Source organism: Lycium barbarum, chromosome 8, assembly GCF_019175385.1.
Source record: "Lycium barbarum isolate Lr01 chromosome 8, ASM1917538v2, whole genome shotgun sequence".
Lineage (NCBI taxonomy): Eukaryota > Viridiplantae > Streptophyta > Magnoliopsida > Solanales > Solanaceae > Lycium > Lycium barbarum.
Window position 1 is genome coordinate 2,922,873 of NC_083344.1, and position 144,179 is coordinate 3,067,051.

The window sequence follows — 144,179 nt, forward strand, 5'->3', positions numbered from 1 at the left end:
AACACAGAATAGGTACACCCGATCCACCATTACAGACTCCCTAATAGGAGTAGAAACTCTAACAGGTACATCAAGTGACTCATACATCGTATCCATACTCTAGCAAAATAAGTAGACATGTAAGAATATGTAGAACCCGGATCAAATAATGCTATAGCTGACCGATGACAAGACAAAATAGTACCTGTAATGACAGCATCAGAAGCATCTGCTTCTAGTCTACCTGGGAATGCGTAGAACTAAGTACGGCCACCCTCGGCCTGAGAACCTCCGCGACCACCACCATGGCCTGCCTAAATACCACCCTACCGGACTGGGAACCACCTCTACCACTCTGTGCACTGCCTCTAGCCAGTTATGTTGCTGATCTAGGTGCAGAAATATGTGGACGAGAGTGCGAACACCCTGTCTAAGCCGGGGGCACTCTTTGGTGAACTTCCCGATATCACCACACTCAAAACATTTAGATAGGACATAGGCTGCTGAGGTGAGCTAGAAGGGCCTGAATAACCACCTCGACCTCCGAGTCGCGAATAAGAACCCTGTCCTAAACTGTAACCACAACGACCCGAATCTCACCGAAACTCATTATTTCCAATCCTCCTAACCTCTAACCTTTGATTATCTTATAAAACACTGGATTAACAATCTTTACAAGTAAAGACGATCTTGTTTTCACATGTTCGAATCGTTTTATCTTCGTCGACCTATTTCAAACTTAGTCGCACTTTAGTTAGGGGGTGCGGGGTATTACATAAACGTGGCAAAACTCAAATGGAGTTTAATTACGAGTGGATACTTATTTTGCACATTCAGGTAATTCTAGACTTACAATAGGTCAGAATCAATTACATTTTCATATTTCAAAAAGTAAATAAAATAGTAGTATAAGGCAACTCTAGATTTATTCTACAGAGTTTATTAAGGACTAATTTGACTTTCCAAAAATAGGAAGGAATTTTACCAAGTGTAAGTTTTACATTTCATTGCATCTTCAACACCATTCAAGCAAATCACCAGCACACATTATTAAAGCAATTTGAAACATTCATCAACATAGTTCTATATTGTAACTTTTTACTATTATTTTTTCTATTTTAGATTTTAGAGGTGTACGATAAAATTGGTTTAATGTGAAAGTGATTTTCTTTTGTTGAGTATAATTTTAATTTTAATAGAAGAACTCCTAGGAATTTTTCAAGAAAACATGATTCCTTTATTAAACTTATACATAATTAGTTGTAATTGAATGCAAGAATCTTCAGGGGGATATATCAATACACTGAATTTGACAACAACAAAAGTTACTCGAAATTCGACATTGATAGAAGGAGATCAAACGCTAGAGGATGGAATATATATATATATATATATATATATAGGAAGATAAAAAAAATAAAACATAAAAAGGAGAGAAAAGGAAAATTAGATGCTAACCGACAACAACCGGTTAAAAACTATCTAAACATGCGAAATAAGTACCCGCTGTTACTGAATACTAGTTAGACTCAAATAAGTATGTTATCATGACAAACATTCCTCGAATCTCGTGATTTGCACCCGACAACCCGAATGTCGAGCTAAACAACCTTAATCACAGTTCAAGTATCGAATAGATAACAAATGAATCTGAAAACGAGAATCCGACATAATAAATCCAAGAAAAAAAATGTGAAATACATAATTGAAGTGAAATAGGTCTAGGCCCACACATTCGGTCAAAACTGTCCCCGATCTATTGGATTTGGTACAATAATGCTCTTTGTCAACCAATTCGATAAAAAAAAATCCCTTCATTTACTTCAAATACCTTAAAAACTAATGAACGATCCAAAATAAACCCATAAAGGGCTAAAACTGCCCCTAATTTATTGACTTTGGATAAAAATGTCCACCATTAAACTATATCAAATTAACTCACTCTTAGCTCGTTAAAATAAGCACTTTTAAAATAAAAAATATGCACATAAAGAAGACAATTTAAGTGAAAATCATATTAATTGGTGAGATAACTAATATAGAGATCCTGCATATTGGTTATCAAGACCACAAAAATCTTACATATTTTACAATGTGATTTATTGTGCAATACTATTATTTTTTATCACATCTTTTTGGTTGCGGTCATTTCCAGACCCTGCTAACGCGGGATATTATTGTGCATTGAGCTATCATTTTTTGCTACTTGGTGAAAATGTGATACTCTATCACTCAGTTTTTACTAAATAAATGTTCACTTTTACTTGTTTAGTTTAAAAAATCAAGACATAATTCATCACTTAGTTCTTAATTTACCCTTATTATTAACTATCAGTTCTCAAAATATTGAGTTTATTATATTCAAAGTGTGATATAGTAAAATTATCATTTTATTAATTAGTACAAGGAGTGTTCCTAGTTTAAACATGAACAAGTAAAAATGGACGGGGCGATAACTAATTATTAATTCGTGGGCTCAAACTATTCCTAGGTACATCAACTTTCTTAGGATTTGAATGAAAAGAAAATGAGCAAAATACAAAATAATTCAAATCAATTTTTCAGTCAAAAAAAAAAAAAAAAAAAAAAAAAAGACCCTCTCCTCCTATTCACCTCCAGACTCCAGCTGGACCCTTCTTTTTTTTTTTTCGTTAATAAAATAGAAGGTATTGAAAATATTTCCATTTTTCTCCATCTTTAATGCTAATGATAAAAAGGGAAAAATTAAGAATTACTTATACCAAGAGACCTAAAAGAAAAAGTCGCCTGGACACAGAGGCGAATCTAGAATTTCTAGAGCATGGGTTCACCACTCAATTTTTAACCAAGTGCACCATTTAATCTTTTGTAGTATGTGTTTCCATAGGTAGTATTATACTAATTTTAGAAAATATATATATAAAATACTTAGTTTTACGGCGAGACCATGTGTTCACGTGCTCCAAAAATACCCCCTAAATTCGCCAGAGATATAGACACTACAAAATTGGATTTTGGCTTAGAAGATGATCCATATACATGTAAAAATTGAAATCACTACATATATAAGAAAGTCAAAATCTGAATTTTCTCTTATAAGAACATAATGAAAACTCATTACCAAAAAAAAAAAAAAAAAAAAAGAGGATCACTACTCGATTTGTCATATTGCTAATGCTAGACGTAATAAAAGTTGGTACATATAAACGAAAACTTTTATAAATCAATGGGTGTGTGAAATAGTAGTAAAACTTGTCTCTTGCTATATAAGTCCCAAGAAAGTTTAAACAAACAAGGAAGAAAACAAAAACAAAAAAGACAATCGAAGAAAAAGTGGAAGAAAAAAAAGAGAGACGGGGGGGGGGGGGGGGGGGGGGTGCAAAAGCTAGCTAACAATGGTGACAATAACAAGAAATTAAAGCTAGTAGTAATTAAGTAACAAAAATGAAACTCCTTCAAAGAAAACTTGTAGTATTAATGGTGAACTTGTTGGTTACTGAATAGTACTAACATTTACCTAATGATCACCCCCACAAAATCTTCATAAAAACATATATAACTCAAAGAAGAAATCCCGGCTAATTTTGTGCCAATAACCGCGCGGTAAACTAGGGGACAAGTGTCATTTTGCGAAATGACTTGATAACGAACACGCCTACAGTTAATCGGTCTATGACTGAAAGTCAAGTTATTTCTTTACCAGCTTCTTTCTTCTAATTTTCTTCTCTTTCCCCACGTAGCTCGTCAAACACGAACCAGATGTAGTCCCAACGGATTTAACTGAATTCAATATTTTGAAACAAAAGGCATGTAATTAGATATGGGAAAAAGTACTAAAAGTAAAATAGATACTAACTTCTAACTCATAATTAATACAAAAGTACAATAAATTTAGTGGCGAGAGCATAAATATTAAACTAATCAAATCTATATCTCAGATTCTCCCCTAACTAGATGGCTTATATAGTTAGATGTGCCGAATTTAGTTGCTTGCCCGGAGAAACGGCTATCTGACCCGATTAACTACTTATAATTTTTTTTTTAAGAAAAGCCAAAAATAAAAGGATCATGAACTTACCGATTTGATGTAGGGTTTGGCCCACTTGGAACTTCATGATCACCAACTTCAAATTCTCTTTGAGTAAAAGAAGAAGAGGGTGATGAGCCCTGAGGAATATTTCTAAGGATCTTTCTTGAATGAAATTTCATTGTTATTTTAGAAGAATGAGGAGGATATGAATAAATAAGGATGAGGAAAATAAAGAAAACGGTATAGAAGAAAAGGAAAGATTGAAATTTAAATGTGGATATTTTTGAGTTTTTCATCAATTTTGCCATGTTATAATCTGGAAAATAAATCCCTCCCCACCAAAAGCCCACCAGAGATAAACAAATACCTAATCAATGTGGCTATATAAAGGAAGCAAAAAAAGAAAAAAGAGTTAAGTTATGTACGTTGCGAGTGTCATAAATTTTTACATTAGGGATGTGGCTGCAATAAAGGAAAATATTTTTTACTAGAAATAGTTGTTTTTCTTATTTATATTCTGGTGTTTGATAAGTAAATAAAAATATTGCCCCAAGAGAATTTATATCTAGTTTAGATAAACACTATGAGATGGAGATGGAGTGGGTGGGGGTCAGTTGGGGCGGGGTTTGAGGGTGGTGGGCATAGTGGTGGTTGCGGGGGGTGAGGGTGGGATCCCAATTAGCATGTAATGTCACTTATAGAATTAGTTCTCTAGGTAAGTTATTTCTTGATTTTTAAGGAATTTATTTTTCTACAAAATATATTTTTGAAAATATTTTGACCAACTATAAATATGTGAAAATTGAAAAATATTTTTCAAAAAATACTTTCCTCCAAACCGAACATAGCCTATAAGTACAATATGACCTGTTATAATATATTACTCCTGCACGTCATGCATATGAATTGGAGAAATTAATATTAATGGAACTTGGAAAAAAAGCAAAGGTTTTGGAAAATTCTATGAAGATTTTTGTTGAAAGAAAGAACCTACTTAAAAGTATATAAGAATAGAATGGTGCCAAACTGGGCTAATATATTTGACTTTAGTTCCTTTCTTTTTTAATTAATGAACATTTATGCCTTTATTAATCAAAGTGATTATCTAAATCTAGTTGCCACCAAGTGAAAAAGACTGAAGTCATCTGTTCTTAATTACTTCCTATGTTTCAAATTATCTGTAGTGATTAATTGTCGTTTTAAAAATTCAAGGTATAATTAATTATTTTTAACTCATTTTACACTTCCTATAATTTTGTCATAAATGGAGACGACACATAAATAGACAAAACATTTAATAGAGAGAGATTATAACTTATACTTAAATAAGGATAAAGTAGTTAAATATCCTCCTAATCAATATTTCTTACGGGGGTGTAAAAAAACGACATATAACTTGAGACGGAGGGAGTACTTTATATAATAATTTGACTTTTTTTTCAAAAATCCCCATTAACATTTTACATATTAAAATGTGAATTTTGCAATTTTTTCACATGGTTACCAAAAAAATAGTGAATATATAATGGAGAAGTAGCAAGGTGAACAGACTCTTTTAGTCCAGTTCATATGATGTCTTTTTGAGAAGTCAGAAGAAATGCATCTCATGTACATCGATTAGTAAGCAGGGGCGGAATTATAGGGGTGCAAGGGGTGTCAATCGAACCCCCTTCGTCGGAAAATTGCAATATATATATGGGGTTAATTTTTTAGTTCATGTATAAATATTAATGTTGCATTCCCTTAACACATTGGAGAACTCAGCTCAGCGGCTGAGGTGCCTATTATTGAGTCCATGGTTGTGTGTTTAATTCTTTGTAACAACACTTTTTAATCCTTTTTCATTTTCTTGAACTCCCTTATCAAATGTTCTGGCTCCGCTCCTGTTAGTAGGTATGAGAGGATCCGAGATTTGAATTCGTTGGACTCATTTTTTCAAATGAATTGAAAACTAGCGCCTAGTCAACGATTTCATCTCTCACGTTCACAAGATTAGAAATCAAAACTTTTAGAAAATAGCACCATTCTTGTAAGTAACCAAATGATTTTTATGAGTCATACCTAGTGTAATATTTATTTTTCCTAAGTTAATTAGTTCTACGTTCATGTTAACATTTGAAACCAATGAATAGAAGAGTACAAAACTGGTGAAACAAACTTGTGAAATGACTTTGGTGTGAATATTGTTTTTTTTTTTTTTTTTTGTTGGATATAAGTTCAATCAGAGAACATATATGTTTGACGTGACTCATGTGGACAGAAACATTTTGTCTTGATAATCCCTTTTGTCTGAACTGTTGACACGTATTTCATAATACTTTACATGCATTAACCGAGGGACAGATTTAGAATTTATAGATGGTATACTACTACGCAAGGGTGAATTCAAAATTTAATTACATTCAGGTTGAATTTGTAAGTACGTGCCATAAACTTATAATACTTTTAAAATTATGTCTACACTTTGAGCCTATTTGGATGGGCTTATGCCTATAAGCTGTTTACAGCTTATAAGCAAAAAAAAAAAAAAATTGGGGTAGTTTAACTTTTTTTTTTTTTGGCTTATAAGCTGTTTTCAGCTTATAAGCTGTTTTAGATAAGCTAAGTCAAATGGGCCCAATTATTTTTTTGAGCTTATTTTAAGCACAAAATGACTTTAAGCTAGTCAGCCAAACACTCAAAAAAGCTGAAAACAGCTTATAAGCAACTTATAAGCCAATCCAAACGGGCTCTTTGTTTTGAAATAATGGGGTTAAGTTTACCCGTTCGCTATATGATACTCCCCCCGTTTCAATTTATATGAACTCATTTGACTGGGCACGACATTTAAGAAAAAGGGAAGACTTTTGAAACTTGTGGTTCAAAATAAGCCTTGAAAATTTGTGTGGCTGTAAATCATTCATAAAGTGAATTTGTTTCCAAATTAGGAGAGAAGTCATTCATTATGGCACGGACTAAAAAGAAAATAGCTTCAAACAAATTGAAACAGAGGGAGGACATCTTTATTGCTGCCAATTTTTATACAGACATCCGATTTGACTAAATATAATTTTACTATCACAAAAATAGATCAAATATGATTTCGATATATCCGACTAATGCAGTTTTGAAACAATAAATCAAACAAAGATAGACAAAAGATAGTGCTTAAGTAAATGCAAAAGGGGACACCAGACCTGCGCATCCTAAGGGGTGAACCAAATTCTGGAAAAAAAAACAAAAAAAAAAAAAAAAAAAAGACCTGAGATCTGAAACCAGAGCTTAATTGTAGGAACATGAAAAAAAAAGAAATACTAAGATAGAAATGAAATTTGAACCCCCAACTTTACTTGTAAATTAAGAAGCACCTAATAATCATTATTCAGCAGGTGCACACATGTATATCCAAGTAGCTTTGAAGAAATATAGGCAATTGCTATACATGACGTCATGACCTAGGGAGAGGAACATTTGTTCATGTAAACCTACTTTGGAGTTATTATATGTATGTATTTAATAAATTTCTCAAACAAACATATAGAATTTAGACTAAATTTATTGGATTCTGTCAAATCCCACACGTACTTTCCCTGCATGCTAGCGCTCCGCCCCTGATGTCTTGAACGATTGCTCACAAAATCTTTGTTACCATAGAAAATGAGCTTAAATTATATACACTGCCCATTCAAGTCAAGATGGGTAAATTCATTTAACAAATTGTGCCACAACTCACAAGTTCTAATTTTACATTACAATTTCTACATATCTACATCTATAATTTTAAATAATTAACATCCAAATCTTACGAACTTAAGACATGATATTATATTAGATTCCTAAAAGGAAATTTACTAGAGTTGGTTATGTTCCCCTATTGGGGTTTACATATTCTTTCCCAGACTACAACGAAGAATCTTGCATAAGATAGAGAGCCATTCAGCACTAGAAAATGAAAGGAAGGAAAGAAGAAAATTAGGTACACGGTGTGTAAAAACTTATCCGTACAAGGTATTTACATTCAATTAATTATTTTTGTTTAATTAAAAATTAAAGTAAGAAAATATATCGCTAAGTCTTGGTTAAGTAATTAATTTGTGCATAAAAGACACTTCTTGCATTTATTGGTTGGGTATACACACTCAAGCGTAGAAAGATTTTACGTGCATGTTGGATGTTAGAACATGGAAGAGGTGATGGTGGCTTTTTCTATGGCTTGCAGATGTGAATTCAGGATTTGATATTTATGAATGTCTCAATTTAAATTTTATGGTTTCCTTATTTTTTTATTTATTTTTATCTAATAACTAAGGATTGCGTTAGTTACCAATGAAACTTTACAAATCAAGCAGCCAACACAGCATGCTTTGGTCTCAAAGTATCACAGCTGGTCTCGAGCTCTAACATATGTCCTAAGCTCAAAATGTAAAAGTAGACAGTAAGGTTCTACACAGGGGCGGAGCCACGTTAGCTCGAGGGGGTCATCCGAACCCCCTCGGCAAAATATTACATTGTATTTTCAAAGTTAAAATTATTTTATTATGTATTTATGAAAGAATATTTTCCGTGGTCTCCGTTCATTCCTTGAATTGGTTAATATACAAAATTATCCTACTCAGAATAGGAGAGTATAAAATATTACAAAATATTCTAACCTAAATAAGAGATTACAAAATATTTGCATAATCTATCACACCCCCGCAGTCGAAACGGGAGGTTTACGAACGCTGAGACTGTCACGAAAATCTTCAAAAAGGACCTGAGGAAGACCTTTAGTGAAAATATCTGCAATCTGATATCGGGACGGGACATGAAGGATTCGAACTTGTCCTCGCGCAACCTTCTCACGCACAAAATGAATATCCATCTCAATATGTTTGGTGCGTTGATGTTGCACCGGATTACCAGATAGATATATGACACTCACATTGTCACAATATACCAGCGTAGCTTTGCGAACCGGACAATGTAGTTCCATAAAAGATTGCGAATCCAGCAAGACTCAGAGACAACATTAGCCACACCACGATACTCTGCTTCAGCGCTAGACCGAGAAAGAGTTGGTTGTCGCTTTGACGATCAAGAAATCAAGTTGTCACCCAAAAATACACAATACCCCGACGTAGAACGACGAGTGTCCGGACAGCCACCCCAATCTGCATCGGTATAGGAGACAAGGTCGGTGATCGACGATGGGTAGAGATGCAACCCGTGATCAAGAGTGACCTGAACATACCGCACAATCCTCTTAAGAGCATGCATATGATCGTCCCGCGGGTCATGCATATGTAAGCACACCTGTTGGACAGCATTTGAAATATCTGGTCTCGTGAAAGTGAGATACTGAAGAGCACCCGCGAGACTACGATAATGAGTGGGATCTTCATAAGGAGCAACCGAAGTAGCATTGACCTTCGATTTTGTGTCAACCGGAGTGAGAGAGGGCTTGCAAGATGACATACCCGCGCGATCAATGATTTCCTCGGCATACTTACGTTGAGGGAGGAGCATCCCCCCCCCCCCCCCCCCCCTTGTGACGGGTCACAGCAATGCCAAGAAAATAATTCAAAGGACCTAAATTCTTTATAGCAAATTCGGAACCAAGCCTATCCATGATGGAACGACGGAGAGTGTCTGAGGATGCAGTGAGTATAATATCATCAACATAGAGTAATATGTATGCCATTTTAGTCCCCGCATGGTAGATGAACAACGAATTATCAGACCTGCTATTAGAGAAGCCAAGGGAAAACACAAAATCTACAAAACGTCTATACCAAGCACGTGGAGCCTGCTTAAGCCCATAGAGAGACTTACGCAATAGGCAAACATAATCAGGATGTGTGCGATCCCGAAAACCCATAGGCTGATGCATATACACAGTTTCCTTGAGCTCACAGTGAAGAAAAGCATTCTTCACATCCAGTTGATGTATAGGCCAATGCTTTGACAACGAAAGACTAAAAATAATGCGGATAGTTGCCGGTTTCACCACCGGACTGAACGTCTCACCACAGTCAATGCCAACCTGCTGAGTTTTGCCATCACCTACAAGTCGGGATTTATGCCTCTCAAAATCACCATTAGACTTTTCTTTATGAGTAAAAATCCACATATAACGAATAACATTAACATTATGTGGACGGGGGACCAAATCCCACGTCTTATTCCTAACAAGAGCATCAAATTCATCATTCATAGCCATTTTCCAATTCGGGTCACGAAGAGCGGCCAATGGGTTACGAGGTAGAGGAGATTTCGTAACCGTGGTATGTAAGTTAAACAGACGTTTAGGCTTGACAATACCCCGTTGGCTGCGGGTGACCATGGTGGGACGGGGAGTGGGGATAAGCGGCTGGACAGGAGCAAGTGGACGTGGGCTGGCAGTCGGGCTAGTTGGGGCTGGCAGTCGGTCCAGCTGGGGCTGCCTCACCGTGGGACCAGCAGCGATGATGGGAGGCAGCGGAGGAGCAATGGGCTGCTGGGCAGCGGGCGGGGAGGCAGTGGAGGGGGCAGGTGCCGATTTTTGGAGGTGATGAAAAATATAAGGGGAGATCCCTTCATCCAAAAAATCATATATATGGGGTGGAGGAGTAGACAAGTTAGCAAAGGGAAATCGAGTCTCATCGAAAACAACATGATGACTAAAGATGATCTTATGTGATGATAAGTCATAGCATTTGTAGCTTCTATGGTTTGATGGGTACCCCAAAAATACACAAGGTGTAGACCGGGCCTGCAACTTATGAATCGTAGTTGACGGGAAAAAAGGGTAGCTCAAACACCCAAAGACCCGAAGGTGCGAGTACGTCGGTTCCTTATGATATAGAGCATGAAGGGGAGATTTATGGTTCAATAACTTGCTTGATAAAATATTAAGTAGGTAAGTTGCCATTTGCAATGCATGATGCCAAAAGGAAGGCGGGAAAGAAGCGTGGGCAAGAAGAGTGCGCACGACATTATTGATAGACCGAATTTTCCTTTCGGCCTTCCCATTTTGTGAGGACGTATGAGGACAAGAAAGACGGAAAGACAGCCCATTCGACTCACAAAGACGCCAAAAATCATTATTTTCATATTCTTTCCCATTATCACATTGGACATTTTTTATTTCTCGTTCAAAATGCGTTCGGACATGGGCCCGAAATTCTAAAAACTTAGCAAAGACATCAGATTTCCTAGCTAAGGGAAAAGTCCACAAATATTTAGAGAAATCATCCAGAAAAAGAACATAATATCGATGACCCATGGAACTTAAGACAGGAGAAGTCCATAAACCACTATGAATAATATCAAAAGGCATACAAGTGTTCGAATTAGATGGAACAAAAGGCAACTTAATATGTTTTCCAAGCACGCAAGAACGACCAATACTAGAGCAACTAGAATTATTACATTCAATGCTTTTATTTATCCTAAGAGAATTCAAAACTGACGCTCCTGGGTGACCCAAACAATCATGCCAAAGAGAAGAAGACAAAGCAGCAAAGGTTGATGGAGAATTGGCTGTGTTTGTGATGGTGGTGGTGATGGGATATAGATCGCCCCTGCTCTCACATCTCATTAGTGGCATCCCCGTCAGAAAATCCTTCACAGAAAACCCATATGGATCAAAATTAACAGACACAGAGTTATCAGTAGTGAACTTTCTAACAGAGATTAAGTTTTTAATGAGTTTTGGGGAGTGGAGGACATTTTTCAACGATAAAGGAGGGTTTGGGGGAGGCAAATGAGTATGACCACAACCGTGAATTGGAATTGAATGACCATTACCAACAACAATACTGTCACGACCCAACCCCATAGGCTGTGACTAGTGCCCGAGTTGGACACTCATATCACCTGTTAACTATAATCATCTACAGCTAGCATATCAAGATCTTATTTGTATATAAAGGCAAGACGTTATTTTAAAGCTGTCACATATATGCGTGTCATAGCCACCTGTCTCCCGAGGAGTCACAAAATCCAACAACAAACATATATATCTACGCAAGCCGACAAGGCTGCCACTACGAATGGGTACGCCCCAAACACAAGTCATGTCCACACAACGAAACAACAACTATACACAGACCCACACAAATGTCCACAGACCTCTAAGAGTAACGACAGTACCATATGACGGGACAGAGCCCCGCCGTACCTTGAACAAACACATATATATACAACAAAAGGGGTCTATACCACAAGCTAGGCTCCGGAACAAATGAGCACTCCAAAGTAGCTGAATAGATATCCTAGGGTGGCGGATCTCCGAAATGAGCGTCTGTACCTGCGGGCATGAAACGCAGCCCCCCGAAGAAAGGGGGTCAGTACGGAATATGTACTGAGCATGTAAAGCATGAAATATAGTAAAGAGGATCATACTGAGACAAAGAGTGTAGGACCCAGTGTAACAACCAGAAAACCATAAGACTTACCTTTGAACATAAATCATAAGTGTCAACATCATATCCATATCATTATAGAGTTTAATAATCATAGTTAAATAATCATTCTGTATATAACATATATAACGTGTCCCGGCCCTCTAGCGAGGGACTCGGTGAATAATGATCATATGCCATCCTGGCCGCCATCCCCATATCATCATGTCATCATATCATATATATATATATATATATAACGTGTCCCGGCTCTCTAGTGAGGGACTCGGTGAGTAATGCAGTAAATATACACACGAAAACATGTCCTGGCCCGGGACTCAGTGAAGGATGTAACGGTAAGCACGAGCAGAGTAATAAGCAACCACATACATACAAATCATCCTTTGAGACTCAATAGATAAGTAAACTAGTCAGCTCTCAAGTATCAGGATAATGATCATATTAAGTTCTTTCTAAATGTTATTACAAACTATAACAAGGAACGTTTCAGGATTCATATACATGTATCAATTTAACATGATATAGCTTATGAAAGTCAAGTATACCTCTAATTATGCAATTCTTTAAGAGTAGGAATTTCTATACATCATTTATTAGTTAATCATATAATAGACTCGAAACAATAGCTCGACTATCCTAAAAGTTCTAACATCAAGAACGAATAAAAATTATGAGTTATGCTTGGAATTATAGAGTAGAATTTCCCCAAGGCTCATATCATATCTTACTTACTTCTAGGACATGCCAAAAGAAAGAAGGGATAGGATTTACATACCTTAAGCGTTTAGTCGTAATACAACTCGTACACGCTGCCCAATAGTACCTTATCCTATATTAAGATGTCAAGAGCTACGATTAGGCTACGAGGGAATTCAATACGTATTTTAACGTTAATAACCCCTTTCTAAACATTTAGACGACGTTTCGTTCGCATTCAAACCAACTAATACTACAAGCTAATATTGCTAGTCATACATTCAAGTATCAACTCGAGGCTATTTAACATGACTCGAGGGAATCTCGGACAGCCCGTACAATATTCAAAACAACTCACTCCATATACCAAACAACCCGCAATCTTCACACTTGACAAGAATGACAATACATACTTTCTTCCAATTCACAAATCTTATCAGCAATCACATACTAACAACGTCACTTACACGATTGTAAGGAGCTATATTAACGTTCTATTAGTTTATACAACAGCCCACAACAATCAAAATCCCAATTTTTAACCATCAATATCCTTATTCTTATTTTAGAACCCATGATAATAACAATCAATATTCAAAATAAAATTAATCCACCATTTTTTCCAAAACAGTCCACGGTTCCAACATCAACATATGAAACTTCTTTACACATTCAAATCTAAATATAGTTCACGGCTCCAACATCAACATGTGAAATTCCTTTACACATTCAAATCCAAAACAGTCCACGGCTTGGACTGTTTTCCTTCATCACACATAGTATTTCTTTTACACATCAAACTCACATATCTACAATGCACACAAAGCACCACAACGTCCCTAACAACAACAACAACTAAGGCACCAAATAAATCAGTCCACTAATCCTTCTAAACCAGCCCCTACACGGCTTTAACATAACCACATACAAAATTCCATAATTTTCATTCCTTTCATAGACACTACCACATTCAAACCATTCTCAATGCATGTACAAGAAGATTAAGCATTACTTCATATAACCTATAGCACACGGCTCACTTTCAACTTCAACAACAACAATCCAATCCAATACCAACATGCACAACTACATACATTCAATTCACCATAAAACACATGAAAAATGATCAACTCTTACCTTGACACTTAATCCTCAATCGGCTAACACCTCCAATTCAAGTCTTGAATTTTAACACTTGTTCTTGCTAAATGCTCCATGTTATTGTACACCTTCAAAGGAGTTAAATTGCTTGATAAACCTATTTTTCTTGATCACTTGAGCAGCTCCATTCTCGGCCAGCTATGGTCGAGACTCTCCCTCTCTATCTCTAATTTTTTTGGCTTTGAGAAGATGCTAAATGACTTAGTAGTTGAAGTATGAATCAGCACTTGCTATATATATAATGCTCATGGGTTGGACATGTGTCCCACCCAATGTTTAAGCCAATTATAATTGGCCACATCATGGGTGGGGCCCACACGGCCACTTATGGCTAGTTAATGAAGTGATTAAATTTTAATCTCACTTAATAATCTAATCATGGTTAATTAATTCCTAATCTCCAATAATATTATCATACCAAATAAAATTTATAGGCAACTTGTGACGTGAAACAAAATCGGAAGTTAAAGTCTCTATCTCGCCTTAAAATAGTCTTGTCTTTAACTTGTCGCGTTTAGCTTAAAATATCCCAATGTATAAAAATACGGGATATAACATTCTCGCACTAGAAAGAAGCATATATTTTGTATTTGGCTAACAGTCCTAGATCCGGCTTCTCTCCATTACCCATCCTCTTCATTTCCTCAAATCTGTTCATGTCGCCTCGTTGGTTTAAATTAAAAAATTAAATAATTTGATCAAATCTCAAGATTCCTTATTTACTCCCAATAATTATAGTGACCAATTAAATTGCAATTTATTCTTTGCATCTGCATAAAAATAATTCGAGTCATCTATGATAGATTTAATAAGGAGATGAGCACAAAAAGAATTCAATCATCAAAGTGGTAAATTCAAATTAATCATTGCATTAACAAAGTCAAAAAAACATTCATGTGTGAGAAGGTGCAAATATATCCATGAACGCTGTGAAAAGTTGCAAATATACTCTTACAGTGGCTTTTATTTTAATTAAGAAAAATATCCGTCAGCAAAAGGGTATATTTCACACCAACCATGTAATGACAGGGATATATATGCACCACAATTTTAACAAGGGATATATCTGCTCTGAATCGCAAAGTTAGAGAGATATATTTGTATCATTTCCCAAGAAAAAATAAAAGGTACACGCTCATTCAAGTAAGCTAAGTAGATTCATTCTCCAAAATGTGTCCCAAAATTTAATTTACATTACAATTTATACATATTATAGGACTTATTTTACATACATCTAACTTGGACTATTAACATCTGAACCATGCTGAACCCTAAACCCAAATCTTTAAAACAGAAATCAATCAACAGGCCAATTGATCCCTGATTGTAGAAATTTCCTCAAATATTGGCAGTCTTCTTGATTTGGGCCGGGCCCATTCATTAATCAACTGTTCAAACCCATTTACAAAATCATCATCCAAATCAAGGCCCGGTATATTTTTCAAGAAGGGTGGAGGTTGTTTCAAGTCTAATTCCAACAACAATTCCTCAACTCGATTCCTTATTTTTGTATCATCAGAACCTGAATATTTACCTCTCCAAACATCTTCGAGAATATAACGGGCCTCATCATATCGGGCTTCCTTGATCAAGCAATGGGCCAGGTTGCAAGCCTTGTTGCTGTCTGCATAAATCATTTGGGCTTTCTTCAACACCACTTCTGCCGCCATAAAATTTCCTTTTTGCATATAAGCCCAGCCCAAATTACCCTGCAAAAACACAAATTACTACTTACAAGAGTTAATCTAAGGGCTCGTTTGGTTGGAAAAAACTTATCCCGGGAAAACTAATCCCGGGATTAATTTTTCCACCCTCAAGGTGGGATAAAAAAACACTATAATCCTGAGATAACTAATCCCGGGATTAGTTATTCCGAGTTTTTTTTCCAACCAAACGTGGGATAAGGCAGCACTAACTTTTATCCCAGGACTATTTTTGCTTATCCATCATACCAAACGAGCCCTAAATGTATAATTCATATAAAATATATATATATATATATATATATATATATATATATATATATATATATATATATATATATATAGATAAATATAATCAGCGTATAATTTATATATACTGATTTTTATATGCCTGTTAAAAAAAATTAAATAGAAAATCTGACTAGCTCTGTGTGTAAAGATTATTTTTTGTGTGTGTGTAATCAACGTATAATCAATATATACTTTTTCAGAATTTCTAAATTATATATAAATCAAATCAAGTGTAGGGTTTGTCTGCCACTGTTGCTGATACTAGTGGTAGATGTACGTAGATAGATTACATATTCATTCAAATCAAGTGGTTTTGGCTCGGAACATATGTATATGGAAGAAAATCGATTAAATAAGTACAAATAGTAGAGTTCAAATCTAGTGGATCAAATTGTTTGTTGTAGAATTTTGAGCTCTCATTTGACAAAGAATAGATCTTGGGTCTAACTCAACCTCAAAAGTTAGCTCATGAGAAAGGATTACCCAAGACATATAAAAATTCCATGTTCTCATCCTACAAATGATGTGAGACTCAACCCCCTAGGACTGGACATCTAGAGGGTGATCAATATAAGGCGGGGCCTAATATCGAATAATAAAATGGATGTGTCTGCCTTTGATACCATAATAAAAAAAATATGAACCTTCAGCCTAATTCAACTCTAAAGGCTAGCTCATGAGAGTTATTATGAGTCCATGTTCCCATCCCACAAATGATGTGAGACTCAATATCACAATGTATTAAATTCTAAATCTGCCTCTGTCTGATACATAACGTCGACACCAATTAAAATGTCAATGATAAATATGTGCAAATAGGGTTGGAGCTAGTGCTTCGGTTACATATTCGGCTGAACTCATTAGCTTTGGTCCAAATCATATATTTGTTTTAAAAATCTATTGAATTTGCATAAATAATTAATTTAGAACCTAGTAACTTTAAAAGGACTAAAGTTCTAAACCCATAAACTTTAAATCCTAACTCCACAGCTATGCACAAACAATTAAATTAAATAAAGTAGAGGGTGTGATTTTACCAGAACTCTGGCAGTCTCTTGGCCGATAGTAATTTGAATCTTCTTTCCATGAGATCTGGCAATTTTAATAGGCCTACCATTGAACAGCTTCCCTTCGTATACCTGCCTCAGTTTTTGCTTTAATAACACTATTTGTTCGTCTACTTTTCCGCATTTCTACATATTCAGAGAAATTATATGACGTCACTACGTGCATAGTGTTTGGATAGATACAAAAGATTATTAATTACACTTAGGCTGTGTTTAGTATAGCGGAATAAACTATTATTTAAGAAATTGTATGATGGTCGGTGACGGCAATGGCTAGCGGTGTGACCTGTGGCTGCTGATTAGGGATGATGTTCACTAATGATGATGTTATAAGTAGTAGCTAGTGGTGATGGTGGCTGACAGTAATGGTTGATGGTGATAGTTGGCGGTGACAGTCAATAGTTGCGGTGGATAAAATTAATAGTGATAACTAACGATACTGGTGTTGAATAATGATGATGATGGTAGGCAGTATATAGTGAAGGATGTTGATAGTGATTGTTGTTATTGTTGTGGTACTGATGGTTGGAGGTGATAACCGTAAATGGTGGCTAGTGGTGGTTATGGCTGATGAGGATGGTGGTTGTGGGATGTGGTAAGGGTGGGTGATGGTAGCAATAGTAGATAATGGTAGGTGACAGCAGTAATGGTAAGCATGCATATGGAATTAAATTTACTACAGATTTTAGTCACTCATATATCTTCAAACTCATTTAGTGGTAGTACGTAAAAAAAAATGCATTTTATAATTAAGATCTAAATGATTAAAATCGAAACCTTAATTAATTAATTGCAAACAAATAAGGGCTTGGTCTATGTTATTCAGACTCTTAAAAAATATTGCAACATACGTGTCAATTTTTAAAAAAATAATGTATTTTTGAAGAATCCGACACAATTGGGACAACCTCTTTGAAGAATATTCCGAACAGCATAACTATTAGTGTGTATTTATTTTCACACAATCAGATTAAGATGAACTATAGCTTAAATCTGTAATGTAAATACCTTGAAGAGATCGAGGAGGACATTATCAAGGGACTGTTGAGCATGTTTAGAGCAAAGCCATCTAAAAGACTTGATAGCTTCAATGGCTTCTTCACATCTATCCAATTGCTTCATCACAACTGCCATGTCCTTTAGGGCACTGTCTACTCTGTCCCTTGTTTTAATGGCTTCCCAAAACCATATTATTGATCCTTCTGGGTCCTTCATAACTAGCTGAAAATATAATGTTAAATCACTTGTAGTGCATCCATCAGCTTATTTTCAAGAATTTAACTTACATTAATAATGTATTTAATTAAGAACTTTTAAATTATTAGTGTAGTTTAACTTTTTTATTATATATATCACGCTGTACGCTTTATTTTTCAGGTAAGTAATTATATTTATTATGAATTGATTATTCTTTAGGTGAGGATCTTTGGTATGATAGTAGCAACAAAGAGTGTTTAACTTCGCTACACTAATTAAGATATCTCGAGTGAGGAGCCGGATGGGACGGGTTTGATAGTTGGAGTTCTGTTTATAGAAAGGAAAATACAATCAGGAAGCTCACTCTCGGTCTGGCACAAAGCAAAAAATTAAATGTAATACTCATTCTGTTTCAATTTATATGAACCTATTTTTATTTTAATCCACGTCAAAAAAATGATCCCTTGTCATATTTGGAAACAATTTACTTTTATACAATGATTTATAGCCATACTATATATGTGCCTCATTTACAACACAAGTTCAAAAATCTTCTCCTTTGTCTTAAATCCCGTACTCAGCCAAATAGATTCACATAAATTAAAATAGAGGAAATATCTCTTTTTTCAGCTCATCAAGTCATTACAAAAGAGTCAAGCGGAGACAAATTTTCTTATTACTTTGGATCTCTCATTTTCTATTTTTATTGACACTAATACAGTGGAATTTAAAAAAAAAAAAAAAAGGACTTCATCCTTTAAGCTTCTTATTATCTGCGAGAGTTCCATTGCCATTAGCACTTTTTTATTAGTGCTCCTTGAACTAATGACGGTGCAAATCTTTTTATAACTAACGAGTCTCCCAAAAGAACAAAAATTGACCATCCATGATTTGTAAAATTAGAAACATGATGAAAACAGAAGTCACTTAAACAAATTTCTAAACTAAATCCTAGTATATAATATCCTTATTTTTTAGTAAAAGTTCTAAACTAAATCCTAGCAAAAATAGGATGTAACTTATACTCCCTATATATCAGTATAATTTTAATATGTTATAGTATATAATATCTTTATCTTTATCTTTTAGGCAACTAATCTTACTCTATATAAGAAGTTACAAGTAATTATAGTTGATAGTCTGAAACAAATTTATACCATTAAAACCTAAAAGTTGCACTAAAAAAAATAACCAATCTTACTTACTTTATATAAATGGTTACTTATAAAGATGTAAGTATCTTTATTGAATTGATACTTTTGTAAAATTATTTGCACTCCTACTCAAGAAAAAAAAAAGTTATACTTGCAAAAACAACCAACCTGAGCGTGCTTGGCTCGAACATAAGGGCCATCACCTGAAGGAACCTTATGAAACACATGAAATATTTCCATCTCTTGCTTCTTCTTTATGCTTGCAACTTCCATTTCCATATTTTTTCTTTTTCTTTTGGGGGGTTTATAGGTATGTGGAGCAACTAGCTATGTATGGTCTGTTTGTGAAGAGAAATGGAGCTCTATATATAGTGCTATAATAATAGTACAGTAATAATAATATATATAAAAGCTTAACTGATAAGATCCATCAATCTGGTGGGACATTCAGAAGAAAGATACAGAGACAAAGTTGTACAAACAGTATATGTTCCCAACCTGCACCAATAATCCATCACTTGGGGAGTCCAATATTGAACCTGGACGACTATCCGTCTCTGTTAATTAACTCATCTTTAATTTTATGTGTTCACGGTGTAAAAAAATTATATTATGACCTTCATGCTGCATGTAGGGATGAATCCAGAGGTATGATTATGAGTTTATGTGAATTCAGTAACTTTACCTAAACCAATAAGGGGTGTAAACCGAGTGAACGATACCTTTCGCTGGAAAATTACACTCTATACGTAGATATGTAAATATATGTATATATATATATATATGTTACATACTAGTTGTTAAATTCTCTTAATTTTTTTCGTATATTTATTTTTTAATATTTTGTCACCCTTCAATAAAAATTCTAGCTCTGTTACTGACTCAAACCCTGTATATATAACTTTTAATTTAGAGCATACTAAATTGCATTAATATTGTAAAAATTCTGTCAGTGAATATAAAGTGTACATCCTTTTTAACTTACACATTAAAAGCGGTAGGGCTAATGCTGTGTAACACGTATCATTGCATTATTGTTAGGCTCGTGAAAATTATTACTCATCCTCCTTTTGTCTCATTTGTCCTAAAAAAGAACAATATATTTTATATTTAGAAGTAATTTAATTTTTATTTTTATTTACTTGTAATGAGATAATTTATAACTATATGAATATTATGATTTGTAATATAACATTTGAAAAGTCTTTCTTTTTTAAATCTCGTGCATAATCAAATTCTATCACATGACAAGAAATGTACTGTTTTGTTTTTTTGTCTAATCATGTTTTAAGATGGTTTTCGGTCTAGTTTCTTTTTAGTAAAAATCGTGTTGTTTCAAACTTCATCCGGTTAGAATTTTCTTATGAATTTGACTTTTATACATTTAAAATTAAACTATCGAGTCATTTTAAAGGTAATTTAAAAAAAAAATGAGATTTCTCTAATTAAGTGGTAATTTTCGTGCGTATAACAGTGAAGGCAGGAGACGATAAGTGGCGAAACTTACTTCCTGCTCATTCTTTTACAAGGCAGGGGATACTAAATGCATATAATATAAATAAATATTTGACCAAACTATTTAAAAATGCAAATAAAGGCAAGTGGAACAATAAACTTTCATCTCCTATATTATATGAGTTGAGTGTACTGATTTTTCTTGCTGTTGTTCGTCTTTTTTCAAAAAAATCGTATGCATCATTCTACTAATTGAGTTGCTGTGTTCACATTTATTTTTCTTTATAAAAAACTGTAATTTGATAAAATATTTTACAATTTGAAGTTCTACTCAATAAATATTGATATAAACTCATCTAAATAGTTTAATGTGAAGTTCTACTCAATAAATATTGATATAAACTCATCTAAATATTTTAATGTGTTATAAAGGTTTGTTTATAACTAGACATGGGTCGGAATGGTTTTCGAAAAAGAACTAATCGCTTCACTGACAATCATGATGTGAAATCTTTTATAAGTTCTAAGAAAACATTTGGTAAAAAAAATTTATCCACACAACATGTAGAAGAATTTGTTTATCCAGGTAATTATATAAATTTTTGTGCAATATTAATATTAAATCTTTTTTAGTTAGACAAACTTGTGTTTTTATTTAATCATATCTAGCTAACTCATGTATAATTTTTTAGGAAGCATGGATATGTATAGTAGAATCGACCAGAAAAGAAGCAAACGAACGTGTGGAAAAAGTTAAAGGGTATGCTAAGGTACAAGTTGATGAATGAAGAAAGAAATGGATAACTAGATAGCAGATTTAGATAAATGAGGAGAAGAAAAATGAGGAGAAGAAAAATTTCAAATGATGTTTGCAACTCGAGATCTACGATCATCGAAGCTTTTGGAGGAGTGCTTAAAACATCAAAATCGACGAGGACATAAACAATTATTTTTCTCTTGTAAAGCATATTCATGTTTGAATAAAACAATATTTCAATATTTTGAAGCCTTTTTTAAGTTTTTTATTTTTTTATTTTATTTTTTTATTTTTTTTATCTATCAATTTCATGGTAAAAATAAATTCTCAATTACATTATATGAATTATTGTGGCTAATAATATTTGCGGAAAAGAAATTAATTAGTAGCTATAATTTTTTTTGACTTCGTAGCTAAACAGATATATAATTGTCACGTAATAAGGACATGGCTATAGATTTTCACTTTTCGTAGCAAATGAAGAAACTCTTTTGCTATGATTCTATGTATTTCATGGCTAAAGATATGGATTCTTAGCTACAATACGAGAATGTTTTGTGGCAAATACTTTAATTCCTAGCTATGAATTTTTGTATTCGTAACTAAATATGAGTACTATTGCCACGAGACTAAGCTATAGAAATAGCTATAAAATTTGAGTTTGCGTGGCAAATAAATTAAGCTATTTGCTACTATACAATACAAAATCTAGTGGCTACAATATAAAGATAGCTACAAATATTGTTCGTCGTTGCAAAAGAATAAAATCACTTGCCATAAGTGCCTTTCATGGCAAAAACTTTTTCCATCATAGCTACAATACAAAAAAAAAAAAAAAATCATAGCTATAAGTATTAGTCCTTAGCCACGGCCTATGTAAAGTCTGTAGCTAACTTTTAGCTACGCTACATTTTGCTACGAATGCTACGGAAACTTTTTTTATAGCTAAAGTGTTTAACCACAGAAATTTTCATATTTAGCTACGAAGTATTCTGTAGCTTTATATGCATTATGTTGTAGTGTCATTCGCGAGAAAAGAAAAAGAAAATTTGTATTCCCTACTCGATTCATCATATTGTCAATGCTCAAGACTTACTAAAAAATTGGTACATACAAAAACCTTTACTCCTCTGTTTATTTTTACCTGTCCACTATGAACTTTGCATATCTTTTAAGAAATGATAAATGAAGTGCATAATTGACCATGATACCCATATCAATTGGTGTATAGTCTTAATGAATTTGAAAAATGATTTGAAACGAGTAATTAATATTAAGGAAAAATAATTTTTTTTGTCTTGATATGCGAAAATGAACAAGTAAAAGTGAAAATTTATTTTTGATATAGTGAATGAGTATGTAAAAGTGAACGGGGGGAGTATACACCAATGTGTGTGATATAGTAAAGCTTTTCACATGTTATACAAGTCCCAATAAAGTACTTTTAAGAAAAAAACAAGGAAGAAAACAAACAAACCAAAAAAAAAGAAAAGACAGTAGAGAGAAAAGGGGGAGGAAAAAACCAGGGCAAATGCTAGCTAACTGTGGTGACAATAACAAGAAATAATGTGATTAACAAAATTGAACTCCTTTGAAGAAAACAACTAGTTGCATTAATGATCACTAAATATAAACATTCAGTGATTACCTTTACAAAATCTTCATCAACATATATAACTCGAGGAAGAAGTCTTGGCTAACTCTATGCCAATAACAGCAGTAAAATAGGGGACAAGGTGTCGTTTTGCGAATTGACTTGATAACGAACACGCTTACATTAAACCGGTTTGAGACTGAAAGCCAAACTATTTCTTTTCGAGCTTCTTTCTTCTAATCTTCTTCTATTTCCATGTATGTAGCTTGTCTGACACGAACCAAATATAGTTCCAACGGGTTTAACTGAATTCAATATTTTGACACAAAAGGTACATAAGTAGATATGTGAAAAATTACTAAAATTACAATAGATACTAACTTCTAACTCATAATTGCAAAAGTACAATAAATTCAATGGTGAGAGCATAAATATTAAACTCATCAAATTTAAATCTTAAATTCTCCCCTGACTCGCTGGCTTACATAAATGGATATGCCAGATATAGTTATTTGCTTGAAGAAAGGGCTATCTGGCCCGATCAACTACGTATATTTAAAAAAAAAAAAAAAAAACCAAAAAAAAAAGGATCATGAACTTACCGATTTGATATAGGATTTGGTCCTCTTGGAACTTCATGATCACCAACTTCAAATTCTCTATGAGTAAATGATGAGTCCTGAGGATTATTTCTCGGGATCTTTCTTGAGTGAAATTTCATTGTTACATTAGAAGGAGGAGGAAGATATGTATGAACAAGGATGAGGAAAATGAAGAAAAGGGTACATAAGAAAAGGAAAGATTGAGATTTAAATGTGGAGATTTTTGAGTTTTTGATCAAATTTGCCATGTAATAATCTGAGAAAAAAATCCCTCCCCACCAAGAGCCCACTAGAGATACAAAACACCTAATCAATGTGGTTTGTAAAGGAAGCAGATAGGAAGGAAGGAAAGAAAAAAGATTTTTAAGTTATGTATGTTGAGAGCATCATAAATTTTTACATTAGGGATGTGGCTGCAATAAAGGAATATATTTTTACGAGAAATAGTTGTTTTCTTACTATATTCTGGTGTTCGGTAAGGAAATAGAAATACTGATCCGAGAGAATTTATATATAATTTAAGTATACACTATGAGATGGAGGTGGGTGGATGTTTTGAGGGTGGTGGGGGTGGTGGTGGGTGCGAGGGTAAGGGTGGGCAGCAATTAGCATGGAATGTCACTTATAGAACTAGTTTTTCCTAGGGATCGGAAGTCATTTCTTGATTTTTAAGGAGATTATTTTCCCCTAGAATTTAAAAAAAAAATACTTTGACCAACAATAAACATGTGAAAATTGAAAAAAAATATTTTCCTCCAAACCGAACACACCGATAAGTACAATTTAACCTGTTATAATATATTACTCCTGCATGTCATGCATATGCATGCTTGATATGAAAAATTAACTATTATAATAGGAAAATTTAACCTAAGGGGTCATTTGGTACGCAGACTGAATTATCCCGAGATTATAATCGTAGGACTAATTTATCCCATCTGAGAGGTGAGATAAAATAATTTCAAGATCAATGGGATAAGGTGGGACATCCCACCATTAAGTTTGGACTTCATTTTATACTCTGTTTGGTTGAAAGTATAAATTAATCCCAAGATAAATTTATACCTTCTACCAAACATGGTACAAAATTAATCTCAAAATTAGTGAGGAGATATCTTACCTTATACCGTGCACCAAACGACCCCTAGTGCACAAACAAAAACTCAGGAGTGAGTGAAAAAAAAATAAGGAAAAAGGATGGATCATAAATTTCAGAGTTGGAGAAATTAAAGTTGATGGGACTTGGAAAAAAGGCAAAAGCTTAGGAAATTCGATAAAGATTTTTGTTGAAAGAAAGAACCTACTTAACATGGAAGTATATGAGAAAATAAAGGTGTCAAACTAGGCCAATATATTCAACTTTGGTGTCTCGCTTTTTTAATTAAAGAGCATTTATACCTTTATTAATCGAAGCGATTATCTAAATCAAGCTGCCACCAAGTGAAAAGACTGAAGTCATCTGTTCTTAATTACTTTATATCATAATTTGACTCTTTTTCCAAAATCCCTACTAACGATTTACACATTAAAATGTGAATTTTTCAGTTTTTTCACATGGTTACCAAAGAAATAGTGGATATCCAATTGATTAGTACCAAGGTTTGAATTCCAATTGGACTCGTTTTTTTTCAATTTTCATTGAAAACTAGTCAACGATTTCATTTACCACTTAAGTCATCAAAAACAACAACATATCCAGCGTAATTTCACATGTGGGGTTTTATTTAGTGAGGATGTATGCAGCCTTACATCTATCTTTGTGGAGTTAGAGAGACCGTTTCCGATAGACCCTCGGCTCAAATAAAACATATCAAAAACAAGTATGAAAAGGAAATACAGTAGTGAAGAAGTCTGTTACAAATAAAAGAGAACAAAACAGTGTTAGATAGTTTGTAATATAAGAGGTCTTAAATTGAATAGACACTTTTCATGAAAGGACATGACTATTCTAAAAAGTCATCTCTCAAATTCACTCTTGAAGTAGCATAAAGAAAAATCTGCATATATAATCTGGGCTTTATTGTATTCTGAAGAGATTTACTTGTATTTTTGCTAATATGTATACAGGCGATATCTCTTTAAGGAAAGTCAGATATATCACGTCAAAGCTTTTTCTTCTTCAATTCCGTCTTCATATTTCTATATCAAGTAGCAACAAGCCAACAAAAAATAATATGGTAACTGAGCAAAGTAGACAACGGGTAATAATAAAATTGAAAAATAAGATAGTAGGAGAGTAATAATAACAGTACTGATAAGGAAAACTAAACAACGCTCGACTACCTACTAACATTTTACCCTAATCCTCGGCCTCCCTATCCTCCTATCTAGGTCAATTCCTCGGTAAGCTGCGGGTGTGCAATGTCCTGTCTAATCACCTCTCCCCAATACTTCTTCGTCTACCTCTACCTCTCTTCAAACCTATCGATCAACGTCAACATCTCATACCTCCTCACTGGGGCATATGTACTCCTCCTCCTCACATGCTAGAACTATCTCAGCCTCGTCTCCCTCATCTTGTCCACCACATAGTTACTCCCAATGGCGAAGCCACTCATGGCCAAGGGTGGTCACCTGCACATCCTTGATTGGAAAATGATACTAGTATATGGATTAGATATTATAGTTAACTGAATATAAATTAAATTTTGAACATCCTTAAAATAATTGAGATAGATAGGTTAGAGGTAAAGGGTGTTCAATTTTATCTAAAAGTCACGGTTTAAAGCTTGTGTCAAACGCTGATCATCTTCTTTCTTTAAAAGAAAACATACGTACAAACAATGTCTGAAGCTACTTGGTTGGTTTGTACTTGCACTTATTTTCTTTCATGTTCCGACTAAACTTATTTGTATTTGAGTTATGATTTGCATTTGGTTTATTCCTATGTTGATTTGGAGTTACGTTAGACTCATTTGTTGAAGCTCCTTTAGTCTTTCTTCTTTCCTTCTATTTCTAGAAAAGAAGAAGACGTATTGTTAAAAACAAGACAACGAGATTTAATAGCAAGTTAGCTACCACTTATTTTGTTCTCTTTTCTTTTTTAATTGCTTATGTGAACATTTTAATTATCCAACTTTGTTCTCTTTCTTCTTCTTTTTTAAAAAAGAAAAGAAAAAAAAATTAATTAGTCGTTATCTCTCGCTTTGTAACATTCTCGGAATGCCCCTTGTTGTTCTCAACTTGTGGGATTACGTACACTGGGTATGTTGTTTGTTGTTGTTGTCATTTGGTACTATAATCACCGTAAGAGTTTTCTAGCATTGAAATTTATCAAGAATAACTTGCGAAATCAAATGGATCACAAGTTTTTAAGCGGGTGTGCAGTGATGATGTTAAAAAAATTTCGTTGCACTCATTTATCGAAAAAAAAAATTATATACTTATCAACATTTGAACAATCTTACCAAAATAGCTGGCTCCGCTACTAGTTACTCCCACATTTATCACTTACGGCATTTCTTAAAATTGTGATCAGGAATAAAAAAGATTAAAATTTAAGCATGAACTCATTACTCTGGCATCCAACATGATTCTATACCTTTACTTCCTTCGTCACCCTTATATGCTCTTCTCTTAATTACGATTGCACATTTATATACTCATCAATATATTACAGGTAGTTTATCTTCTTCTAAATAAATAAAATATCCAAAGTTTTCATTTTTCGCAGTCACTTGAAACAGCTAGGCCGCTGTAATTTATATGCGTACCATTTTTTTTATCTCGCTCTTTAACCAGTACTTATTTTAAATTTTCAGTGAAAACAACCGTTTCGAGTAATAAAATAATTTTTAAAATAGCTAATATATGTTCAATTTTCCCATTAGTTTGACGTTCAAGCTTGTTATCCGTTTTAACCAATGAAAAAGAGATAGAAGAGTACACAAATTAAACTTTGTCATTCAAACTTGTTATCCAGCTAATAATGTTTAAAAGAAGACAAAGACATGACTCAGATAGACAAAACATTTTGTCTTGATAATACCTTTTCTGTGAATTCTCGACATGCGTTTCGTTCTATATTGTTAAGGCTCATTTGTTTGTATTTCAGATCTTAGGTCATTTAGTGCATTTTTTTACATTAAAATCTAAGCATTTATTTGATCTGAATGGGTCTTAATGATTAAGATCTTGAATAAAATTTTAATATTATTAAAAGTTATTTCATATGGATAATTTTTACCACCAGCTCCATTCCCAACCCCCACACCCCCACCACTACCCACCCCACAACCTATGCACCACCAGTCCACCACCCACTCCTCAACCGTACCCTCCCTCCCCACTCACCACCACCACCCCCAACCCCATAAACCCTGGACCTACCACCCACCAGACCCACCGCGCCGCCACCACCCCTACAACCCCCTCCACCACCACTACAAACATCTCCACCATTACTGGCAAACATAAATATTTCATTTTGTTATCAAATAATATTTTTATTTTTATTAAATTTTATTTATTTACTAATATTTTAATTTGTTACTTTATTATTTGAATTGTATATTTATTATGTTTACATAAATACATTATGCACATTTAGATATTGAAAAATAAACAGTCTTAATCATTCAGTGTTCAGATGTAAGAATGACATCTTAATCGTTCAGATTTGCATTCAAATCCAGGCTTTCTTAATCTTAATAAAAACAAATGAGGCCTTAGTGAAATTGCAAAATTTACTTACACTAATAGTATAAAATATAAAAAGGACAGTCTGGTGCACTAAATTCACGCTATGCACGGGGTTTGAGGAAAGGCTGGACCACAAGTGTCTATAATAGGTGCGGATTTAGTGTATTGTATGGGGGTTTCGGGGAACCCCAATATATTTTCAGGATCCTGTATTTTATTGAAAAATCCAATAAATATATACTAAGAAATATGACTTGGGAACCCGTTAACAAAATATATTGTTGGTCCAGTTACAAAAAAAGTAACCCCTAAAAACTTTGCTCCTTTTGGTCAAGGGTTCGAATCCCGCTAGTCACTACTCACCATGTAGGTCGAAACTCATAAACTTTAAATCCTGAATCCATCTTTGGACTCTATAACAGTATAAAATATATTTACGTTATTTGTATTGTTTAACTTATTATGTCTGTTTTAAGTTGAATTCATAACTTGTGCATAAATACGTACCTTTTAAATGACCTAATAATAAATAAAAGATTAAAGTCTTATATCTATTACTCCTCAAAGAAACTAAATACTGATTAACGTGATCACTCATGAGAGCTAATTTACTGATTAAGACATGATATTATGTTAATGTTCCCAAAAGCAAATTTACTAGAACTGGTTATGTTTCCATATTGGGGTTTACATATTCTTTCTTAGGCCTCATTTGTTTGCACTTAATGGAGGTCTGAATCTTAATCATTCAGATTCAGCCCATTAAGTGCATTTGTTTTTAAGATCTGCGAATTGCCCTTCTTTTGGGGTGGTCTTTAAATTTTGCCCCTCATATTTGAAATCTTTAAGTTTTGCCCTTCGGTTAAACCCCATGGGTTCCAGGTTCGAACCCCCACACAGTCAAAATTTTAAAAAAAAATCGCAAGGCAGAGTTTAAATTCGCTATGCCCCCACCGGCATACACTTCAGAAGGAATTACCAAAGTTATGTCGGACCCGGCATACTTATGCCAGTCAAATGTTTTTAAAAAAATCGCAAGGCAGAGTTTAAATTCGCTATGCCCCCACCGGCATACACTTCTGAAGGAATTACCAAAGTTATGTTAGCCCCGGCATACTTATGCCTTATGGGCAGACTTGGCATAAGTATGCCGGGTCCGGCATAACTTTGGTAATTCCTTCACAAGTTTATGCCGGATCCGGCATAAAAGTTTGCCCATTAAAAGTATGCCCTCAACGGCATAAACTTGTTAAGGAATTACCAAACTTATGCCGGTCCCGGCATACTTATGCCTTATGGGTAGACTTAGCATAAGTATGCCGAGTCCGGCATAACTTTGGTAATTCCTTCACAAGTTTATGCCTGGTCCGGCATAAAAGTTTGCCCATTAAAAGTATGCCCCTACCGGATAAGGGTACCTAGGAAGAATTTCATTGTCCCCCTTCCAATATTATTACAGAACTAAAAGGCTTCATGGTAAAAATTTTGTGCGTGGCCTCTTCCACTCATCGTCATGCAAATGCTGTCAACAATTATCATAGTGTTAATACTCATGAAAACCTAGGCTTAGATATAATAGAACAAAATCACGACAACTACACTTTTCTAACACTACCCCATAATATATTAACAAGAGCAGTTATAATATATCCAATACAGGAAATGTAGCAAAGAAAGTCTTTAGGCCACATTGACACAAAACCACTTAAATTTTAATAGAGCATTTTGATGTCACTAAAAATCTGTAAAAAGTTGACATAAGATCTCAAAGTTATGCCGGACCCGGCATAAACTTATGAAGGAATTACCAAAGTTATGTCGGACCCGGCATACTTATGCCAAGTCTGCCCATAAGGCATGAGTATGCCGGGTCCGACATAACTTTGGTAATTCCTTCATAAGTTTATGCCGGGTCCGGCATCCACGCGACCCAAACCTTGCCTTGCAGTTTTCTTTTTTAATTTATGTTTGAGCGGGGGTTCGAACTCAGAACCTCATGATTTCTGCGTGAACGCTCAGTGTTGCAATGCGAAGGGAAAAAATTAAAGACCAGCAATACGAGGGGCATAATTTAAAGACCACAAATATGAGGGGAAAAATTTAAAGACCACCCCAAAAGAAGGGCAATCCGCGCAAAAAAATGATTCAGATTCAGCCCATTAAATTCATTTGTTTTGTTTCCTTATGAAGCCTCTTAATAAGCCTGAATAGGTCTGAATGAATCAGATGTATAACAGAGTCTTAACACCATTCAGACTCACTTAAATAATACTCTTATTTCATAAAATCTTCCACGACTTCTCTTCTCATGCCTCTAGCTATCCTTTCTCAACCAGATACCAATTTTTAACCTCTTGAACTGGTAAGTTTTCATAATTTAGTCTAGCATTTTTTATATTCATAAAATCTTGGGTGTATTGATGTTTACCAAGAACTCTTGAAAGCGCAAAAATTAACTAGTTAACTGTAATAGCAAAATTATTTTCTTGAAGTTTTTTGGAGTCTCTTAAAAACTTTGTTTGAAATCTCATGTATATCTACCTAGTTCATGATCTAATCTGTACCAGAAAAATTAAACATGAGTGAATCCATCTACTCAATAAAATCCCTACTTCCACTTTTCAATTTTTGAAAGATCGCAGTGACTCTATAAGACAATAACAACGAATTAAAAAAAAAAAAAAAAAAAAAAACTTGAATACTACATAACCCTCTAATCAAATTTGGACTTAATACATAATACACGCTTCAAGAAACAATAAAGAACGTTCAGAAATTGTGTCAAGCAAAAAGTTTACCCCTTTTATCTTATTTTAATAAAGCTTCTTACTAGAAAACATCTCGTGGGATTCAGCCATAATAGCTCTCTATCACTTTCAGTTGATAGAGAAAGGTTTGCCATTTTAATAATAAGCACAGATTCTTAAAACATTTAGTGTTACCTTGTTACACTAATTTATTATATTGATATATGGAGTAACTTTTATTTGCATTTTAGATAGTTCAAATTATTTATCAAATATAAATATTCAAAAAAATAATATTTCATTGATATATTGGTTAATTTCGTATGCACATTCAGATATTGAAAACAAACACTCTTAATCGTACAGTATTCAGATCTAGAGACAACATCTTAATATTCAGATGTGCATTCAGATTCAGACATCTAGATTTTAATGCATATCTTAATATTCAAATTCAGACATCTTAATCTTAATGGAAACAAATGAGGCCTTAGTGTACAACAAAGAATCTCGCATAAGATAGATAGCCCATTCAACACTAGAAAAAGAAAATGAAGAAATAGGGAAAAAAAAAAGTAAGTGCATGGTCAGTAAAATTTATTAGCACGGGGTACTTATATTCCACCAATCATTTCAATTTAACTAAAAAATGAGGTGCGAATACATATCTTTTAATCATGATTAAGCAATACATTTGTGTATAAAAGACACATGTCTTGTATTTATCGGTTGGGTGCAAAAACCATACGCCAATAAGTTTTCACTGTGCATGGTGGATGTTGCAACTTGGAATAGATGATGGGGGCTTTTTCTATGGCTTATAAAGTGGATTTAGGATTAGAAATTTATGAAATTCTTGATTTGAATTTTAGGAATTCTGAAATTTATTACGTGTACATGTTCAGAAGATTTCTTAACAAACATACAAAATTTAAACCAAAACTTATTGGGTTATATTGAATCCGTACTTCCTATGCTAGCTCTGCCCCTGATGACTTGGTCAATTGCTCACAAAATCTTTATTTCATCGAAACTAACCCCAACTATAGAAAACTAGTTTAAGAGCCCGTTTGGATTGACTTATAAGTTGCTTATAAGTTGTTTTCAGCTTTTTTGAGTGTTTGGCTGGCCAGCTTAAGGTCCTTTTGTGCTTAAAATAAGCTTAAAAAAATAATTGGGCCCATTTGACTTAGCTTATCTAAAGCAACTTATAAGCCAAAAAAAATAAGTTAGACTACCCCAACTTATTTTTTTTAACTTATAAGCTGCAAACAGCTTATAGGCATAAGCCCATCCAAACAGGCTCTAAGTTATATACGTTTCCCGTTCAACTCAAGCTGAGTAAACACATTTCAAATTGCGCCGCAAGCTCTAATTTTACATTACGATTTATACATATCACATTTTGTACATCTACTTTTAAATAATTACATCTAAACCATAAATCCCAACTCCTGAAAACAGAAACCCATCAACAGGCCAATTGATCTCTGAATGTAGAAATTTCCTCAAATATTGGTAGCCTTCTTGATTTGGGCCGGACCCATTCACTAATCAACTGTTCAAGCACGGCTCCTAAGAAAAAAATAGGGGTTCCCAATGCTTCTTCATGCTCAACGAGATGCGCCAACCTCGGGATGCTTTACTCCTAACCCTACAAGGTTCCGAGACGGAGCTTAACCTGAGTCTCGGTTAAGAACGGCGATGATATACGTTTCACACGGCGCACGATTCCATGGATATTTACAAAAGTAAAATTTACTTGGCATACCTTATATTATTACCTATTTATGGAACATAACTAAACTTTACAATAATTATATTTAGTAGCTAAAATATAACATATTTACTTTCTATAGCTACCACTTTTTTACCACTCATCTGATAACTTCCCACACCCCTAAATTTAAGCAAAAAAAAATGTCCCTCTCTCCTATCCCCCTAAATACACGCCATTATGCCCAATATCCCTTAATTTCCTCCAATTTCAAATCAGTTTTACAATAGTTCAACTTCCTTGTTTATCTCTAATTAACTACTCATTAATTTCACTCATAATTCAAATCTAATTCCCAAAAAAGGTAAGATTCTATACTGATTTTTACGTTTCACCGTGTATTTAACTTATATTTTCGTTTTTTTTTTTCGTTTGAATCAGCAATGCAACTCTAAATAATTTATTATCCCTGTTTGTTCTTGGTTGTTTTTTGTTAGATTCAAGTGAAATGGCTAAGAAAGCTTCTACTCCGATGAGGACTAGAGGTATAAAACCCGAATTTTCAATTCCTAATGTTTTGGATTGATATTTTAATAGTTGTTTTTCATATATATTTTGGCTATACTTTTAATTGTATTTTGATTATTATGTTCAATATTACTTATTCTGATTTTTTTTAACTATATTTCAGATATATTTTTCATACATTTTGACTATATTTTTCAAAATTTCAGAAAAATAAAAAAAATAAAAAAGTTGCAGTGAAAATGTTGTTACCTCAATTATGAACTCAACTTGAATTCAATATTTTAACAGATAAATTCAAATATATATTCGTCGTTTAAAACGAGCTCTGTTCACTGGTTTGATATTGTTATTTTTCAAAGTTTTTTGATAAACTAGTTTTTGAACCTTTTTTTTTTTTTTGGTTAAAAATATGAATGTACTTTTTGAACTCAATTTTTTTTTTAATTTCTTAGCTGTTTGAATGAGATATGAGATCAAATATGGAATGGGAGGATATTTTCGTGAATCAGGAAACATTAAAAATTGATTTTAATTTAAATTGGAATAGATTTTGTTTCCATAAATATAGCACTTTCAGCTTTCTCAGCGTGTGTATTTCCGTTATATATATCCTATATTTGAGTCGACGCATCTACTAGCTAAATATAGGTCCTCCGGCTACGAATTGTAAATGTAGAATATGTAGTTATAGATTGTTAGAAGGAGCTAAAAGATAGCTGTTCGTGAAAATTTTGATCATCCAAATCGAGGCCCAATATGTTTTGCAAGAAGGGTGGGGGTTGTTTCAAGTCCAATTCCTCAACTCGATTCTTTGTTTTTGTATCATCAGAAGCTAAATATTTGCCTCTCCAAACATCTTCAAGAATATAACGAGCCTCATCATATCGGGCTTGCTTGATCAAGCAATGGGCCAGGTTACAGGCCTTGTGGCTCTCTGCATAAATCATTTGGTCTTTCTTGAACACCACTTCTGCTGCTATAAAGTTTCCTTTTTGCATGTAAGCCCAGCCCAAATTACCCTGCAAAACCACAGGGAAAAGACGTAGGAGTACAATCCGGGCAAACTATTGGCACAAAATATCCCAGGTTTTAGTTTTGTTGGCATCTAATAGCCCAATAATGTATATCAAATGATGTATATCACACATTGTATACAAATATTTATGTATAACATATGATGTATATCATAAAATGTATATCTTACGCATCCCAATATGATACACTATCAAGAATAGTATATAATAATTATCCGTTATTCATATGAAGTTATTTAAAGTTTCTCTCTCTGTATTTATATGTATCCTTTTTTCCCGGGTAAAAAAAAAAATTTCACGTATTTGGAGTAGTTGAGATTGGATGATGAAGAATGGATAGATAATTTCATATTCCAGCACCCAAAATAAATTATTCGCCATAATTATATTTAATTATTTGTAACAGAAGATAAAGCTAAAGAAAACAAAAATATATACAAAGAAAAAGATATAAATAGTCTCTCACACCTGAAATTATGAGTGAGAATATATACTAGTCATAGAACATTAAATGAAAATACTAGTATATTTTCCATCAAATAAATGACTAAGATATAAAAAATTATTGTTTCACAAAAAAAGCTGAGAATCCCACCTCCGGGAATATCCCATTATCAAACCCCCTACTCAAATTATTGTACGTAAAACAAAAGCATGTATATATCTACTTTTTTGGCTATAAATATGTCAATAATTACTAAAGAATGTATATAAGGGTCAATATGTATAAAGAGTTTTACAACACAAAACATCCCAAGAAAGCCCACAGTAAAAAATTATACATTAATTTTTAATATTATAAAAATTAATGTATAATATGTGTACACATTATATATTATAATTAGTGCATAATCTGTGTATGCATTAAACATCATATACACTTGTTATATACTAAGTACACACCGACGACGGCTACAAACGATTATGCTGGGCAGATGAATACTTGACTGTGAATCCATTTAAGAAATCAATAAGATTCAAATGATGAATCAGCCCCTGATTAAAGCTGCCCCAGCGAATATATGTCTGCTTGCTTATAAAAATGGCCAAACAACAAAATTAAAGAATGTGGAAGGCATAAACTTTACCAGAACTCTTGCAGTTCCTTGGCTGATAGTAACTTGAATCTTCTTTCCATGAGATCTGGAAATTTTAATAGGCCTGCCCTTGAACAGCTTCCCTTCATATATTTGCCTCAGTTTTTGCTTTAATAACACTATTTGTTCGTCTACTTTTCCACATTTCTACATACCAACAAAAAGATAATTATATTACAATTTGTAGTGCATATGGTAATTCAGAAATTCAGCACTTGTTGCATGTACTTGTTTTCGGTTGATACAACACAAAAAGTTTAAGTATCACATGGCCATTGAGAATATAATTAAAAAATAACAGTGTGCTCTCTCTAATAGCTTAAGTGTGCGTCTTTAGATGAGATGGTCATACACTTCAGAACTTATAGTAATCACTTCATACTAAATATTCCCTCTATTTATGTTAGGCTAAATGACCTAATAATACTATTTAAGACTCTATATTACAAAATATAAGAATACTTTTCCTTATTTACAAAACATACCAACTTAATTACAAATGCCCTTCTTTTGGGGTGGTCTTTAAATTTTGCCCCTCATATTTGTAATCTTTAAGTTTTGCCCTTTGGCTAAAACTCATGGGTTCCAGGTTTGAACCCCCACTCAGTCAAAAATTTAAAAAGAATTCGCAAGACAGGGTTTAAATTTCACTATGCCGACAAGAGGGGGTTGCTCAGATGGTAAGCGCCCTCCACTTTCAACCCGAAGATTGCGAGTTCGAGTCACCAAGGGAGCAAAGGAGGGAGCTCCAGGGGGTAGGGGTTAAAAAAAACAGAATTTCTCTATGCTCCCACCGGCAGAATTTTAGTTATGTTTAATTAAAAGTCTGCCGATGGGGGCAGACTTTGCCTTGAGGCATTTTTTATTTTATTTTTACTTTTCAAGGTAAACTCTTAGTTATGCATTAACTAAAAGTGTGCCCCGTAAGACATAACTAAAAGTATGCCCCATAAGGTGGAACTTTTCCTTAAGGAATAACTAAAGTTATATCGGACCCGGCATAACTATAAGTTCCGCCTTATAAGGCAAAGTTTATGCGTTAAGAAAAAGTTCCGCCTTAGGCACATACTTTTAGTTATACCTTAACTAAAAGTCTGCCCCATAAGGCATAACTAAAAGTATGCCCTATAAGGCGAAACTTTTCCTTTTAATTATGCCTTATAAGGCAAAGTCTATGTCTTAAGAAAAAGTTATGCCTTATGGGGCATACTTTTAGTTATGCTTTAACTAAAAGTCTGCCCCATAAGGCATAACTAGAAAAAGACTGTTAGTTAAGGCTTAACAAAAAGTCTGCCCATAAGTATGTTGGACCCGACATACAATTGTTAAGGAATAACCAAAGTTATGCCGGACCCGGCATACTTATGCCAAGTCTGCCCATAAGGCATGAGCATGCCGGGTCTGGCATAACTTTGGTTATTCTTTAACAAGTGTATGCCGGGTCTGGCATACACGCGACCCAAACCTTGCCTTGCGATTTTTTTTTTAATTTATGCTTGAGCGGGGGTTCAAACCCAGAACCTCATGATTACTGCGCGAAACTCAGTATTGCAATGTGAAGGGAAAAAATTAATGACCAGCAATATGAGAGGCAAAATTTAAAGACCACAACTATGAGGGGCAAAATTTAAAGTCCACCCCAAAAGAAGGGCAATCCGCGCAAAAAAAATAATTACAAAACATAACGGATCTGAAAAAATTAAAAGCCCATCCTTCCTTCCCCTTCTCTAATCTGCCCGGATCTGAAACAAAAAAACAGCCGACCCTCCCTTTCCCCTTCTCTCTCACAATCTGCTCAGATCTGCCAGTGTAAACAAGACAGTTGAGTTAATTGCCTCTCTAGAAATTTGGAAGAAACAATGAGATCCTTCGAGTTGGTTATTGCTTTATAAAGTTTTTTTTTTTGTTGTTGTTGATCAAAATCAGTACCAGGGTGGTACTGCAAGAGTCACAAAGACACAGAATTTTACAGTTTCTCCATTACATCCTCATGTCACCCAACATATCCAAAAAAGGGTGTCATATCTTCTATCGTATAACCCTTGCATCAAAAGTATAAATTTTCTAAGCATCTTGTTAGAGAAGAAATATGGTCTTTCTTTTCCTCAAAACTCTTCTATTTCAATCCACAAAATGCATAATGGGATTGTCTTTCATAGCATCTTCAGTTTTTTACGGTTGCTATAGTTGTATTAAATTTCATTTGAATTTAAAGCAACATACAAAATTGTATTAAATTTCTATGAAATTTGTATAAAATGTTGTTGTAGTTGTATTAAATTTCCAAAAACCTAACATGAATCTTATACAAAATTTATACAACTACATACATATTTCACACTGTTTTTATACAATTTTCATACACAAAAAATGTGAGAATTTTAAGCTTTGAGCAAGATATACATATTTCATAGTATAATTTTCATACACAATTTTGAGCGAAAATTTTTAAGCTTTGAGCTAGATATACACATTTCATACACAAAATTTTCATATATGCTTTGTAAGAAATCTATTGGTATGTTTTGTAAACTGAAAAGTATCATTATATTTTGTAAATATATTCTCCCTGTATAAATTTGTCTCAGAGATGGTCTATTTCCAACAAGACCACGAGAATATGGCGAATTACTTGGGACAAATAAAATCTTAGTACTCCCTCTCTTCATGAATGTTTTTAACTCTTGCAGCTTAATAGCTTTGTAAATTCAGGTTATAATTTGTCTTTGCTTCAAGATACTCTCACTCATTTCAATTCTTTCTTTCAGCTTCTCTTAGTGTCACGACCCAACCCCCAATGACTGGCACCCACGCTAATTCCTAGTGGACGAACCAATACATCTAACCATCTACTCATTCAAGTCCATTTTTGTTTAACCAATTCATAACAGTTAAACACAAGATAAATCAATAAATAGCCATGCCATAAAATAATAACGTAAATACGGAAGTCCTAACTATTACAAACTTCAAAATCCGAAAGTCACCGTACAAGGACTCTAATTCAAAACATGTCTAAGGAATGTATAATGTCTGAAATAAATAGCCAACAATGTCTGAAATGGAAATAAACATTAGAAAAAGAAGATCTTCGGGCGGCCTGGAATGGATAAAAGCTCATCCTCAATCTGTCAGCAAATGGCATCAATGCTAAATATGAGGTCGGGTAGCAGTCTTTGGATCACAATCTGCACTCAAAAGAATGTAGCAAGGTAGTATCAGTAAAAACATTATGTATCGGTAGATATCATAGGCCGACTAAGATTAGTATCATGCATGAATCATAAAATCAATAAAATAGACAGACCAGTCGACAACACCTAATCAAATAGCCCAACAACAAGTCAACCAATGATATTAACAATCAAGTCACTCAATGATATCAAAAATCAAGTCAACGGAAACAAGTCTCCCGACAACATTCTCACTACTTAGTCATTGATCACTCATGTACATACATGCTAATTGGTGTCATTGCTCAATAGTCATGACCTGCAGAGGACCTATGGTGTCCATGTACCACTCGTTCCAGAATGAACCTTGGACCATGAGCTCACAACTAGGTCGCATCCTCGCCCCCGATCAAATGTGCCTGTTCATACATATAGGTCACATACTCACCCCCGGTCAAATGTGCCTTTCCATAGCTATACCTATTTATTGTCACATCGCTTTTAATAATCGATTTATCAATTTGTACCTCAATTTCACCAAAAAGATCATATTAACTTCTCACCACGAATATCATCAACCTGTAGGTCACAACATATTGAATAGTGGCACTAAGCTCAGATAATCACTCAATCAATAGCTTATAGGAATTTCAACCACACATATTATGCCTGAAGAATAGACATGCTTTCTCCTATCATTTTCACCACGCATACAATCGACTAATCAAAGTCTAACTCAAGTACCGTAACCTACCTCAACTGCAGAGCTGGAACAATGTGAATTACTCCGCTATAGCCTTTCCCTTCTGTAATGACTTGGACCGCTTAAAGTCTAGTAATTAAGATGCTAAATAAATCACAATCACTCTAGTTAATATTATCAATTCAATGAACAACCTTCCCCTTTACCCCATCCTAATTGGTAGATGCTTACTAGGTGTAAATTCTCCTAACATTGGCCATAGAAATCATAAACTATCAATTCACAAGGTTATTCAATCAAGTTATCTCTTACAAGCAGTTTCTATGGTCAAGCTATCATTTTTATGAAACCTTAAGTCCCAATTCACTTAGTTTATGTCTCTAATGGTTCAATTATTGATTAGAAAGTGATACACCAAGCCTTTAGATGATAATCCCACAACAACAATCATCACGGACCAGCTATTGAGAATCTATTAATTTCTAGGGTTACTATTCCCAATTCACCATTGTAGACCCATTAGAAGGATGGTAATCCTAGAGATGAACGCGTAATAAAGGAAGGGATGGTTGAGACTTACCTCTCAAGAATATTCTTGCCCAAGCTTAGAATTTTGCCTTAGGTGTTCCTTGAAAATTGTGTTGGAGTTTTATGAATAAAAAATTCAGAACTAGGTGTTTAAAACCCAGGATTCCGTCCCCAGTGACCGCTGTGGCGGTCAATCTGTCGCTGCAGCAGTCTCGCTATAGCTGGCAAGTGCCCGCTGTAGTGGACCAACTCTAAAACACTCCTCCGCTGTGGCGGACATGGTTCTGCTATAGCGTCATTGCTACAACGATCTAGTGCCCACCATAGCGGACACACCCAAAACCCGACTGACCGCAGCGGCGAGAAGTCCGTCGCAACAGCGGTCCCGCTGCAGCGGTACCAGTGAACCAGTGAGCTCGCTAATTTCACAGTTTTTCACTCTACCACCCAACACTTCATCCGTGGCCTAACAGACACAAACAAAACATGCACATTAATGTAAAAACACCAGACGGACTCACCCGTGGCCTTAGAATTCTCTACGGAGGTCTAATTTCCTACGACACCCCCCAATGGACTCAGCACAAACAAACAATAATCCCAAACAAGTCAATTTTTCAGTTCTTAGACTTCTACCTTTGAGTTTCTATTAGCTTATTCTACCCTTGGAAAGGTTCTATTTGGTAGGGCAATTCTAGGTTTTCCATAACGACTGGTAGGGCAATTCTAGGTCGTTACACTTAGATACTATACCAAGACAGTAGGTTCCTCCCCATTTTTTATTTTTCCTAAAACTCAACTAGAAGGCACTTTTAATTTTTGATTGGTGTCGATTTTGGTTTGTTGCTGACTTAAAAACACCTGGTTTATCTACTGGTGTTGGCTAGTTTCTCGTGATAGGGAGGGAAATTACTTACTGAGATTTGTATAATGTACAATATATTGCACTTAAGATTGGAAGCGTGGTAAAAATGGTCCTAGCTTGTGTTGAGCTTTTTTTCTTCTTCAAGTAAATAAAAGGAAAGTGTATCTCTAATTGCTATTTACCAGTCCCTTTTCCTTATTTTCTACACTTTCTAAGGGTTAGACTTTTCTGGATGTTTGAACCAAGTTGATTGCATATTGGAATTGAGGTTGGGGCCTGAGTTGTAAATTGAGTGTGGAATAGTTGCTAGAAATCGTGTGGAGACTGTCTTAGTTGAACAAAATTGAATAGCAACAGGAAAAATCATAAAATAGCAATTCTAAACAGAGTCCTAAGTTTTCCACACTCAATTTTCAACTCTGATACCAATCACTTTAATGAAAATATACAATCAACTTGGTTGAGAAGTCCAGTCAACACCTAAATAAGGACAAGGACCGGTAGATAGAAGAATCATTAAACACTTTTTTCCACCAGAAACGGCTTTTCTCTTCTTTAATTGAATAAGGAGAAAATGTCTCGTTTCATAATAAATGATGTTTTTAGCTCATGCATACCCCTTAAGAAATTGCTTACTCTTAGAAAATTAAGAGTGTTTTTACTAACTTACCCCTAATCAGCGCAAAGTCCCAGTTGTAAGGAGTCGTGTTGTGCTATTCAAGGTTGCGAGTTCGATTCCATTCTATTACACTTTTAAGATTGTTCTTCTTTTTTTTTTTTTTTTTTAAAAACCCTAATCTTGTGTTACCTCTTTCTAAGTTGCCTCTTTCTCAGAAAAACTAATTTTTTATTATGTAAATAAGGATAATTTTGAAATAATATGATAAATTTCTTCTTGAAATCCTAAAGCACCATTTCTTACCCGAATTAGCAGACTCTTCTTAACTTGCTCGTCTATTTCCAGATCCACCCCTCCCTCTCTACCTCACCTCTCTTCTTAAATGATGAGTAGAGCTGGACATAGCTTGGCTAAAATCGAAATTATTATTTTATTTTTTTTGGACTTTTTATTTGAATATTCAAGTTATGGATTGGATTATGGATTTAATTTTTAAAAATTTCGAATTTGAAACTTTGGATTTTCAAATATCCAAAAGTCCAAAATTCTTATACCTCATTTCCACCGATTAGACATAAGCCCATAAACCTAATACTAAGTCCAATATCCTACTAAATAGTCAATATACCCTATTAGGCTAATGAGTAGTGCAAACTAAGATGTATTCGTTGTGACCGTATTTTTCATTGTCGTTAGAGGAGTTGTGGCACTAGGTTCTTAAGGAAGCATATTAATTGATGTTAAATCACATAAGATTTATAAAGATTGAGTAGTGGTTGACTTGAATATGTAATAGTATGATCTATATAGCCATGATTTTACTTTGTTTATATTAGGAGTTTCCTTAATTGAATAAATATTTTATTTGGATGATTGTAGTGGAAATGAGAAATTATTAAGGCTGCATGAATGCTATATTAGGATGTCCATTTTTGTAAGAAGAAGAAACTCACCTTATAGGCTCAAAACTGGAAACCCGAAATAACCAAACAAATTAATCCCAAACCAAACTTAAGAAAATTGATCTAATCCAAACTTATTTCGATTAGATTTGAATTTTAATTCCTTAAATCCGAAAATCAAAAATCCAAATCAAAAGTCTACTCCTAACTTTGATATATATAGGCGATGTGACATTAGGAGTGAGTGTTCGCACTTTGGATAGGGAAGGACAAAGGCTTCTAGGTTTTTACAGATTTCGACCCATTTCCTTAGCTTCAATTTCTTCTTGATGGATTGTAAATTACGTTTCGAAACCGAGATTCTTCCAGCTATAAACCAATGTCCTTTCAACTTAAGAGCATAGATTTCTAACTTTGAGATCAATAACTCCTCCAAGCTCTATTGACACTAAATCCAAAAACTAATCTAAATTGAAAGACACTTCTTAGCTATTATTTATCATGGCTATGGTATTCTTTTAATTGATATTGAAGATGAACCTGCATGACTGGGAATGGCAGAGAGTGTGGGGAAGAAGAAAGGGAGGAGAGAGAGGAAGAAGTCAAGAGCCGGACACAAAAATTGGGTACAAACTGTGTTGGGTTTAGTATTTTTGTGAAAAGACCAAAAAACCTCATTTATTAATATGTTCTAATAAGCTAGCAAGGGTATTTTGGGTAAAACAATATATATATACACACACATACTAGTTTCATTGGGCCCGGACTTACAAAATATAAAAATAATATTTTAAATTAAGAAAAGTATAATTTGCATCACATTTTTCATAATTAATATAATCTAGTCCCACGTTAAACATGTCTTGTTAACAAGTTTTCATAGTTATTAAAGTTTTTAATCACATGATTAAATAAGCTTAAGTAAAAAATTATTTCAGAGGAAGGAAGTTTAGCTGGAGAATTAGAAAGTGCGAAAGGGACACAAGTGATTGGCTATTCTGTAAAATAACCTAATTTAAAATATGTTACTAGTTACAACTTGACGAATATCATAAATCGAAAAATATTGGCATCTTTATGAATTTGTGAGCATGAAATGTCTTAGTTATTGATAGAAACAAATTTATTTTCAGTGTTTATTAAGTTTTAATTTCACTAATAATTTCACGTGGAAGAGTTTTTTGCAAAACTCATTTTTTTCATCTTTCAGAATCATATTGTACAACAAAAATTTCGCAATGACTTCAAGTTTATATTACTATATTTATAACATTGGTTAGATTCTTTACACAAATTAATCTACTAATAATCTTATACAGATATCCATAAATAATAATTAAAGTACATTAATAAAGTTTTCTCTCTGAACCATTTTACTTGTCATGTTTATTGCATGTTCCTTAAGAAAATACTCACTCTATCCCATTATAATTGTTGTTTTAGTTCTTTTCATGCTCATTAATAAAAATAATAAGTACAACATATTATTTACTAAGTTGTCGTTGTTTATTAAATGTCTTTTTGGGAATTGAGCAATTTTAAAAGAACTATAAGGATATAGTTGAAAATAATAGCAAAGTTTCATCTTGAATTTCCAAAGTAATAATTATTTCGGGATAATATCTTTTAGCTAAAATGATTGTTAATTTAAGACGGATGAAATATTGACTTAGCTACCTTATATATTATTTACTCTCAATTAATATTACTTTTTCTTTCACCATATTAACAGTCTCCGTATTTATCAACATAAGGGTAAAAGCGAAAAAAATAATTAATTCTATAGTGATTTTTCAAAATAAAAGGCATTCTGATCAATTATTTTAATAACTATAACAAGTAAAATAGACCAAAAAGAGTAAATGATTTTTAAAACTATACCTGAAAATCATTTTAAACCCCAATCTTTATAAACACGTAGGAGCTCGTTAAAGAAGCAAAGCCCAAAATATATGACCCAAATAATGTAAAAGCTAATTCAATAAGAGCGGCCCATGCGGGTTTGATTCTAAGAGAAAAGGAGGAAGACAAAATGGAAGTACGGAAGAAAAGTCAGCACTAACAAACGTGTACGCTAGCTGACTCTCATTATCAAAGAACTGAAATTACTATTTTGAACCTGTAAGGACTACAAATTTTTTGTATTCTCTCTTATATATAGTAGTAATATAGATTTTGTGGTGATTTGACTTGAATGAAACCTTCGATTAGCTGATCGTTGAACAAGACTTTTGGCTATATGGTAAAACTAAGAGAGTATTTTAACTTTGAATGAAAGTAAAAAATTTCAAATATAGAAAAGTGAATTTTTTTCAACGGACGAAAAATGAAAAGGAGAAACAAATAATTTTCTAGTGTTCAGTGACTTCACATAATTTAAAGCAAAAAAAAAAAAAAAGACTTCACGTAATGGAATTAATGCAAGGCACTTCTCTATCCAATGCAAGTACAGCTCCCGTAAATAAGACTGGCAAGAAATAAAAATATCGACAATTCCTTTTTTCGTGTCTTTATCTATTTGTTTCCTATTCTCAAATTCTTAATTTGTAGGCAAGTTCTTGGAAAATAATAAGATGACCCGACCCTTGCAATTGAGAATAATTATAAACAAAGTTGACAAAAGCAATCAAAAATGAAATTAATGGTAGCAAAATAATCCTTTTTATCACTAATTAATCAAAAACTGGAGATGGATTTTGCGATTGATCAGTGAACATGCTCTCTATAGCCTAATCAAATTTAAATTTATAAGTGGCTATGCTAAAATTGGAACTCAATCCTATGTATTTGTTGCATTTTAAATTGTGCTGCTTGTTTTTGGATTGAAGAACCTGAAGTGTTGCCCCTTTTTTGAGCTTTTTACTTTTTAAAAATACTGAATTAAAGAGTCTTGAAAATCGAATATCAATACTTGAAAGTGACAAATTAACGTGGTTGGAACGTAATTGAATTTAGTCTACCACTAGTGGTGGATTTTTGGACTAAATCATCATTGATTTTTACAGGGTGAATTGGGGGAGATGATACTCATAAATCCAGGTTCCGTTTGTGTGTTACATTTATATATTGAATTCGAAAAGTTTTGGCTTTTAGGTAATTATGGGTACAATATTTTAGTAAGGGTAAAATTGTCATATTGCAATTTATTGACATTAATAATAAAATAAATAAAAGAATTGTTACCAAAAAAAAAAAAAGGGAGATAAGCATAATATTGTAAACCACAAGGAAGGTAAGCGTTACGGAGCGAAACCTGAGGGGAGGACTAGCTACTACCCTTAAAATTTTAAGAAAAATTTGAAATAAGAAAATTGGCTATTACCCTTAAAATTACCTGCTTGTCTTTTAAAAAAAAAAAATAGAGAACGTGCATCGCGCATGATGCATGCATGGACCAGTGCCGGTGATACATATTATTGAATTGCACTTGTGTTTTGAAGTTTCTATACGAGTACAATTATTTTTTTGTACATAGCAGCTGAATTTTGAATATGCAAAGATGATAAGTTTAATTAAATTAATTTTATAATATTTGTCATTATATATGTGAACCGTAAAATCGATCGAACCAATAACGATATTTATATTCACCGTTTAAACAAATGTTACATCAATTTGAAAGTTAAGCTATAATTTGTTACTGCCATATACTTTTATTGATTGATGCAGTACACTAGGGGCGGAGCTAGGGCCAAAAATTACATTGGATATACATGGTTAAAATTATTTTTTATGTATATATAGTAGATGTTGAATCCTTTGACTTCTTCGTGTGTTTACTTCTTTAAATTTTTGGATCCCTTGGTAGATATTCTAGCTCCGCCACAACCTGCATCATACGTATACTAAAACTAGTAGCGTAAGAAATAATTGGGATGGGAGCAGTAGTGATTGTTACATTGATCCTTCAGGTCTTCTTTGGCCTACTGCTGCTACTCAAAGTCTCCACACGCTTTCTCCTTAGTAAAGAAGGGTCAGAATCAGTTCTCCTAAATGAGTTGTAATCATTAAATGCTTGAGGAAGAGAAAAGTCGATTTGTGGAAAAGTATTTCTCTAATTGTAATTCTCACTAGTCCTTTTTCTTATTTTTGGCCAACTTACTTGGGGTGGACTTGACTTGGTGTCTGAACCAATACTCGTATTAAAAGCTGTAAATTGAGAGTCGAGCAAATGGAAATTGGAAGAAAATTCTGGGCTTCAAACTGTACGATTTTTTCATTTTTTATTTCAATTTTCTTTTTTCATTTCACATCAAATTATTTAAATTTACATAATTATGTACAACATCTCATTTCCAAATCAAACCTTATACCCCTATATAATGGTAATTATCCACAATAACTAGATTTCTTTGATTTTCCCAGTTGCATTTTCATCATGAACAAACATCAAACTTTTCCACTGAATCTCCAAATACAACAACAACAACAACAACAACAACAACAAAAATGTAAAATCCACAAAGTAGATATGAGGAGGGTAAAGTGTACGCAGACCTTACCCTTACCTCAAGAGGTTGAGAGATTGTTTCCGGTAGACCCTCGCACAAGGAGCCACTGAATCTCCAAATATGCCTTCAATTCTTGCAAACTAGATGCCAATGGATATCTTAAATTCCGAAATATCAGCTCATCCTCATGAGTTCCGAGGAGAAAAAAAATTGGTGTATTTGAAAACTCAATTGAATTAAGATTTATTGAATCTTAGGTGAAAACACCTGGGCAATGGAAGTGGTTTGTGCAAATCCTCCAAATTTTGTAGTTTTAAATATTGAATCTGTTTGATAAGTGGATAAGAATTTACTATAAAATTAAACTAATTAGTTAGACTTTCAGACTACACTTGCGGATGACTTGTTGATGTTTACCGAGGTTTGTGAGTGCGGGCAAAGACGAATTTAGAATTTGAAGTTTTGTGTTTTTATAGAAATTTTAAGTCAGTACTATACAATATTTATAATTATTTAATGAATATGTTTAATTTATATACTAGGTATGAATAAAAATTACTAAATTTTGGTGAATACAGCTAACAGTCTAACACACTGTATGCGTGAAGAAAGATCTAAGGTTGAAGGAAAAAAATGAAGTGCGGGGGTGTGGAGTGGAATAGAGAAGAAGCTTACGATATCTGGACCATGTATACTCAGAGGCGGATCCAGGATTTGAAGGTTCCGAGTGTCACATTCGTTGAATCCAAATAAAGTAAGTTTTTGATTGGTTTGATCGACTTTAGGCTTCAGATCAAATTATTCACCTTTTAAGTTTATATAAACAAATTGATTGAACGGAAAAACATAATTATTACAACTCGGCATAACGGAAATTTTGTTCTGATGGGAGAGAAGATTTTTGGATTAAGAAAATTTTGATGATTTAACTTTTTATATTTTAGCACATACGAATAAGGGCAAAAAAAAAGGTCGAGATTAATTAATAAAGATAGTCATTGATACTAATAACTAAAAGCAAATTAAGAGGAGGAACTAAGGAAAATAAAAGAAAAGGAAAGAGATAAAAAGCTTACTAATCTAGTTTCTCTCGATTACATATTTTCTTCATTTCCTCAAGTGTCTACTTAGATGATTGATTACTTATCTTATTTTGGATTTTAAGAATTTAGATTAAATTAACTTAATAAACATCTTGGTCATAGTTAATGATAATTTTAGAAACACATTCACCAACATTGATAAGAAAAATCCCAAGTTCCACAAAATTTTGCAACTATTAATAGCATTACTTTCATTTCATATCTTTTACATTCATATATAAATTTATCTTAACGAAATGGAACTATTTAAAATTTAAAATAATTATCTTCTCTTTTCTCTCACCCAACCCTTTGATTACTTAACTTCTTTTATTTGGCAATATAACGAATAATTATAAAATAAAACAAAAATATGCCATATTATGATTCAAATGGGGCGGCTGACTCTTACCATCTTAAGCTTCTTTGAAATGAATTGATTTTTATTTCATTTAAAACCATTAGTTTCTTCTACTCGTAATTTAAATTCCAACCCGTAGGAACTTTTCGCAAATCAAGAAGTATATAAAATTAGTATGTGATCCTCATATAACTTTAAAATTACAAAGGTAGGCTAATGAAAATGTGGGAGATAATATAATTTCTATACTAAAAGACATCAATTATACCCCTTAATAGGTAGTTACACAATCTCATTCATTAGGATTAAGTTTATATGTAGATGTAAAATATATTGAAGCAGCGAGCCAAAAATTTAACAAGCGTATCTTGAGTTGGGCTCGAACCCTCATCTCATGGGTGGCAACTTCTGCTCCTTGCCACTGGCACTCTCACATAATTTGTTAGTCAGGGTGCCAATTTAACTAATCATAGACTTTCACATGGATACATATATACATAGCGTTTTCGCCGAAGCTTACGGGTGGCGTGGCACTCCCTAGGCCCTTAGTAGATCCGCCCCTGTGTATACTATTATCCCACTTCTTTTTGTGAACAGAAAATATATTACTAGAAAATGAAATAAATACAAGTTACAAATTATTCATGTAAAGAGTATTTTATTAGTATAAAAAACGAATCTAGCAGTTAAAAGGGTAAAAACTTACCCAAACCAAGTGTTTACACCAAACTAATGGATGTATGACATGTGTTTCAATATATAAGACTTTCACTTATATAACCATGATTAATTAATGTATATATTCACTTCATTAAATCACTTAACCATGATAAATTACATTGATTTTATGTAAATACACACCGGTAAGTATTTACTCATTAAAAGTTCTTTCATCAACGTGACATTAAGCGAAAGGGCCGTTAAAGAAGTACTGGAGCAGACATTATTGGAGCTGAGACTATCATAATTCTATTTGGAAGATGTATAAAGAGAACTATATTTCCAGAAGAAACATATTGCTTCTAATTAATCAGTAATTGTCTTGACCAAAAAAAAAAAAAGAAGGTAATTGCTGTAGCACCAAATGATTTTTCAATAAATGGAAAAGAGAAGCAAAAATGATTTAGGAATTCTATTACTTTGAAATAAAACAATTGAAAATAGAAAAAGAAACAGAGTTACGGCAAATACAGATTGGACAGAACAGTGAACTGGATAACATTACTCATTAGGAAACACTTTCATTTGGAGAAGAAAATCAAAAAATTAGTATATTCATTGTTTGGCCGGTAGAATGAAGAGAAGCAATCCTGTATAAAACTCATCATAGCCTATAAATTATGAAGAAATTTAGGTACTATATATTCTATACGAGGCAGAATATGAAACATATGAACATAAGAATATATATCATCACATCATATCATATAATACTAAAAGTGAGAAGCTCCTTCTTTGAAAGTTAAATTACGATTTTGCCTTACACTAATTAACTATCTAATTAAAGAGTAATATTTTAATTACATAATGACTGAACTAGATGTCCAACAGCTACACTTTAATTTACATTTCGATTTTTTTCTCCCATCTTCCACGTAATAATAGTCATATATTAATTTGTCTTTGATTTACATTTAAGTTTTACCTTTATATTTTCCATGTGGTAATAATCAGGTTCGAATTCTTTAAGAAACTCACATTTAGCTATACACCTTCATAATTATGTATTTATGAGCATACATCAGTTTTGTTTCTTTCTGCTTCAATGATAACAGGAAAAAGAATTGCAGTCTTTTCACATTCTATATCACTATATAAAATATAAAATGCACATTAAGCTGTTTAATTACTCAGTCAGCAACAAAACACAGGTTAGCTCTTTTGATTTTTTTTAATGATTACTCCTCTTCTACTATTGTGTACCGAATAAAATACCTTCATTTTCACCGAAACTAGCACAGATGTATCTTATACTTCCTCCCTGTAAATGCTCTTTTATTTATTGTTTATCTTGATACTTGCTCAAAAATTTTGTAGAGAAATTAAGTTCAAACCCAAGTGGGTGATTCAAGTTCTTTTTTATTTGATCTTTGTGAAGCCTATCCTGAAGTTTGGAGCAATTTCATAGAGATTACATTGGGTTTTATATTTAGGAGAATTTTTGTCCAACATTAGTTACTTACTAAAAATTGGGTATAGGATAGATAAAATGTAGAACTGGATGGAAGCTAAACGCCTGATACTAGGTATAGGATAGAAAAAATCTTTCCATATGAATGTCTTGCCTTTTATATTTATTTTTTGTGTTTTTTTGCATGTACTTAGATTAAGTTTTCAATTAACAAGAAAATTCATAGATACATGAACTTTGTTTCTTTCTTTCTCCTTTTTATTGTTGTCCATCAAGAATCACAGTAAGTGGACACAATCCAAAGACCCTAATGTAGAATTTATTTAAACAGCACAATGATAAGTATCTTAAATAGACGTATTCAATACTAAAAACAAACACTAACATGATAATGTAATCCTTTATTCTTTGCACATAATTGCAAAATTATAGAACAGTATTTTCCCAAGCCCATGCTCCCAATCTCTCTCTTGCTTGATACTATAGTGCAATCTGAAGAGCAATAATAAACAATGAATTACATGGCAGTCAGCATGACTGGACGATTTCTTGCAATTTCTTGCACGCATTTTAATCATTTTTTGGTGCTTCAGTATTTGTTATAAGGTGCAGATTTCAAAAGAAGCCGAACATGAAAAAAGAAGTAAATATCAAATCTCCTTTCCTTTAATATTACCAGCTTAAATTGCAAGGTGATCGTAATTACATATTATGGTTAATTCAGTTGGACAATGGCCTGTGGACAAGGTTATAACAATCACTTAGTTTAAAAGTCCTAGTGATGCTTCAAGATGCTGATCAGGACACTATTTTAATAAAGATACGTGCTAATTAGTGTAACTCATGAAGGAATTTTTTGTATCTAAATTTTCTCAATTTGTTTCAAACTTTCAATCATGCCAAACTTGTTATAAGGTTTGAACCAAGAACAATTACGAATGATGTACAATACATAAATTTGTCTAAGAGATGGTCCAATTTCCAACAAAACGACCAAAATATGGCAGGTCACTTGGGACAAATAAAAACATGAGTACGATTTTCTCATGCCAATCTAATAAGGTTACTGATCAGCAAGAATAAGTGAGATAATCAAAATTTGGTGTATCACTTTTGGTTTGAATATTTTTTTAAGCGTCCAGTATTGATGAATGATTGTATGAAATTATGTATATGACTCTAATATCATGTGAAATTAGAGAGGTCTTGCCGAAGAAAAATGCTTGTATATAGCTTTCACCGTGTTGTAATACACGAATTTGATACAAAATTACTACTTGGGAAGAAATTAACTGCCTATAACCTTGGGATGAGTACAAAAATTTACATTATCCTAATTAACATGATGAGAAAATTCTAATCAGATGAGATACCTAAGATTGGAGGCGTCCTAAAAATGGTACTCCCTCTATCCTAATTTATGTGACACAATTTTTTTTTTGGGTTGTCCTAAAAAGAATGTCACCTTTCTATATTTAGAAATAATTTAACTTTATGAGATCTTTACAGTCACACATTTATATAAGACTTGTTTTGGACCACATATTTTAAAAGTCTTTCTTTTTTTCTTAAATTCTATACCAAATTAAATGGTGCCACATAAATTGAGACGGAGAGAGTAGTTTTTGTCGATAAAAGTGGTTTTTGGTGGAAAATTGTTTCTCTTTTAACCATTCATCAGTATTTTTCCTTCTTTTTGAACACTTAATAGGGGGTTGACTTGACTGGACGTCGGAGCCTATTTGGTTGCATAATTGCATTAAAAGGCCCAAAGCTGGAAAGTGAGGTTTCCTGTCAGTCAAAAAGGATGAAAGACTCAAGTACGTTTTTCAGTGTACTACTCAAGCTGAAAGGTTGTATATGAAAAATATTAAAGGTGAAAGATAATATTAATTTATAGTGTAAAAGATGAAAAGATATTTAAACATAAATCTCTATGATAAATAGGAGTATTAATATTTAGTAACTTTACAACGAAAATAATTTAAATCCTTAATTTATACATGAACGGGCTTTTTGCTAATCTATATATAATATAAAGTTAGACAAGACAATGTGATGTTACATCTCTCTATAGCCTTTAGTAAAATTATCTTTTTGTTTTGTTGTTCCATGTGTAACTTTTTGTTTATAAGGTTCATTTTTAATGTTTCATATATATATATATATAATATTTTTGGTACATTGGGTTTGGAAGATGTTTTAGATTAATAAATGCAATTTCGTAATCAAATAAAAAACTAAAATAAAGGTATAGACATTAATCTGCACATTTAATCTAAAATAATTCTCCCCCGTTTCATTTTATGTGAAGGTATTACTGTTTGGTAAGTCAAATAATATTTTTTACAGAAAAGGTCCAAAAATGCCGTTGGACTATCAAAAAACGTTTAAAAATACCCTTCATCCATCTATTTGGCTAAAAATACCCTTCATCCACCTATTTTGGTTCACTTATGCCGTTAAACTTAACAACCCTCTTCTTTTTATTATTATTTACGGAAAAGGGTCAAATATACCCCTGTACTATTGGAAATGGGCCAAATATACCCTTCGTTATACTTTGGGTCCAAATATACCCCTATCGTTATACTTTAGGTTCAAATATACCCCTCCTCCATTAAAATTATCCAAGGTGGACACCAGATCTGACGTGACACTGACAACTCAGTGAGGTGGACGCCACGTGACATGCCACCTCAAAAAAAAGAAAAAAAAAAGCTAATTGCTGTAGCACCAAATGATTTTTCAATAAATGGAAAAGAAAAGTAAAAATGATTTAGGAATTCTTTTACTTTGAAATAAAACAATTGAAAATAGAAAAAGAAACAGAGTTACGGCAAATACAGATTGGACAGAACAGTGAAGTGGATAACATTAGTCATCAGGAAACACTTTCATTTGGAGAAGAAAATCAAAAAATTAGTATATTCATTGTTTGGCCGGTAGAATGAAGAGAAGTAATCCTGTATAAAACTCATCATAGCCTATAAATTATGAAGAAATTTAGGTACTATATATTCTATGCGAGGCAGAATATGAAACATAAGAATATATATCATCACATCATATCATATAATACTAAAAGTGAGAAGCTCCTTCTTTGAAAGTTGAATTACGATTTTGCCTTGCACTAATTAACTATCTAATTAAAGAGTAATATTTTAATTACATAATGACTGAACTAGATGTCCAACAGCTACACTTTAATTTACATTTCGATTTTTTCCTCCCATCTTCCACGTAATAATAGTTATATATTAATTTGTCTTTGATTTACATTTAAGTTTTACCTTTATATTTTCCACGTGGTAATAATCAGGTTCTAATTCTTTAAGAAACTCACATTTAGCTATACACCTTCATAATTATGTATTTATGAGCATACATCAGTTTTGTTTCTTTCTGCTTCAATGATAATAGGAAAAAAAATTGCAGTCTTTTCACATTCTATATCACTATATAAAATATAAAATGCACATTAAGCTGTTTAATTACTCAGTCAGCAACAAATCACAGGTTAGCTCTTTTGATTTTTTTTTAATGATTACTCCTCTTCTACTATTGTGTACCGAATAAAATACCTTCATTTTCACCGAAACTAGCACAGATGTATTTTATACTTCCTCCCTGTAAATGCTCTTTTATTTATTGTTTATCTTGATACTTGCTCAAAAATTTTGTAGAGAAATTAAGTTCAAACCCAAGTGGGTGATTCAAGTTCTTGTTTATTTGATCTTTGTGAAGCCTATCCTGAAGTTTGGAGCAATTTCATAGAGATTACATTGGGTTTTATATTTAGGAGAATTTTTGTCCAACATTAGTTACTTACTAAAAATTGGGTATAGGATAGATAAAATGTAGAACTGGATGGAAGTTAAACGCCTGATACTAGGTATAGGATAGAAAAAATCTTTCCATATGAATGTCTTGCCTTTTATATTTATTTTTTGTGTTTTTTTGCATGTACTTAGATTAAGTTTTCAATTAACAAGAAAATTCATAGATACATGAACTTTGTTTCTTTCTTTCTCCTTTTTATTGTTGTCCATCAAGAATCACAGTGAGTGGACACAATCCAAAGACCCTAATGTAGAATTTATTTAAACAGCACAATGATAAGTATCTTAAATAGACGTATTCAATACTAAAAACAAACACTAACATGATAATGTAATCCTTTATTCTTTGCACATAATTGCAAAATTATAGAACAGTATTTTCCCAAGCCCATGCTCCCAATCTCTCTCTTGCTTGATACTATAGTGCAATCTGAAGAGCAATAATAAACAATGAATTACATGGCAGTCAGCATGACTGGACGATTTCTTGCAATTTCTTGCACGCATTTTAATCATTTTTTGGTGCTTCAGTATTTGTTATAAGGTGCAGATTTCAAAAGAAGCCGAACATGAAAAAAGAAGTAAATATCAAATCTCCTTTCCTTTAATATTACCAGCTTAAATTGCAAGGTGATCGTAATTACATATTATGGTTAATTCAGTTGGACAATGGCCTGTGGACAAGGTTATAACAATCACTTAGTTTAAAAGTCCTAGTGATGTTTCAAGATGCTGATCAGGACACTATTCTAATAACAGAAAAGGGTCAAAAATACCCCTAGACTATCAGAAATGGATCACATATACCCTCCGGTTGCGTTTGGTATCAAATATACCATCGCCGTTACCAAAGGAGGCCACCAATACCCCTCCACTTAATGGCTGACCATTTAAGCTGACGTGGCAGTGCCACGTGAAAAAATTATCCACGTGGACGGCCGCGTCAGCCTCTCTCCCTCTTCCTCTTTAGTTCAGGGGTATTTTTGACTCTTTTTTTGTAGTTTTTAATTTTTTTCAAGATTTTCTACACCGCCACATACCCCCTCCCTCCACACCCCCACCCCCCATTTTTTTTCTTTTTTTGTAGTTTTTAATTTTTTTTCTGGATTTTCTACACCACCACATATCCCCCCCCCCCTTCCACACCCCCACCCCCCAAAAAAAACTTTTTTCCTTTGAAGTTTTTAATTTTTTTCTGAATTTTCTACACCACCAATGCCCACCCCCCTCACCCACCCCCATGACCCCCTACCCCACACCCCACCACCCCCTCCAAAAATTTTAATTTTTAACCACGCAAACTTTCAATTTTTATAATTTTTTTATAAAGGTAAATTAAATATGAAGTAGAAAATTCGGGAGGGGTTAGGGGGTGCGTGCGGGGGGTGGGTGTAGAGAATCAAAAAAGAAAACTTTTCAAAACTTTTTTTTGCAGGGGTGGTATGGTGTCGGTCGTTGGGGGAGGGGGCAGTCGTGGGGGTGGTTGGGTGAAAAATAATTTTTTTTTATTCTACTTCATATTTAATTTACCTTTCATAAAAATTGAAAGTTTGCGTGGTTAAAAATTAAAAAATTTGGAGGGGTAGTGGGGTGTGGGATCGGGGGGGGGGGGGGGTCATGGGTGTAGGTGGTGTAAAAATCCAAAAGATTTAACTTTTTAAAAGTCTTAATTTTTTTTTGGGAGGAGGGGAGGGGGTATGTGGTGGTGTAGAAAATCCAGAAAAAAAATTAAAAACTACAAAAAAAGGGGTCAAAAATACCCCTGAACTAAAAAGGAAGAGGGTGAGAGGTTGTCGTGGCCATCCACGTGGATAATGTTTTCCACGTGGCACTGCCACGTTAGCTTAAATGGCCAGCCGTTAAGTGGAGGGGTATTGGTGGCCTCCTTTGGTAACGACGAGGGTATATTTGATACCGAAAGCAAACAGAGGGTATATGTGATCCATTTCTGATAGTTCAGGGGTATTTTTAACCCTTTTCCGTTTTAATAAAGATATGTGCTAATTAGCGTAACTCATGAAGGAATTTTTTGTATCAAAATATTCTCAATTTGTTTCAAACTTTTAATTAGGACTGGGCATAAATACCGAAAACCGAAAAACCGAACCGAGCCGAACCGAAACTTCAACAAACCGAACCTAACCGAACTAGTTTGGTTCGGTGTTTGGTGTCCACCGTAAAAAAACCGAAACCGAAATAGCCGAACCGAAATTTGATAAAACCGAACCGAAAAACCGAACGCGCACTGAAATTTAATACATTACCCAAAAAAAATTAAAATAGTCCAGGCCCATTAAGTTTAAAGCAAAAAAAAACCCAATTGTAATAAGTCCTCTTTTGCATTTGTATCCCTAATTTTCCACTTCAATTGAGAAAATCAAATATCCTTAACAAAGAAAGGTAACTAGGATGTGTCTTTAGGATTAATATATGTCCTTTATGTGTTTTCTTAATTATTCTTACGGTATGTATATAACACCTAGTAATCCTATATCGTGATTATAGTTTTCTGTTCTTGTGTATCCTGTTTGTTTGATTTTGATTTCAATTTATCAGTTTTATGTTTTATTGCTTTTGAGAATATGAATTAGTGTCAATGGAATCGCTTCTAATATTATATCAAAAAAACTGAATTGAAAAAACCGAAACCGAACCGAACTGAACTTTAAAAAACCGAAACCGAGAGAATTGAACCGAATTAGTTTGGTTCGGTGTTCGGTGTCCACCTTAAAAAAAAACGAACCCGAAATAGCCAAACCAAAGTTTGATAAAATTGAACCGAAAAACAGAACGTCCACTCCTACTTTTAATCATGCCAAACTTGTTATAAGGTTTGAACCATGACCAATTACAATGATGTACAATACATAAATTTGTCTAAGAGATGGTCCAATTTCCAACAAAACGACTAGAATATGGCAGGTCACTGGGGACAAATAAAAACATGAGTACAATTTTCTCATGCCAATCTAATAAGGTTACTGATCAGCACGAATAAGTGAGATAATCAATTTGGTGTATCATTTTTGGTTTGAATACTTTTTTGAAGTGTCCACTATTGATGAATGATTGTATGAAATTATGTATATGACTCTAATATCATGTGAAATTAGAGAGGTCTTGCCGAAGAAAAATGCTTCTATATAGCTTTCACCGTGTTGTAATACACGAAATTGTTACAAATTTACCACTTGGGAAGAAATTAACTGTATATAACCTTGGGATGAGAATAATATGTGTTACAAAAATTTACATTATCCTAATTAACATGGCGAGAAAATTCTAATAAGATGAGATACCTAAGATTGGAGGCGTCCTAAAAATGGTACTCCCTCTGTCCCAATTTATGTGACACTATTTCTTTTTTTCTGTCTCAAAAAGAATGTCACATTTCTATTTTTAGAAATAATTTAACTTTATGAGATGTTTACAGTCACACATTTATATAAGACTTGTTTTGGATCATATATTTTAAAAATATTTTTTTTCTTAAATTTTGTGTCAAGTTAAATAGTGTCATATAAATTGAGATAGAGAAAGTAGCTAGATAAAAGTGGTTTTTGGTGGAAAATTGTTTCTCTATTAATCATTCATCAGTATTTTCTCTTCTTTTTAAACACTTAATAGGGGGTTGACTTGACTGGACGTCTGAACCTATTTGGTTGCATACTTGCATTAAAAGGCCCAACGCTGGAAAGTGAGGTTCCTTGTCAATCAAAAAGGATGAAAGACTCAAGTATGACTCAAAGTCAATTCTGTCCTGCTTCTAAATTCTACTGCTAAGGAGTTCTCTACACGTTTTTCAGTGTACTACTCAAGCTGAAAGGTCATATATGAAAAATATTAAAGGTGAAAGATAATATTAATTTATAGTGTAAAAGATAAAAAGATATTTAAACATAAATCTCTATGATAAATAGGAGTAGTAATATTTAGTAACTTTACAACAAAAATAATTTAAATCCTTAATTTATACATGAACGGGCTTTTTGCTAATCTATATATTATATAAAGCTAGGCATAGACAAGATGTTGTTACACTTCTCTATAGCCTTTAGTAAAATTATCTTTTTGTTTTATTGTTCCATGTGTAACTTTTTGTTTATAAGTTTGTTTCATTTTTGATGTTTCATAATTCATATCTATAATATTTTTGGTATATTAGTTTTGGAAGATGTTTTAGATTAATAAATGCAATTTCATAATCAAATAAAAACCTAAAATAAAGGTATAGACATTAATCTGCACATTTAATCTAAAATAATATTCTCCCGTTTCATTTTATGTGAAGGTATTACTGTTTGGGAAGTCAAACAATATTTTTTACGGAAAAGGTCCAAAAATGCCCTTGGACTATCAAAAAAGGTTTAAAAATACCCTTCATCCATCTATTGAGCTAAAAATACCCTTCATCCACCTATTTTGGCTCACTTATGCGTTAAATTTAACAGCCCTCTCCTTTTTGTTATTATTTATTACGTGGTGCCTCCTTATTAATTGAAAATAAACACCCCCCACCCCCGCCCCCCAACCCCCAACCAGATCTTTTGCTTTGACCCGACCCATGACCCAGACCCAAGTCCCATTTTAAAGAAAAACATCGCTACACCCAAATTCCCATTTAGTTCTTCTTTTAATTCGAATCAACCCTTGATGGAGGTACTGTCACGACCCAACCCCGTAGGCCATGACTAGTGCCTGATCTGGGCACTCAAACGCATTCTAGTATATGGCAGAAGCCGACAAGGCTTTATTTCAAATTTAGCTAATTTTTAGAAAAATTTCGGCAGAGCTTCCTTTGTTTTACGGACTATCCCATATATCCTGCACGCAGAAAATACCAACAAAGGCCACACAGGGCCAACAACGCAACATTTAAATATATGCGGACCGGCCGCCGCGGCGAATGGGATCGCCCAAACACAACATAAGCACCCAACTGTACAGAAAGATCCCAACCCACAACATGTCCACAGACCTCTAACAAACCGACAGAATCCTATGACGGGACAGGGCCCCGCCGTACCCATGAACGAGAATATACATATATAGAAGTGACAGACTATACCAAAAGATGGCTCTGAATAAAAGAGCGCTCCAAGAATAGCAGAATGAGATCCTAAGCAGACGGATCAGCAAACCTGTCGTCGGTACCTGCGCGGCATGAAAACGCAGCCCCCGAAGAAAGGGGGTCAGTACGAAATATGTACTGAATATGTAAAGCCTGAGTTGCACAAACAAAATCATAACTGGTGCAGAACATACAGAAAGTAAACGGAAAATCCAAAGTATCAGATACATATTTCCAAAACATGCAGAGTGTGTACAGAACATATGTCATATCAAATCCGGCCCCTGCCAAGGGACTCGGCAGACAGAACGTGGCCACCCTCCCGACGCTGGTGCCACAACACAGAAGAATCAGAATAGGGGCATAACCCCGTAACATAATATGTCATATCAGATGGCCATAGTAAATCATATCAGAACAAACGTACATGGCACAGCATACTCCACAAACCCATGTAAGCATATACCTGCCCCCTCACATCGAGGCACGGCGAACAATGCAGGGGGATTACGCTTGACAACATATCCTGGCCCGGGCTCAGTGTGGGAAACATTGGGGCATCCACGAATAGAGTCGTGAGAAACTAATGCAAGTAAAATATCATAAATGTTTCCATAGACTCGATGAGGCATATCAAAGACAAACCGATCCGATGAAGTCGGAAGGAATCATAGTAAATGAGTTTCGAGTATCAAAACAATTTATCAGACTTAATGGAATATTTAAAACCATATTAGTTAGGTAATTAAAAGGGTAGTCGAAACATTTCTTTCAAAAATCGTTCAAAAAGGGGACTTTAGTACATTAAGGGCAAAACCGGGAATAGCGGGCCCACCTCGGAACAAGCAAGGCGGTGGGCTCAAATTACGCCCTTTAAGCTTATGGGGTCACCTATAAAGGTTCTACAGACATTCTATAGCTTTCCAAGGAGTTTAGGGAAAGTTTGCATAATTTCAGGAAAAGCATATCAAAATGGTTCAATTCTACTGAAGGAAAAACTGAGATTTTCTCTTGCGGATTCCGATGGCCAAGAAGGTCTTTTGAGGCCCGAATCCGATCATAAAACACTTAGACATGCCAAAAGAAGGATTGGGGTAGCTTTACATACCTTTCACGCTCCTTAAGCCTTTCCAAACTCACTTCCTGTTTCGTCGAAAAACAGCAATTGGTCAAATTTACCAATCGTGAGTTATGAATACCATTATTCCAACTTAAAGCATATTTGTCTACCGAAATTTCGGCAGCACTTCCCCTATACATATAGCACCCCGAGAATTCAACTCGGCTAGAAATCATCAACAACAACCCAAACGACAACATTAACATCAACAAAGAACATCAAAACACAAATATCCTTCAACTAGTCATTTTTCTCACAAGTTGGCATAACCTTCATTCTAATCCAAACCTTCACTAATATCAATGATTTCACATCCATTATCACTCAAGATCATCACAATATAGATTTTGAGACATTTCATATCATTTTCCTTAAGTTATACACTTGATATACATAATATACAACTTTCCGCCAAAGTCATAATTTATGGTAAACATCAAATCTTTGGCATACAATTTCATAACAAGTTTCCAACTTCCAATTTCATCAATGATCATCATAATTCACAACCAAACAACTTCATTTCCTTAATGTCGGAAAATCATACTAAAACGACATAAGTTTCTACATTCCAATTCAATACAAACTTATATCATTCTAACTTCATTTACATCACAAGAGATCATCACAACACAACTAACATATTAAACAAAATTAATTCATTGCCTTTCTTATCTCCATACCACACGGCCAAATGCACCCATATATACCCACTTTGCAAACCTTCATATTTTTCATAATTTCTACTTATTACTACATGCTACAACACACACACACACACACATATATATATATATATATATATATATATATATATATTCCAAAGTAAAAGGAGCAAGATCTTACCTTTGTTCTTCCAAGCTTTTTCACTAAACTCACTTGTTAATTTGAGGAAACAAGCTCCCTACCTTCCAAATTAGCTACACCAAGTTGTAAAGGGTACTAGAATTAGTGAAAATATCAGAAAACAATAACTTTTGGATCAAAGGTTGATGGCAAGAAAATTTTCTTTCTTTTCTTTCTTGTAGCCGAAAATGGGGTGGTCTTTAGCTTCTTGATTTTTTTTTCTCTACAAGTTGAAGATGACTTAGTCATCTTTTTTTTTTTAAGCCTTTCAATTAAAAACCCACTCATGGGCCTTGACCCATAAAGGGGGTCGGCCACCCCCTCCAATTGGGCCTTAATTTTCTTTTTTTTTTTTTTTTTGCTCTTTCTAGCCCAATTAATTATGGCCCTATTTGTAATTCCCGAAACTAATTTCCGAAATTCTAATTTTTCCCTTAGCCTTATTCCACACTTCCACAAAAATATTCTTTCATGCACAACTCTTGTGTTAAATGTAACCAATGATGACTTTATTTCATACAAGTCAAGATTATTTCTAATTTTTCCAAATGCGCGAAAATACGGGACATAACATCCTCCCCCCCTTTAGAACATTCGTCCTCGAATGTTAGATTGATCTTATAGGGTTTGAAATGGTTTTGGGGGAGTTTCTGTTTATAGACAGCACAATTAGTACACATTCATTATCGAAATGGAATTAAGCAAAGGTTCGGAATTACCTGAGGGTTCTGGGAACAAATGAGGATATTTCTTCTTCATCTCCTCTTCGGCTTCCCAGGTCATTTCCTCCCTATTATTATTCCGCCACAGCACCTTAACAGAGGCTACATCCTTGTTCCGGAGCTTTCTTACCTGGCGGTCCAAAATAGCTACGGGCTGCTCCTCATAAGATAACTGCTCCGTCACCTGAATATCATCCGCAGGAAATATTCTGGAGGGATCACCAATGCATTTGCGGAGCATAGACACATGGAATACCGGATGTACTGCTTCCAAATCAGATGGCAGGTCTAACTCATAGGCGACATTCCCAATTTTCCGCACGATCAGATAAGGCCCAATATAACGCGGACTAAGCTTACCCTTTCTGCCGAACCGCATTACGCCTTTCATAGGCGATACCTTCAGAAATACCCAATCACCAACCTGGAATTCCAAAGGACGACGCCGTTTGTCAGCATATGATTTCTGTCGACTCTGGGCTGCCAATAGTCGTTCCCGAATAAGTTTCACCTTATCAACGGCCTGCTGGATCATATCTGGGCCGATTAATTCTGTCTCGCCAATATCAAACCAGCCGATAGGTGACCTGCATTTTCTACCATATAAAGCCTCGTACGGAGCCATCTGGATGCTGGAATGGTAGCTGTTATTATAAGAAAATTCAATCAATGGCAAGTGATCCTCCCAGCTACCTCTGAAATCAATAACACAGGCTCGCAACATATCTTCAAGCGTCTGGATAGTGCGCTCGGCCTGTCCGTCACTCTGAGGATGGAAAGCTGTGCTCAGGCTCAGCTGAGTCCCTAATCCTTCCTGAAAAGATCTCCAGAAGTTCGCCGTGAACTGAGCACCTCTGTCAGTGATAATAGATATAGGAACTCCATGAATCTTCACTATTTCTTTAATATAAAGCCTGGCATAATCCTCGGCGGAATAAGTAGTCCTGACGGGGAGAAAATGGGCTGATTTTGTCAGCCTATCAACAATAACCCAGATGGAATCATACTTCCGTGGAGTGCGAGGCAACCCTGTAATGAAGTCCATATTAATGATCTCCCACTTCCACGTTGGAATTTCCATTTCCTGCAACAGTCCACCCGGTTTTTGGTGGTCAATCTTGACCTGCTGACAATTGGGACACTGGGCGACGAACTCTGCGATGTCCCGTTTCATGCCATCCCACCAGTATAAGCATCGGAGATCATGGTACATCTTCGTAGACCCAGGATGGACCGAATAGCGAGCATAATGTGCCTCGCTCATAACCTGCTGCCAAAGGCCTGCAATATCAGGTACACACAACCTGCCCCTAAATAATAAAGTCTCGTCCGGAGTGAACTCGAACGGAGTCTTCTCCTTATCATAGGCTGTGTCTCTGTACTGTGCCAAAACAGGATCTTCATATTGATGCCGTTTGATATCTTCCTTAATAGATGATTCAGAAACCCCTCGGACAGAAATCCGTGTACCTCCAGAATCGGCCAGACGAACCCCAAGGTTAGCCAACTGATGAATGTCACGTACTATCTCTCTCCTGTCTGGCTGTAAATCGACCAAGCTGCCCATAGATTTCCGGCTAAGCGCATCTGCAACAACATTAGCCTTGCCCGGATGATACAGAATATCCACATCATAGTCTTTCAGGAGCTCCAGCCACCTCCGTTGCCGCAAATTAAGCTCTTTCTGTCTGAAAATATACTGGAGACTCTTATGATCTGTATAGATATCAACATGAACGCCATATAAATAATGTCTCCATATCTTCAGGGCATGGATCACCGCTGCAAGCTCCAGATCGTGAGTAGGATAATTCTTTTCATGCTTTTTCAATTGCCGAGAAGCATAAGCTATAACTCTACCGTGCTGCATCAATACACAGCCCAATCCCACGCCAGAAGCGTCACAATAAATAACATATCCATCGGGTCCCTCTGGAAGAGTCAGAACTGGGGCTGTAGTCAGCTTCTCTTTCAGCAACTGGAAGTTTCGTTCACAAGCATCAGTCCACTGGAACTTGGCTCCCTTCTGAGTTAGCCTTGTCAAAGACGCTGAAATCGAAGCAAACTTTTCCACAAATCTTCTGTAATAGCCTGCTAACCCCAGGAAACTACGTACCTCGGTGGGCGTCGTGGGTCTGGGCCAATTTTTCACGGCCTCAATCTTCTGTGTATCCACCCGGACACCATCAGCTGCAATAATATGCCCCAGAAATGCCACTGAAGCCAGCCAGAATTCACATTTAGAAAATTTTGCATATAATTTCTGACGCCGAAGTACCCCCAATACTGCTCTCAGATGATCTGCGTGCTCTGCCTCGGATCGAGAATAAACCAGAATATCATCGATAAATACAATTACGAACATATCCAAGAATGGCCTGAATACCCGATTCATTAAATCCATGAATACTGCAGGAGCATTAGTCAGCCCAAAAGACATAACTCTGAATTCATAATGCCTATATCTGGTCCGGAACGCTGTCTTAGGAATATCGGTCTCCCGTACCCGTACCTGATGATAGCCAGACCGAAGATCTATCTTCGAAAAATACTTGGCGCCCTGCAACTGATCAAACAAATCGTCAATTCTGGGGAGGGGGTATTTATTCTTTATGGTTACCTTATTCAGCTGTCGATAATCAATACACATACGCAACGACCCGTCTTTCTTACGCACAAATAATACCGGGGCTCCCCAAGGAGAAGTGTTGGGTCTAATGAAGCCTTTTTCTAACAGATCCTTCAACTGCTCTTTCAGTTCTTTCAATTCTGCCGGTGCCATTCTGTACGGGGGAATAGATATCGGCTGAGTATCTGGAAGCAAATCAATAGTAAAATTTATCTCCCGCTCTGGAGGAAGGCCTGGAAGCTCTTCTGGGAACACATCTGGAAATTCATTAACCACGGGAACTGACTGAAGAGTCGGCGTTTCTGCTGTCAAGTCTTGTACCCGAACCAGATGATAAAAATAACCCTTTCTGATCATTTTCTTTGCCTTAAGGTATGAAATAAACTTACCTTTCGGCGATGCTGTATTACCGGCCCATTCTATAACTGGCTCCCCAGGAAACTGGAAACGAACTACCTTATTTTGGCAATCAACATTAGCATAACAGGAGGCTAGCCAGTCCATTCCCATAATAACATCGAACTCGACCATATCTAACTCCACCAGATCTGCCTTAGTGTCACGGCCACATACAATTACAGAACAGTTCTTATATACCTGTTTTGCTACAATAAAGTCCCCAATCGGTGTGGCTACCTCAAACGGCTCTATAGGTTCAGATGTTATACCAATTTTACAAGCAACCAGAGGCGAAATATATGACAAAGTCGAACCTGGATCAATCAATGCATACACAGACCGAGAGAAAACCAATAATGTACCTGTAACGACATTAGGCGATGCCTCCTGATCCTGGCGGCTGGACAGAGCATAGATGCGGTTCGAAGGACCGCTAGTACCAGAAGCTCCACCACGGCCTCTGCCGCGACCCGCTGGTGCTGAAGTACCTGGCCCCGTAGGGCGCATAGCCACTGATGAAGATGAAGACCCGGCGGCTGATCCGGTAGGCTGCGCTGCACCACCCGAACTACCCTTATACGGGCAATCTCTCACAGAATGGCCCTGGCGGCCACAAGAAAAACATGCACCGGTGGCTCTGTAGCACTCCCCAGGATGGTATCTGCCACAGTAAGAACACTGAGGCCTAGGTGGCCTCGTCTGACCAGAACCCCTGTTTGTCCGCGAACCTGAAGCCCTGGAGCTCTGACCTGCTCCTGAATAACCTGGACTATCAAATCTGCGGCCTGTAGGCTGTGGAGGTGCGCTCTGTGCCGGCTGGGATGGATGTCTGCTAGGCTGCTGCGGCTGCTGAGGCTGCTGAGGCTGCCTGCCCCAAAAATCTCCAGAATACCCAGATGATCTGGCCCTCTTGGGCTGTCTCCGATCCTGGCCCCTATCAGGCTGACGCTCCCTATGCCGGTCCTCCCCTGGGCGTGGGCCTGAATCCGGGCAATATCCATGCCGGGCTGAGCAGCCAATACCAAACAGCTGTCGACAAAATAACGGTCCAGCCCCATAATGTACCTGTGCATCCTGCCAGCCATAGTAGCTACCACAGCAGGTGCGTATCGGGCCAATGAGTCGAACTCCATACTATACTCTCGAACACTGCGACCCCTCTGCCTCAGCAATAAGAATCTGTCAGCCTTGGCCCGCCGTAACTCCGGAGGCAGAAAGTGGCTAAGAAAAGCCTGAGAAAAATCATCCCAAACTGCTGGGGGAGCGCCGTCGCCTCTGGATAACTCCCATGACTCGTACCAATTTGCCGCTACATCATACAACCGGTACGAAGCCAATGCAACTGACTCTGTCTCGGAAGCATTAATAAACTGTAAGGTGCGCCGCATCTTCCTGATGAACTCCTCGGGATCCTCCTCGGGCTTTGTCCCGAAGAACTCTGGAGGGCCACAAGTCAAGAACTCACGGGCTCTCGAACTGTCACGCCTGTAAGCCCGGTCACCTCCCAGTCCGTGCCCCTGAACCTGTCCTGCCACAAGTCTAGTCAATAGCTGGACTGCCTCTCTCATAGTCTGATCCTCAGTCCCTGGCCGTGGAGCTGGAGGCTCAGGTACTGGAATCTCGGGAGCTGGCGGTGGAGCCGCCCCTCGACCTGCAGCTCCTGCTGCTCCAATCTCCTCTACGTGTGGCGGTGTGGAAGAGCCCTCTGCCGGGGGCAAAATATCAGGAGCAATATGAGCATGGGCCCTGGTAACCCTCTGGGCCCGACTAGTCTCTCCCACAGCTGCTGCCTTGGCCTTTTGGGCCGCTGTCGCCTTTTTTGGAGGCATAACTGCAAATGTAACAATTCGTTAGGGAGGAATCATCCTGATAACACAGCTCTATCGCACGATCTAAGACAGAAAGAAGGGTAGTATCCTAAATGCCCTGTAGCCTCCCGTTTATAGGTGTGGTGCACAACACACCGATAAACAAGACTCTACTAGACACGGTCTGTAGACATTCCGAGGACGAACCGCTCTGATACCACTTTTGTCACGACCCAACCCCGTAGGCCATGACTAGTGCCCGATCTGGGCACTCAAACGCATTCTAGTATATGGCAGAAGCCGACAAGGCTTTATTTCAAATTTAGCTAATTTTTAGAAAAATTTCGGCAGAGCTTCCTTTGTTTTACGGACTATCCCATATATCCTGCACGCAGAAAATACCAACAAAGGCCACACAGGGCCAACAACGCAACATTTAAATATATGCGGACCGGCCGCCGCGGCGAATGGGATCGCCCAAACACAACATAAGCACCCAACTGTACAGAAAGATCCTAACCCACAACATGTCCACAGACCTCTAACAAACCGACAGAATCCTATGACGGGACAGGGCCCCGCCGTACCCATGAACGAGAATATACATATATAGAAGTGACAGACTATACCAAAAGATGGCTCTGAATAAAAGAGCGCTCCAAGAATAGCAGAATGAGATCCTAAGCAGACGGATCAGCAAACCTGTCGTCGGTACCTGCGCGGCATGAAAACGCAGCCCCCGAAGAAAGGGGGTCAGTACGAAATATGTACTGAATATGTAAAGCCTGAGTTGCAGAAACAAAATCATAACTGGTGCAGAACATACAGAAAGTAAACGGAAAATCCAAAGTATCAGATACATATTTCCAAAACATGCAGAGTGTGTACAGAACATATGTCATATCAAATCCGGCCCCTGCCAAGGGACTCGGCAGACAGAACGTGGCCACCCTCCCGACGCTGGTGCCACAACACAGAAGAATCAGAATAGGGGCATAACCCCGTAACATAATATGTCATATCAGATGGCCATAGTAAATCATATCAGAACAAACGTACATGGCACAGCATACTCCACAAACCCATGTACGCATATACCTGCCCCCTCACATCGAGGCACGGCGAACAATGCAGGGGGATTACGCTTGACAACATATCCTGGCCCGGGCTCAGTATGGGAAACATTGGGGCATCCACGAATAGAGTCGTGAGAAACTAATGCAAGTAAAATATCATAAATGTTTCCATAGACTCGATGAGGCATATCAAAGACAAACCGATCCGATGAAGTCGGAAGGAATCATAGTAAATGAGTTTCGAGTATCAAAACAATTTATCAGACTTAATGGAATATTTAAAACCATATTAGTTAGGTAATTAAAAGGGTAGTCGAAACATTTCTTTCAAAAATCGTTCAAAAAGGGGACTTTAGTACATTAAGGGCAAAACCGGGAATAGCGGGCCCACCTCGGAACAAGCAAGGCGGTGGGCTCAAATTACGCCCTTTAAGCTTATGCGGTCACCTATAAAGGTTCTACGGACATTCTATAGCTTTCCAAGGAGTTTAGGGAAAGTTTGCATAATTTCAGGAAAAGCATATCAAAATGGTTCAATTCTACTGAAGGAAAAACTGAGATTTTCTCTTGCGGATTCCGATGGCCAAGAAGGTCTTTTGAGGCCCGAATCCGATCATAAAACACTTAGACATGCCAAAAGAAGGATCGGGGTAGCTTTACATACCTTTCACGCTCCTTAAGCCTTTCCAAACTCACTTCCCGTTTCGTCGAAAAACAGCAATTGGTCAAATTTACCAATCGTGAGTTATGAATACCAATATTCCAACTTAAAGCATATTTGTCTATCGAAATTTCGGCAGCACTTCCCCTATACATATAGCACCCCGAGAATTCAACTCGGCTAGAAATCATCAACAACAACCCAAACGACAACATTAACATCAACAAAGAACATCAAAAACACAAATATCCTTCAACTAGTCATTTTTCTCACAAGTTGGCATAACCTTCATTCTAATCCAAACCTTCACTAATATCAATGATTTCACATCCATTATCACTCAAGATCATCACAATATAGATTTTGAGACATTTCATATCATTTTCCTTAAGTTATACACTTGATATACATAATATACAACTTTCCGCCAAAGTCATAATTTATGGTAAACATCAAATCTTTGGCATACAATTTCATAACAAGTTTCCAACTTCCAATTTCATCAATGATCATCATAATTCACAACCAAACAACTTCATTTCCTTAATGTCGGAAAATCATACTAAAACGACATAAGTTTCTACATTCCAATTCAATACAAACTTATATCATTCTAACTTCATTTACATCACAAGAGATCATCACAACACAACTAACATATTAAACAAAATTAATTCATTGCCATTCTTATCTCCATACCACACGGCCAAATGCACCCATATATACCCACTTTGCAAACCTTCATATTTTTCATAATTTCTACTTATTACTACATGCTACAACACACATATATATATATATATTCCAAAGTAAAAGGAGCAAGATCTTATCTTTGTTCTTCCAAGCTTTTTCACTAAACCCACTTGTTAATTTGAGGAAACAAGCTCCCTACCTTCCAAATTAGCTACACCAAGTTGTAAAGGGTACTAGAATTAGTGAAAATATCAGAAAACAATAACTTTTGGATCAAAGGTTGATGGCAAGAAAATTTTCTTTCTTTTCTTTCTTGTAGCCGAAAATGGGGTGGTCTTTAGCTTCTTGATTTTTTTTCTCTACAAGTTGAAGATGACTTAGTCATCTCTTTTTTTTTTTAAGCCTTTCAATTAAAAACCCACTCATGGGCCTTGACCCATAAAGGGGGTCGGCCACCCCCTCCAATTGGGCCTTAATTTTTTTTTTTTTTTTTTTGCTCTTTCTAGCCCAATTAATTATGGCCCTATTTGTAATTCCCGAAACTAATTTCCGAAATTCTAATTTTTCCCTTAGCCTTATTCCACACTTCCACAAAAATATTCTTTCATGCACAACTCTTGTGTTAAATGTAACCAATGATGACTTTATTTCATACAAGTCAAGATTATTTCTAATTTTTCCAAATGCGCGAAAATACGGGACATGACATCCTCCCCCCCCCCCCCCCCCCCCTTTAGAACATTCGTCCTCGAATGTTAGATTGATCTTATAGGGTTTGAAATGGTTTTGGGGGAGTTTCTGTTTATAGACAGCACAATTAGTACACATTCATTATCGAAATGGAATTAAGCAAAGGTTCGGAATTACCTGAGGGTTCTGGGAACAAATGAGGATATTTCTTCTTCATCTCCTCTTCGGCTTCCCAGGTCATTTCCTCCCTATTATTATTCCGCCACAGCACCTTAACAGAGGCTACATCCTTGTTCCGGAGCTTTCTTACCTGGCGGTCCAAAATAGCTACGGGCTGCTCCTCATAAGATAACTGCTCCGTCACCTGAATATCATCCGCAGGAAATATTCTGGAGGGATCACCAATGCATTTGCGGAGCATAGACACATGGAATACCGGATGTACTGCTTCCAAATCAGATGGCAGGTCTAACTCATAGGCGACATTCCCAATTTTCCGCACGATCAGATAAGGCCCAATATAACGCGGACTAAGCTTACCCTTTCTGCCGAACCGCATTACGCCTTTCATAGGCGATACCTTCAGAAATACCCAATCACCAACCTGGAATTCCAAAGGACGACGCCGTTTGTCAGCATATGATTTCTGTCGACTCTGGGCTGCCAATAGTCGTTCCCGAATAAGTTTCACCTTATCAACGGCCTGCTGGATCATATCTGGGCCGATTAATTCTGTCTCGCCAATATCAAACCAGCCGATAGGTGACCTGCATTTTCTACCATATAAAGCCTCGTACGGAGCCATCTGGATGCTGGAATGGTAGCTGTTATTATAAGAAAATTCAATCAATGGCAAGTGATCCTCCCAGCTACCTCTGAAATCAATAACACAGGCTCGCAACATATCTTCAAGCGTCTGGATAGTGCGCTCGGCCTGTCCGTCACTCTGAGGATGGAAAGCTGTGCTCAGGCTCAGCTGAGTCCCTAATCCTTCCTGAAAAGATCTCCAGAAGTTCGCCGTGAACTGAGCACCTCTGTCAGTGATAATAGATATAGGAACTCCATGAATCTTCACTATTTCTTTAATATAAAGCCTGGCATAATCCTCGGCGGAATAAGTAGTCCTGACGGGGAGAAAATGGGCTGATTTTGTCAGCCTATCAACAATAACCCAGATGGAATCATACTTCCGTGGAGTGCGAGGCAACCCTGTAATGAAGTCCATATTAATGATCTCCCACTTCCACGTTGGAATTTCCATTTCCTGCAACAGTCCACCCGGTTTTTGGTGGTCAATCTTGACCTGCTGACAATTGGGACACTGGGCGACGAACTCTGCGATGTCCCGTTTCATGCCATCCCACCAGTATAAGCATCGGAGATCATGGTACATCTTCGTAGACCCAGGATGGACCGAATAGCGAGCATAATGTGCCTCGCTCATAACCTGCTGCCAAAGGCCTGCAATATCAGGTACACACAACCTGCCCCTAAATAACAAAGTCTCGTCCGGAGTGAACTCGAACGGAGTCTTCTCCTTATCATAGGCTGTGTCTCTGTACTGTGCCAAAACAGGATCTTCATATTGATGCCGTTTGATATCTTCCTTAATAGATGATTCAGAAACCCCTCGGACAGAAATCCGTGTACCTCCAGAATCGGCCAGACGAACCCCAAGGTTAGCCAACTGATGAATGTCACGTACTATCTCTCTCCTGTCTGGCTGTAAATCGACCAAGCTGCCCATAGATTTCCGGCTAAGCGCATCTGCAACAACATTAGCCTTGCCCGGATGATACAGAATATCCACATCATAGTCTTTCAGGAGCTCCAGCCACCTCCGTTGCCGCAAATTAAGCTCTTTCTGTCTGAAAATATACTGGAGACTCTTATGATCTGTATAGATATCAACATGAACGCCATATAAATAATGTCTCCATATCTTCAGGGCATGGATCACCGCTGCAAGCTCCAGATCGTGAGTAGGATAATTCTTTTCATGCTTTTTCAATTGCCGAGAAGCATAAGCTATAACTCTACCGTGCTGCATCAATACACAGCCCAATCCCACGCCAGAAGCGTCACAATAAATAACATATCCATCGGGTCCCTCTGGAAGAGTCAGAACTGGGGCTATAGCACCCCGAGAATTCAACTCGGCTAGAAATCATCAACAACAACCCAAACGACAACATTAACATCAACAAAGAACATCAAAAACACAAATATCCTTTAACTAGTCATTTTTCTCACAAGTTGGCATAACCTTCATTCTAATCCAAACCTTCACTAATATCAATGATTTCACATCCATTATCACTCAAGATCATCACAATATAGATTTTGAGACATTTCATATCATTTTCCTTAAGTTATACACTTGATATACATAATATACAACTTTCCGCCAAAGTCATAATTTATGGTAAACATCAAATCTTTGGCATACAATTTCATAACAAGTTTCCAACTTCCAATTTCATCAATGATCATCATAATTCACAACCAAACAACTTCATTTCCTTAATGTCGGAAAATCATACTAAAACGACATAAGTTTCTACATTCCAATTCAATACAAACTTATATCATTCTAACTTCATTTACATCACAAGAGATCATCACAACACAACTAACATATTAAACAAAATTAATTCATTGCCATTCTTATCTCCATACCACACGGCCAAATGCACCCATATATACCCACTTTGCAAACCTTCATATTTTTCATAATTTCTACTTATTCCTACATGCTACAACACACACACACACACACACACACACACACACACACACACACACACACACATATATATATATATATATATATATATATATATATATATATATATATATATATATATATATTCCAAAGTAAAAGGAGCAAGATCTTACCTTTGTTCTTCCAAGCTTTTTCACTAAACCCACTTGTTAATTTGAGGAAACAAGCTCCCTACCTTCCAAATTAGCTACACCAAGTTGTAAAGGGTACTAGAATTAGTGAAAATATCAGAAAACAATAACTTTTGGATCAAAGGTTGATGGCAAGAAAATTTTCTTTCTTTTATTTCTTGTAGCCGAAAATGGGGTGGTCTTTAGCTTCTTGATTTTTTTTTCTCTACAAGTTGAAGATGACTTAGTCATCTCTTTTTTTTTTTAAGCCTTTCAATTAAAAACCCACTCATGGGCCTTGACCCATAAAGGGGGCCGGCCACCCCCTCCAATTGGGCCTTAATTTTCTTTTTTTTTTTTGCTCTTTCTAGCCCAATTAATTATGACCCTATTTGTAATTCCCGAAACTAATTTCCGAAATTCCAATTTTTCCCTTAGCCTTATTCCACACTTCCACAAAAATATTCTTTCATGCACAACTCTTGTGTTAAATGTAACCAATGATGACTTTATTTCATACAAGTCAAGATTATTTCTAATTTTTCCAAATGCGCGAAAATACGGGACATAACAGGTACCCGAAATTTTCTATATTATATTATTGCACACTCTCTTAAACTTTATGTCCGTATACTTGCTAATTACACCCAACAACGTGGGATACATAGTCTCACGCATCACCAAATTTGAAATAAAAAGGGTAAGATAAGATGAATGCAGTTAAGACAAGTTGTGTATGTGGACGGTGCCAACCTTAAATTGATATATAGCATTCTTGGAATATCAATTGGGCGTAGCGATGTGCGGGTGTTTTTATTTAAATGGGACTTGGGTCTGGGTCATGGATCATGGATCGGGTCAAAGCAAAAGATCTGGCTACGCGTGGGTGGGTATTTTCAACTAATAAGAAGGCGCCACGTAATAAATAATAATAAAAAGAAGAGCTATGTTAAGTTTAAGGGCATAAGTAAGCAAAATAGGTGGATGGAGGGTATTTTTAGCCTAATAGATGGATGAAGGGTATTTTTAAACCTTTTTGAATAGTCCCAGGACATATTTGGACCTTTTCCGCATTTTTTATGCTACAATTTTCTCAAACTTGTATTAAAAGATATATGCGCATATATATACACACACACTAGTCTCTATAAACGTGCAGCTGCACGTTATTCCCACACAATCTTGATCATATCCATCCCAATTTATGTTGGGTCTTTGACTTGACATAGAGTTTAAGAAAGAAATGTAGACTTTTGAAACTCGTGGTAAAAAATGAGACGTGATAGATATTTGTTTAGCTGTAAATCATTTCATTAAGAGTAAAATGGGTACTTTAAGTTAAATTGTTACTAAATATAGAAAATGTCATTCTTTTTTAGACTAACTTAAAAAGAAAGAGTGTCATATAAATGAGACGGATGAAATATTAGATAATAATATTTATAATTATGTACATTTATTTTACTGAAAAGGGCCAAATATACCTTTGTTCAATTAGAAATAGTTTAAATATACCCCCATTGTCACGCCCCGAACCATGGCCTGGGTGTAACACGGCACTCGGTGCCTGACTGCATGTGACCGAGCGAACCACATGGCCTGCTGAATCATCATGAGGCATACATGAGCGGAAATATAACGTGAAGTGCATGATGAGCTTTTATAACATAGTAAGTCATAATATTAAACATAAGTATTTGATTAAGTCATGAATGCGGACAATATCATAAATGAGCCAAACCGGCTAACCAACTCTGGAAGTGTAACATGACACTTGTCTTGTCTATGAAACCTCTAACACGAATCTGAAACACGTAGCGTACTTGCTGGGACAAGGCCCCCAGCATACCTTTAGATGCAAAACTAAATAAAGAAAGACAATGCCTAAACCCCGAATGAGATGGGGCTCACCAATAAGCTGGTACGTGCAGATCCTAATGAGCAGAGGCGTCGTCCTGTAAATTCGTACCTGCATCGTGAAATGCAGTCCCCCGGGCAATAAAAGGGGACGTCAACACATTGAATGTACTGGTATGTAAAGCAACTGAAAGAAATAACATGGGACATGGAATAACATGATAAGAACTGAAACTGAAAACCTGGACATGAGCATGAGCATGGGTACATATATAGATATAACATAAGTAAAACATGATAAGTAGGGAGAGCATTTCATAAACCGGAAACATGGTATAACCACGTGGTTACGTGGAGTCTGGTACCTCGCCGGACCAACAGAGCCCCCATACCTTGCCAGGGTATAAGGTGGTAACGTGCCTGATGGATCCATTCAGTATAAAATTAAGAAATCGTCCTAACTGGGAGGATCGATCCTTGTCCTACGGTGGCTACGTAGTTTCAGGCTATATGAGCCTTCTCGGTAACTTGTGCAACTCCGAAAAACATGAACATGATATAATTGGCTAAGAAGCCCATGATTTTCATGAATTAACTTGTACTTGACTTGTAATCATGATTTCACGAAATAACTTGTAAACATGGTTTCATGAAATAGCTTGTATTTATCATGTATGTATCTTATGTCATGGCATGAAAGTAATTATATAATATAGTTGCATGAAAACTTGTAGACATGTAGGATATTCATGAAATAATCATTCTTAGTTAAAAACATGCATGCAAGAACCCATGGAATACAAGATATGGATTTTCATGGATTACGGACTGATTCTCAATAATCATATGGAGTTATTAAGAACACAATGATAGAATAATAGCAATTCATACATAATCTATTCATGGACATGGACCTAGGGTTGTCATGAACATGGTGTAGAAACTCTAGTTTTAGTAGAGAATCATAATTTATGGATTATGAGGCGTGGGGAAGAATAATGATGTTCCCACACGTAGATAGTAACTCTACATACCTGGTAATGCTCCAAACGTGAATTAAAGATTTTAACTTTGAAGAAGATTTCCAAAATCTTGAATTCTTGAACCTTGAGATGGGTTTTCTTGAAAATCCTAGTTTAGGAGCAATGATTTCTTGCTTAGATTATTAGAGTATATGTTAGAATTGAGTTGGAAGGGTTTGGATTGACTTACCTTGATGTTTTGGATTGTTGCTAGGGCTTGGAATTGTGAATAATGAAATAAAAGAACTGAAGGCTTGAATTTATACAAAAGTGAGGCGGAAGTTATATGGACATATTATACGGTCCGTATAAAGTTATACGGCCCGTATAATATGACCATATTTTATCATGGCTGAAAACAGAACGTCGATTTGAAGTTTCATGAAGTACGGACGAGTTATACGGTCCGTATAAAATTATATGGGTCATATAACAAGTTTTTATAACATGACCAGTGAACGGACTGCTCTATAATCCTTCAGTAAAATGGTCATAACTTTTTGTACAGATGTCCCCTTGACCCCCATAATATACCGTTGGAAAGATATTTCAAAGGGCTACAACTTTAATTTAGGAAGTTTTCCAAAATTCCAAATTAATAAAGGGGTTATGGCCGTTGAAAGTAAGACCTTCTACAAACTCACTTGCAAACATGTCCCGTAGAGTGGCTTCCATCTTTGCTTTGCCCAAAGACATTTCTTATGACTTGGTTAGTTTTAAAAACACTTCCTATAACCCTCATATTGGTTCCATTATATTATCATCTTATGAGTCAAACCTTCGCCCGAAGCTACGAGGTGTTACAATATCTCCCCCTTGGGATCATTCGTCCTCGAATGATGGGTCATGGTTAAGAATATGGCTGGACATGGCTTGACTACATGAACGTGAAGGAAACATGACATGAAACATAGAGACTGAACTAACATGCATGGTTATATGGACATGTGAATACTGAGACATGGAACATGGGCGCCGGATACATGACATGAGCGTGAAACATGAGACATAACATGACATGGGCTATGGAAAGTTACCTTGAGAGTTCGCTGCTTGCTCTTCAAACAAAAATGGGTACTTGTATTTCATATCCTCCTCGGCTTCCCATGTAGCTTCCTCAACTTTCTGACTCCTCCACAGGACTTTCACTGAGGCTACTTCCTTAGTTCTCAACTTGCGAACCTGATGGTCAAGAATGGCTATGGGGATCTCCTCATAGGTCAAACCATCCTTAACTGTTATAGCATCAGCAGGAACAACCAACGACGGGTCTCCTACACACTTCCTCAACATGGACACATGAAACACGGGATGTACAACGGCCAAATCTTGTGGCAACTCAAGTTCATAAGCTACTAGACCGACCTTTCGCAGAATTCTGTAAGGTCCAATATGTCGGGGACTGAGCTTCCCTTTCTTACCAAATCTCATAACACCCTTCATGGGTGAGACTTTAAGGAACACCCAATCATCAACTGAAAATTCTAAGTCCCTTCGCCTCACATCTGTGTAAGACTTCTGGCGACTCTGAGCCGTTTTCAAACGCTCCTGTATTAACTTAACTTTATCCATAGCCTGGTAAACCAAATCTGGTCCTAACAACTCTGTTTCACCAACTTCGAACCAACCAATTGGTGATCTACACCTTCGCCCATACAGAGCTTCAAACGGTGCCATCCCAATGCTAGCATGATAACTGTTATTATAGGAAAACTCGATGAGGGGTAAGTGGTCATCCCAATTACCCTTGAAATCTAGGATACATGCTCTCAACATGTCCTCAAGGGTCTGAATAGTGCGCTCTGCCTGGCCATCTGTTTGTGGATGAAAAGCTGTGTTGAGGTTCACTTTGGTACCCAATCTTTTCTGAAAGGATTTCTAGAAGTTTGCTGTGAACTGAGCACCATGATCTGAAATAATAGACACTAGGGTCCCATGTAAACTGACAATTTCATTAACATATAACTTGGCGTAATCCTCTGCTGAATCTGTGGTCTTGACTGGCAAAAAATGCGCCGATTTAGTAAGCCGGTCAACGATCACTCAAATAGAGTCATGTCTCCTAGCTGAACAAGGTAGACCTGATACAAAATTCATATTGATCATTTCTCATTTCCAGACAGGAATATCATTATTCTGAGCCAAGCCACCAGGCCTCTGGTGTTCGGCTTTCACTTGCTGACAATTCGGACACTTAGCTACAAAATCTGCCACATTCTTCTTCATATCGTTCCACCAATAAATCTCCTTAAGATCATGATACATCTTAGTGGAACCTGGGTGAATGGAATACCTGGAATTGTGAGTTTCTGACATGATTCGCTCTCTGAGCCCATCTACATCTGGAACACACAATCTACCTCGGTACCTCAAGGTACCATCATCTCCCTCTTGTTCGAAAACCGTCGTCTTATGCTTGTGAATCCCCTCTTTCAGCTGCAATAAGTAAGGATCATTAAACTGTTTCTCCTCGACTTCAACCACTAAAGAGGAAAGGGCTTTATTCTGAACAACTACACCACCATCCTCGGAGTCCAAAAGTCGAACTCCAAGACTAGCCAAACGGTGAACTTCCCTGGTCATAACTCTTTTATCTGCATCAATGTGGGCTAAACTCCCCATGGAACGCCGACTAAGAGCATCAGCTATAACATTCGCTTTCCCCGAATGATAAAGAATATCCACATCATAATCCTTAAGCAATTCGAGCCATCTCCTTTGCCTAAGATTCAGCTCCCTTTTCTTGAAGATATACTGCAGGCTTTTATGATCTGTGAAAATATCAACATGCACTCCATACAAACAATGACGCCATATCTTAAGTGCAAAAACTACAACTGCCAACTCTAGGTCATGAGTCGGATAATTCTTTTCGTGAACCTTGAGCTGACGAGATGCATAAGCTACAACCTTACCATGCTGAATTAAGACACATCCGAGATCAACTCCCGAAGCATCACAATAAACCACGAACCCTTCAGTTCCCTCTGGCAGCATCAAAACTGGAGCAGAAGTCAATCTCTTCTTCAACTCTTCAAAGCTTCGCTCACAAGCATCTGACCATTAGAACTTAACTTTCTTCTGAGTCAACTTAGTCAACGGAGCAGAGATAGAAGAAAATCCTTCTACGAAGCGTCGATAATAGCCTGCCAGACCCAAGAAACTTCTTATATCAGAAACTGAGGTGGGTCTGGGCCAACTCCTTATGGGATCAATCTTCTGAGAATCAACTTTAACACCTTCACCTGAGATCACATGGCCTAAGAACGCCACTGATTTAAGCCAAAACTCACACTTTGAGAATTTTACAAAAAGTTCGTGATCTTTAAGAGTCTGCAACACTATTCTGAGATGTTCTGCATGATTAGCCTCATTATGGGAATACACCAAAATATCATCAATGAAGACAATGACGAATAAGTTGAGATAAGGCTTGAAGACCCTGTTCAAAAGATCTATGAAAGCAGCTGGCGCATTTGTCAACCCAAATGACATAACAAGAAATTCAAAATGGCCATAACGGGTTCTGAAAGCGGTCTTCGGAATATCAACTTCCTTAACCTTTAACTGATGATAGCCTGATCTGAGGTCAATCTTGGAATAACATTGGGCGTCCTGCAGTTGGTCAAGTAAGTCATCTATTCTAGGAAGAGAGTACCTATTCTTAATGGTGACCTTATTCAACTGACGGTAGTCTATACACATACGTAAGGAACCATCCTTCTTTCGGATAATTAAGATTGGCACACCCCAAGGCGAAACACTGGGCCTAATAAACCCCTTGTCAAGAAGATCTTTCAACTGGGCTTTTAACTATTTTAACTCTACTGGAGCCATTCTGTATAGCGGAATAGATATCGGCTGAGTATCGGGAAGTAGATCAATTCCAAATTCAATCTCCCTGTCAGGAGGGACTCCTGGAAGATCTTCGGGAAAGACCTCTGGAAATTCATTTACAACTGGGATGGACTGGAGAGTTGGAGTCTGGGCATTTGAATCCTTGACTCAAACTAGGTGGTAGATATAACCTTTGGAAATGATTTTTCTGGCTTTTAGGTAAGAAATAAATCTACCCCTGGGTACTACTGAATTACCCTCCCATTCTATGACTGGCTCATTAGGAAACTCAAATCTTACCACCTTAGTTCTACAACATACTGTGGCATAACATAAAGCTAACCAGTCCATACCCATGATCACATCAAAGTCTACCATTTCTAATTCCGCTAAATCATCTATGGTTCTGCGGTGATAGACTAAAACTGGGAAACCCCTATAAATACGTCTAGCTATGACTGATTCCCCAACTGGGGTGGATACCTCAAGGGGTTCATACAATTTTTCTGGTTCAATACCAAACTTTTTAGCAACAAAAGGGGTTACATAAGGTAAGGTGGATCCTGGGTCAATAAGGGCATATACTTCAAAAGTGAAAACTGTGAGTGTACCTGTGACAACATCTGCTCTAGTCTCTGTATCCTGACGACCTGTCAATGCATACAAACGGTTCTGACCACCGCCTATATTGCCAGACTTTTCCGTGCCACGCCCCTGCTGGGCTTGATTGTGACGAGGAGCTGCTGAATTAATAAACTGCGTCACATTACCTCCGGTACCCTGTCTGGCTGATGGACAGTCTTTCTGAAAATGGCCCTTATGACCACATCTAAAGCAGGCATCAGTACCCACACGACATTCACCTGAGTGTCTCTTGTTACACTTGTCGCATATCGGATGGGTATAAGTCGACTGACCCACACTAGCCTGAGAGTAAGAACTTGATGGCCTGAAATTCTACTTCTTATCATTACGGAACTTGGGGACTGGGGCACTTTCTGTGGACGGAGTAGGTCCTGCTGACTTGTTCTTAAAGAATTTCCTGTTTCCATTCCCGCTGAACTGTCCGGTAGACTTGACCCTCTTGTTGAATTCCTTGTCTCTCTCTTTGTGCAAGGCTTCCTCCTTCTTTAGCCTTGTCTCATTATCCTGTACGAAAGCAACCATCTTGGAGAAGGTCATTCCCCCATTCTGTGCAGCAATGTTGGCCCCATCATACAAATGGGAATCAAGTCCTCCAACAAACCTCCTCACTCTTGCCCTCATATCCGGTACCATATGTGGAGCATACTTAGCCAGACTTACAAATGCCAAATAGTAGTCCTGAACTGACCTGTCATTCTGCTTAAGCTTCAGAAATTACTCAGCCTTAGCCTCTCTGAATTCTATTGGCATGAAGTGGTCCAGGAATGCGCTTGTAAATTTATCCCATATAGCATCAGGTGCATCCTCACCTCGGGATAATTCCCAAGATTCATACCAAGTGTTAGCAATGCTTTGCAGCTGATGAGCTCCAAAAGTAGTTTCTTCAATTTCCGTAACTGTCATAATCCTGAAGATCTTTTGGAGAGCATTAATGTAGTCCTTAGGGTCCTCATCTTTCTTTGTCCCCGTAAAGACTGGGGGATTCATCCTGAGAATGTCCTTAGTCTTAGAAGACTCTCCATTACCTCCTGAACTTTACCCAGATTCCTGACGTTGGGCCTGAGCTGCTACCAGTTGTGTGAGCATATTGATAGCATTCCTAACATCTGCATCCGAATCATTAGGAGGTGTAACTGTAGGAGCGGTTGAGCCTGCTGTCTGAGTCGGAACGGTCTCTTCGCGAGTTGCTTCCGTAGTAGCCCCTTGGCTGGTGGCTGTGGCCTTTCTGGTGTATTTCCTTTTTGCAGGCATTTTCTGAAAATACGTACACGCACGAATTAGAAAGGCATCCTGAAAGTACTGCTCTAACTGCACGATCTAGAGTATGAATGAAGTGAGACAATCCTAAATGTCTTGGTGGTCAACTGTTTATATGTATGGGGCGCTTACACATATAAAAGTGACCCCACTGGACACGGTTTCATAGACTCCTTAAAGACACTTAAACCTAGGCTCTGATACCAAGCTTTGTCACGTCCCGAACCATGGTCTGGGTGTAACACGACACTCGGTGCCTGACTACATGTGACCGAGCTAACCACATGGCTTGCTGAATCATCATGAGGCATACATGAACGGAAATATAACGTGAAGTGCATGATGAGCTTTTATCAAACATAGTAAGTCATAATATTAAACATAAGTATTTGATTAAGTCATGAATGCAGACAATATCATAAATGAGTCAAACCGGCTAACCAACTCTGGAAGTCTAACATGACACTTGTATTGTCTATGAAACCTCTAACATGAATCTGAAACACGTAGCGTACTTGCTGGGACAAGGCCCCCAGCATACCTTTAGATGCAAAACTAAATAAAGAAAGACAATGCCTAAACCCCGAATGAGATGGGGCTCACCAATAAGCTGGTACGTGCAGATCCTAATGAGCAGAGGCGTCGTCCTGTAAATTCGTACCTGCATCGTGAAATGCAGTCCCCCGGGCAATAAAAGGGGACGTCAACACATTGAATGTACTGGTATGTAAAGCAACTGAAAGAAATAACATGGGACATGGAATAACATGATAAGAACTGAAACTGAAAACCTGGACATGAGCATGAGCATGGGTACATATATAGATATAACATAAGTAAAACATGATAAGTAGGGAGAGCATTTCATAAACCGGCAACATGGTATAACCACGTGGTTACGTGGAGTCTGGTACCTCGCCGGACCAACAGAGCCCCCATACCTTGCCAGGGTATAGGGTGGTAACGTGCCTGATGGATCCATTCAGTATAAAATTAAGAAATCGTCCTAACTGGGCGGATCGATCCTTGTCCTACGGTGGCTACGTAGTTTCAGGCTATATGAGCCTTCTCGGTAACTTGTGCAACTCCGAAAAACATGAACATGATATAATTGGCTAAGAAGCCCATGATTTTCATGAATTAACTTGTACTTGACTTGTAATCATGATTTCACGAAATAACTTGTAAACATGGTTTCATGAAATAGCTTGTATTTATCATGTATGTATCTTATGTCATGGCATGAAAGTAATTATATAATATAGTTGCATGAAAACTTGTAGACATGTAGGATATTCATGAAATAATCATTCTTAGTTAAAAACATGCATGCAAGAACCCATGGAATACAAGATATGGATTTTCATGGATTACGGACTGATTCTCAATAATCATATGGAGTTATTAAGAACACAATGATAGAATAATAGCAATTCATACATAATCTATTCATGGACATGGACCTAGGGTTGTCATGAACATGGTGTAGAAACTCTAGTTTTATTAGAGAATCATAATTTATGGATTATGAGGCGTGGGGAAGAATAATGATGTTCGCACACGTAGATAGTAACTCTACATACCTGGTAATGCTCCAAACGTGAATTAAAGATTTTAACTTTGAAGAAGATTTCCAAAATCTTGAATTCTTGAACCTTGAGATGGGTTTTCTTGAAAATCCTAGTTTAGGAACAAGGATTTCTTGCTTAGATTATTAGAGTATATGTTAGAATTGAGTTGGAAGGGTTTGGATTGACTTACCTTGATGTTTTGGATTGTTGCTAGGGCTTGGAATTGTGAATAATGAAATAAAAGAACTGAAGGCTTGAATTTATACAAAAGTGAGGCGGAAGTTATATGGACATATTATACGGTCCGTATAAAGTTATACGGCCCGTATAATATGACCATATTTTATCATGGCTGAAAACAGAACGTCGATTTGAAGTTTCATGAAGTACGGACGAGTTATACGGTCCGTATAAAATTATATGGGCCATATAACAAGTTTTTATAACATGACCAGTGAACGGACTGCTCTATAATCCTTCAGTAAAATGGTCATAACTTTTTGTACAGATGTCCCCTTGACCCCCATAATATACCGTTGGAAAGGTATTTCAAAGGGCTACAACTTTAATTTTGGAAGTTTTCCAAAATTCCAAATTAATAAAGGGGTTATGGTCGTTGAAAGTAAGACCTTCTACAAACTCACTTGCAAACATGTCCCGTAGAGTGGCTTCCATCTTTGCTTTGCCCAAAGACATTTCTTATGACTTGGTTAGTTTTCAAAACACTTCCTATAACCCTCATATTGGTTCCATTATATTATCATCTTATGAGTCAAACCTTCGCCCGAAGCTACGAGGTGTTACACTCATCATACTTTTGTTCCAAATATACCCCTCATTTAATACTTTAACACTGATATACCATTATTTTTAATGGAATGACACGTGCTAGCTCAAAAATAAAAAAGACCCGCCCCAATTTTTTTTACCCACTATTCGATTGAATTTCATTATGCGACCCAATTCCAAAGCAATGGAATTCATCCGTATCTCCGACTATCACGTCGGCATCGTTGGCCTCGGCTTCGACGGTCGTCTGTTTACGAACGATTCGAGATACTTTTTAATTAATAATTGCACGGGTGTCTTTAACATTACTGCAAGTTATTTGACAATTAAAAATTAAAATATGAAAACAATTGCTTATTATTTACAATTTTGAATATACGTAGGAACAATAATGCTTTTTAGTTATTGAATTCCAAAGTGCGTGATAAATAGAGCTTCTTGTGTATAATTGTAGTAAAAGAAATACGGTTAAATGTAAATACTAAAGAATCTACTTACAAAAAGAAATAGGATTTGAAACATTTTGGTGTATTCTTACGTGTTGTTTCCTCCAAAATTTTGAAGAAGAATTCCAATCAATTTCTTTTTATAATTTTCTTTTTTTAAAATCGATTTTTTTTAGAAAAGCAGCACAACGTAAATTGATAACAGTATTTTATTTGAAATAGGATTAGAAACCTATTCTACTTCAACTCTTCATCCTAATATGTAGTATTTTCAATTATGTCCTTCCTCGTGAGTTTTTGTGAAAGAATATTTGAAGGATATTTTGATCAACCAGCATTTATATTCGTGTTTTTATTTTCGGTTGAATCCAAAGTCCTAAATTTAGGAAAAAAGTAATATTACAATTTTATCCAATATGAAATAATTGTTTAGAGAAATTTCAACTTAAAAGGGTATAAAAGCCGTTTAATATTTGAAGAATTTTTTTTTTTTGTCAACCAACATTTATATTCATGCTTTTAAAATAATATAGATATGTGCATGTATAACCAACGTAAAGTTTCTAAAAACTATCTTTCCATATGAATGTCTTGCCTTTTATATTTATTTTTTTGTGTATTTTGCATGTATTTAGATTAACTTTTCAATTAACAACAAAATTCATACATCTATGAACTACATTTTTTTTGTTCTCTTAACCGCGCGAAGCGCGGCACATTTCATTAGTTATGAATGAGTTGAAGACAAACATCCAAATGTTGTTGAATGATCCAATTTTCTAAATAGGGTGCATCCACAAAATTCATCAGAATACTAAATTAATCAACTATCACATGAATTCGCGAGTTGATTTCTCATACAGTCACTCAACTAATGATAACTATCTCACAAAATCACTTTTCTTTTGTAACAGAAAAGTCACTCAACTATTGTCACTTCACCTACAAAGTTACTCCACCAACTCAAGTGATATTTCCGGTAGAAATCGCTGATGTAGAAATTTTTAAAGCCAAACTTTTTTAAAAATAAAAAGCTATCCGTTTTAATTAGGGAGAATAACCTATATATATATATATATATATATATATATATATATATATATATATATATATAAGAATAGGGTATATTTACAAAATATGACGATACTTTTCAGTTTACAAAACATACCATATACGAAAATTTTGTGTATGAAATGTATATATCTCGCTCAAAGCTTAAAATTTTCTCTCAGAATTTTGTGTATGAAATATGTATATCTCACTCAAGACTTAAAAATTTCGCTCAAATTTGTGTATGAAAATTATATTATGAAATATGTATATCTTGCTCAAAGCTTAGAATTCTCACATTTTTCGTGTATGAAAATTGTATAAAAATGGTATGTATATAACTGTATAAATTTTGTATGAAATTCATGTTAGGTTTTTGAAAATTTAACACAACTACAACAACATTTTATACAACTCTCATACAAATTTAATACAATTTTGTATCTCGCTTCAAATTCGAATGAAATTTCATACAACTATAACAATCGTAAAAAACTGAAGATGCTATGGAAGACAATCCCATTATGCATTTTGTGGATTGAAATAGAAGAGTTTTGAGGAAAAGAAAGACCACATTTCTTCTCTAACAAAATGCTTAGAAAATTTATACTTTTGGTGTAAGGGTTATACGATAGAAGATATGACACATTTTTTTAGATTTTTTGGGTGACATGAGGATGTAATGGAGAAATTATAAAATTCGCTGTGTCTTTGTAACTCTCGCAGTACCACCCTGATATTGATTTTGATCCAAAAAAAAAAAACTTATAAAGCAATAACCAACTCGAAGGATCTCATTGTTTCTTCCGAACTTTTAGAGAGGCAATTAGCTCAACTGTCTTGTGTACACCTGCAGATCTAAGTAGATTTTGAGAAAGAAGGGGAAGGGAAGGGTCCGTTGTTTTTTCTCCAAATCTGGGTATATTAGAGAAAGGAAGGGAAGGATGGGCTTTTAATTTTTTCAAATCCGTTATGTTTTGTAATTAAGTTGGTATGTTTTGTAATAAGAAAAAGTATCATTCAGTTTTGTAATATAGAGTCTTAAGTAGTATTATTAGGTCATTTTCCCTTAAAAAAATCTGGTCATTTTTTAAGCGAACTAGACACGGCCCATTAGAATAAAGACAAACTTACATAAATAACTACCTTTTAGGAGCAGTTAACCATCCATAACTACCTTTTTCATATTGACAATTCGTAATTACATTAGGCATTTTCGGTGTATTTGATGTATTTGAATACAATGTTCAATTGTATTCAGCCTTATCTGATGTCACATGTATTTGATGGTATTTGAATGTATTCGAGCTGCTGCGAAATTGAATGTATTCACTATATTTGAATGTATTTCATATGTATTTGGCTCATATGTCTTGTATCTCATATGTATTTGGGCTTATTGTTTTGTATCTGAGATACACTCAAAATACACTCAAATAAAAGGAGAAGAAGCTAAGAAAAATATGTAAGAAAAATAATGTGATTGGTTGGGTTCAAACCTGGGTGGGTGGGGCAGAGCCCGCGCCTAATAACCACCCCAACCACGGCCGCTTGATATATTTTGGTAGAGTTATGAATGTTAATTTACAAAATCACTATAGCTACTAAATATAAATAAATTAAAAGATAACTATTATCAATAATTACCTCTTAGATGTAGCTATGCCAAGTAATTATACCACGTGACTTAAAAAAAAATAAGTCTACTAAAAAAATGGATATCCTTATTTTTTTAAAGCCCACGTGGCATTTTTAATTAAAAAACAAGCTAAGTGATTTAAAAAAAAACTGTCAGCAAAAAGAGTATATTTGCACCACTGGAACTTTGCGCTGATTACGGGTAAATTAGTAAAAACACTCCTAATTTTCTAGGAGTAAGCAATTTCTTAAGGAGTGTGCATAAGCTAAAAACGTCACTTATTATGAAACGGAACATTTTCTCCTTAAAGAAGAGAAAAGTCATTTCTAGTGGAAAAAAGTGTTTAATGATTTTTCTATTTATCAGTCCTTTTCCTTATTTTTCAACTCTTACAAGGTGTTGACTGGACATTTGAACCAAGTTAATTGTATATTTTCATTAAAGTAGTTGGGCCCAGAGTTGGAAATTGAGTGCAGAAAACTTAGGATTCAGTTAAGAATTGCTATTATATGACTTTTCCTATCTATTGCTATTCAATTTTGTTCAATTAAGACAGTCGCCACACGATTTCCAGCAACTCTTACCTGAGTTATCCACACTCAATTTCCAACTTTGGTCTGAACTTCAAGTGCCAATATGCAATCAACTAGCCATTTTTACTTAGGAGCCGTTTGGACATGATTTGAAATCATGTTTGGACATGCAATTTGGATTTCTTAAGTTATATTTTTTTTATAGACATAAAAACTCCACAAGTTGTGAAAACTATCTAAAAGTTTTCAATTCTTATACAATCTTACCAAATGAGCAAGTCATAGTTCATAACACAACTAATACGCTACTAGAAGACCTTTCTAAAAAATACAATATCAATTGATCAAACTTTAGTTCAATAAAAAAGAAAATTTAACATGAATAGTAATGTAACTACTCTTATGAAGTTAATGAGGTTGGTAAATGGTTGGTGGGAGTAATTGTTAAAAATAGCTACCAATTTATAGGTCTTTTTTACAAAATATAAACTTATGGATCAAGTTTTACATTTAAAATTTTTGAAACCATGATTTGAAATCCCAAATCATGCCTTTTTGGATGATTTGCTCATGAGATGAAATCGCATGTCCAAACGCCTACTTAATTTGAGCAATTAACTATTTACTCTTACCTGTAAATAGCAATTAGAGATACACTTTCCTCCTATTTACTTGAAGAAGAAAAAAAGCTCAGCACAAGCTAGTACCATTTTTACCACGCTCCCAATGATAAGTACAATAATACTATACAAATCTCAGTAAGGAAATATCCCTCCCTATCAGTAGCGACTAGCCAACACCAGTAGATAAACCAGGTGTTTTTAGGTCAGCAACAAACAAAAATCAACACCAATCAAAAATTAAAAGCGCCTTCTAGTTGAGTTTTGGGGAAAATAAAAAATGGGGAGGAACCTACTGCCTTGGTATAGTATCTAAGAGAATGGTTGAAAGAAAGAATTGAAAGGAGTGAGAGTATCTTGAAGCAAAGACAAATTATAACATGAACTTACAAAGATATTAAGCTGCAAGAGTTAACAACATTCATGAAGAAAGGAGTACTAAGATTTTATTTTTGTACCGAGTAATTCACCATATTCTCGTGGTGTTGTTGGAAATCGACCATCTATGGGAAAAATTTATATGGGTTGCACATCATTGGCCTTGGTTCGAACATATTTTAACTTATTAAGTTAAATGAGTTATAAAAGAAAGAAACAATTTCTAACTAGTTCAGTTGCGACGATCCATGAAAGCAATCACTCCATAAGAATAAGGAAAATTACCGTGACAAAGATTAGAATATGTTGCTTGCCCAAACTATACGTCCATATTGAACAATTGTCCCAAAGGAGACCCCAGCGAAACTGATGGTAAGTTGCCTCCTAGGTTAAAGGGAAAAGGTGCAAATTTAACCCTTAATTTTGCAATTTAGAGCAAACATATCATTCGTTAAAAAAGTGGTGCATATATACCCCTGCGGTTAAACAAATGGTGCAAATATACCCTTTTAGCTGGAACTTTTTAAAAAAAAATCATTTAGCTTGTTTTTAATTAAAACAAATGTCATGTGGCTTTAAAGAAATAAGTCTACCCATTTTTTAGTAGACTTGTTTTTTTAAAGTCACATGACATTTTTTCCTAGCGCTTGTCTAATTCGTTTAAAAAATATCACTATAGCTTTAAAAAAAATAAGTCTGGCCATTTTTTAAACGAACCAGACGCACCCATCTGAATAAAATTACCACGTGACTTTAAAAAAATAAGTCTACTGAAAAAATGGATATAGTTATTTTTTTAAAGCCCATGTGGCATTTTTAACTAAAAAACAAGCTAAATGATTTTTAAAAAAAAATTTGTCGGCAAAAAGAGTATATTTGCAACATTTGTGTAAAGGCATAGGTATATATGCATCACTTTCTATAATGACCCGTTAGGTCCTTTTGGTTGCTTTTGTATTTCTGCCTATTTTGCCTTTATGAAATCGCATTTTTGCTTGTTTTGGGAACTTGCTAAGTTGAGTAACCTTTAATTGTTAGGCTGACTTTAGGCATCTTCGGGGGTAATTTCGTCTTTTGGGATTTTCGTCGGTTCCATTAGCTTCGGAACGTCGAACATAGGATGTTTGAGTGTTTGGTTCAGTTCCCGAGGGTCTTGGGGGCATTTTGGTCATTTGGTTGAAAAGTGAGGTTTTGCCCGTTCGGGGTTGACTTTGTCAACGAGAGCTCTTTGGAAATTCCGAGTGCGCGGATGAGTTCGCATTTTTACATGTGTTTGCATATTTGGTTTATGTTGGGGAGATTCCGGGAGAGTCTCGGGATTTTGGAGAACGAGAGCCAAAACTAGATTTTTCTGATTTCTGGTGTTGTGCGTAGGCGCGTGTGGGTTCCGTCCCTGCGGACACGCCCCAGCCAGCGGAGGCTCGCAGGAGCGAGAACCAGTGAAGTTGGGCACAGTATGACCATGCGAGAAATTTTCTCGCAGGAGCGCTCACGCCCCAGCGAACCTGGCCCTGCCGATGCGGGCCAGGATATTTTGGAAGACTTCGCCCATGAAAAGATTCGTTCGCCGGTGCGGGTGCGCCGGGGTGAACTTAAGTTGGTAGGGGCGAGAATCACTGAACAGAATGTGGGTTTTAGGGTGTTCACCCTTTAGTCTTTCCATTCACAACCCCTAAGTTTGAGAGCGATTTTGGAGGAGAAATGAAGTCATATCAAGAAGGATTCATTGGGTAAGTGTTCTAATCCCATAATTTGGTTATTCCACCTAGTAAGATCATAATCCATGCTTAGAATGTTGAATTTTAGGAGTAATAATGAAGGATTTTGGAACCCAACTTATGAAATTGGGGTTTTAGAAATTGAACATGAATTAATGATTATTTGTGGTTGATTTTCGGAATATAAGTCATATGAAGTGTAGGTATCATGATTCTAGGCTCAATTTATTGTTTTGACCTTTTTGGCTCGGAACCTAATTTTAGGGCTTATTTTAGGGGCTTTGGAATATGTAGCAATATGGGTGTTGTTAGACTCGTTTTCTAACATATATTCCGAATTTGACTAGATTTTGTGCGTTTGGAGTCCTTTCGTGATGGCAAGAGGACCTCGTGACTCGAGATTCGGCACTACCAGGCATGTTAAGACCTTGTACCCTTTCTTGAACGTGTGTGTTGGAGTAAAATGAACCTAAAAGGGGGAAATTGGGCGAATTAAGGGCGTTCCGATACTTGTAAGGTGACGAGCACTAGTATCGGATGCCGGTGATCATGATTGGGTATTTGTGCTATTTCAATTGTACAGTTGGTCTGAATGCCATGTCTGGGCACTGGCTGATAGAATAGTATGATCCTATGGATCTGTGATTGGGGTCTGATGCCCGTACTTATGCCTCTTATTATATTTGTCTGTCTTGTTCGTTTATGTGCATATCACTCATATATCCTCGTTGTAATGAAATAACTAAATAAGTGAAGCCTTTATGATGTTGAGAATATGCTTTTGTTGGTTTCCATGCTTACATTCTTATTCATGACTTGGAGTATGCCATATTCATGCTTTACATGTATTCATGCAAATGATTCAAGGATACGATTGTGAGTCCGATGGGACCTTTTTCCGGACGAGTGATGATATTGGCACATGATATTGGTACTTGAGCCCGGTTGGCTAAGAGACAGGTTACTGAGATATGATAAGAAATGATGAGGCCGCGATTCGAGGAAACTACCAGAGCGGTGATATATGGGCCTCATGACCCCCCCACCCCATGGGTCATGATGTCGTTCATATTCGACTGTGTGTATATCGGGATGTGGAAACAAAGGCCTTACATTGCATTTCGTCACATTGGCATCTTATATAATGCTCGTGTTGCTGTTGTGATTGTTATGGTTTACCTTACCTTATTTGCTGGCATATTGGTTGTGGTTTAGTTTCATTGTGATCCTATTTTACTTGAACTAATAGCGCGTAAGTGTGGTTATAGCATTCATAGGCCAGCCCTCGTCTCCGTTCTGGAAAGGGTTCGTCGAAATGTTGAGTACCCGTTGTTATTTGTACTCACGCTACACTTGCTGCACCCTTTTGTGTGCAGACTCGATCCCTTGCACCAGTGGAGGCCATGACTACCAGGTTCCCATTAGAGTTTCGTTCGAGTGATTGGGGTGAGCTTCGGGATCCGAGGATGGCCTTAGATTCTAGTCATCTATCATTCCTGTCTTCTTTGATTCAGACAGTCTTTATTGAATTTTCAGACTATTTTTCATACTCTAGTGTCCTTGTTATCGTGTGACATTTTAGATTTTTGGGAAAGTTGTAATAATTATTTAAATACTGTTTATCTAAGCTTCTTAAGACTTATGAAAAGAAATGACTTGTATGCTTTATTTTCCGCGCTTAGATTTGGTTTTAATTATGGCTGTGTTGGTTTATTAGTACGGTGGGACTAGTGCCATCACGACTTGGGTTTTGGGTCGTGACACTGTCTTAACGAGTGTATATCTGCTCTAAACCGCAAAATTGAAGGGTATGTTTACACCTTTTCCCTTGGTTAATTAATATTTCAGTTCCTGTAATTTTTTTTAATATTGACTCGAATAAATTCATCTTAACCCCTTAAACTTTAGGGCATCATTTGGTTCAAAACAATTTATATATGCGGGAATTAGTACCACAAAGATTAAATTATAATACAAGGATGGTAATACGGGGATCACTGTGCATGGATTAATTCTTTTTAAATGTTTTGGTTTTGTTTTTCTGGTTAAGAACGTTTGGTTATCATATTTAGAAGAGCAAAATATCTTATTTATTCAAAAATTACTACTATAAATTCTACTCAAGGACAAAGAAAAAGAAAAATGTAAAGAATAAGTAACTAGTATTCCTTCGAGTGGTTTGCTTCATCTGGGATAACAAGGACAATTATCAAATGCGTTAACTGTATCGGCTAAAATACATATTAACCATAAATCTGGAGGTTTCTCTGCTTTTCTAGGAAAAAGATAGAAGCATGACTGATGAGGTTATTTTTGTTGTTTAATTATAAATGTAAAATCTTATTGTTTCATATTCTACCGCGCATAGAATAGTACCTAATTTTCTTCATAATTTATGTAAGTATTATTCACGAAGAAAAATAAAATACTAACCAAAAAATGTATAGGCTATGATGAGTTTTATACACGGATTACTTCTTCTCGTAATGAAAGTGTTTCCTAATGTTATCCACTTCACTGCTCTGTCTAATATGTATTTGCCGTAAATCCGTTTCCTTTTCAATTTTTAATTGTTTTATTTCAAATTAATAGAATTTCTAAATCATTTTTGCTTTTCTTTTCCATTTATTGAGAAATCAGTAGGTGTTACAGACAATTACCATTTTTTTTTTTTTGGTCAAGACAATTACCCTTTTTTTTGGTCAAGACAATTACCGATTAATTAGAAGCAATATAGTTCTTCTGGACATATAGTTCTCTTTATACATCTTCCAAATAGAATTACGATAGTCTCAGCTCCAATGATGTCTGCTCCAGTACTTCAACGGCCCTTTTGCTTAATGCCACGTTGATGAAAGAACTTTAAATGAGTAAATACTCACCGAACATATATTGTATATACACCAAATCAATGTAATTTACCCTGGTTAAGTGATTTAATGAAGTGAATATATACATAAATTAATCATGGTTATATACGTGATAGTCGTATATATTGAAATACATGTCATAACATCCATTAGTTCGGTGTAAACACTCAGTATAAATAAGTTTTTACCCTTTTAACGGCTAGATTCATTTTTTATATTAATAAAATATTCTTTACATGATATATTTGTGACTTGTATTTATTTCATTTTCTAGTAATATATTTTCTGTTAAAAGAAAAAAAAAGTGGGATAATAGTATACATGGTCAAGATCTCGTCAGCTTCTTCTCTATTCCACGCCACACCCACGCACTTCATTTTTTTTCTTCAGCCTTAGATCTTTCTTCACACATACGGTGTGTTAGCCGTGTTCACAAAAATTTAGTAATTTTTGTTCATACCTAGTATATAAATTAAAATATTCATTAAATACTTTTAAATATTGTCTATAATATCTCTATAAAAACACAAAACTTCAAATTCTGAATTCGTCTTTGCCCGCATTCACAAACCTCTGTAAACATCAAGCAAGTGTAGTCTGAAAATCTAACTAATGAATTTAATTCTACACTGAATTCTTATCCAATTTTCAAACAGATTCAATGATCAAAACTACTAAATCTGGAGGATTTGCACAAAACACTTCCTTAGGCCTGGTGTTTTGATATTCAATAAATCTTAATTCAATTGAGTTTTCAAATACACCAATTTTTTTTCTCCTTGGACCTCATGCGCATGAGCTGATATTTCAGAATTTAAGATATTCATTGGCATCTAGTTTGAAGAATTGAAGGCATATTTGGAGATTCAATGGTTCCTTGTGCGAGGGTCTACCGAAAATAATCTCTCAACCTCTCAAGGTAGGGGTAAAATCTGCGAACACACTACCCTCCTGAGATCCATTTTGTGGATTTTACGTTGTTGTTGTTGTTGTTGTATTTGGAGATTCAGTGGAAAATTTTGATGTTTGTTCGTGATAAAAATGCAACTTGGAAAATGCAAAGAACTCTAGTTATTGTGTATAATTTCCACTATATAGGGGTAAGGTTTGATTTGGAGATGAGATGTTGTACATGATTATGTAAATTTAAAATAATTTGACGTGAAATGAAAAAAGGTAAAATTGAAATAAAAAATGATAAAATCCTACAGTTTGAAGCCCAGGATTTTCTTCCAACTTCCACTTGCTCGACTCTCAATGTCCAGCTTTTAATGAGATTATTGATCCAGACACCAAGTCAAGTCAACCCCAAGTAAGTAGTCCAAAAATAAGGAAAAGGACTAGTGAGAATTACAATTAGAGAAATACTTTTCCACAAAACGAATTTTCTCTTCCTCAAGCATTTAATGGTTACAATTCATTTAGGAGAACTGATGCTGACCCTTCTTTAGTAAGGAGAAAGCATGTGGAGACTTTTAGTAGCAGCAATAGACCAAAGAAGACCTGAAGGATCAATGTAGCAATCACTAATGCTCCCATCCCAGTTATTTCTTACACTACTAGTTTTAGTATACGTATGGTGCAGGTTGTGGCGGAGCCAGAATTTTTACCAAGAGGTTCAAAAATAAAGAAGTAAACACACGAAGAAGTCAAAGGGTTCAACATCTACTATATATACATAAAAAAATAATTCATATCCAATGTGAGTTATTGCCCTAGCTCTGCCCCCTGGTGTAACACGTCAATCAATAAAAGTATAGGCAGTAACAAAGTATAGCTTAACTTTCAAATTGATGTAATATTTGTTTAAACGTTGAGAGTAAATATTATTACCGGTTCGATTGATTTTGTGGTTCATATATATATAATGACAAATATTATAAAATTATTTTAGTTAAACTTATCATCTTCATATTCAAAATTCAGTTACTGTGTACAAAAAAAAATGAATGCACTCATATATAAACTTCATAAAAAAAAAGTGCAATTAGATAATATGTTGCTCGACTCTCAATTTTCAGCTTTTGAGCCCAACTTTTAATGCGAGTATTGGTCCAGACATCAAGTCAAGTCAACCCCAAGTAAGTATTCAAAAATAAGGAAAAGGTATAGTGTATTAATGACAATTACACAAATGCTTTTCCACCAAAACGACTTTTCTTTTCTTCATGCGTTTAATGAGGTTAGGAAAGGACTAGTGAATGACAACAAATTTAACTAAATTTATCATCTTTGCATATTGAGAAGATATAGAATCTAGCTACTGTGTTAAAGTAGTAATGTGTTTATTAAGTCTGTTAGAAATACGAAAAATGAATGCACTCGTATAGAAACTTCACAACAAAATTATGCAATTCAATATATTCACCGGTACTTGTCCATGCATCCTGAATCCTTTTAAAAAAAGAGTACAAATCATAGGAAAATCTTGAAGTAAAGACAAACTATAACCTGAATTTACAAAGGTATATTAAGCTGTAGAGTTAACAACATTTATACTAGGATTTTATTTGTCCCGAGTAACTCGCCATATACCGGTGGTCTTGTTAGAAATGGGCCAACTTTTAGACTAATTTATGTATGTGTTGCACATCATTATATTCTCAAACATGCAATGTTGAATTTGTTTAGAACTGTCTAATTATAAGTTGCTTATACAACATATGATAACTACTTAACAAATACTACTAATTAACATGATGATGATGATTGTATTCCTTTATTCTTTGCACGCAAAAATTATAATGCACTTTTTCCCAAGAGGATGTTGTAGTGGCTCCGATCTCTCCCTTGCTTGATACTTGTTTTTCAATCTGAAGAGCAATAATAAATAATGGATTACAACATGATAGAGTACACTCACTATGATTTTTGATTGGGAAACAAAAGAACCATAAAACAAATAGAACAGTGCTTTGGCAGTACTTTAAAAGGGAAGAGAGTCATATTTGCCCCTCTTGAAAAAGGTTTAATTAATATTGCCCTTCTTTATACTATCGGTCCATGCCCTTAATATTATACTGTCGATCTCATATATGCCCTTAATGTTATAAAAGTGACTCAAATTTTCCCTTCCTCCCTTAACCCCATCCAATTTTGCCAAAATGGCATGCCAACTCACCACAACAACCCTTTTTCTTCCACCACACTAGCCAAAGTCACCAACACCTTCACCATATGTACCATCACCACCAACAAATTATTCTACTTAGTATTGGTTATCATATACCAAAAGAATCACTTTTTCAATTAGTAACATTTTCGCTAATTAATGTTTAACTGTGAGTTTTCACTGTATTTATCTATAACATTTTGCAACTAGAGATTACACAATAAACAAAGTTTCTGTATAGGGTAAAATCCGTCGACACCAAGTGGATGTATCAAAGGATGGCATGTAGCGATGGTGACATGTCAGATTTGAGTCAGCAAGCGAGGCGCTCCGGGAAAGCATGACGGCGCTCCGGAGGAGTAACTTAACAGCTGCTACCGGAGACCGAAACTACAAAGGGTCTGGAGAAGCATGCTAACTCACCGGTCAAACATCATTCAATGTGCAACCGTTACAAGAAACCCCGAGTCTTCTTCCGGTCTTAGATGTGCATTATTGCCCTTCATTGCCATTCATTGTCATAGCATTAAATCTCTTTAATTACCTTTGGCATTAATATTGGTAATGCAGAGGGCATGATTTGTGGATCATACATCCCATAGCTTTAGTATAAATAGATGTACTCATCTCATTGTAAGGATTATCTGAAAATATATACAAGAATTACCTTGCTTTTAGTTCCTAATTGCTTTTGTTCAACTAAGCAAGATCTGATTGTTCGCTAGCCCGGAGACTCTAGCTCAAAAGCTTTTCCAAGGCCCAGGCTACACATCTAGCTTATACTTTACTTTCAATTGTCTCGTTAATTATTACTTGCTATTTCATAATTTTAGTTACATTGATCCGCGTGTCCTTGACCTCGCGTACAAATTCAACTGTATCGATTTTCCATGTAAACAGTTTCCAATTCCCATTAATGGCTTATGTTGTAGTTTCTGTAACCTTTTTCTTTACTTTACAATGCGAGAAATGGATTCTTGGTCCTTTATAAACTACTTTTAGTTTTATGACCTTTTTACAATTTACACATAAGAGATCTAAAAAAGATATTTTCTTCTATTCAAATTGTAAGAGGCCAAGAGATCTAATTTCCTCCTTTACGACGGAAGAGCATATAAGTATTGATAATAAAATCTATTTTTGATAATGTAGAGAAGAAAAATAACAAACTAACAACAATAACACGACTATTGATTAATTACCTCATAGATTTTCACTATCTTCTTCTGCGAAATTTCCTGCGTCGTCGATTTTTCCTCTTTGCTATGTATATCATTTCATGAGTGGTAGTTGCAAAAAAGTCAATGAACCATCTTGGCCTTTCAAAGAGGTATATGAGATACAATATGCTAAATCCAAAAATCAAGCCACAACCATACCCAATTAAGACAGATTGCCAAGTCATTTCGCTAAGAAAAGTAGGCTCATCTTCTTCTTGGTCAACCAACAATACTGGTTCTGGTGCACTCTTACACTGCCCACATTCATTTGACAATGGAAATCCGCACAAATCAGAGTTTCCAAAATATGAATCATTTGGAAACGTATTCAACTGATTACTATGAGGAATAGGTCCGACAAGATGGTTGTATGACAGATTTAGGACCGCAAGAAATGTTAGACTTGCCAATTCCATTGGAATTTTGCCAGTAAGTTGGTTAAAATGAATTGTCCAAAGATTCAAGCATGCTGATGTTCTTCATTTCAACAGGAGTATGTCCACTGAGGTTGTTATGAGATAAATTTAGCACCAGGAGTGAATTTAAATTCCCAATGAACTCTGGGATTTCTCCCTCAAACTTGTTCCTTGACAAATCGATTGTTGTGAAAATTGTCAAGATCTTTTTAAATTCAATCTCTTGATTTTTCAGAAATAATATTACTGATTCATCATAGTGCATTGTAAAGGGCCCATAGTAACGACCTTCTTTCTCCATATATTCCAGTCTTGATTTGTGTGGATCTATGTTCATCATAGCTTTGAAACCTTTGAGAACCTCTGTAGGTATAGAGCTAGTAAATGAATTTTCGGAGAGGTCAAAGATCCTCAAATCTGGAAATGGCAATTTTGTTTGGAAAGCACTAATGGCTCCATGAAATCTATTAGATTTCAATATGAGAACCTCTAACGGCAGCCTCTCCAGCCAAATGGGAAATGTGTCATGGATTTTGTTGCTTCCCAAATCAAGGACTTGTAAGGATGTACAGTTGACTAGCGACCTCGGGATCGGACCTTCCAATTGATTTTTGCTCAAACCAATATAATTTAACCCACCGCACCCCGAGAATATGTCTGGAATGGGACCACGAAGGTTGTTTCCTGGTAATTCTAGGACTGAGAGATTTCCAGAAATAAACAAACAATTGGGAATTTCAACACTCAAATTGTTATCGGACAAAATCAGCATATGTAGGCTATTTGGTTTACAAAGGGAAGATGGCAGAGGTCCTCTGAGTGAGTTTTTTTGAAGATCAACAAACTGCAGTGTCTGCCAAGATAGATGGTCTAAGCTTGTAAGGTTGTTGTAAGAGAGATTAAGGTATTGCAATGAACTCAAACCACCAAACCATTTCGGTAACTGGCCGTGAATTTCGTTCTCCGAGAGAACCAAAAACACTAATTGCTTAGCGTTTAACAAGAAACTCGGAAAATCTTTTACGCGACAGAAGCGTAAACTTAAAGTCCAAAGACTAGGAAGGGTGGTGTTGATGTTTTCCTTATTGCTACTCCACGATAAACCGCTATGAGAAAGACCAAGATGTTGGAGTTTTTTCATTGTTGAAAACATTTCTGCTCCTACCTCACCACTCAAATTATTAGACCCAAGAAAGAGATGAGTTAGGTTCACAAGATCTCTGAGTGAGTGAGGTATGGGACCACTGAGTTGATTTTGATGCATACTAAGCTTTTCTATAGAGTTGGTCTTAAACTCGGGAAGTGGTCCACTTAAGTGATTGCTCCCCAGCTGTAAATAAGTCAGTGAAGTAAGACTAAGCATCCAAGATGGGATTGATCCGTTGAATGAGTTCTTAAACAAACTTAGTTTTTTTAGATTTTGAAGTCCGTTAGCAATAAAAGGAAGTGGACCACTGAGTGAATTGTATCCCAAATTCAAGACTTCAAGCTTTGTCAAGTTCACAAGAAAAGATGGGAATGGGCCACTGAAGTTGTTGATTTTTAGTCCTAAGTGTGTAAGCTTTTGCAATTTGGAAAAAGCATCAGGAATTTTGCTCTCCAAATGGTTCGCTGAAAGATATAGTTGAGTGATTTGTGAAAGGTTCCCGATGGATTCCGGTATAGGTCCGACGATGTTGCACCAAGAAAAGTCCAAAAAATTTAAGGCTTTGAGACTTCCAAATGTACCAGCTAGTCCTCTAGAAATATATCTATTGTCAGAGAGATCTAGCTCAGTTAGCATATGGCTACTGCTCCAGTTAAACTTGGGGAAAGAAATAGTGGTGAGATCATTTCCTGACAATTTAAGGGTTTCCAAATTGGGTAGGAGGAAAATGCTTTTTGGCAAGTCTCCTTGCAAGTTAGTAAATCCAAGATCTAGATATCTCAAAGAAGAAGAGAATGATACATTCATGGGTATCTTGGATGAAATGTGAACATAAGAAAGAGAAAGTACCTCTAACTTGGTTAAGTTTTGAAAAAGCATGTTGAATCCTTCCCGACTAAGCCACGAGATAAATAATGAAATTCAGAGAGATCAAGCAAAACCAATTTGGACAAGTGTGAGATTTCAAATGGAATCCTTCCTTGGAACCAACAATAAGAAAAGTTGAGATGCATCAAACTGGCCAACTGACCAATGCTCGGTGGAATTTGAGAAGCCCAAAAGTCATTATAGGAAAGATCGAGCGTTTCAAGATGACGAAGATGGAAAAGGATACTATTAGGATGGAGAGTTCCTTCAAGATTTCTACTACTGAGGTCCAAACTAGTTACGTGACCAGTGAAACTATCACAGGTAACCCCATCCCACTTACAACAATCCATACGTGAAACTATCACAGGTAACCCCATCACACTTACAACAATCAATACGTGAAACTATCACAGGTAACCCCATCCCACTTACAACAATCCATACTTCTATTCCAAGACATCATTGCGTCTGTCACGTTAAGTGAATGCTTAAAGTTTAGAAGTGCAAGGGAATCATGAGAAGAGCAAAGTGGATCCCCAAAGGCAAAAGAAACCACTTCAACTGCATAGAGAAATAGAAACAAAGAAATAGTAACTGACAATATTCTCTCCATCTCTATCTTTCTCATCTATGTCTAATAGAAAATGTAATTAAAAGATAGACTAAGTATCATTTATATGGAGTTGCGAACCAATTATTTATAAGAATAAGGCCAACCATCACAAAGACTAAGACTTTGTGCACCTATTGCTTGCCCAAACTATACGTCCATAGTCAATTGTCCCAAAAGAGACTCCAATGGTAAGTTGCCTCGTTAGGTACGTAATTGATATTTCAGTTCTTGTAACTTGCCTCCACCGCTCCATTTGTCCGATCTGCTAAAATTAAATGGGTCGAATATATAGTGCAGGGGACCCTAGGGATTCCTCTCATTCTCTCCCGCTAATAGAGAGAAAGAGAGAGACAGGGAGAGGAATCGATATATGTAAAATAAAAGGGGTCCCTTGGATTATATATTCAACCCATTTAATTTAAGCGGGACAGATCAGTGGAGCTAGTCAATTTAATAGTTAATTAAAAGGGAAAATGACCTAATAATATTATTTAAGACTCTGTATTACAAAACATAAGTGTTGACACCCAATTTTGGCTCATCATGCTCAAAATTTATGTCTAGGCAAAAAATACATCTTTTAACACATTTTAATTCAACTTATGGATAATTATCCTTAAGTTTGCAAATATTAGAATTATTTTATCAATTTATTGTCATTTAGATTAATTTCAATAATCATTATTTTTTCACAGTAATTTGGCATACACATCACAACACTACAATTTTATTTCAGGAACATTCATTCTTTAATTCTTTACCGCACAATACATTTTTCAAGTAGCAATCACATTTTTATTTATACTTTTCTAACTGCATATAAATAGTTATATTTTTTTATATTTATGTTAGTTCTATTTTAATACAGTTCATCGGTATAGAAAAAACTGAAAGAGTTTATTGCAAACACAGTTAATTCAAAAACATTTCAAACTTTGTATAAATTAAATTTTATTTACTCCATTTACTATTCTACCTACCCCATATTTATTTCTCCTCTCATTTTTCTTGAGTTAAGCCCCACATGTTATCTTTTTCTTGACTTTTCTCCCCTTGCTTTTCGTCACCCGTTCAACTCTCTCTCTCTTTTCAACTACTTCCCTTTATTTTTTTCAACTCTCTCTCTCTCTCTTCTTTTTTCAAACTCACTTTTTTCCTTGTCAATTCTCTCTCCTTCTTTTCAACTCTTCTTTCCTATTTAATCTCACCTTCCCCTCATTTTTCTCCCCGCTGATACGTCTCTCTCCCCTTAAAAAATTAAAAAAAAAAAACAAATCTTCTTCTCTTAAAAGCCTTATCTCATAGTCATTTTCCATCTCTCATTTTCTACAAAGAGAAAATTCATAATTCTTATCTGTTTCTCTACGCTCACAAACACTATGAACAAATATTTTTTAATAGGGTTCTCTACATCTTGCTCTACATTTTAAATCACTATGAACAAATATTTTTGAATGGGGTTCTCTACTTCTTGCTCTACATTTTAAATCTCTTTTACTTTATATTTGACATTTTTATTATTAGTGTTTTTATTCTTGACATGTTTTTCAATTGTTAAATACTTTGCACATATGCATATATATATATATATATATATATATATTTTATTTTATTTTTAAAAGGAGATAGTTGGGGGGAACTTTTTTTTTTTTTGGTTAATTTATGGATATTTAATAAATTTTACTTTTTGGCCGATGAAGAAATTTCTGTCGATTTTCGAGGCCTCCCCCGCACATAAGACGGATTTTTATTTTAAATCGCACTATATATATTTATTATAATTTTCTTAATTCATTTTGATAAATATTTATCCATTATTAGCATTTTTACTAAGTCTTATGCAGGTATCTGAAGTTACTTCCTGAAGATGACGCTCGAAAGAAGTTCAAATGGCTTCTCGGATTCTCTGTTTATATTTACTTTTACGTTCTTAAAATTGTAGAAAGCATAAAATAAGTGAAAACGTTACTCTCGGGGTAAAAGGAGGAATCATTTATTTACTTGCTCACTTATTATTTGTAGTAGCCACTATTTTTATAGTTAACATGTTTATTAATTTAATTGCTTGGCACACTTCAGTAAATAATTAGGATAGTTTACCTCAATATTTACCTTTTAGAATGTGATCTCATAATTAGTTAATTAATTAGGCGTATGTACTTAGTTAATTAAAATCAGTTGGCTCACGTTAAATCGAATGAACTTGGGTTATTGATTTGTAGATAACTTTTTGATTGATTTTTATCTCACATGTATTTTTTAATCTTCTATTTATTCAAAAGCAAATCAGTTAATGTAGAACAAATCCGTTCATGCTATATTCTCTTAAAGCTAGAGTTGTAAGTCACTCTAATCATATATTTTATTGACTTCTAAATAATTCTTTTCATACTAGATTTACTCTTTAGTCAAAATTTGTTAGCTATTTATTCATTAGAAGTTTTGTTCCATCCTCTTAAGCTTCTTTGTATATTATATTTAAATAACAAATTTAAATTTTCAATACACATTCATTAAATATTTGTTCATCAAAAAACTTTTTACATATTTTATTTATTGATCTTATAATACATATTTTCATACACATGCAAATGTTTATTTTCTTTTACTACATCAACATTCATGTTCATCATTTTTTACTCAAATTCTTTAATATTTTTGTAAATAATAACCTATCATATTGTATATCCCTCATCTAATTAAATCAAGTCCAGCTGGGAACCACAATTTGTGGATTCTGAAGGATGCTTGGCACCTTCCCTTCGGAATAATTTGAACCCTTACCTAGAATCTCATTTGTTTTCGCAGACTATTTTTAAGTTATATACATTAATAATTTATAGGTACCCTAGTATACCTTAAATGTTAGGTGACGACTCTGTACATAATTAATCCTTTTAGAGCCCCATAAGTTGTACTTTGTTTAGTCTCGGTAAAAATAGGGTGCAACAATAAGGATACTTTTCGTTATTTACAAAACATACCAACTTAATTACAAAACATAACGGATCTGAAAAAATTAAAAGTTCATCCTTCCCTCCCCTTCTCTAATCTACCCAGATCTGGAAAAAAAAAAACAACCGACCCTTCCCTTCCCCTTCTCTCTCACAATCTGCTCAGATCAGTAGGTGTACACAAGACAGTTGAGTTAACTGCCTCTCTAGAAAGTCGGAAGAAACAATGAGATCCTTCGAGTTGGTTATTGCTTTATAAAGTTGTTGTTTTTTTTTTTTTTTGGGTTGATCAAAATCAGTACCAGGGTGGTAGTGGTACTGCGAGAGTTACAAAGACACAGAAAATTTTACAGTTTCTCCATTACATCCTCATGTCACCCAAAAAATCCAAAAAACTGTGTCATATCATCTATCGTATAACCCTTACATCAAAAGTATAAATTTTCTAAGCATCTTGTTAGAGAAGAAATATGGTCTTTCTTTTCCTCAAAACTCTTCTGTTTCAATCCACAAAATGCACAATGTGACTGTCTTCCATAGCATCTTCAGTTTTTTACGGTTGTTATAGTTGTATTAAATTTCATTCGAATTTGAAGCGAGATACAAAATTGTACTCCCTCCGTTTCAATTTATGTGAACTCATTTGACTGGGCACGGAGTTTAAGAAAGAGAAAAAGACTTTTAAACTTGTGGTGTTAAATGAGTCACATATGGTTTGTGTGGTTATAAATCATTTCATAAAGGTAAATTGTTTTCAAAAATAGAAAGAGGTCATTCTTTTTGGCACAGACTAATAAGGAAATAGATTCACATAAATTGAAACAGAGGGAGTATTAAATTTGTATGAGAGTTGTATACAATGTTGTTGTAGTTGTATTAAATTTTCAAAAAACTAACATGAATTTTATACAAAATTTATACAGTTATATACATATTTCATACCGTTTTTATACAATTTTCATACACGAAAAATATGAGAATTTTAAGCTTTGAGCAAGATATACATATTTCATAGTATAATTTTCATACACAAATTTGAGCGAAATTTTTAAGTTTTGAGTGCGATATACATATTTCATACACAAAATTCTAAGCGAAAATTTTAAGCTTTGAGCGAGATATACACATTTCATACACAAAATTTTCGTATATGTTTTGTAAGAAATCTCTTGGTATATTTTGTAAACTGAAAAGTATCGTCATTTTTTGCAAATATACCCTATTCTTACGTATATACACGTCATTCTCCCTTAAAATATCTACTCCCTCCGTCTCATTTCAATGTGAAGGTGTTCGACTGAAAATAAAGTTTAGGAAAAAGAAATTCTTCTGAAAATTGTAGCCTTAAATATGTCAGGACATTTTTATGACTTTAAAATCATGTCATTAATGGTAAAATAAAAAGTTTAAAGTTAAATTATTCTTAAATATAGGTATCTTTTTAAACAAAATAAAAAGAAACTAAAGAGTGTCACGTAAAGTGGAATTGAGGACGAAATTACTTTTGTTCAGTTATTTAAAAACAATGAAGCACGTGCACACAAAGGTGTGGCTTAACGGTCAATGGAATGAAAATCACAGCAACCAGGTTTTAAATTCCAATCATAAAATGCTCGGTGATTTCATTCAATATGCGACCAAACTCTCCATAACAATTAATCATTCTTTATAACAACATTTCCTATATCAGCTAAATTTGCTTTGAAACCAATTTTTATGTTATGTTAGATATTATAGTTCTTTATAACGCTAGCTATATATAGCAGCCAAAAAATTATTCGAACAAATTAAACACGCCATTGTAGAGAGATTTGATGGTAAAAGTAAATATAAAATACCTTGAAGAGATCGAGGAGGAGATTATCAAAGGACTCTTGAGCTTGTTTAGAGCAAAGCCATCTAAAAGACTTGATAGCTTCAATGGCTTCTTCACTTCTATCCAATTGCTTCATCACAACTGCCATGTCCTTTAGTGCACTGTCTACTCTATCCCCTGTATTTATGGCTTCCCAAAACCATATTATTGATCCTTCTGGGTCCTTCATAACTAGCTGAATAATGCATCAATCAATTAGCTGACATACAAGCTGATTCTAAGACTAGCAACGGAAGCCCGTGCGATGCACGGCCCAATGTCTAGATAAGGTTACAAAACATTGTTTTAGATAACCATCTTCAAATTCATAGATCCTATGTATAAGCATTATAGCCGGGAGTGTCAAGTACAGAATACAAAGTAAGGTGTAATCACTTGTATCCAGTACTTTCTCATATTCTGCAACAACTAATTCTAAATAAAAAAATGTTTCAACAATGCCATCACATTAGAAATATACTACAAGTATTATTACAAACAAAATGAATCAGGGTAATGAATCTAAAAAGTGTAGAGATTATATACAAAGTTGCATAAAAATGCTTTAGTCTCCTAAACAACTGATTAAAAGAAGCTACATATAAAAGTATGAAAAGAAAACATCCAGTATTCTCTGTTGGTAAAGGCTTATTTTATGTTGTAGTTCTCAAGTATGTCAATTCTTCCTTCAGCTCCAACTTATCCCATAAGATATCCTACCAGAATGGCACCTCAAAGTACGTTCAATTCATCCATCAAATCCAACTTATCTCATAAGACAATTCATGCCGTGCCTTATAAAAGGTTTAGCATAGTGATTAAAATAATCCAAGATGCAATGACATCTGCAAGAGTGTAATATCGGTTAAAGCTCCACATTATGAGGACTTGGAGAATTTGATTTATCTAAATATTTCAAAGAGACTTTCTGGAATAGATTTGTAGGCTGCAGATTCCAAGAAACAGTAGGACAGCTTCAATCCATTGTAAAGCTTTAAAACATTTGGAGGCATAGTGGCTAGCTAGCTTTTCTGGAAAAAAAAATTGCAACTTTTCCTGCATCATTCCTTCAATCACCCTATGTTCATAGAGTTCAAGGCATTAATAGAGTTGTTTGCATACAGGTATAAAATGAAAGTGTAATATATGGAAGTGACTTGGTATTAGGAACATGAGATAAATGGCATACTCACAATTCAAGAAATTCTTTAATCAAATAAGAAAAAGAGAATTTGGAATGTAAAACTAGACCGGCATCTCATTTGACGTCACGTGCTTAGATCTAATTAATCAAAATTTAAAGTATGCTGGATCAAGATTGCAGAATTTACCAGGATGGAAAAAAAACAAAAACAAAGAACGATAAATAAAGGTTCCATCTTAAAGGCAAAATATCACCTAATACATCTCTACTCCTTTGATCCACACAATTATTAGTATATCATAACGTTCATGCTAAAAAGGGTTCTTTCCAAATCGCGTGAAAGTTGCTTAGTTATTATAGATTATGATAAGTTATTAAGTTTAGGACAATGCTATGGCTGCTTTTCAATTATTAAGCAAGTCGGGTACTAACAATTTGACTGTGCAGGTGTACAAAGAGTGAATCCATTTAATCCACAATTTATCTTCTTTATGCTCTTAAGTCCCAACAAACCTTAGCAATAGCAGCCTTATTCCAGAGTCTAAGGTTAGTAATCTTGAATCCTCCAGCGGCCAGCAGTAGCTTAAAATTTTATTTGCATAATTTCCTAAATATCAATCGAGATACTTTTGAAAGGACCACTCTACTTAAAAATTCTAGTATGATTAGCAGCAAAACCAAGAGCTGCAACATTACAAAATTTACCTACATCACATATGTCCAAAATAAAATATAAGGAAAAGGGACCTAGATGGATAAAGCTAATTATTTCACATTAGCATATCACGGAAGACAAGTGAGGGATGGCTCAGTGGTTAAGCACCTCCACCCACGACCGGTAGGTCCTGGGTTCGAGTCACACTGGAGGGGAAGTGTGGAAACACTATAAATCCTCCTAAAATGGGAGGGAAAAAAAAAAAAAAAGCATATCACGGACAGAGAAACATGAGACCGAACCTTTATCATGTCTACATAATGTTAAAAAAACATCCTGAGTTGGTTATAAGTCCACTGGTTATAACGAATGAAAATATTTGAATCCTATTTCACTACAAGAAAAAAAATATTTGGCAACAAATTTTTTGTTGCCTTAGATTGATTATTGTTGCAAAAAGTACTTTTGGCAACACAAAAAAATATTTTGTTGCATGAATTTTTTCCAACGGCTGTTATTGCAACAACGTGCAACATTTTTTTTTTTGTTGCCAAAAGTACTTTTTGCAACAATAATCAATACTATGGCAACAAAATTAAATTCTTTGGCAACAAAAAAAATCATTTGCCAACAATAAAACTAAGTTATTGTCAAATATAAAAAAATTTGTTACGATTTCTATACTTTCTTGTAGTGTTTATGCATATCTTACTTTAGTACCGTTTGAAAGGTATAATTTTTTTTTTAAACAATATTTATTTTCAAAAACAAACTTGCCAATTCCAGCGTGTGTGTCTCTCTTCCGCCATAATTAGCAGGGAAAACGTGAAAACAACAGTATTTTCATTCAAAAACACTGTTTTCCACATGGGAAATCAATGCCAACGATGATAGTATAATATATATGATAACTTATCATAGGAAGAGTAGCATGATCTAAAAAATGCAAAAGGACAGCGAAACCTTGCTGAATCAGGAATCGACATCTACGTAATAAGGCATACAAAAGAAGCAATTCCTAAGCATACCTAACATGTAAAGTGTAAAAATATAAAAGACAAAAGATGAGAAATTTTCCTTCTGTCTTATTATTCTGTACAGTGCACGTTATATAGCAGTGCAGGAATGAAAAATAGCAAAACAAACTATACAGGTGTCCTATTTTAATTGGTCACCTTCTAACAAACTAATTATTTTATCAGATTTTGTACAAAAAGAAAATTAAGATGTAAATGTGAAAGTTGCTTGGAAGTTTCTTGACTGTGTAGCCACGTGTGTCCAATTTGATTTTTGAATCAGCTGCTTTCCCATGTGAATACCACTGTACTTCACTCTTTCACACTTCCACATGCATCCACACTTTCACACACACAGATCTTGTCTTTTCCCATGTGAATACCATTGTACTTCACTCTTTCACACTTCCACATGCATCCACACTTTCACACACACAGATCTTGTATATCTTGTATATTTCACCGGAAAACATCTAAACCTTTTCCTTTTTCCGGTGAACTGTGATCAATCATTCCAACACCCCCCCCCCCTCAAATTGGAGGGGGCAGATCGAACCCCCAATTTACCTAAAAGAAAACGATGAGAGGTACCATGAAGCGGTTTCGTAAATAGATCTGCAACTTGAGACGAAGAAGGAAGAAAGGAGAGGGAAATTAGGCCAGCAAGGTATTGTTGACGGACGAAGTGACAATCCAAGTCAACGTGCTTCGTCCGTTCATGAAAGACCGGGTTTTTAGCAATATGTATTGCTGCTTGGCTGTCTGAATGAAGAGAAATAGGGAGATCCGGTGGAAGAGTTAGGTCGGAAAGAAGTCGGACAAGCCAAGTTAGCTCGGCAACAACCCGACGCATCGATCTGTACTCAGCTTCGGCGGATGATAACGAAAGTGAAGGTTGTTTTTTCGATTTCCAAGAAATGGGGCTACCACCAAGGCTGATGTAATATCCACTCACAGATCTGCGAGAATCCGGGCAAGTGGCCCAATCAGAATCGCAAAACGCCAACAATGTAAACGAAGGAGAAGAATTAAGGAAAAGACCCAAACCAGGGTCAAGGAGAAGATAGCGAAGAACATGATACGCAGCGTCCAAATGGGTTTGATGGGGAGATTGCATATACTGGCTTAAGTGTTGTACAGAGAAGGCTATATCGGGTCTAGTATGAGTCAAGAAGTTGAGTTGACCAATCAAACGTCGATAGGCAGTCAAATCTGGGAGTGGAGAACCCATGTCAAGATGTAATTTTTGAGTTGGGTCTAAAGGCGATGTAGCAGGCTTCAGGTTAAGGGAGTCATACTCAGAAAGGAGTTCAAGAACAAATTTTTGTTGATTAAGGATCAATCCTTGTGGTTCACGAACCACCTCAATCCCCAAGAAATAATGTAAGTTCCCCAAGTCTTTGATTTTGAATTCGGAGTCTAAAAAAAATTTCAAAGTCTTTAATTCTTCTGGGTAAAATTGAAACAGATGAGCCATGAACTTTGTAAAAAAAGGAATAATCGTTTAAGGAATGTGTGAAACCTTTAAAACTCAAAGCAGCTGTTAGTCTTGAATACCATTGTCGCGAAGCTTGTTTTAACCCGCAAAGGGATTTCTTTAATCAACAAACTTGGGTAGGATCAATAACTTTTAAACCAGCTGGGAACTTCATGTAAACTTCCTCGTCTAACTCACCATGTAGAAACGCATTATTAACATCAAGTTGATAGAGACCCCAATTTTTCTTAACTACAATTGCCAAGACACACCTTATAGTAGTAATCTTGACGACAAGACTAAAAGTCTCTGTAAAATCAACTTCTGCTTGTTGTATATCACCTCGCACAACCAAACGTGCCTTAAGCCTCTCAACAGTACCATCTGATTTTAATTTAACTTTATAAACCCATTTTGAGGGAAGTGCTCGCTTTCCTGGAGGCAAAGTCACTACTTCTCATGTGTCATTTGAGATCAAAGCTTCCAATTCTTTGGTCATGGCATCCTGCCAACCTGGGTAGAGAATAGCTTGGGAAAAGGTTGAGGGTTCTTTGATTTGTGATAAACTGTTGATGTAATCTTGGTTAGCAGTAGAAAGTGCAGAAAATGCAAAAAGAGGAGAGGAGATAGATGAAGAAAAACAGACATCAGAAACATTAGAAAAATGAACACTATTGCATACATAATCTTCTAAGTAAGTAGGGGTTTTCACTGATCTAGTAGATTGTCTTAGTATAACAGGATTAGGGACTAGAGAGATTGGTGCAGTAAAGGACTCATTACGTGAAGAAGAGGCTGGTGCACTCTGGGGATTGGAATTGGAAGTAGGTGTAAGAGGTGATGAATCATCAGTAGGTAGAGAAGTGGTAGGTGACAGAGAGGAATCAGGCTGTGCATCAGTTGCAGGAGAAGAAGCTGTAGGAGTTAAAAACTCAGGAATAGAGGGCAAGGAAGATGGAAGATCAGAGTGTGTGGGTTCATCAAAAGGAAACATAGGAACATTACACTGGGTAGTAGCATAAGGATAAATATCTTCATAAAAAATGACATTTCTAGAAACTAAATATTTTTGTGATTCTAGACTCAATAACTTGTACCCCTTTTTCCCAAAAGGATAACCAAGGAAAATGCAGGGTTCTGCTCTTGGTGCTAATTTGGATCTGCCATGTGAATGTGTAGAAGCAAAAGCAAGACAACCAAAACTTCTTAAATGAGAATAACTAGGAGGATGCCCAAATAATTTTTCATAGGGTGTTAAGAAAGAAAATAGTCTTGTGGGGCATATGTTAATAATATAGGTAGCAGTCATGATAGCATCTCCCCAAAATTTATGTGGCAGTTGGGATTGAAAAAGCAAGGCCCTACAGATTTCTAAAAGATGCTTATGTTTCCTTTCAACCACACCATTTTGTTGTGGTGTGGCCACACAAGAGGTTTGATGAACAATGCCTTGAGAAACTAAGAAACTTGCATGTTCAAAACTTGATCCCAGTTCCCAAGCATTGTCGGACCTAATAGCTTTAACTTTCTTCTGAAATTGTCTCTCTATCATGATCAAAAAGGATTTGAGGATAGGGAAGGCATTGCTTTTAGTAGATAACAAAAATGTCCATGTTCCTTTACTAAAATCATCAACTATGGTTAAGAAATATCTATATCCATCATAAGTGGGTGTTTGGTAAGGCCCCCAAGTGTCAATATGTATTAAATTAAAGATAGCTTTAGAGGAAATTTGGCTATTTGTAAATGGCAGCTTATGTTGTCTTGCTAGTGGACAAATAGTGCAAGGAATAGGAAATTTATAACAAACATCATCCGAAATTTCATTAATATTTTGAATATTTGAAAGGGGCATATGACCTAACCTTACATGCCACAACTTGCTCTTAGTAACAGAAAAGGAACTAGAAGATAAATTTGATACAATATCCTTTTGGGAATTGAAGACTGGCTTAGAAACTAAACTAGAAACTCTAGGGCTGGAATCTGTAGAAGAAGAAACCACTGGAATCCTATGCTTGAAAATGTAAAGACCATTCTGACTTTCACCAAGGAGTATTGGGCTCTTCATTGAAGGGCCCTGCATAAAACAATGAGAAGAGGTGAAAAATACTATGTTAGAAAGCTGTTTGCACAACTTATGAACAGACAGAAGATTAAAATGAAAACAGGGGACATAAAGGACATTGTGAATGATAAGATTTGAGAAAAGTTTGACTGATCCTATATGAGAAACATCAACTTTCTGAGAATTAGGTAAACTAACAGAGATGATTTTAGGCAAAGGTCTAAAAGTAAAAAAAGAAGATTTGTTGTAACTCATGTGTTCAGTTGCACCTGAATCAATGATCCAGGTAGACTTAGAATAATTTCTAGAATCAGCTTCTAAGTTTAAAGAAAAGGGGCTAGGACAAAGGGTTATACCAGCACAATTCACAGATGCCATACCATCAGAAACAGTGCTTTGATCTCCATTTTTCACATGTTGAAGCATTTGCATTACTTGTGCCAACTGCTCAGGAGAAAGAAGTTTCCCTTGTTCTCCTGTTTCTGCATTAGACATGAACACTTCCCCAGAATTCTCATTAGAAGACACTGTATTACCCTGAACTGAGTTCTGAAAATTTCTCTGCTTAGTAAATTTGAAATTAGGTGGAAACCCATGAAGTTTGTAGCATTTCTCAATAGAGTGACCTGGTTTCTTGCAGTACTTACAAATGCTACCAGATTTCTTGTTGTCATAATATCCTTTTTGTGATCTGAAATCAGTAGCAAAGGTTTTTTGTGGGAAACTTCCCTGGACAACAAATGAAGATGACTCTCCTGGGTATTTTGGTGTGTTGTGCACTTCTCTTTGTTTTTCTTCTTGGACTAACAGTGCATATGCATTAGAAATAGTGGGTAAAGGTGAAATCATAAAAATGTTACCCCTTGCACCACAGTATGAATCATTGAGTCCCATTAAAAATTTGACAAGCCTTTCATCTTGCTTAGATTTAATGTTTTTCTCCTTTTCTTTGTAGGAACAGATGCAAGAGCAAAGACCAAACGAATCCAAGGTATCTAATTCATCCAAGAGTCGTTTAATCTTAGTAAAATAAGTGGCTATATCAGTTGGACCTTGAACAAGGTCGCTTAGTTCTTTCTGGAGCTGATACAGTCTAGCTCCTGAGCTTTGGCCAAATCTGGCTTCTCACTCCTCCCAGATATCCTTTGCATTAGCATAATAGAGCACACTTTCAGAGATGTCTCTAGATAGGGAGTTTAGTATCCATGAAATTACCATATTATTGGCTCTACCCCAAGCATTATGCAGATCTGTTCCTATTTCTGGTTCTGGTGTTGAACCATCTATAAAACCAGCCTTATTTTTAGCAATTAGAGCTATCCACATAGCTCTTTTCCAACCCCCAAAACTTTTTCCGTCAAAGACTGTGTTGACAAGCAATGTCCCAGGTGAATCCGATGGTGAAATGAAGCAAGGGTGAGAGGTATTGAAGACCTCTTTTGATCCAGTTTCCACAGCTGAAAGGGGAACTTGAGTCCCAGTAGCTGTTTCAACATTGTCTCCCATTGCAACAGAAGATTGAAGCTAAAACAAGGAAAAGAAAAAGAAAGATGAGCTGAGATTAAATCTCAATGCTCTGATACCATGTAAACTGTAAAAATATAAAAGACAAAAGATGAGAGCTGAGATTAAATCTCAATGCTCTGATACCATGTAAACTGTAAAAATATAAAAGACAAAAGATGAGAAATTTTCCTTCTGTCTTATTATTCTGTACAGTGCACGTTATATAGCAGTGCAGGAATGAAAAATAGCAAAACAAACTATACAGGTGTCCTATTTTAATTGGTCACCTTCTAACAAACTAATTATTTTATCAGATTTTGTACAAAAAGAAAATTAATATGTAAATGTGGAAGTTGCTTGGAAGTTTCTTGACTGTGTAGCCACGTGTGTCCAATTTGATTTTTGAATCAGCTGCTTTCCCATGTGAATACTACTATACTTCACTCTTTCACACTTCCACATGCATCCACACTTTCACACACACAGATCTTGTCTTTTCCCATGTGAATACCATTGTACTTCACTCTTTCACACTTCCACATGCATCCACACTTTCACACACATAGATCTTGTATATCTTGTATATTTCACCGGAAAACATCTAAACCTTTTCCTTTTTCCGGTGAACTGTGATCAATCATTCCAACGTAAGTGGAAGAAACAACGAAAAATATAATTTTTATTATACAATATTGACACCATATTTCACAATCCTATCCTAAGTAACAAAGCCAACTACTCAATACTTTCTTATACATTAGTATATGATTATATATCATGCAGGAGACTTACCGCAAACACAAATAACTAAGTTTTCAAGTTAACGTACCATATCAAATTTCCATGTTTTAATTAGTATTCATTCCACCAAGCCTGCGAAATGTTTTTTTTTTTTTTTTTAAAGAAGCATTTGTTAGAGACGATAATTGGCACCATTTCCTCTTTATCTTTTGGAATCAAAATAAACGAAATAAAAATGACAAATACTGTGCAAAATTAAGCACCTTTATATCAGGGCTAAAATTGCATTTACCACATGTACCATAAGTTCCCTGACAATACTTGTTAATGACAACATATATTTTATATGGACAAACATCCTCTAGAATACTTAAACATTGGGAATGGTAAGGTATTCAGATTCAGAAGTAGTAAAGATCCAACGTCGAAGGTCAAAGTGCAAGAATTTACATTCAAAGTATGTCACTCATGTCAGGTATTTCTTGCTAGATTTTAATTATTCATATCTCTCCATCAATAATTCTTGACAGAATATCTATCTCATGTGCATGCTGTAGTCTCAGATTCAGAACTTTTGTGTCCACCTATGTCTAATATTAACGCCAGTATAACATTTTACCAACAGAGCATATTTTTTACCAATTAGTCTCTTCAAGATACCACATAAACTAAAATCCATGAAATATTAATTCAATTGAATAGGTTGATTTAGCTTCGCTAAATTTAACCAATGCCATATTTACAATCATTCACATCATCCTCAAATGGTATTATTTTCAGGCGACCCAGTTAAACCTTCAAAAGCATAATAAACTATCTTGCTTCTAGTGTTTAAGAACGTCCAAAGTAACTCATTTTTCCAACTCTCATGCAGAACAAAAGTAAGTTGTCAAATACAATTTAAGAAAATTGAATGCTAAATAGTCAATAGAGTATATGCATGTGCAGAATCAATTTTAAGAAAATTAATCAAAGCCATAGGAAATCCCAGAATAACCATTAAAGAATCCAGTTCCTTCTTGAAAGTCTGCGGTGATGCAGCAAAGATCATCAATGGAGTATGTAAAATTAAGAAGAACCATGTAGAAAGAAGAACAATGGAAAAAGAAAAATCAAAATTAGATAAATTGCTTACAGAATTACAAGAGTGAAGCCAAACATCACTTTTTGTCTTCCTAATAATGGACACGTGGAAAAGGTGAAAGAGATAGTTAGCCAAAGCAGCACATGGGTTTGCATACAATGGGAACCTAAGGGAGTTGGATCAGTTAACGTAATGCCCATGAAAAACATAATTACTAAAGTGCTATTCGTCGTTTTATCAAAATGCCCCGTGTTCGTCCCCCATGTTCGTCCACCCCAAGTCTCCTTTTTACGGTATATATATACTCCCTCCGTTTCAATTTATATGAACTCATTTGACTGGGCACGACATTTAAGAAAGAGAGAAGACTTTTGAAACTTGTGATTCAAAATAAGCCTTGAAAATTTGTGTGGCTGTAAATCATTCATAAAGTGAATTTGTTTCAAAATTAGGAAAGATGTCATTCATTTTGGCACGGACTAAAAAGGAAATAGGTTCAAACAAATTGAAACAGAGGGAGTATATATTACTAATAGTAAAAATTAGTAAAATAAAGTTACAATTTATATATATTGATAATGTAAAAAAAATTATATTATTAATGTAATTTAACTTGTTAGTTAGTTAAAATACGTTATGGTGCTTTATCAATGTGTATATATAATTTTAACACTACTACTACTACAACGACAACATATCATGTGTAGTCCCACAAGTGGAGTCTGGGGAGGGTAGGGTGTACGCAAATCTTAACCCTACCTTGGTAGAGAGGCTATTTCTAATAGATCCTCGGCTTGAAGGAAAAAAAAAAGAATTTGAAGTATGGTATCAAGAAAAGTAAGGCAAGACAATAATAAGATAGAGCAAGTGAAACAAGTATTAATACACAATGGCAAAAAGAAACTACGCGTGCGAACTAAAACTATATAACTTTAACACTAGTATTAGTAGTACTATAACTTTAACATGCTATAGAATGTTACGTACTTTCCTTATTTTTCAGGTAATTAAATAAATCTTTCTTTGCACAGATGGTTACATGTAAGGCTGTACGTATTTTTTAGATGACCTGCCACAGTAAAAAATGTTTGTAATGCCCATAGACCATACATATAGAAGTTAAGTTTTTTTTTTTTTTTGTGTGTGTGTTAAATATAGAAGTAACACTTGCTAAAAAAAACAACCTGAGCATGCTTGGCTCGGACATAAGGGCCATCGCCTGAAGGGAACCTTATGAAACACATGAAATAGCTCCTTTTTCTCTTTCTTTGTGTTTTCCATTCCATTTCCATGTTTCTTCCTCTTCTCAGTATGCGTTCCTCTTTTATTTGTTTTTCTTAGTTTTGGGTTATGTGTATAATACGTTCACGAGTAACTAGCTAGCTAACTAGTAATTGTAGTCTATGAACAGATATGAGAGAGCGAGAGAGTGTGTGTGTCAATGTGTATATATATTGCTAGCTATAATAATACTAGTAATATATAAAAGCTTAACTGATAAGATCCATGAATCTGGTGGGAGATTCAGAAAAAAAAGATACAGAGACAAAGTTGCACAAATATTATATGTCCTCATCCTGCACCAAGTATCCATCACTGGGGACTCCAATATTGTACCTAGATGACTATCCATCTCTATTAGTAGTTAGTTAATCTCATCCTCCTCATTTTCTCTTTTTAAGTTTAATCTATATACTAGTATACATACCCGCGCAATGCGCGGATCGTTTTAAAGAAAAAAAAAAAAGACTCAAGAGATAATCGAAACATTTAAATATAATCGTCTTATTACATACTAACATTTTCTATAATATATGTAGCTCTATTGCTTCATTTCTGCCCAATTTCCTCAAACAGTATACAGATTTTTTATCCATTGACTATGATAAATAAAAAATAACAAATTAAAACAAATTGAATTAGATATAATATCATTGATTATGATTCTTTTATTACGTCCTCATTAAACCACAATTTCAGGTAAGGAAAAAGATTGAGCATAAAAATAGAATATCTTGCATTTAGCCACCCAGAGGACATAAATTTAACCAAAAAGACGCCTCAACACTTGATTTTAAACTCATTCTTATAAGGTTCCTAACTTTCTTTCCTAACTTTCTTCTCCCATCCCGATGTGGAATTTGCCTAAGATGTAAGGTGTGCTACTTATTCAGAGGTTTTCGTCAATGACTATATGTAAGATATTGGTTGTCCTTGTTTGAATAAATGCACAGAGTTTAAAATCAGAGTAAAAGTTATTTTAAAATAAAAGTATGTTAAAAAGAAAATTGGAAATGAATGTTGGAGTTTCCTTTTTTTTTTCAGACCTAAGCTAAGTCTTCCCCGACAAATTGATTAATTACTAATATGTTTTGTGTTAAAGTATATAACCAGCTCATTTAAAAGTGTAAGCTATTACAGAAATTATATTTTTATTTACTTAATTATATTCTTAACACGCCCTTCTCATTCTATTAGGAATTTAGGGCATGTTTGGAAAGTCACCCATGTAATTGAAATTGAGTAAATATTTGGTGTAATTAGGTGTAACTACACATCTTTGTCAGGCCAAGTAATTACATGGTCAACATGTAATTGGGTGTAATTAAGAGGGGGTAATTACACTCTCCAATTATTAAGGGAGGATTGAGAATTAAGTGTAATTACACCCTGTACAGGGTTACTTTTTCATTTCTTTTCTTTTTCTTTTTATTTTAATTTATCTTTTGTTTCTATTATTTTAATTTCTTTTTTATTTTTACATTTTAAATAATTTTATTTTAAAAAATATTTTTTTATGTTATTTATCTTTCATTTTCTTTCTTCTCATTTCCCAACCTTTACTTCTGGTGATTCCATGTAATTGATCGTATTTTTAAAATTGTTTTTCTTATTTTCTTCATTTAGCATAACTACATTATTATTCTAGTTTTTAAAATTACACTTTCTAATATTAGAAAGAATGAGTCATTAACAAACTTGACATATAACGAGTGATCTTATTAATTGTTGAATGAGGTTATACACTTATAAATATTTACTTAGTGAAAACAAAAATTGGAAAATTTCCGTGTATTCAATGAATGATCACTGTACAGCCCTTGTGGATTTATACAAGTTTTCCTTATAAAGAAAATAAATTTAAAAACTATTTTCTGTACACTTGTGCCAATAGAATTGTATACCTCAGAACCAGGGGCGGATTTAGAGTTATCTGATGGTGTTCACCCGAACACCCTCGATAAAAAATTACAGTGTATATGTAAGGTAGATTTTCTGTGTTTATGTACATATATCAACTTTTGAACACTCTGAATATATGCAAATGATTAGCTTAAGTGGTCCAGGGTGTTCAAAATAGTCTCTAGCATTCTAGGTTCGATTCCCATCAACAATATTATTTTTTATATTTAGTTTTTATTATTTTTTTCAAACTCCCTGAGTGAAAATTCTGGATCCGCCACTGCTCAGAACTACCTAATACCTAATAATATTCCTTTCTATGTATGTGCATGTGACAAAAACATAGCTGTATTTTATAAACAAGATATTGGGCCCTTATTTCTGTCAAAGCTAGCGGGCTTGGTCATATAAAAAAGCCACATTTCCTATTTCAAACCCATTTCTCTTCTTCTTCCTCTCAGACTCGGACTCAATTCTTTGTGTGGTTTTATTTGTTGTATTCCATCTCAAAACATACTAGTGTACTAGTGTCCATTTATCTTTCACATAAGGGGTATTTCAATGGATTTGCCTTGGTGCCGGGTTTACAGTGATGTATTGAATGATTCGGGCTTGATTCCTTTTTATGAGTCAAGCATGTGGATCTTATTGATAAAGGGTGGTAATGAACCACCAAAGGATGTGGTGCGTGGTGCAGTAGATGGGGTTGTTCTTCCCTTAACCAGAGGTTTCGAGTTCGAGCCCTGGGTATGGAAACATTCTTGGTAGTTGGCAAGGAGCGCTTCCCCGAATGAGCTCTACACGGTGCGATTCCAAATTTAGTCGGGCTACAATGCGGATATCATATTAAAGTGTTGACCATTTCATTTAAAAGATTAAGGTATATTAGAGAACATATTTTTATTTACTCAATTATGTGCTATATTATGGTGTTGTCTTGAAGGCAAAGAAAAAAAACAGAACTTACAAAATAATAGGTACCTACACTGATCGGATTGAAAAAAGGTTCTTCGCTGGTTATTTTGTCATGCGTTTTTATTTTGCATTGAGGTTCCCTTTCCTTTTTTAATTATCACCTTTCCCTATTTTTGGGTTTCTAACTTCTCAAGGGCATTATCCACACATTCAGCTAATTAAGCAGTGTCACGCAATTCTTTTTATTCAATAGACATATATATAAACTATATGTGAAAATCTAATAGAATAAAATATTGAATGACACCAGTTGACATGCATCACCTTGATAATGCATAACCTGATCACCGCTTGGTCTAAGAATCATGACGACTCGTCGTTAGTTATTGAGTTTTTTGCTCTCATTTTTTCTCTTTTAAATTGTTATCAAAGACAACTATATTGATGTACTTGATCGAATTACTTTTTATTAATATGATCTTATTATAGTAATTGATCATTTGTTCATTTTTCAAATGTTGATGCAGCTCGCAAAATTCTTTTGCATTTACCACGGTATTTTTTTAATCTTCTTATCAGATTGTCTGGCTTCTTTCAGGATCTGCTGTTTCTGTCTTTTTTGTCATGATCGACCAACTTCCGAATTAGTAAATAGTACTTGTAAATATGAAGGCACTAAGAATGATCAGAGCGTACAGAGGTCTTGAGATCGGATCTCATCGCTACCCATCATTAAAGAGAATTTTCACGTGTTTAGCTCATGCCAAAAAAAAAATAAAAAAAATCAGGCCCGCACCTAAGGATCATGTTGAGAAAATAATTCAGTAAATAACAGTAAATTCTTTCTAACGGCTTAAGATTTTAGATTAGATAATCACACTTTACAACAAAATCAACGAAAAACTAATTGCAATAGTTAATGGAATTCTACAAATCTATACTACAAAAAAGAAAATCCACACTATTCACTAGCATGGGTTACGTCAAAGTTCAAACTATAAATGTGGACACATAAAAATAAAGTTATTCTTTTCTTTTGAACCATCATTTTAGTGGGAACTGCACCTTTGGGTGAGCAAAATGTAAAATTCATAAAATTCAGCATATTTGATAAATTGATATTAAAAGAACCAGTTTACGTCGACCTTTAAATGTGGATACATACGATTAGTTGTGTTCTTTTTTCTTTTTCTAACCATGATTTTAGTGGAAAGTGCACTTTGGGAGTGAACGAAATGTATTAGCCAGAAAGTTATGCATATTTGACAAATTGCAATATAAATAATGACTTTAATCCTTAATTGACCCCTTCCATTGTTGCATATATTTATCTCCAACAAGAAAAGCTAAAGTTAAACTTCATTTGAGATTTAGATGCTCATCAAACACAAACTCAACTTGTGTAATTAAAGGATAATGACTAATGTCTAGTGGTCAACTTGTGTAATTAAAGGATAATGACTAATGTCTAGTGGTTGTAATTCTATCTTCTCTTCTTCTTTTTTTCTTGTGAAAAAAAAAAATCCACTCGGTATCCGGTTCGCTCATTGGGTCCGATTAAGTTGAATTCTAGCTGCGTAAGGCTATTTTATTTAAGAGTAAAACGCTTCCTAACAGGAATATTTTTCATATTCAAGGCTCAAATCCGAGACCTCTTAACAGAGAAGGAATCTTATATATCTCATTACAATCTTTGTTGGTGGCTGTAATTCTATCTAATATCACTTAAGAGCAAGGTCTTAAATCACCAAACGTCCTTTTTTCTTTTTTTTCTTTTAATGTACTTTCTTCTCCATTAGTTTGATGGAACGCCTACTTGAAAAGATAAAATTAAAAACGAAAAACAAATTATAATTTAAATTAATACAATTTAGACTTTTGAATTACAAAATATATTAATTTTTCAGTTTTTTTGTTCCCCTAAAAAGGTATTCCAACTCATGACGAGAAAAAGAAGGAAAAAACAAAACATGGATAGAAGATTCGCCTACTGGAAATCTCAGTTCCGTCAAGCCAAAGCCTGGAATATCTAGAGCTGCTGATATTTTTAAAATATTAAATTATTGATTGATCATTTTTTGTGTTATCTTTTATTTAATGATATTTTTTCCATGAAAATTTCTAATAGAATAAAGGAATTACTCTCATTGTCCCAACTTATGTGTCACAGTTCGGATTTGAAGTCAAACAGTTTAATTTTGACCGTGAATTTGGACATCGAACCTTTAATTTTTTTGAAATAAAATTTACATATTTGGGAATTACATAAAAAGTACTATAACTCACAATAATTGATAATTTAAAATATTTAAAAGATATATGAAAAAATTACGGTCATAGAAAGACTTGTTTAAATCTCGAAATCTAAAATGTCCGACATCAATTGGGACGGAGGGAGTATAAGGATCAGCTTGCTTACAGAGTAAATAATATTTTCTTATTTTCTACTCACCTTTTAGACATCAGAAAATGTGTGAAAAGGCTACTTATATTGTTAATAGAAAACAATTTTCAATAAAAGAAAATAGTCTCATTCGTACCAAAGACACCCTTAGAAAATTTTCACTTGAAAAGTGATATTTAGCATTATTTATTTCTCACATTTCTTATGCATTTACGAAGACCTAACTATGATCTCGAATGTTCAACTTTTGATTTACCAAAAGTGGTGCTTCTAGTCCATGTTTGGTTAGATCTATACAGAATAAAATAACAAAAAGATGAAAAACCTTTAAAAAATTCCAAGGATGTTTTCTGTTTTGCTTTCCTCAATTCTAGAATTTTTTAAAAACAAATCAATAATGTATTTAAGAAAAGCCATCAGTCTTGGAGTTTAAATGATATATTTACTAATCTCAAATCGAAATAAAACTTCACAATTACTTCTAGACTGCTGGAATTTGATTTCTTCTAATTTATTTTTTTATGGTCCAATTAAATGCCACTTTTGGCAATTAAAGGTAATTTTGCAAATATGAAAATCAAGAGAGGCTAAAGTTAAAAATTTCCTGGGACCATGAACAAAGTTACTTTTTCTTAAAACAAAAACAATTACTTTTGCTTTGTCAATATGGAGACAACGAGATCAAGAATAATGACCACTAGAATAAAAAGGGAAAAAGACCACAAGAATATATATTGCAAACTTGTCTTTTAAAAGGAGAAGAAAAAGGAGTGTTCAAGAATCAGTACAACTCGAATTCATATCAGATTTAAAAATCGACATGATAATCCTATTACGTTTATCGATTATTACTTGTTGTATCGAAGCGTAGACGAGCAAGCAGAGAAAAAAAATCTTTCATAAAGCACTCGATTTAAAGTAGAAGTCTGTTAGCCTGACAGGAGGCGGCCTTTCTCCAGAAAGACATCCTAATTTTTCTACTTCATTTGATATGATTTGTAAAAAATGTTTGATATTGACCGTAAATGTTTAACAATAAAATACAAATTTATTTGTCTCAACTTATATGACATTTTTTTTTGAATCTTGGATTAATATTATAAATTTGTAATTCTTTTGTATAGATTTAACAAATTTCAATAATTCAAATCATTTAATGATTCAAATTTTTACTATGATAGGACGCTTTATCTATCAAGCTACCTTTCAACTGTTATTGTGACATTTCTTCTAATATAACAAATATAATATGCAAATTAAAATTAACATCTTAATCTAAAATTGCCTAACCTAATGTATGGTAAAATGTGACGAAAAGGGGTAACAAAGTGATGGGTTTTATATCATTAGTGAAATTATTTTTTCATGACAACCAACAATAACAACAACACACCAAGTGTAATGCCACAAGTGGGGTTTGGGGAGTGTAGGATATATGCAGATCTTACCACGGTCCTATCTTTGTGGGTAGAGAAGTTGTTTCCAATAGACCCTCGGCTCGAAAGAAAAGAAAAGAATACGAAACATGATAGCAAGTAAATATGACAGAAAATCGCAAGGTACAAAACAAATAAAACAACAGATCGTAATGCATATATGTGAAAAAGAAACTACACGATTTCTAGATAGTACTATAAAAATGAATGGAATAGGTCTTTAAACACACGTATTCTTGTTGTTGCTGATATGTACGTATGACTTATCATATAATTTTTTTACAAGTTCATATTGATTTCTAAAGAATTTATTTTTTAATTAATTACCGGTGGAGTATATATATTAGCAAGGGTAAATGTGCCATATTGTAGTTTTTTAACATGTATAAAAAATAGATAAAAAGAATTGTTACAACAATATCAAAATAAGGAAGGTATGCGTAATATTGTAAACCACAAGAGAGATGAGTGTTAATGGAGTGAAACCCGAGGGGAGGTCTTTGAAATAATTCCTAAATTTTACCAAAAATGAAAAAAAAAACGAAAACTGAATCTAATATATATATATATATATATTATTTTTTTATATATTCTTGGCAACTAAACAATTTATTTACCAACTACCAAGTGAGCATAGTCAATCAACTGCATATTAAAGCTAGGGATAGAAGTCCATCTCTCTTAATCTCCTAGCTAATTTAGGCTTCAAATTTGCTCTAAAAACAATATTTTGAAATTTGGATAACTAATCTCTAACGCAATATCTTGACTTCTTTGTTTGACTTGAAACACTCTTTAATTACTCTAAAAGTAATAAAATACATTTACTTGAACTTAATGCATGCATCTTATATTTATGAGTTATTATTTTGGTGATTGAAATAATGATTCAAAATAAAAATAAAAATGAATTAACAATAATCTTATATATAATAAAATCATTAATGCAAGTCATGGACTAGTTAAACATTATTTTGGCACACGTGTCCACTAAAGACTCTGGCAAGTCACGATAGAAAAAAAAACATAAATACAGACAACAAAATTCAGTTACAAAAATCCCGCCCCACCCCCACCCCCTTCCCCCCCAAAAAAAAAAAAAACCAAAAAAGCCTTTAGTTTACAAAAATTCCAACCTTTGCGCTTCGTTGTCCTCCGTTGAATTCCAGCAGTGTATTTTTTTTTTTTATATTATTTATTATTCTCTAAGTTTAAAAAAGATTGTCTTTTTGATTTGATATGAAATTTAAAAAATAAATTAAATTTTTTAAAATGTGTGATCTAAAATAAATTAAATTATTTCTAAATATAAAAATATATTAATTTTTTAAAAATAAATTAATAAATAAAAAATAAAACAATCTTTTTTGAACGAAAGGAGTATATTTTTGTTGTATTGGTAAATTCCAGCACAATTTCAGAACCATTTCACTTCTCCTAACGTGTCACCCCCCACCCCACCCTCTCTCTGTAAAACCCTTCATTTCAGCAAATAATTCAAATTTCCCTATATTCTATCAAGCTTCTAAATTCCCCACACACAAAATAAGCTGGATCATCATCAGAAGCAAAATTCGCCGGAGGTGGTGGATCCACCGATGGCTGAACCGTCAAGGAAATTCGATCGCCTGACCTCCTCCTCCTCCTCCTCCTCTTCTTCTTCTTGTAGGTCCGTTGAGAAGGAAAATGACAGTAATACTACTGGTGCTGACGTGGATAATAGAGAGGTAGTTAGTGGTTCAGTTAACAACGGCGTCACTGATTCTTCAGGTTTGTTTTGTCAGCTGTGCTACTACTACAAATAGGAGTACTAGTGCTAGCACATAATTGGATACACTTTTCCTGTCTCAATTGATGTGATACATTTGGTAACAATTTAGTTTTAAACTTTACTTTTTCACGCTTAACGAGATGATCTATATATATCTTTGGTTTATTTTAGATCAGAAGATTCAAAAGTTTTTCCTTTATTTCTTAAACTTCGTGTCCAATCAAACTATATTATACTATAATTTGGGATGGGTGATGTTATTTCAAGACAAGGACGAAAATTTAGAGAGACAGAATAATGGGAGAATTCATTCTACGATTCATTCATCATAATGACCTTTGACCTCTTTATATACCTGTAAGGTTTCTCCTTGCCTTAGTCTAACAAGGTAACTCTATTCTAAAAGAAGTAACATCCCATTTTACCATAATTATAAATTCACCATAAACAACTATTACAATTATACTAGAATAGGGTTCCTACTGACCTAAGGATTTTACCAATAAACCGGCGTGTCTAGACCAGCTGGTGGTCTAGTCGTATTCGGTCTCAATACCCCCTCAAGTTGGAGCATGAGGGTCTCGAATGCCCAACTTGCCAAGTAAATACTGATGCTGCGATTTGCCCAAAGCTTTTGTAAACACATTAGCCAATTGCTCATTGGTAGACACATGACTGGGAAGTATGATTCCGGACTGCAGCGCGTCCCCGACAGAGTGACAGTCGACTTCAATGTATTTAGTCAGTTCATGAAACACCGGATTTCGCGCAATATATAATGCCGCTTGACTGTCACAGTACATTTTCACCGGATATTTATGTTCAACAACCAAACTATGCAAAAATTCCTTTAGCCATTTCAACTCACAAACTGCCATTGCCATTCTGCTGTGGTGTCCTTGTGCAAGATGTTTGAAAAAGAATTCCATGTTCGAAGAAGTAGTTCTTTATACATGTGAATTCAGTTCTGTTATCACTTCTAACCATCTTCACCTTTTTACTAAACTGCCTATCTACCAAGGCGAAGAAATTTTTCAAGGTTTGGGACAATTCTTTCTTATCGATTAAGAGAAAAATCCACACGACTCGTGAACGATCATCCACAATATTAAAAAAATATGAATCACTGCAAGATGAAGGGGTTCTATATGGTCCTCAACTCCTCATAAATCACAATGAATCATATCAAAAATATTCGAAGCTATATTATCACTTAAAGGAAGGACACTTGTTTGCTTTGCCCTTTGGCATACATCACATTCTTTGTCTAATCTAATACTACTTTGTTTTAGGCCTAATGTAGTGATAGACTTTGTAACTTGTGCTGAAGGATGACCTAACGATTTGTGCGAACGATCGAACCAATTGACTGCCTCTGCCTTCATAGCTCGTATCCACGGCACATTCCGAAAATAGTAAAGTCCACGTCGATGCTCACCCGTTCCAAGCAGCTTCCTTGTGGTGGGGTCCTGTATAGAACACATAATTTTGTTAAAATTTACATCACAATCTAAATGATCAAGAAGTTGTGACACAAAAATCAATTTGCATGTTAAATTTCGGAACATAGACGACATATTTCAACCAAATCCTATTATTTAGCTTGATTGTTCCTTCTATCGTGGCCATCTAGCTACTTCCATCCGGAAGCCCAACCGGACACTCAGGAATGTCACGCTGGTCGCTCAGTTCCTCTGGATTACCTGTCACATGGTTGGTAGCTCCGGAGTTGGTAGCTCCGGAGTCAATGATCCAAGATGATTTTTCGGCTTTACCGTCCATCTTGCCATTTGGGTTTATTCCTTGAGAATTTAACACGTGAATCACAGTCTTTCGGATCTCTTCACTCAAATTGTGAGGTCCTGTCCCGCTTGTGTTCACCTGTCCTATCTCTGTTTGGGCTTCTTTCCTGGTAACTACTGAGTTAACCCAGTAGCCTCTTCCATGTCCGGATCCCGGTCCACCCTTGTGCTGCTGTTGCCGTCTTCTTCCTCTGTTTTTTTCATCTCATTTTTTATTTTCTGGCCGCCAATCCGGATAGCCAATGAGTTGAAAACATCCGTTCACGACGTGTCCGGATCTCTTACAGTGTGTGTAAAATGCACCATCGTTTTTCCCTTCACTTTGGTCACGGTGAGGGTTTCTCCCTTGCATGGCAAAAGCCATGGTTTCACTCTGGTCCTCCGTTTTTCGTGTGATTCCTCTCACACGCTTTTCTTGCTCTAGCTTCGAGTAGACCTTATTTAATGATGGCGTTCCTGGGCCAATATGTTCAACCTCACCGTTCCATACATTGCTTCATCCAATCCCATAAGGAAAAGATGTACCTTTTCTTCTTCTCTTTTGGTTTCTAGGGCTGTCCCTAGATTGCACGTGCACTATCCACACTTGCAAGTCGGAATTTGTTCGTAAATTGCCAATTCCTCCCACAACTTAGTGAGTCTTCCATAGTAATCCACTATGGTCCTTCCCTTCTGCTTGCACTCCGCAAGTTCGGCCTTAAGTTGTTGTATTCGAGGGCAGTTGATAACGCGAACCGTTCTCGTATGCTCGTCCACAATTCTTCCGCTTCCTCTTTATGCGAAATCGTTGGGCAAAGCGTCGGTTCTATGGTGTTGCGAATCCACGACACCAATAACGAGTTTATAATCCACCAATCTTCCAAATCTAGCTACTCTTCATTCGGCTTCTTGATCGTACCAAGAACGAAGCCAAATTTCTTCCTAGCTCTTAGGGCTGTCCTCATGGATCTAGCCCATTCTTCGTAGTTTTCACCCTTCAATGGGACTTGTGTCACCACAATTCTAGGGTTATCATCGACGTAATGTCATAAGGAGAGATTGTTTTTCTTTGGGTTTTGTTTTCTTCACCGGCGATTCCTTTGCTTTTATCGTCGGTTTCTCTGTCACCTGCCATTATTTTAGGGTTTATGTGTTCTTTCTAACGTAACTCTGATACCATGTTAAATTCAAGACAAGTAAGAAAATTTAGAGAGACAGAATAATGGGAGAATTCTTTGTACTTTTCATTCATCATAATGACTTCCTTATATACAAGTAAGGTTTCTCCTGGCCCTAGTCCAACAAGGTAATCCTATTCTAAAAGAACTAACATCCTATTTTACCATAATTACAAATTCACCATAAATAACTATTACAATTATACTAGAATTGGGTTCCTACAGACCTAAGGATTTTACCGATACGCCGACGCCGGTCACATTCGGTCTCAATAGAGGAAGTATATATTAGGACTGTCATTTTGGAAGCTATGTTGTTGTGTTTCAGTAGCTAAATCTATACACAAGCAAGCAAATAACAACTATGCCTTAATTTTGAGCAATTTAGGATCGTCTATATGAATGGATCCATAGAGCCCATGTTGCTCCATTTAAGCTTATCCTAGTCTGATATTAATACTAGTACTCCTCCTCCCAATTTATGTGGCACTTTTCACTTATGAAAAGTCAATTTGACTAAACTTTGAAGCTAAATTGGATTAAATTAATTCATTATTTTAACATTAATTATATATTTAAAAACTACATGAAAAGTACTATAAGTTGCAACTTTTCTCATATCTTAAAATGTTGGTCAAAGTTCATGCAGTTTGAATCTTGGGAAGCGAAAAGTATCACATAAACTGGGACAAAAGAAGTATATATTAGGACTGTCATTGTAGAAGCTATTTTGTAGCATTTGAATAGCCAAATCTTTAAAGAAGCATACCACATAAATTGGGACAGATATATTAGGACTGTCATTGTGGAAGCTACTTTGTACTAGCATTTTAGTAGCCAATTTTTTAAACAAACAACAATTATGCCACAATTTCGAGCAAGTTAGGGTCAGCTATATGAATAGATCAAAATGGATTCATACTGTCCATGTTGCTATATTTAACTTATCCCTGTTGACGTTATGTAAAGGAAAAATAAAAATTGTCCATAATTGGAAATTAATACTACTAGTTGCATTATAGTAGCCAAATCTTTAATCAAGCAAACAAATAACAATTATGCAGGTCGGCTATATGAATGGATCTGTACTGTCCATGTTGCTCCATTTAACCTTGTCCCAGTCTGATAATAATACTAGTATATTTTATGACTTTCATTGTGGAAGCTATTTTGTAGCATTTTAGTAGCCATATCTTTTAACAAGCAAGCAAACCGACAAGATTTATGCCTCAATTTTGAGCACGTTAGGGTCTCCATGTTGCTTCATTTAAGCTTATCAAAGTCTGATATTAACACCACTACTACTACTAGTATATTTTGTGGCTGTCATTGTGGAAGCTTTTTTGTAGCATTTTAGTAGGCAAATCTTTAACAAGCGAATAACAAACAACAACTGTGCCTGAGTTCCAAGCAAGTTAGGGTCGACTATATGAATGGATTCGTACTGTCCATATTGCTCCATTTAAGCTTTTATCCCAGTCTAATATTGATACTATTAGGATATTTTACGACTATCATTGTGGAAGCTATTCGTATCATTTTAATAGCCAAATCTTTAAACAAGCAAACAAATAACAATTATGGCTCAACTTATAACAAATTAGGGTCAACTATATAAATGGATCCGAATGGATTCGTACTGTTCATGTTGCTCCATTTAAGTTTACCCTTCAGTCTGATATTAATACTACTAGTATATTTTACGACTGTCATTATGGAAACTAGCTATTTTGTAGCATTTTAGTAGCCAAATCTTTAAACAAGCAAACAAAAACAACTATGCCTCAATTTCGAGCAAGTTAGGGTCGAGTATATGAATTTCGAATCCGTACTTTACATGTTGCTCCATTTAAGCTTATACCAGTCTGATCTAATACTACTAGTATTTTTACGACTGTCGTTGTGGAAGCTATTTTGTAGCATTTTAGTAGTCAAATATTTAAACAAGCAAGCAAACAAATAATTATACTTCAATTTCAAACAAGTTAGGGTTGTTATATGAATGGACCAAATGGATCTGTACTGTGCATGTTGCTCCATTTAAGCTTATCCCAGTCTGATATTATGTAAAATAAAAATAGATAGCACTTGCACCCAAGGGTGTGGCCTAGTGATCAATGAAGTGGGTTGAGCACCATGAGGTGTCGGGTTCATTTCCCAGCAGAGACAAAAAACTCGGTGATATCTTCCTATTTGTTCTAGCCTTGGTGGACAGAGTTACCTGGTACTTGTGGGAGGTGGCAGCCTGACAGGTATCGCGTGGAATTAGTCGAGGTACGGGCAAGCTGGCCCGGACACCACGGTTATAAAAAATCTGTCTCAATTTATTTTTATAGTTTGACTAGGCACAAAATTTAAGAAAGAAACAAAAACTTTTGAGACTTGTAGTCTAAAACAAGCCATAAATATTTGTGAGACTGTAAATCATTTCATTAAGGGTAAAAGAGGAAGTTTTAAGTTAACGTATTTCTAAATATAGCAATATATTATTCTTTTTGGGACGGACCAAAAAGGAAAGTGTATCACATAAATTGGGACAGAGGGAGTGAAATAAATATCACTAGAAGTTATCTATATTTTCTGCTGGCTAGCCTGTCTTTGCAAGTTTAAATTTTTATCTTCATGATTAAGGTTCAGTGGTGGATGTTAGCCTTCGATCTGAACTTTAATACATATTACTTTCTCTGTCTCATTTTATATGAATGTTTTTGACTAGAAAGGAATTTAAAACAACAACATACCCAGTGTAATCCCACAAGTGGGTTCTAGTAGACAGGAATTTAAAAAGAGAAACAAAAAAAGTCTTTTGATTCATAAAAAGAAACCAACATTAGCCATACTAGCAAGACAACAATTTAAAGAGACATGTTAAGAGTTCTACATGCTCCTTTATCATTCTCCTCTAGTAAAAAAAAATCAGCTTTTATATTGAGTGTTGTTCCAACAAGTCATGTTAGTAAGCGCAAAATGGTGATATCAAGATTAAAAAAAAAAAAAAAAAGTTTTGAAATATATTTTGGACAAACTAAAAAGGAAAAAAGATCACATAAAATGGAATAGGGCATACTAATTCGGATCTTTATCCTTGTAATCATGTACGAGCCTCCATGTTACTTTTAATGCTTAGCTCTTAAACTCTTGTGGCTCAATTCAAAGGTTTGTGTTGCTTATATCTGTCAAAAATTCTTTTGTTCTCCCTTATTGTAAACAAAGTAGATGAACACTTATAGGGGTAAGCTTTTCTCGCCTAATCTTGTTCTTTCAACGTCAGACAGCGACTGAGAAGAGAGGATTTTTACTTTGCAACGACCTGTCTTTTTTCTTTTAAATTTGAAAAAAGAAAAGCATGTCCTTGATCCGAAAAAAGGGATGGAATTTCTTCTGATAGGTCTCACCAACTATTGCAATGCCAAATTCTGGTTCTATATTATGCAGAACCATTAGGAAATGACTGTATGAGTTATGCAACTGGAAATGTAGTTGAGTACTGTGACTTCCGAAGCTTTTTGAAACGGGCCATCTGAAGCTGACTGCAAGCTTGCAATTTAATATGCTAGGGACCCCTTGGATGGAACTTACCAGAGTAAATACGTTGCCTCAAGAGATTTTGAGTTCTGAGAAGCCACAATCACCTGCAGAACATCTTAAGTTGGGAAGATCAAGAACTGAGACACCGACACATAGTAGCGGGTTTGCTAAAGAGGCCGCAAAAATTTTTGACAATAAAGGTTCCGAACAACAGAAGGTATAATGCAAAATGATTTCATCATATCACATCAAGTTTATGGCATCATTATATTATTTGGTTGTCTATCCTCTGTTGTTTGCCGATAAATTTATCATTATAACATACCTTTTTTGTGTATCTTATAAAAAGGATGGATAAAAGTTTCAGTTACTTGTGTGAGATGCGTGTTAACCACTTAAAGTGCTGCAGCTCAAATTGCTGAAGAGAATAGCTACTGTCAAAGATGATGGTACTGTGGAATTTAATATTCCGGGTGATGATGAAACCACCAGAGTGCTTGAAACTGGATCTGAAAGTGTACATACTGCAGTTGAGGATGAACCTCTTGATGCAACAGAACTTCAATATTTTCCACCTATGCAGATTGTAATGCTTATTGTAGGAACACGCGGTGACGTGCAGCCCTTTACTGCAATTGGCAAGCGTCTGCAGGTACTTGGACATCATTTGGCAAACATATTGTATATGTACAAGTTAAGGGTGTCCCTAGGTTGTAGATACGTATGTATGTGCTCTTTGCATCTCAATTTGGTGATAGTGGATTTGCAGATCTTTCTGATAGGTGTGTCTATTTCTCTATGTATTAAATTCTACAACGGAAATTGGACATGCCACATTTCTTTTTCCGGTTTCCATCTTTTTCTTTTGGCTGCAATGCTAATAATTGATTCTCCCACATCGGTTGTGGGATGGGTGTTTGGACTCCTTATATGGACTCGAGCAATCCTTCCCTTATGAGCTAGCTTTTGGGTTGAGTTAGTCCCAAGGTCCATTTCTTTAACATGGTATTAGAGCCAGGCCCATCCCCAATTCTTTGTTCACCGATGTTGGACCCCAAATTATATTGTCCACGCTCCAGTTAACTAGGCCTGAGTGTGCGGGGGAGTGTTGATTCTCCCACATCAGTTGTGGGATGGGTGTTTGCACTCCTTATATGGACTTGGGTAGTCCTCCCCTCATGAGCTAGCTGTTTGAGGTTGAGGTAGGCCCAAGGTCCATTTCTTTAACGCTAGTTATTTATAAAGATCCAGCCTTCTGAATGAGATCTTGATATTCAACATCCTGCACTCTCCCAACCCTGTCCAGATCTTGTTTCATTTCTGCTCGTTGTCTGACCCCAATTTTGTTGTAGAAATTGGATTTGATAACTTCTCGTGAAAAAAGAACTTGTAGTGATTTGTCAATCCTTGTCATAGTGGAAAAGAGTATCATGTGGTCTATGTTAGTTTCTTGACAGAACTGTTGATGCAGGATTTTGGCCATCGAGTGAGGTTGGCGACCCATGCAAATTTCAAAGAGTTTGTCTTGACTGCTGGATTGGAATTCTATCCCCTTGGGGGTGATCCAAAAATTTTGGCTGGATGTATGTTCCTAAATTCCTGTTTGTTTTGTAACTTATCTGGCAATCTATTTCGGGTCTCCTGTCTTGCTTGTCCTTTGTGCTATTTCTGTTCATTTGCCAATGGATGTTTCCTATTTTAAAAATATTTTAAACTACATTGTGAGATTGAGTTGCTTATTCATCATAATCTTTTGCCACTGTGCTCAGCCTGAAAGAAATGGTGGAGAACCAGCTTTTTCTTGGTTTACATGCTTATGGAGAACCTTGACATTAAATAACCACGACGGAGAATTTACTGATAAGCATGTATTTCAACTTCTTATTAACTTTTCTAGTTCATATAAGCATCTTATTATATTGCTTAGATGCACTTCATCTTTTTCTTAAAACTCATTACAGCTGTGGTCTGTGGGAGTTTTCACTTTATTCACACTGCACTAAACGACTGCATCATTGCCCCTAGCTTTGCTTTGCCTGCAGATTTTCTTTTTGTGATTTCACTTGGAAAGGAATTTAAGGATTAGTATATGATGTATCTTTTTCCTACATATTATTTGCAACGTAAATTTCATACTTGCATTTGTGCTGTCTATCTGGCAGTGTATATCTGGTGTAGGTGTCCCCCATGCGTAAGTAATTAAATGTATAGGTTCTACCACATGATGTCAATTTTCTTTTCTTGCATCCACAGACATGGTAAAAAACAAAGGATTCTTACCGTCCGGACCTTCAGAAATCCCTACTCAGAGAAATCAGTTGAAGGAGATTATATACTCTCTACTCCCAGCCTGCAAAGAACCTGATATGGATACAGGAGTTCCCTTTAGAGCAGATGCAATTATTGCTAATCCCCCAGCATATGGTGAGACTAGTAGTTTATCTATATCTTCGGTACTATTTAATTCATTTCCTTGTTTATATACTGGCTTGCACCTTTCTTTCCTATTATTGTCATTGTCAAACTCTCCTATATGCTGATATTTGTCAAGTGATTTGCATCAAGTTTTGTTAAGAGGCTGAATCAATAGTTTTATAGGTAATAAGAAACAATGGAAAGATGTTTCTCCAGCAGTTTGAATAAATATTTCAGGTACTGACTCAAAAAGCACATAGTAAGCTCCTTATTGGAAAGGGCAACTATAAGTGAGTAATGCTTGGACAGAGTAAATTATATTACCCCATATAGTAGGGAAAACTCTCCACCTGTGTGTCAAGCCTGTGGTGTGTCTTTTTGCAGCATGCGGTAATTTTTTTTATTATATTCTCAATTTTTGCTTCGTCAATTTAGTGGAGAATAGATTCACTCATATTACATTTGGCAATCAGAGAGACTGTAATCACCGAAAAGAAACTGTCTCGGATAATGTTATTGATTCGAACAGTTATTTGCATATAATGAAAAAAGTTACTGCTATATTGGAGATTGTTTAAGTGCTTACGTTGGATTGGTGTTCATTAACTCGGCACTTTAATGTATGAAAGTAGTAGTGACATATTAATCCAGCAAATGTGTTCAATTAGTAATGTTGTGACTCACAACTGTGTAGTCGAGGTATGTATTTTACTTTAAACTCGGAAGATGCGTTTTATGTGCATATTTACCACTACTTCAGATATGTGAAAATATCATCTTGATGAGGAGTATTGTTTATGAATGACGATTAGTAGTTAAATATTGTTCGTTGGGTTAGAAGCATTATTACGGAGTGGTAAATACACATGATTGACCTTCAAGTTTTAATCATTACGGTTAAAGTCATGGAGTTGGATCTGAAGGATGATTGTGTGCGGTTTGCAGCTAATAAAATTGAATTTTTAGTTGATATTCACGTTTGTGGCCATTGGGTTTGACATATGAGGCAACCATATAACATGTTCCTATATTGTGTGTGCTTGGCTTAGTTTATTGGTTCATAAATTGACCATTTCAATCTGTTGGGGGCTCCACATCAAAGCTGTTTTGCTAATTAAACATTTCGGATGTATATAGATGTTCACGTGATGAAAGAGTAGTATGTCCTACTAACATTGAATCGCATTTCAGGGCATGCACATGTTGCAGAAGCATTGCAAATCCCAATTCATATATTTTTCACAATGCCATGGACGTAAGTCTGCTCGGATAATATAGGCTTCAGAGGCTATTTAATTTTTCATTCTATTCACTTCAATTAAGATATCCTGTTGACAAGCTAGATCTCGGCCTTTACTTATCACTAAGTATCATTTTATCTTTTGTACAGGCCAACTACTGAATTTCCTCATCCTTTGTCCCGTGTTAAGCAACCAGCTGGATATAGGGTTAGTTGGATTTTGGCATCAGCCTTTTGTATCTTGTGTTTACTGTTTATTTGATGTTGCAATGCTATGCTGTGCTCGTTTTCTAACTCCCATTCCCATCCTTCCCACTTGAAAGAAAATGGTTGGTATCTGTTCACCGTTTGCTCTTTTATGAACTTTGCAGCTATCATATCAGATTGTTGACTCCTTGATTTGGCTAGGAATACGCGACTTGATTAATGATGTTAGGAAGAAAAAACTGAAACTACGACCAGTCACATACTTAAATGGTTCACAAGGCTCTGAGTTGGATATCCCACATGCATATATTTGGAGTCCTCACCTTGTTCCTAAACCAAAAGGTATTCATTTTTCTGTTAATCTGATATACAAGTCCTTTCTCTTTTCAACCTTAACTTAGTTCTGAAGGTCTAATAGTTCATAGTCCAAATTACTGTATGGTAAATCCCTTTTCATATTCAGTTACTCCTATGGGATGCCTTGATTCTTTTAATTGAGTTGTAACTCTAGCTTCGTACTGTCTGACTTTTGCAGATTGGGGACCTAAGATTGATGTGGTGGGATTTTGCTTCCTTGATCTTGCGACGGGTTATGAACCTCCAGAATCACTTCTTAACTGGCTTAAAGTTGGTCCAAAGCCCATATACATTGGGTTTGGTAGTCTTGTGAGTTTCTTAAAGCCTTGCTTTCTTTATAATATTTTCTCTATCTATCCTCTTCTCCCCTCCCCTCGATCCAACAAAAATAAAAAGGAAAAGAAATGAAAGCAAATTCTCTCCTTATGTAAACATCCGTCGCTTCTTTAGTTCTGTCGAGGAAGCTTTTGAAAAATGGGCTGTGGTGACGTCTTGTAGTTGTGCCCTTGCAGTTGGACTCTGGTGGTTAGTGGTTAAATGTGTGTAATTTGAACTACAACAACAATCTATTGTTTCATTTCAGACACTTCTCTCCACATACTTTATCTCGTTCTACAAATCAAATGAATGTTTGATAAACTGACTTCCCCCCCCCCCCCCCCCCCCCCCCCCCCCCTTACTTCAGATCCATCTTCTACTTTTAACTTATTTTTTCAATCTCAGCCTGTTCAAGATCCACAGAAAATGACTGAGACAATTGTTAATGCACTCGAAATCACTGGGCAAAGGGGAATCATTAATAAAGGATGGGGTGGTCTGGGAGACTGTAAGTTCTCTCCTGTATTACTTTGTTCTGCTTATGAGAATAACCTGTTTGTTTTTCTATAGCACGTGTTTTGACTATTTTAGTAGATCATCTTTCTGAGAGTATATTCTCAGCTTATTTACCTGCTTTTCTTTTTCTCTCCAGTGGCGGAACCAAAAGATTTTGTGTATTTGCTCGATAACTGTCCCCATGATTGGCTTTTCTTACAGTGTGCCGCAGTGGTGAGTCTTCATTACCTTGATTTTTTGTTTCTTTATTCTTTAAGATATCCATTACTTTTTTCTTTCTTTAAGCTACTCATAATAAGATAAAGGTGGGTTAAGGAAACATAGGAATAGAGGTTCATAGTTTCGGTTTTGTGGGTTTTTTTTTTTTTTGGAGGGGGGGGGGGGGGGGGGGGGGGGGGGGGTTGCGCATAAGAGTTGAGAGAATTGAGAATCTTTTTCATAAGATCAGGAGCTTTTTTTTTTTTTCTTTTCTTTTCTTATATCAATTTAAGATCGATGAAATATTTCCCGTCGTATTTCTTACTATGATTGTACTTCTCTTTCTTTGGCAGTGCATCCATGCTTTCTTTAATATTGATTTCTGAATTATTAAAAAAAGGGTCTGTGTGCATATGACTTATATTTGCTTTTCCATTTCTAAAGCTTCTAAGTTTGAAGATTTCTCTGAGTGTTGTCGATTTCTCCTCCAACTGGAGTGTATTTTTCTAGAACATCGGCCAGCCCAGATATGTAATGTTAACGTGATAAGAGCAATTGTTTGGATTAGAAATGAGTAGTTCCTCTTATGCATTTTTAGAATGTGATAAAGCATTTAGCTCTCATCATAATCTTTGTGTCACTTCCTTTCTCTTTTAATTCTGTCAATTGATAATGGGACAGATAGGATATTTTGTTGCAATTTCAGGTCATATTCCAATTGATAACACTATGAGTTTGGTTGGGTGGGTGAATTGGGGACTTAATATTTTATCGTGCTGTTAAGCTATAAACTGCTATGGAGTGAGGGGTTGGATCGATGGGCTATTCCAAATCTCTGTCGCTTCATAGTAACGCATTCTGCTTATTTCAATGATTACTGTGCTTCAATTGAAAGATTCGTCCAACTCTATTAATGTGAATGTTTCTCGTTGAAATAGATACTGGTTTTGTGATGGAAGTAAAGGACCTATATACGCGATACCAACTAGTTACCCTCTGTTTGGATGGTTGTTTCCCGTGGTTTATTAATGTACAGTATGGTGTTATATTGTATTGTACTGTATTAATGAACACAATGTTTGGATAGACTGTATCGTTTGTTGTGGTTTAATAACATTTGTATTGTTTGGTTTGACTGTATGGTACTGTATAATAACTTGTAAGTTTACTAAAATACCATTAATTCTTAATTAGAAATTAATTTATACTATATTAATAAAACAAAATAGAACTTTAAAAAATAAGTAGGTAGAGAGAGATAAGTATGAAAGTCAGGAACTCTAGTCAGTATTTTTAGTCCGGTTAGAGACTTGTACGTCAATGTTGTAGAGATAAGTGTGAAAGTCAGGAACTCTAGTTTTAGAAAACCTTTAATTATCCCGATAATTTTCCTTTCAGGTGCACCATGGCGGTGCCGGAACAACTGCTGCTGGTCTTAAAGCTGCGGTAATGTTTCAAACTTCTGTTGTACGTTCATTTTCCGGCTAATATCTTTTTGGTTTGCTTGTAACTTATCACCTTTATTCGATGACAGTGTCCAACAACTATTGTCCCTTTCTTTGGTGACCAGCCATTTTGGGGCGAAAGGGTGCATGCCAGAGGTGTAGGCCCTTCACCCATACCAGCTGATCAATTTACACGTGATAAGCTGGTTGATGCAATCAAATTCATGCTTGATCGACAGGTATTTTACTGGAATCTTTAGCAGGGATAATAGCACTTTTGGTCCCTTAGTTATGGGTAAATTCTTATTTTGGTCTTTCTGATATATGAATCAGCATATTTAACCTTCAATTAATTTGAATGTGTGCTTTTGGTCCCTTTATGGAGGAAATATGTCAAATTTAGACTATTTTTAGAAGTATATCCCCCTCAAATATGGATTAACAATACAAGTTTTAACATAACACTTGGGTAATTAAATGTTAAAACATTTAATACTTCAGGAGATTTGATTATTCACAAGCAAAGGGATCAAAATTGCACATTCTAAGTAATTGAAGGTTAAATGTGCTTAGTCAGATATCGTAAGGACTAAAATCAGAACATTCCAATAACTAAGGGACCAAAAATGCTATTAATACCTTATACTGTAATCCGATAAAGCTATGTGCCAAGTGTTTGCTCAAGTCTTTACAATAGTCTACAGTTCTTGGAGACATAATTAAGTAAATAAAAATGTAATCTTTCTAATAGCTTCAGCTTTTAGATGAGATGGTCACACACTACTACGTGGTAACAGAGCATACAGAGGTCCTGGGTTCTAGTCTCATCTGCGACCTATTACATTAAAAAGGTTCTCCATGTGCTTGACTTATCCTCTTATTTCAGTCGTGAACTATTTCGGATGTTTGAACCAATGAGCAAAGCTCGAAAAGTTTCTGATATGAACTAGTGAGATGGTCCCACACTTAACAAAGATAACAAGAAACTTTGACTTTTGGTGAGGTTATAATGTGCTATCTCGGCTGAAAACTTATCCTCTTATTTCATTGGTGAACTATTCTGGATGTTTTAATCACGAGCAAGCTCGAAATGTTTTTGTTATTAACTAGTGAGATGATGCACAGGTGAAGGAGCGGGCGGTAGAGCTAGCCAAAGCTATGGAGAATGAAGATGGGGTCACTGGAGCAGTAAAAGCCTTCTTTAAGCAGCTACCACCCAAAAAAAAACTCGAGCCTCAGCCATTGCGTAAAGAATCGAGTGTCTTTTCAATAAGAAGCTGCTTTGGCTGTTCCTAGACCTGAGTGGTAAAAGATGTACTCCTGTATTTGTGCATTCTTCTCTAGTAACTATTGTGTATCCCATTCCTGTAATTATGTATTATTATTTATACGTATTTTCACCGGTTCTCTTCTGCCAGAAAGAAATTATGAGCCGGTCTATGCTGACCCCAACTTTCTTGGGATTGAGGCGTAATTGTTGTAATATCACTCTTCCATAAATTTACTTGCACATTGCTTCCCCCCAAAAGATACCAATTGTATTTCATCAAAGAAGAATACGGGTTGTAATGACAGTTCCAAATTTTCCTAGAATTTATCCACATTCATGTTTTTATCGTCCTTTTACTGACATGATCTAGCCCTCCTATGATTCTTAACTATTTTGCAGAAACTTATGTCATGTTTCCATATCTCTATTTTGAGCACTAGCACCTCTTGCGCCTTGCGATTTTGTGCTTTGATTCTTCCAATATATTTAGCACGAATGTGTTTATTTTATCTGGTGATGTATTGACATGATAAATGTTGTAGAAATATGGATGTTAATACGGATATATACCAATTGAAAAAACACTTTTGACAAATGGCAACAAGTAGACTTGAAATCTCACAATCAATGAGGAACGGAACACATATAAGCTAGGCTAATATTAGTTGGAATTTGTCTCAAGAACAGAACACTATATAAGCAATGTTAATATTAGTAGGAATTCTGTAGGATTGAAGGAACCTGAACATAGTGAATTGGATATTAGATGATACATATAATAGACTCGAGCTCATCTCAGATTGAGGGTGGTCAACTGATTGATTTATTTGTGGTTTCTTTTTTCTTTTCCTGAATTGATGACAAATGGCATGGCCATCTATTTCTAGGTGTTACACAATACTGGATAATTCTGCCCATCAATCTTCAAAAAATCATCTAATTTTTTTGTTTCCACCGCTTTTTTGAACCTTGGTTTCCCATATTCTTTATTGGGAAAATAATAGTCTATGACTATTTAGGAAAAATAATTACTCGAAATAGCCCATATTTGTGAAATTACTCAAAATGGCTCAATTTGTACCCCCCTCTTTAAAAGTCTGTTGTATATTTGTACCCTCACTACAATTGAAAAAATGTTGTATATTGTTGTATACAATTGAATTTTCTTGGATATAAACACCTCTTATACATTATTATACACTCCATACATTATAATACACTTTTATACAAGGTTGATACATTGTCTACTCCAGATGTATAAAATTGTATATTGTTGTATAATGTTGTATATTGTGAAAAATTGTCTATGTGCTGTGTAATTTAAAAATATCGCTACGCAAATATAATTTATATGCTAGATTGTACATTATTGAAATTTCCCGTTCTTTATTCGAGCTTTCATTGTGTGGTATGAAACACTCTTGAATTAATAAGTAGAACTCGCACTAGTTAGTCAATTTCAAATTTTGGCCTGAAGAAGGTAGACACTTCAGACTATTACTATTTTGAATTTGAAAATATTGCTGAGACGTGTCTAAAATGCACCTGAATGTGCCTTTGAGTGTATGTGTATCTAGGGGTGGCAAATGGGTCATTTGGGCTAAAGTTGGACGGGTCAAGATGAACTGAAACTATAGATAGGCCAAAGGCCAACCCTGCCCAAAGATTGTTTGGGCTAAGATGAGTTGGGTCAAGATGGGCTAAATGAAGGGTCATAACCCAACCTGCCCAACTTAACCCACCTTTACAACATTTTGAGAAACTAAAAATATTGATATTCTTTTATTGTAAATATTTCTCGCTCATGGTTTTCTAAATAAACGGTGTTTTGAAAATCAAATTTAAATACTTTTAACTCAAACGTATGCTTTTACTCAAAATAATAAAGATACACTGTAAATATTTCCTTATAAGTTATCCCAACACATAAATTATATTCGAAATTATTTCGGAAATAAATTAAAAGAAAAATAAATGTTAATTGACGTAATGAATATTGAGTTTGTCAGATTCCTCTCTTTTCCCTTTTGTCTTATTTATATATTTTATGGTTGTCTTGTACATAACTAAGAGTGGCAAGCGTATGTCCGATATGAGTCAAAAATAAGTTAAACAAAAACGGATAACCATAGACCTTTAGGAAAAAAAAATTAAAACTTTAAAATAAAAAGGTTACTAGTAAAAAAATTTAAATAAGGAAATAAAAAAAATTCTTAAAAATTTTAAAAAATTACAAAAATAAATTTAAATAATAATTAAAAAAGAAGTTAATCATGTTTTGTAGATTTTATTCTTATGAATGGAGGACAATTGATAAGTCAATTTGAGCTCATTTGATGGGCCAGTTTGGGCTTATGATTTTTTATGGGTCAACTTGAGCTAGCCCAAATGAGGCCATCTTCAAAATCACTCTAGCTCAAACCCATTAAAATTTGAACGGGTTGAGCAGGTCAAATGGATTTGGGCTAGCTTTACCACCCCTAAGTGTATCTAAGCTTTGAATTCAAAGATCAAATTCAAATTTCAAACCCAAAGGTCTAAAGTTAACTTTGACAATTCAAAACTTCAAATCTTCAGGTTGAAGTTTTCAAACTTCCACCCACACCCGAAGGTCTCAAGTTATAAACTGGCCTAGTTGAACTTTAATAAATATTTTGTAAACTTCGACTATCTTTTATATAGCAATCCTCCAAGCAGCAATTTGCACACTTGGCCAAATTACAATATGCAGAAAGAGTAGCAAATCAAAATCCGGAAGCAGCTTTGTGCTGTTTTATGATTAGAGGCTGGTGTTTGTGGGCTGATTACTCAAGGAAAATCTCGATACTTTGTTTTCTGATAAAAACTTATCCGTATCGGGGGTTTACACCAAGCTAGGAGATGCATGTCATGTGTTCGTATGGACCTCTTATCACTTAACTATGAATAATTAATTCATATTCTCACTTCATTAAACCACTTAATCATGGTAAGTTAAATTAGTTTGGTGTAAACACTAGGTACAGATAAATATTTACTGTGAAGGCAAGTTGATATACCTTCCTTTTGCAAAATAATCAACTACCAACTTGGTGTATAATCATATTTTGACCCTTTTAAACTTGTATATTGAGTATTCATTGTCCCAGGGCGGTCACTGACCATGTAAAGATCAATTGTTTCTTCACATCAGCATAAGCACCATTCAACTGAAATACTGCAACCTTCCAGATCGGATTTGTGATATAGAAAACAAGGAAAATTTTAAGAATAAAAAGGAAACCTATTTCCACTAAAGTGTAAATTCTCAGGAAACTACTTTTAGATAATTAATATATTGGTACAAGAAACTCAGAAATTTACAACTAACTGGAAAACTATTACCTTACAACCAATAAATTCAAGAATAGAGGATTCCTTTACTATAAGACTTGAAGGCCTACTAGCTATTTTGAAAGAAGCCAGATACATTGTTAATTACCGCGAACAAGTTTTGTTTTCTGCATTTCTTACTTGTACTTTTCCATTATTCTTCTAGCTTCTTCTAGACTGTCGTCAACAGAACCGGTGCCTCCACCGCCTTTTGGACCATCGTCCTTGTTCAAGGCTATGAATCCAAAGTAAATGACTCCCATCATCGTCTATACGTTAATGAAGAAATATTTAGTCGTCAATGAGCAAAAGTTATTTAAAGATCTCTATTGGAAAGTTAAGAAGGGAAACAATGCTAAAAGCAGACATGGAGCGTTGACAATTTTTGTCCTTGTGATATCTGACTAAGCACATTTAACCTTCAATTACTTAAAATATGCGCTTTTGATCTTTTTGCATATGAATATTCACAAATTCTCAAAATTATTAATCGCTCCACCGTAAATTATCCATGTATTATGTTAAACATATATTGTTACTCTGTATTTGAGGATAATATATTTCTAAAAGTACACATTTTAATTAATTGAAGGCCAGTGTTTGAGTCGTATATCACAATGACCAAAATCAGAATTTACCTATAACTAAGGGACCAGAAGTATTATTCTCCCTTTATTATTTTATTTATTTTCTCTTTGTTAATCCCTCAGAGCTACTGATAAAGGTTCGAAACTCGGTAGTTAATGCCCCCCAACTCTTATAATACCAGAAGTTTTTATTGCTGCATTCCATAATTTTCACCCAAAAGGCGACTTATAAAACCAAATTAATAGCTAAGTTTTTCCAATCCATGCAGGAATGAAGCATTGGAAAACGTACCAACACAAACAAAGCTGTCGACAGGAATGATTTGAGTACAAAAAGAGCAAGGGCCGCTCCGACTACAGTCACGGCAATCCTGGCTATCGGTCTTGGAATGGCATCCTAACATCAATTACAACAACAACAAGTACACCTCAGTCCCAAATAAGTCCGGGATGACATCCTAACATCAAAACAGAAGGAGAAGAAAAAAAAAAAAAAAAAAAAAAAAAGAGAGAAAGAAAGAAAGAATAAGAAGTATATGCAATTATATAATGGATTAACATGTTCTTGTATCATACTCTCTCCATTCCAATTTATGTGGCACCGTTTGACTAGGCAGAAAATTCAAGAAAGAAAGAAAGACTTGAATTTGTGGTCCAAAACAAACCTTTAGACATTTATGTGACTATAAATCATTTCATTAAGGATAAAAGGGGAATTTTAAAGTATAGAAATGTGACATTCTTCTTGGAACAGACTATAATGGAAGGTGTGCCACATAGATTGGGATGGACGGAGTAATTGATATTGTGACTGACAAATTGATATAAAGATGACTTACAGGTACCATGTTGGTTCCAGCTTCAACTCCATCCTTTCCAACTCTCCATGCAGTTTGAAGAACTATTA

At 35.2% G+C, this 144,179-nt stretch overlaps 4 protein-coding genes, 2 long non-coding RNA genes and 1 pseudogene across 7 annotated transcripts in view; 2 read left to right on the plus strand and 5 right to left on the minus strand.

Annotated features, from left to right (window-relative positions):
• Positions 1–15,259: 15,259 nt before the first annotated feature.
• Positions 15,260–20,018, minus strand: LOC132605690 (protein SULFUR DEFICIENCY-INDUCED 1-like). 2 transcript variants are annotated; one of them, XM_060318875.1, is made up of 4 exons: positions 19,792–20,018; positions 18,281–18,493; positions 17,243–17,344; positions 15,260–15,920 (listed from the first exon to the last, which is right to left on the minus strand). In XM_060318875.1, the coding sequence occupies exons 1-4, from the start codon at positions 19,900–19,902 to the stop codon at positions 15,513–15,515; spliced, it is 834 nt and encodes a 277-aa protein (XP_060174858.1). In that variant the 5' UTR covers positions 19,903–20,018; the 3' UTR covers positions 15,260–15,512. The 2 variants fall into 2 exon arrangements, with proteins under 2 accessions (XP_060174858.1, XP_060174857.1); XM_060318874.1 differs by having other exon boundaries at positions 17,243–17,398; positions 19,792–19,996.
• A 3,365-nt stretch (positions 20,019–23,383) lies between these two features.
• On the minus strand, positions 23,384–25,325 carry LOC132605691 (uncharacterized). The gene is made up of 2 exons (XR_009569412.1): positions 24,032–25,325; positions 23,384–23,734 (listed from the first exon to the last, which is right to left on the minus strand). It is a non-coding gene; the product is annotated as an uncharacterized LOC132605691 (long non-coding RNA).
• Positions 25,326–32,890: 7,565 nt separating this feature from the next.
• On the minus strand, positions 32,891–116,605 carry LOC132604940 (protein SULFUR DEFICIENCY-INDUCED 1-like; annotated as a pseudogene).
• Positions 95,622–101,118, minus strand: LOC132605692 (receptor-like protein 19). Its single transcript, XM_060318876.1, has 2 exons — positions 97,609–101,118; positions 95,622–96,107 (listed from the first exon to the last, which is right to left on the minus strand). Exon 1 carries the CDS (start codon positions 100,066–100,068, stop codon positions 98,065–98,067), a length of 2,004 nt encoding a protein of 667 aa, XP_060174859.1. The 5' UTR covers positions 100,069–101,118; the 3' UTR covers positions 95,622–96,107; positions 97,609–98,064.
• LOC132605693 (uncharacterized) lies at positions 100,245–102,745 on the plus strand. The gene is made up of 2 exons (XR_009569413.1): positions 100,245–100,380; positions 102,517–102,745. It is a non-coding gene; the product is annotated as an uncharacterized LOC132605693 (long non-coding RNA).
• Positions 116,606–124,545: 7,940 nt separating the features above from the next.
• On the plus strand, positions 124,546–139,657 carry LOC132605695 (sterol 3-beta-glucosyltransferase UGT80A2-like). The gene is made up of 14 exons (XM_060318878.1): positions 124,546–124,880; positions 131,398–131,585; positions 131,778–132,020; positions 132,840–132,951; positions 133,622–133,792; positions 134,975–135,038; positions 135,174–135,231; positions 135,395–135,572; positions 135,766–135,896; positions 136,311–136,413; positions 136,558–136,634; positions 138,018–138,065; positions 138,154–138,303; positions 139,190–139,657. Exons 1-14 carry the CDS (start codon positions 124,709–124,711, stop codon positions 139,358–139,360), a joined length of 1,866 nt encoding a protein of 621 aa, XP_060174861.1. The 5' UTR covers positions 124,546–124,708; the 3' UTR covers positions 139,361–139,657.
• Positions 139,658–142,617: 2,960 nt separating this feature from the next.
• The window catches only part of LOC132605696 (uncharacterized), a 4,122-nt gene continuing 2,560 nt past the window's right edge, over positions 142,618–144,179 (minus strand). The window contains exons 2-4 of the mRNA XM_060318879.1: positions 144,112–144,173; positions 143,565–143,669; positions 142,618–142,954 (exon numbers count right to left, since the gene is read on the minus strand). Coding sequence (XP_060174862.1) covers positions 142,823–142,954; positions 143,565–143,669; positions 144,112–144,173 — 299 coding nt within the window. The 3' untranslated portion in view covers positions 142,618–142,822. The remainder of the gene's footprint in view (positions 142,955–143,564; positions 143,670–144,111; positions 144,174–144,179) is intronic.

Coding starts and splice junctions, on each gene's coding strand:
- LOC132605695 (XM_060318878.1), top strand. CDS start 124,709: ATGGCTGAACCGTCAAGGAAATTCGATCGCCTGACCTCCTCCTCCTCC. Junction 135,039..135,173: donor TTTTTCACAATGCCATGGAC/GTAAGTCTGCTC, acceptor TCTTTTGTACAG/GCCAACTACTGAATTTCCTC. Junction 135,897..136,310: donor ACATTGGGTTTGGTAGTCTT/GTGAGTTTCTTA, acceptor TTTCAATCTCAG/CCTGTTCAAGATCCACAGAA.
- LOC132605692 (XM_060318876.1), bottom strand. CDS start 100,068: ATGCTTTTTCAAAACTTAACCAAGTTAGAGGTACTTTCTCTTTCTTAT.
- LOC132605690 (XM_060318874.1), bottom strand. CDS start 19,902: ATGGAAATGGAAGTTGCAAGCATAAAGAAGAAGCAAGAGATGGAAATA. Junction 18,494..19,791: donor TTCGAGCCAAGCACGCTCAG/GTTGGTTGTTTT, acceptor TTATATTTTCAG/CTAGTTATGAAGGACCCAGA. Junction 15,921..17,242: donor AAGAGACTGCCAGAGTTCTG/GTAAAATCACAC, acceptor GTGTTTTTGCAG/GGTAATTTGGGCTGGGCTTA.